Source organism: Cryptomeria japonica, chromosome 6 (assembly GCF_030272615.1).
Source record: "Cryptomeria japonica chromosome 6, Sugi_1.0, whole genome shotgun sequence".
In the NCBI taxonomy this organism is placed as follows: Eukaryota; Viridiplantae; Streptophyta; class Pinopsida; order Cupressales; family Cupressaceae; genus Cryptomeria; species Cryptomeria japonica.
In genome coordinates, this window is record NC_081410.1 from 324564204 (window position 1) to 324708382 (window position 144179).

At 36.8% G+C, this 144179-nt stretch overlaps 1 protein-coding gene across 3 annotated transcripts; it reads left to right on the forward strand.

The window, feature by feature from the left end:
• The first annotated feature begins 4231 nt into the window (after positions 1-4231).
• LOC131044140 (uncharacterized) lies at positions 4232-63791 on the forward strand. Of its 3 annotated transcripts, none has more exons than XM_057977404.2 (7): positions 4232-4490; positions 4578-4727; positions 59849-60115; positions 61111-61315; positions 61479-61768; positions 61857-62825; positions 63335-63791. In XM_057977404.2, exons 1-7 carry the CDS (start codon positions 4479-4481, stop codon positions 63365-63367), a joined length of 1926 nt encoding a protein of 641 aa, XP_057833387.1. In that variant the 5' UTR covers positions 4232-4478; the 3' UTR covers positions 63368-63791. The 3 variants fall into 3 exon arrangements, with proteins under 3 accessions (XP_057833387.1, XP_057833394.1, XP_057833400.1); XM_057977411.2 differs by having other exon boundaries at positions 4234-4490; positions 4578-4676; XM_057977417.2 differs by lacking the exon at positions 4232-4490 and adding an exon at positions 25703-25753 and having other exon boundaries at positions 4497-4676.
• The last annotated feature ends 80388 nt before the right edge of the window (positions 63792-144179 follow it).

Genomic DNA, 144179 nt, shown 5'->3' on the forward strand with positions numbered 1-144179 from the left:
TCTCAAGAGAAAATAACTATTATATTTGAGTTTACAAAGGGGTTGCTCACTGGCAGATTACAAAAATGGCTCATTACCGGACTGCTCACTGTAGATATACAAAAGATGGCTAATTTTTGAAATGCCCACTGCAACTGGAAAGGTTGAATTAAAAAGGTTTGCATCTCCAAATGCATGGGATCAATTCCAAGTTTAAACTCAAATTAAAAATCTCAAACTCTATAGTCGATCGGGTTAGAGATCTTTGTACAATTGTCCCGCAACAAGTCCGATACAGGACTACTGCACTACTGTAATACTGATTGCCTTTGTTGTCTACAACTTACACTTCACTCACTCTGCTATCTTCTCTACCAACTATCTTTCACACATCACTCAACTTCACATTCACACTCACTTGTTTGATCTCACTCTTTCATACCACTTCATATATACAAATACATAATTTAATGTGTCGACCAAGCCCAACACATTACCAATATGCTCATGTCGGCCTCTGCAAGATTTCTACACACTTCCTTTTCATGCTTCGATTATCAATGCATATACCAAGATTATCGGAAAGGGGCAGGGTCATCCATACCCAAGAATACCGACCCATTATCTCAAGATAAAAAAGTAGACTCCACACGAAACAAGGAAACCGCAATACAAAACTCGAAGATATACATCCGATAATTACCAATGCTGCTAACACCGGGACACATAACTAATACTGGGGTCAATAAGAACTCCTAACACCATGATACTAGGATCAATGAGAACTAAATGAATCCACAAAAATCATCATCTAGAACTGTCCATGCTGCATAAAAAACTTTTGACCAAAACTACAACAACTGAACTGGACACCATAACATCTGAACTGCACATACATACAAACTGCATACATATATAACATCTTGACTAATATCCGAGCCTCAAACACTGTCCGATCCAAAACCAGATGACTGGTTTGACATCAATGACAATATTATTCACACAAGTCTAACACAAAGGGCCCATACCATGCCTGCCAACCTTTCTGAAAACCATTTCAATCTTCCGCCTTAAGATTAGTTTCTTGCAACAAAATGTTTGGGTGTGCCCGATCAACTCCTCTTTTGATCAGGCACCTCTTGTCAGGGTCATTGCAACCCTTGACATTCCATGATAGGAGCTTCATTACTCCCCGGGAAGAGGAGTTCCCTTCCTAGATCTTAGTTTCATTTGGCCTTTCGTGCTTCCAACTAATTCTAGCAGAACTCTCCTTGACTTCTCCCCCCATGCATTTCTTTTCCCCAAGATTTATTTTACTTGAGGTTGCCTCTATTTGACAGATAGTTCTTTTTTCAGTGACATCTTCTTCTTCTTCTATGTCAAAGGGGTCCTCCTCCCCTTGTCCCATATCCTCTTATCCCCCAAAACTCAATCTTCTTGGAAATACCTTATTCGATGAAGATTTATGGTTGTTCACAAGTTTCGTGCTAGTAATAGAAATCCCATGAGCAGTTGTTGCTTCATTTTCCATTTCTACCTTGACTCTGCTTCTCTTCAATGGGGAATTTCTTTGGTAGACTCTATTTGGCAAGGTTGCAGGTCTATCTCCAACCTCTCCTTTGTTCTATGTTATAATCGACAATGGTGCCTTCCCTATCTTTGAGCTATCAATGAGAAGTCCCATATTGTTGTTCCTCTCCAATGGGTTAATTTCATCTGATATTGTGTGGTCTTCCTACTCCATAAATTTATGAAGAGTTGGAGCCCCATCATTGGCCATCATGTTTCCCAAAATTTGTGTTTTTGATTTGAACCCCTTCTCTCAAGCTCATTGCCCTGATAGTATTGTGTATCTCAAAGCTCTTGATCTTGGGTGATTTGTTACTCATTCGGCTTGCTCCCTTTCAGGCGTCCTGCAACAACATTTTTGTCTTAGACCTCCCCATTAATCATGTTTTGAGCACCCGCTATATTTTTTGGGTTATCCTCTCCCACCATTTGTTTTCCTTTTCATTCCTCAAGCATTCCTTTGTTTAGTGCCCGTCCTTCTTACAAGACTTGCAACTATTGATGATGTCCTCTACTTCAATCTTTTGCACCCAAATGCCTTCATTCGTTATCAGCTTTGTTTCTTGTGGGAGTGGTGGCATGAGACGCCACATGATATAGATCCTGGTGTAAATGCTGGAGTCCATAGCTTTCACGGCCTCACCTGACTTTAAAAATCTCCCCAACTTATTACCTATTTGTTGCAGGGTTTCCTCTTCCCAATATTCCCGAGCCAGATTGTAGAGCATGATCTAGATGGGTACCTCCTCAATGTTAGCATTAAGGGGATCAAAATTTGGTTCCCAATCTTTAATATAAACACCCACCCCATCCATCATGAAGGGACCCCCCTGAAGGATATCTTATTTACTTTTGACATCTTTGCATATTGCCAGAAATAAACCATTTGTGAGGGTTTTGACTACACACCCTTTTCCCCCACACCTCCCCATACCATTTCCTAACTATGGGGTAAGTCGATCATTCTTCTACCCATTTGATGTGGAGTCCCCTTTCTTTCAAGGTTTTTACTACATACCTCCATTCCTCATCTTCTATATTTAAAGAAACCCTTTTCTCTACAGTCACTTGAACATTCAAGTGTGTTTCCAGGCTCTTGTTCTTATTCACTTTTGGCCGCCAAAGCTTTTTTGCTATTTTGCTGAAACCACCTTCTCTTCCTGTCACAACCTTTGCATAGCCCCATTTTCTTGGCGGGGAGTACTTTCTTTTCAGATTTTCTGACCGCATATTCCATCTCTCAGGATAGCTTGATCAAAAATATTGATCCTCCCAAACCCTCTTTGGTGGTCTCCATGGAAGTGTTTGAGTCTTCCGCAAACCCTTGCCCCTTCCAAGAAAAAATGATCGTTGGTAGGCTCTTCAGGTCTAGAATTCCATCCTTCGATTGATGATTAATAATTTTTGAGTTTTAGATTTATTACTATACACATCTTTTATCATATTTATACTCACATATTTAATTTAAGACATTGAATAATGAATCTAAAAATTAATACTAATTTGAAAAAAAAGAAAGATAATAAACCCATAATAAAACAAGGTTGCGTAGCAGCACAATTCTTGCGAAATTTTGCCAAAATAGTTTTGTTCAGGCAATCGAAATTACAAATCTTATAAAATCAAAATTAAGTTTCTATAGAAAGCAAACAAATATTTTTATTTTGAAATAAGATATTTAAAAAAAATTAAATTCAAAACACCTTTGATTAATGTTAAAGTTAAATGTGTTTCTTATCTTTCTTAGTGAGATTGTCCTTTTCCCACTTCTTTCTTGTTTCTATAATTTATTGATTTTTGATATATCTAGAATGATGTTTTAAAATACTAAAAATGGATTCTTAATATAGGAGCATCTCAACCAAAAACATTTTAGATTTTGCTTTTAGTTTTGATTTTTTTCTTCAATTGTCTTATGTTGGCTATGTGATTGGTAGAGTTGAGTCATATCAAGTTGGAAAAGTATAGAACATAGTTAGTGTTGAAGAACATATATCCAAAGATATCAAAGAAAGGTTTTCTCATTAAAATGTGTTGAATATTGTGGAATTTTTTTTTATCCTAAAGAAGAGTTAACAACTAGAGAAAAGTCTCACTAAGAAAAGAAGAAAAATAAATGAATAAATTATAGAAACAAGAAAGAAGTAGGAAAAATTAAAAAAAACTGGGTAGTTGTATTTTTTTTGACATCTTTCTAATATATGTTTACTTTTCGTAATCAAATGCTTGCAAACTTGAAAGGTTTTCTCATTGAAATGTGTTGAATATTGTAGAGAATTTTTTATCGTAGAGAAGAGTTAACAATTAGAGAAAAGGTTCATTGAAGAAAAAAGTTAAAAAAAAATGAATAAATTATAGAAACAAGAAAGAAGTAGGATTTTTTTTTAAAAAATTGGATAGTTGTATTTTTTTTACATCTCTCTAAACTATGTTTACTTTTTGTAATCAAATGCTTGTAAACTTTGAAAAATATGTTTTTAATTAATTTTAATTGAATGCCGTGAAAAAAATTATTTAATTATTAGTTATTATTTAAAATTGCTAGTAAATATAATTATCTACGCTTTATTATTATATTTTTAGTATAAAATACACTAAATGAAATTGAACCCAAAGCATCCATCATGGCACTATATTATTTCCCATCTAATAACATGGGAGATAGGTGGTGGCACTTGTCCCTCTTATATTTTCTCTATAAAACAAACCACCAAAACCCACAACGGTTCCAGGGGTGGGGAAATACAGCGCATTCCTAATAAAACAGGAAACGCAATACTAGAGCAGCAGCGACATCTATCTGCTTCTTATCTGTGCTTTAGTGGTCCACAATCTTTTTCTTCTTTGCCTACCTTCAATCTACCCTCGGCCAAATTATTGGCACTCAGTTTGTTATAAGAAATCTGGAAAGTGAAGGATATCCTCCATCAATGGAGCGAGAGGTCAATTATCGCATAAAACACTTATACCAGTTTATACTTGGTTGAATTCGATTTTATTGTAAATTTCCCTTTTTCATGAAAATGCAGGGCAAAAAGGGTGGAAGATTTGAAACGCAAAAGCAGAATGGTAGAATTGAGTCAGCCTTGGCGGAGTGCGTTAAAGAGACTGATAGCTGGAAGGAACAAGTATGTTACAAATTCAATTTCAATGCGGAAATTAAAATAGTCGTAAACCTGGTAATGGTCAGCTGAATTTCGCTAGCTCTAATGACTTCCAAATTTCGTTAATTTTAATGACCTCAAACGAGCTACGCTATCTATTATGTTACTATATGCTAATGTTCTCTGAATTAAGAACTTAGTATAATTGTTATTATACCCCACAGTTGTCTATGCCGAATCATATTCTGTGCATACGCATTCGGAGAGTACCATCGGGTTCTAGATTTTGACCAAGTACAATTTTGATGTGGACAGGCACTTAGCTGACTCTGGGCGGCTGGGTTTTGCATTTAGATTAGGGATATAGATTTTTCTGAAAACTATCAGTATGAAATGTGGCTTCTTAAGCAATCTTTTGTTTTTTTAAGTTTCTATTCGAAGGGGATAGATCTCTATATCAACTTCAAAAAACTCAGTACATCCACGGCCTAGGGTGATGATCTCTTCAGCCAGAGTATTAATTCTCTCAATTTGAGAGGCTGCGAATAGATCCCCATATAGACTAACATAATTGCCAAAGGCTACAGTGTAATAATTTTCCATGCCTTCCCGGAACAATTTCAAAGCTTCCTCCATTATCTTCTTCTTTGCCACAACATCAAAAACACCTGCAATATAACCACTTTTTGGAGTAACCTTAATTTTAACAGATTCGGTGATGACTATATCTCCTAGCTCAGGTTTGAGCAGTTTATTTGCGAACCTAGCGGCTTTGTAGTCGAGCCCAGTAGCCTGAACCACTGTGCGAAAAAATCTCTCCAGCAAGACTCCATCACGAACATGCGCTCCAGATGCGGAATCCCAACCCAAAACTTTCTGTATGGCTGGCAAGATGTAGTCTTCTTCTACAATGAATAGCCCTTGAATCTGTGTATCAGGATCCTCCTCCACACAATTACATTTGATTCCAAAATGTTTCCTTCCAGCCACAGCTATCTGCTCTTTGAATCTCAGATAGCCTAAAAGATTAAAGCCTGAGCCTCTTCTTAAAGCCTGTCGTCCATTACTCCATGGTAATATGAACTATTGAAGCCCAATTTTGAGTTTGTGGCTATTATTTTTGTCCTAGTGCGGGTCCTTTCTTACTCCAGACGTGAACCATAATCATTGGCGTGGGATTGCTCATAAACATTGCGGGTCAAATTTATTATCAGGCTGTGGAAGGCATGTCTGTATTGTCAATAAACTACTATTCTTGCATTGGAGACCATTGAAGTTCAATTAATGAATTTCTGAGTCCCTTATTGAATTGGGTTGTTAATGGTTCGATTTATTACCAGCTACTGAAGTTGGGCGAACTTCTTACAATTGCTGTGTAAGGTTATTATTTGGAAATTTTGGGCACTATATATGAATCAGTTTTGGATGGATATTTGCAGAGAAAGGTCAGCAGTTTTATTTCTGTTCTTCCCTTCTATCTAGTATGTTGGGAGTTATTCTTGTAGCTGTGCGAACATAATCATCTTTTGATTACCAAGAATCTGTTATATGTTTTGTGTGTATTGTTTGAGAAGCCATTGAATTGCAATTTATTACTTGTATTGATTACCAATGAACATGTCGAGCTTTTACAAAGGAAACATATCAGTTTCAGATGTCTGCAAACTGTTTGATAAAATGAGCAAAGGAAATATTGAGAAATTCAATCTGGAGTAGGATAGCGTTTTTATAGTGGTATCAAAGCCATATTTCATGCCAACTTGTGAGGTTTCATTAGTGACAGAGAAAGGAGATACTATCAGAAGGAACTGAAGAAAGGTTGGCAACCCCCCTCAAGTTCTCGAAGGGAAAACAATGTTTAGAATCTTGGGAATTAATCAAGATTCGTCTTACAACATTGCCAGACAAGCTGAGATCAATCCAGTTGCTGAAGATATGGGTGATAGGAGAGACAACATACCACCACATGGTGATGATGTCAAGGAAACAAGAGAAATTTTGAGAGGTCTAGCAGTCTATAACAAATGTTTTACAACAACTTATGACAACCATTCAACAAATGAACATGGGTTTTGTTGTGACCTAATCACACATCACCCCATTCCGAATGGTGACCCTCTACTTTTTTAGGTCCTCTTGGTCTTTTGGCTTTGGTTTGTTGGATCATTTCGCAGTAGTCTCGTTAGCCCTCTCTGTTTGCAAGTATTTGGGGGGTCAATTTGATCAAGTCTGCAAGTTGTTTGAGTAAATTTGGCCAAGTTTGGAATCTATTTTGTCCATTTTAGGGTTTTGCCTCTCACACTTGGATTTGAGGCCTTTGCTTTGGGGTTTTGGAAAAACTGAACATTGCATTGGAATCAAGACCCTCCAAGGAACGCGCCAGTGAAATTTGAGCGAATTCTGAACAACTTTCTATTTCTAGAAAGTTCCTATTTTTTAGGGATTTCACTGCCTCCCGGATTGTCTTCATTTTGCCAAAAATCAAACTTACTATTTTTAGCAGTTTCTATTTTTAGTGTCTCTGCATCTTGTTTTGCCCTAATCCTAACATTTTGAAGTACTTACTTTTTAAAGTAAGTCTTTTCCTGGCAGGTTCATCAACATGCAGGTTTCTTGGCATTGAAGATTGAACATTCTTGAACATTTCTAAATCTGGAAAGTTGAAAAAGCAGGCTATCTGATCGGAAAAATGGCTGTGTGGAAATCATCCCAGAAGTGGAAAGCATCCAAAATCCTCCTAAGGCAAGAAAATTCACTTCAATTCCAGATATGGCATCCTGATTTGGAAGTGGGCAAAAATGGTTAAGCTTGGATGAAAATCCAAGCAAGAATTCCTAAGGCAGTGAAATCATGCTAAAGGGAAGTGGGTGCCAGATTGAGGCCATGGATCCTCCATGGCAAATTTTTCCTTCACCCAAGTGGTTTAGTGCCCAAAAGGAAGGGAGAGTGATCAAGAGAGGGTTCCTCCACACCAATTTTTCCTCCACCATCCTTGTTTGGTGCCCAAGTCCACTTGTGAAAGATGCCGACAATTGAATGTAGCAATCTGACTTAAGTTTTCTAATTCTGAATTCTTTGGCCAGCGGTAGAAAAAATGGTTTTGTATGTTTATTTTGTGGTTTTAATATTTATGTTTTTTTGTGTTTTTGCAATGTATATATGCCTTGAAATTTAGATAATGCAATTGGAAGACAATGACAAAACATGAACTAATGACTGAAATTAAATTTTAGATTGACTGATTTTCTAACAACAATTATCAAAAGCCAATAAATAATGGAATTCATCAAAGATATGCCAAAATTGGCCTACCAGAGGTCCAACGCCTTGCCTGGAGGGTTGCTTTATTAGCTTAAATGAGTCCAGGTGTTGCTACAAGAGCTACCAATGAGTCCAGGTGCTGCTACAAGAGCTACCAATGAGTCCTAACTGCTCCAATGAGTTTTATTCCTCTAAATAATAATTACCAAAAACAAATCTAACATAAATAGACCAAACTGCTACTGTTTCCTTCAAGCCCCTAGGAGACTTCACTGAAAATGGACAATTTTCCACACTGATTTGCTCATATCTCTCTCCAATGACATCATAAGCCTGAAAGTATGATTCCAATCTTTATTCCTACTGCTGACAATGATATTTGCACAAAAAGCCCAAAGGTAAACCCTTCAATTTATTTTTTTATGAATTCCAGGCAAGTAAGGAAGTTTCGGCTGGCCCTGGAATGGTATGGTTGGCTTCAAGGAGTGGAAAGTTTGCTGTAAGAACCTCCAATCTGATCAGAACTTGCTGTCCAAACCCTCTCCTTGCTGTCTTAGCTGATAAATCACACAATTTGGTCCTCCAATGACCCAAATTACTGAAAATAGTGCCAAATCAGGTAGGGGCTACGTCCAACCTGTGAGAATAAGAGAGATTTCGTTCCCAAATCCTTACCACAACCTGCAGATCAGAATTTGCAGAATAGCTCCAGCTATGAAGATGAAAAAAATAATCCAAGAATGCCAAAAGATGAGTACCAAAATCAAATATAATAGCGCCTCCAACCTAATTGAACTCCTAAAGGCATCAAAAAAAGATTCCAATGGAATCTTTCCTCTCCCCCAGAAGTTCGATTTGCTCAAGGGTCCACATCACATTAATATTGACCACCTTTTAATAAATTACTTTTTTCACCTAGGGAGTCGTGCCATGGGAAAAGTTATAAAGTCATTTATTAAAATATAAAGTAACTTATAAGTCACTTTAATTTACTTTTTATCCAAATTTAGAAAAAAGTAATATTATAACTTAATACTATAAAGTTTTATTGAATAATTTCCCGCCAAGCTCCAAAATTGGCCAAGTATAGCTCCTCCTGGTGGACCAAACATCTCCTAACCCATCATTTGCCTGCGGAGACAGCTAACAGGCAAATCTAAGATTCTTGAGTTATCACTGAAAAAATGGGGACATTACAGTCCTCCCTTCCCTGGATTCCTTGCCCCCAAGCAACATCAAACAACCCGCTGCTCCACTTTGATAAAATTTTTCAAGCAAATCAGTTCTCGGATCCCAGACCAAGATGAAGAGTCTACAGTAGGAGCTGAAGTAGGAGAATTCGAAGTCAAACAATTCATCACACAATAAGAATAACGCTGCCACATTAAAAGTGGCCGGTGGCAATTTCAAAGTTGAAGTATGTCTGTCAAAAACCAAAGCATATATCATGTGTACCCAACACTGAAGAATTACTATGGCTCATTTTCCCATGATTATATGCATCAATACCATAACAAGAGAACCATGAATCACTGCTGTTATAAGTCTGAAAATGAGGATTGAATATTTCCTTTGTATTCATTGCTTTGTTGTCATCCAAGTTGGCGCTAACAAACATGCCCTTTGCTGTCCCTCCTCTAAAATCATATCCAATTTCATCAACATTATATGGAAGGTGACCAACATCAACTAAAAAATCAAAACTAGACAATTCCAATGTCTCCTTATTATCCGTGTGGCAAATGTTATGAATATGAAGGAGACATTTCTTAGCTTGTTGGGCTATCAATTTGGCATGTCGTGCTCTTGCCAACCAATCCTCATTCAACCTCTGGGATTGTTCTATATCAGCTGTTCCAAAGTGCACAAAATCTGATTTACTACAAGATGCACCAATATTAGCTTCCAACCAGCAAGCTGTCATTCTTTTAGGCTTGCCATCCGATGAATCTCTCAACACCACTTCCTTCCCATCCATTGAGAACTCTAACTGCATCTTATGATAATCAAATGTGTACCTACCAATGGATTGTAGCCATTGCATACCAAGAACCACATCATAATGCTCTATCGGTATCACATAGAATCATCAATTCCCAACTGAAGGCTAAGTTGAGGAACTCTCATAGTGCAACTCAAGGTATTACCACTAGCAGCTGTCACTCTAAATCCTGAAAATTTCTCAACCTGTAATCCAAATTTCTCTACAGTCTGCTCACTGAGGAAGTTGTAGGTAGCACCAGTATCTACCAAGCAATTCACTGGCTACCCTCGAAGAGTTCCTTTCAATCGAAAGGGGTAATACAAAGGTACTTCGGACAATGAGGCAATCGTAATGTTGGCAGAAGCCAATGTATCCTCATCACTTGTATCCTGCATTTGCTCATCCTCACCATCAGAAAAGACCTCTATAAGATGTGCCTTTCCTTTTTTAAGGCATCTATGACCTGGTTCCCATGGCTCTTTGCATGAGAAACACAATTTCTTCCTCCTTAATCCGTTTCGTGATTCATGATCCATCTTAGGATGAGGTGGTGCGCTGGGTAACTGTGAAGATGAACTTTGAGAAGGTTTAGAACCTTCAGAAGATTTCCTGTTATGCTGAAATGTAGAAGGTGGAGGAGAGGTATCATGGTCTAATGTAAGCTTTATGGCCTCTTGTAAAGTCTTAGGCTTTAAAGCCTTTACCAATCCTCTAAGTCTCTCATGAAGGCCCTCAATAAAAAGCATCATACTCGTCTATCAGGCATCTCAGGCACCATCACTGTTATACGCTGAAATTCATTAATATAAGACTCCACATGTCCCGACTGTTTCAAGAGAGCTGAATTCTTGTAGTATAATTCCACATCCTTCATGTCAAACTTGGCAATTAGTCTCTCTGTGAACTCTGGGTATGAATGGATAAGAGCATGATTCTAAGTGACCAATCCATGGTGCCACTAATCATATGCAACACCCTCCAAATGCAGGACAACAAACTGAATGGCTTCATTTTCAGCCATGGGTTTCAAGGATAGGTATATGTCTAGCTTATGAACCCACGCTCGTGCACTAATGGAGCCACTGCCATCAAAAGTGGATAAAGTCAGCTTATCAGTAGCTTTCTTCAGATCATTATTCCACCGTTGTGTGGGTCCCCTGTCATTCTGTCCTCTCATAGAATCACGACATTGCATACAATATTGATGCAAGGGAAATGTATCTCTAACATGTGCTGGAAGTCGAGCCCACTCATCACTGGCAGCCATAACTGTATCTTGGAAAATTATTCCATTCTGTGGATCAGCCAATGGTGGTTGATCTCTAGGAGTGAACCGAGGAAGCATAGGTCTGTAAGTTGTCCTCGTATGAGTCCTGTCTCTCCGTGGTGGGATGGATGCGCTTCCCTGGGAAGATGAAGTTCTACTGCTATCACGACTCCCTGCAGCTGAACTGTCCTGCTACAACTTCTGCGCCTTCCTCTGTGATTCCCTAAATCCATCCTATCCAGTGTGTTTTATAACCTGTTAATTGCTTGAACAATTCTTGGCTGTGATTCAGCCAAGCTCCTTATGATCTCATCAGGATTGAGTGGGTTTTGCCTTTCCTGTCTGGGAGGGCTCCTTTGTCCTTCTAGAATATCAGCCATATTAGTCTCAAATGGTGGTTCAGTGACAAAATTCAAATCCACTCTAGGTCTCCTGCGTGTGTAAAACCTGTAGGTACCAAATCTGCTTCGATGCATAGAATTTCTTCGATGACCCTCAGGTTGGCAGGATCATCGCTCTGATACCACTGAAAGATGTCGACTACTAAATGTAGCGATCTGACTTATGTTTTCTAATTCTGAATTCTTTGGCCAGCGGTAGAAAAAATTGGTTTTGTATGTTTGTTTTGTGGTTTTATGCTTTTTTGTGTTTTTGCAATGTATATATGCCTTGAAATTTAGATAATGCAATTGGAAGACAATGACAAAACATGAACTAATGACTGAAATTAAATTTCAGATTGACTGATTTTCTAACAATTATCAAAAGCCAATAAATAATGGAATTCATCAAAGATATGCCAAAATTGGTCTACCAGAGGTCCAACGCCTTGCCTGGAGGGTTGCTTTATTAGCTTAAATGAGTCTAGGTGCTGCTACAGGAGCTACCAATGAGTCCTAACTGTTCCAATGAGTTTTATTCCTCCAAGTAATAATCACCAAAAACAAATCTAACATAAATAGACCAAACTGCTACTGTTTCCTTCAAGCCCCTAGGAGACTTCACTGAAAATGGACAATTTTCCACACTGATTTGCTCATATCTCTCTCCAATGACACCATAAGCCTGAAAGAATGATTCCAATCTTTATTCCTATTGCTGACAATGATATTTGCACAAAAAACCCAAAGGTAAACCCTTCAATTTATTTTTTATGAATTCCATTCAAGTAAGGAAGGTACGACTGGCCTTGGAATGGTATGGCTGGCTTCAAGGAGTGGAAAGCTTGCTGTAAGAACCTCCAATCTGATCAGAACTTGCTGTCCCAACCCTCTCCTCGCTGTCTTAGCTGATAAATCACACAATTTGGTCCTCCAATGACCCGAATTACTGAAAATAGTGCCAAATCAGGTAGGGGCTACGCCCAACTTGTGAGAATAAGGGAGATTTCGTTGTCAAATCCTTACCACAACCTACAGATCTGAATTTGCAGAATAGCTCCAGCTATGAAGATGAAGAAAATAATCCAAGAATGCCAAAAGATGAGTACCAAAACCAAATATAATAGCCTCCAAACCTAATTGAACTCCTAAAGGCATCAAAAGAAGATTCCAATGGAATCTTTCCTCCCCCATAAGTTCGATTTGCTTAAGGGTCCACATCACATTAAAATTGACCACCATTTAATAAATTACTTTTTTCACCTAGGGAGTCGTGCCATGGGAAAAGTTATAAAGTCATTTATTAAAATATAAAGTAACTTATAGGTCACCTTAATTTACTTTTTCCAAATCTAGAAAAAAGTAACTTTATAACTTAATATTATAAAGTTTTATTGAATAATTTCCCACCAAGCTCCAAAATTGGCTAAGTATAGCTCCTCTTGGTGGACCAAACATCTCCTAACCCATCATTTGCCTGCGAAGACAACTAACAGGCAAATCTAAGATTCTTGAGCTATCACTGAAAAAATGGGGTCATTACAACTTGAGGGCACTAAGAGAGGGGGGTCATGGAAAACTCGTCAAGGTCAAAATTCCTTCACTCCTTGGAAATGGCGCCTAGGTTGGAAGAAGAGCGCTAGGAGAGGGGGGTCATGGAAAAGCAAGAAATTCAAGAAATTCTTCCACCCTAGCATTTTAGCACCCAAGTCAGGTGTGTAGCGCCCAAAAGGGGTGTCATGGAAAAAGTGCTCAAAGGCAAAATTCCTCCATTGCAGTGTTTTAGCGCCCAAGGCCAGTTGAGGGCACCAAATGGAGGGGGTCATGGAAAATCAACAAGCATTCAAAATTCCTCCATCATGCCTAAATAGCGCCCAAGTCAAGTGTGGGGGCACCAAAATGAGGGTATCAAGGAATGGTCAACCTAGTCAAACTCCTCCATGACATAAATTCCATGTCCAAGTTTGAAGAGCAAATTCCCCGTGGGAAAAAAAATGAAAAATTCATTTTCGGGCATGAAAATTCATCCAAATTTCAATTTTTTTTCAGATTTGTAAGTGAGAGAATTTTCTCTCTCTTGGGTTGGACCTTGGAACTCAAAATTGGAAAAATCCGTAAAAAATAGGAAATGTTGAAAATTGATGAAAAAGCTTCCCTAGAACAAGGTGAATTCAAAATTTCAAGAAAATTCTTCTTGGATAAAGTTATCTCTCTCCAAGGATTTCTTACCAAGTGGATGGATAGTAAAAATCTCCAGTAAATCTTTCAAATATTCCTGGAAAATTCAAAATGGAAAGTTGGTGAGTTGGCTACATAAAAAGAAAGAATATTCCAAGTTATGACGCACAACTCAAGGAATTAATGGAAAATTCCATTTTGAAAATCAAGGATAATGGCGGGACCCGTTTGCATGGCAGGTCGAAAAGGAAAGTATGACGCATCATTAAAACAACTGGTCTTTCACCAACTTGGCAACTTGATGGAAGAATTCTATTTAAACCATCAAACACAATTCATTTCTCACATTCGAATTTGGAGAAAGTTGAAGTTGGAGAGAAGTGGCGACATTCAAAGTTGAAGAATTCTTTTTTATTCCTTTCAAGAAACTTTGTTCATGGAGGTTCTAATTTATTCCTAATAAGGAATTTTCCGGCTAGTACTTCTCCGCCATTTTATTTTTAATGATGATTTTAATGTTGATTTATTTCTGGTTTTTTAGGAATGGCGGAGGTAGCAGCTATTTCCAGGCAGGCACAGATTTAAAACGAGTTGAAGGGATTCCTTCCATAATCCAAAATTGTGTCCAAGTGGAAGGAAATCAGCAACACCAATCTAGGGACTTTCAACTTAGCTGCCTTCCGGATTAGATTGTTTGGAACAGCTAGATATGCTCCATCGCCCATTGCTACCAGAATTTTTAAAAGTGGTATTGTCGCGGCAGCTGGTTTCCCTCCATCTATCTAGTGTCCAAAATTAATTTTGGAATGTGCGAAGCATTAGAATCCGGAGAGAAGGGCAATTCTAACGTCAGGCAGAAAGCTTCTGCCAACCTGACTCCAAAAGTTATAGGGGAGACCTTTGGAATTCCAGCTGGTCATTCCATGATCTACAAGACTAAGGATAGAGCTAAGGCAGTATATGATGCAGGTCCAAATAGATGTGCTAAAATGATCAACAAGAATTGGATGCAGAGGCCAAGAACTCACATTTCAAAGATGCCCGAGCAATTCACGATTTTTGAATTCACGCAAGAGTATGTGGACTTATTGATGATGTCGAGCAGAATTATGGGGTGTCCGCATGCCATCAATTTTGAAACGTGGATGTTCTTCTTCATTGGTGAAATCATGAACGCCAGTGGGATAGTGGATTGGGCTAGATTAATTAGCCATTATGTGCATGAATAGTTGAAAAATCTTAAGGAAAAGAAGACCCAATCCTTCTACATGAGCTCATATGTGATTTATGCACTCGCAAGGATGGGTGGCTTTGATGGCTTGCCAAGAAATGGGCCCATAAGATGTGGACCAATGCAGTTGAATGTTCATGAATGTTATCCTCAGCTGCACTTATATAACACCAGTTCATTCAAATTGGTGAATGAAACTTTCACTATGTACTTAACCAGGTTGATGTAGAATGAACTTCATACGAGAGTATCACCAGAAGCTAGAGTGCTAGTAAGAAAGTTAGGAGCCTTGTGCATTCAATTTCTGAAATTCACTTACATTCAGACACAAGGATTCTCCTACTAGACACATAAGTTACCGATATATCCGTCAGACAAACTGGTGTTGCTAGAGCTCATAAGACAATTGATAGCGTACGACCAGATTCAGAAAAAGAAAAGGAAGCTGTCTATACAATTCTTTATTGTCCTTGGTGATTGTGGAATTGTGCCCAAACTTGGCAGTAGCTGAAAAGGCAGTGGATGAATTGGCATTCGACCAATTAGCATTCTACACATCTAGACCTTACTTCGATCCATATAATAAAATCCAGAAGGTAGCTGGAATAAAGTTTGTACACAAGTTTCACCTGGAAGATTTTTGGGCTAGTGCCAAGGATGATCTTGAGGTTAGCATGAAGATGTTTTCCAGATTACCCCTTAACATGATCAGGATTGGTGAAAAAACTCAAGTCTCGGATCAAGTGAAAGAAGATCCAAATTTAGTGCAACTAGAATTTGAAAATGTGAAAAACCAACCCATCTAGCTTCCGGATTGGTCAGAACCTAAAGTAGATGATCTAGGCACTTTGGGTAGATTAATTCTGAAGTTCACCAGGCATTGGATCGATCAGTATGTCAGGACCAAAGAAATGAGACTCGGACTTAGCTCGGACTCGGCAAGGCCGACTCGGACTCGGACTCGGACTCGGGACTCGGCGTCAGACTCGGCTCCAGACTTGGCTGGACTCAAGAAAGTGAAAAACTCAAGAAATTTAGAGATTTTTAAAGATTTAAAACTTGTTTCAGACACCCTTTATTGAATACACCTTAAAGACAAAAACATCATTAAACTCGGCTCATTTGATTACATACACAAGTATACATCAATCACATAAGCATAAACGCAAATTGTAGCTGAAGAAAATAAGAAACATAGATATATAAATATTGTCAAATGTATACAATATTACAAAACTCATGGAATAAAAAATCCATGTCATCATATGATCATCATCAAATGTTTCATACAAATACCAAAGGTAAATAGTAAATACTAAATACAACTACAAGTGTACAAGCCTATGGCTTAGACGGCCGTGCACCCTCTCGCCCTGGCCCCCTGCGAAGGCGTTTAAAGTAGGTCCTGGATGATTCAGCAGCCATAGTCGCTCCCCGTGACACCATGCCATGCTCACCAACATCAAGAACGGCTGTGTCATGCTCACCAACATCAGGAACAGCTGTGTCACTCTTAGTCTCACTATTTCCTGTCTCTGCTCGTGCTCTCTGCTCCTCCTCTGCCATAGCTACAGCCTCAGCCTCTATATCTACCTGGTCGATCCAATCAATGTCATCATCACTAAATACAGCTGTAGGAGTCCCAAGAGCTGTCTGATTCTCATTGGCCCACTCTGCTTCAAGATCAACCTCATCTAGAATGATAGGAGACATGTCAACTATTGCATTCTTTCTCATTCTCAGGCGGAGGTTGTAGTGAACAAAGACGAGATCATTCATCTTCTCCACAGATAATCTATTGCGCCTCTTGAAGTGTATGTGCTCAAACATACTCCAATTGCGCTCACAACCTGATGCGCTGCATGGTTGGCTCAAGATACGAATGGCCAACTTCTGAACATTTGGTGTCTCTCGGCCAAAAAAGTTTGACCGATGATCAGAGTTTGAAATGAGAAAAATAAATAAAATTAGTCTCACTCATGAACTCATTTAACAAGTTACTATATAGTATTGAATAAAACTAAAATTAAGCCTAACAATTTATTTTTACCTGGCATCATAGTTGTCCTACCGTCTTTGGCGACAGGACGAGAGAAGGTCTCCCCTTGTGCATCTGAGAATATCTGTAGCTCTCGAAAAAGGTCTATCTGAGAAGTACCAGCAGGTCCCATCTTCTCCATGATTGCATATAGCCCATTAAGGACCTCCACATCAGCCTTGAAAGAAGGGATAAAACGGAATGCCGGATTCAGATAATAGGTTGCCGCATGGATGGGCCTATGTAGCTGATGATGCCATCTCCTATCAATGATCTCCCAAATGGTACCATACTTGCTCTCATCTGCTCCATAGACGAATCTGATGGCCTCCTTCGCCCTATCCATGCCCTCATATATATAGCCCATTGCGGGCTTATCTCCATCCGCAACTCGCAACAAAACCACCAAGGGCTTAACAAACTGCAAAATTGAAAATATTGTGTAATTTAGAAAAATGAGCAAATAAGAGAATACATATAATAAGTTATAAAACATGAAGCTAAATTGTAGAATTTATAAAAAAATTACCTTCACTATCTCATCACAAGGGACCCAAAAGCCTTGCTCATCAAAAATGCAGTCTGCCATCTCTATCCCTGCAGGGGTGGTAGCATAGGATGAAGAAGACCACTCCTCACCAACAATCATACGTCTCAAGGCAGACTTAGACCTAAGCATGGACTGCAATGTGAGGAAGTTTGTGGCAAATCTTGTGATTCCTAGACGATGCAACTCCTTCTGCTCTGTGTATTGTCTCATAAGAGCCAACACCCATGAATGATTATATACAAATTTGCAGACATTTCTTGCCCTTTCTACACATCTCTTGACCCATGGGATTTTTCCAATATCCTCCAACATGAGGTCAATGCAATGAGCAGCACATGGAGTCCAAACTATAGATGGGTGCCTCTCCATCAATAGTCTACCTGCAGCAACATAATTTGTTGCATTGTAAATTGTAATTAATGGAGGTACAAACTACAAGATAGTAATTAATTTGCAAACAAAATTAGTTTGTAATCAAAAGTTTACCCGCAGCAACATAATTTGCTGCATTGTCGGTCACCACCTGTACCACGTTCTCCTCACCCACATCTTCAATCACCTCCTCTATCTGCTCACATAGGTAGGTGGCATTCTTGCAATGGGCGGAGGCATCAATGGACTTGATGAAAACGGTGCCCCCTGAAATAAAAAAATAAAGCTAGGTCAATGATCATTCAATAAACCATTAGATAAAAAATAAAAAATTAAAAACTATATGAAACTAAAATTAATCAATCACCTGCGGAAGAAACACGAAAATTAAGGAGAGTTCTATTTCTCCTATCCGTCCAACCATCAGTCATGATGGTGCAACCTTTAGTGCTCCATATGTGGGGTTGTTCATCTAAATCCTTTTTCACATCATCCACCATTTGAGACAAAATGGGTCCCCTCAAATCACTCTCACTAGGGGCTTTGAACCCCGCTCCGCATATGGTAATGGCATCAACCATTTGTTGCCAATAAGGAGACCTGTCGCAAAGAAACTCAATGAGATAAGTTAAGTATAAAAATTCAATGAGATAAGTTAAGTATAAAAATTAAAACAATCAAAGTTATCAAACATAAAAGTTAGTAAAACATTCACCTGGCTACAAAGAATGGAATACAGTTGTAGCTCCAAAACCTGCCAATTGCCATTTTAGCAGCATCATGGACCTCCTTGTTCCAACCCATGCCCTCAAGCGACGGTTGGGACCCAGGAGTAGTGCGAGGCACAAAGAAGGAATCCAACCTAGATTTACGAATCCTAGGTCCAATGGTAACATTCCCACTACAACTACTAGTGGTAGGAGCATAAGAAGTGGCGGTGGCACTGCCACTTATAGAAGCAGAAGCAGAAACAGAAGCACCAACAGTAGCAAACTGAGTGGGATGATATGGAGGTAAGGAAGAAGGGCCTCCAACACAACCTAACTGTGTCCCTCTTCCTAAAACTGTCTCTCTCCCAATGGCCGCTCGATCCTCCTTTTGTTTCTTTTTTCTTTCAATCTTCTCAACCATTACATAACAATCACGTATGGCCTCAGAGACTGCTTTTAGGCATGGTTCGGCATCATGTCCACGCACACTAGCAATATGGTATTTCAGCCTATATATACCTCCATGGAATATTGTTTTGCAAAACATACATTTTGTTTGCCCCTTTCCTTGCCCTGGAAAATCCTCATGATATTTCCAAGCAGGGTCCTTTCTCATGGGGGGTCTAGAAGCTGAAGTAGACATTTTAGGATAGTTTTGTGAAACTTGAAGTTGAGGCAAATAATAAAGTGAAGTTTGCTGCAATAAAACATTTCAAATACAAAATAAAATTAATACATACATTCAAAAAAACTAAAGTAGGGTTTGTAAATTTTTAAAAAAAAAAATTGTAGGGTTTGTCAAACCCTACAATTTAAAAAAAAATAAATTTACAAACCCTACATACAACCCTACATAGTACAACTACATACTACATGCTACATACAAATTACAAACATACAAAAGATCTTGCATGTAAGAAAATGTAAAACTTTCAAAATAAATGAATAGAAAATGGAATTTTTGCATATAAGAAACAAAATAATGTTAAAAAAAACAATCTTACCTCTTACAACAAGCTTGAAATGAGCTGCAAAATCTTCCTATCCAACTCTTGATGCACCAAATCGAAACACAATGCAGCTCCAATGTGACAAATTGAAGAAAACTTGAGTTTCCTCCTTGCTGGTTTTTCTTCTATGCACCCTTGTTTTTCTTCCCAACTCACTTTACTCTTCCTTTTTTTGCAAGTTAATGAAATGAAAGTCACTTTTAGGGCTAGAAGACAATTAACATTAAAAAACGGATTTAAAAAAACTTTCCAAACTAATTTTTTTTTGACTTTTAACTTATGCCAACACCGGCTGAGTCTAGGGCTCGGGACTCACCGAGTTTGGCGAGTTTGGGCCAAACTCGCCAACTCGGCGAGTTTGGCGAGTTTACTCGCCAGACTCGGCCGAGTCCGAGTCCAAGCCCCTGGGACTCGGCTGGCCTGACTCGGACTCGGACTCGTTGAGTCTGGGTGATTTCGGGTGAGTCCCGTTTCTCTGGTCAGGACCTTGAAGGAAGGAAATGTCTACCTGAGCTACCAATTGATGGGAAAGCTGGATTCCTGCAGTGAGGCCACAGAGCATCATCACAAGCCCAAGACAAGGAAGGAGAAATTCAGCAAGAAGGCGCTAGACCTAGTGAGGGAAAGAATGCTCCAAAGAGGCCTAGGACAAGGAAAAGGAAGCCCAGCCGAATATTCAGGAGGGAGTCCAGCCAAATGTTCAACTGGAAAGCCAACCCGATGTTAACCAAGAGGTCCATGAGGAAGAACCGCAACAAAAAAGGGCAAGGATGGAAGAAGTTCAATCTCCAGCTAGTTCTTCTAGTGTGCGAGAGGTAGAAATGTTCGCATAGGAAAATCCAGTGAATCCACCATAGAGAAATTTCCTTGATAGTGCGCCTGCGTAGGATGTTCTTAGCATCAACACTTCACACAGGCCAACTCAGCCAGGAGGTCTAAGGCAAGAACTTCCCTCCCATCCAGAAGAGCCACACTAGGATAGTTTCATAGAAACAATCCTTGGAGAAATGGAGGAAGCTTCACAACAGCAGGTACATACGGAAATTTAGGATCAGTCGACAACTGCTTTAGATTGGCTAAGAGATAGATTAAAAAGAGAACCATGAAAGGAAGTGGATCCAACACAGGAGTTGGAAGAACTTCTGAGAAGAATGGATAAACTAGCGGAAAAGAAGGTCGCCCGAAAGTTTTCCAAAATCACAAGAGATGAGTTTGGATCTAGGACTTTACATTTAGCTGAGCCTGCAGTGGGCAAGGATAGAAATGAAATCACACCAGATGATTATGTAATGAGAGAAGTTGATTTGGGGCTTGCTTCCATGACACAGGGGGTGGAAGAATTTGAAGGATCTTCCTTGACTATGAAAGAAAAAATGCAAAAGATGAAGAAAATTTGTAGAAGGTTGAAATGTGAAAATAGAGCCTTATGCGAATATGTCAAGAGTTTCAAACATTCACTTAGGGGGGAAGATCCGTCCTTTGTTCCTCCTTTCTCTCTTCCTAAAGAATCCGTTGATGTTGCTGAAAAGATTAGGAAAATTGCCCAGTATTCTAAGGAATGGGCGGAGGATGTTTTCATTGCAACTGGAAAATTCATTGAATCTGGCTAGCCTTAATTCTAGACTTGTTGCCCTCTTGAACTGGCTAGAAGTTGCGGAGAGTTTGTGGGAAGATGCACACATTTATCAGTACCTGAATATTCCGTGACTTAGGGCATTGATGAAGGTTCCTAAGCAAACACTGATAGATGGGAAGGTGATTCAAGAGAACGAGATCCATGACTTCCCACAATGGTTTTGTGCCGTCTGCACTGGAAGGGAAGCCTACAAAAGATTCAACGTGGAGTCTTTAACTTTGAAAGACTTAATTATAGGGTTACAAGAGGAAATTCTCAACGCAGTTGAGACATTATTTGCAAGGAAGTTGAATGAGGGCGGAGTGACAGTAAATTTCCTAAGGGCCCAGTTGCATGAATTTTTCTTTGTGGGATCATTTTCCAAGGCACACTTGGAAAATGTTTCCTTATTTTCTAGCACTATGCGGAGGACATAGGAAGTGGTAGTAGAATGGGAGAAGTTTTTCTCCAAATGTGAAGAAGAAATCCCCTTGATGGAGTTCGGGATAGAGTGTGCCAAGTGTCTATGTGGCTGAATTAGAGGCCATCTTCGCCAAATTCATTGCTTATGCGATTAATGAACGAGATAATGGTCGTCCATTTTTGGACGAGGATCTTTTGAATGAGTGACATATTGGCATATTTATTACTGGAATATTTTGATCAAGTTGCAACCGAGTCGACGCATGTTGAATTAATAGAGCATCTTTTTGCATGTAGCCATCACATTTAAGGCATTATTACAGATTCTTTTGGCATGCAATCGTCGTGTGTGGAGAAGATGGTGCATTTTTGGGCGATTTTTGCATGGAGGAATATTCAGTGCATATTGGACGAATTTAGTAGGGAATGGTGCAAATAATGCATATGGATACCAATTGTAATGGGATGGTATTAATTGTATATGGGCATAATGGATATTGTTGATTCCCACCTTGTTGCATCATGTGTGGGGAATCTTTTAGGGAAAACCCTAATTAGGATTTGCATGTCCCTGAGGCTTGAAGCCTATATAAAGGGGTGACCCCCCTCATTTGTAAAAGAGAGATTGCTTTTGAAATTGTTGCGATAAGTTGTTGAAGCTGTAACTTAATACATTGTTCAATTTGATGGTGTATACTTGTTCTATTTTGCAACTTGCATGGTCTTGCTTTCTTCACATTAGAGTAGATTTTCTTTCAGTACTTAGATGAATGAGATTGATGAGATTGTTTTGTAGTGAAACCCTTGCTCATACCTTTTGTTAGTAGTTGATTGTTATTAACTTTGTTAGGTTAGTTTGAGCCTTTTATACATGGAAACTTAACTTCGATCATCGGGTGGACATTGTTCGTTGATGGTGTACTAAAAATATTTTGCACAACCTTTGAAGATTGCACCGCCTTTGTGTAGTTGTCTCCTAGTGGCGAAGTAAAGTGTGGTTGGTTTCACCCAAGCAATCATTGTCTCTTTGTTCTTATGTTTAACATAGATTTCCTAAACCCTTGCCTTTTACTTTCAGCATATTTAAATCTAAAATGTCTTATAAAAAGAGCTTCCCATTGATAAATCATTCGCGAGTAAATCCCTTGCAAGTTGCAAAATTGTTTAATCTTCTCCATGTGTGCGTCAGTCCCCTTGGATTACTAGCAATCACATTGGCCAATTGAGTCACGTCCGTTGCATATAGGAACCTTGGAGTCGATTGTCTGAACTTATTGCAATCTTAGCATACAATTGCACTTTGATCAAGAGAGAGTAAAGTGACCATTGGGTAACTTTATTTGTGTTAGGCACTCTCATAAAAAACTCATCAACAGGTCATAGGAGAAAAAAATCATGAGCAAGCAGATAATGATGGTGTAGTTGGTACACCACGTATAGAGATGACTCGTACACGCACTACAGATAGACCATTACTGCCTACCTTCCTATCCACGAATGAAGTAGAAGAGGAGGTTGTTGATGTGGATGACGAGGTAACATTTGCAGACAACGTTATGACTGTGCATGATGAGTGGATGGTCTTCCCAACTTGTTAAGGATGTTTTACCTTTCCCTTAGCATATGGGACATCTAAGAGAAAGTAGAAGAACAAGGCAAGAACAAAAACCAAGACAACAAAACAATGATCTAAAACAAGCCACAAACAAACTCACTCTTCCTACATTTGATGGTAGTGGAAAGAGTAGTGCTAGAGATTGGATTCACAAGTTAGTCACCTTCTTGACACTTAGATGGTTGGGTCACTCAAAACCCTAGTCACAAGGTTCGAATTTGAGTTCGAGTTCAGCAGTTATGGAATTTGGATGAAGTTCGGCAAGGGCAAAAAGTTTGGAAATTTTTTTTTGGCATCAAATTCGCCTTATATAATTTTTTTAAAAAATATTAGTAATATATCCAATAAACTATCAATATACTTAAGATTGCAGAATAAATTTAAAATCATTATAGAAAGATGCAACATTCTTAAAATATAAACCATAAGAAACATGTGATATCATGATTGTCAAGAGTTTTTTTAATCAAAAAGATACAATCAAAAGTCGAGACTTTAGAACTTCAAAAAAGCTACAAGTCATCAAGACTGCAAAGATGTTTTTTAGTAAAAAGGGTACGATCAAAATTCAAGACTATAGAGCTTTAAAAAAGCTCCAGGTCATCAAGAGCACATGGCTGAGCTGCTGCTGTAGCATCATCATCATCAGTATCACTGCCCAATTCATCATCCACAAAGTCAGGCTCATCTACAACTTCAGTTACAATGTCTTTTGAAATTCGTTGTTCTGAAGAAGATGTGGAGTCATTTGCTGATCTATCCATGGACAATTTTAAACTGCTCTGAATGTAGACAAGATCTCCCAACTTTCCGGACAGCAACATGTTCCTCTTTTTGGAATGGATGTGGTCAAAGCAACTCCAGTTCCTCTCACAAGTTGATTAACTCGCTCCCTGACTCAATAATCAAATGACAAAGCATTGTAGTTCAGAAGTTTGTGCTCTATAGCTCATCCACCATCTATAGCCAAGTACCTCATCTCGTGTCATATCATCTTGGGCTGCTTCTATTCCAAACAACCCTTCCACTCTCTTGTATTTCCAACCTTTTGTCTCTGATTAGACCTACAGATGTTCTATCTCGTTCAAACTTGCTAATGGCTTCATAAAGCCCCGACATAATTTCAGGATCACCTTGTCTATCAATACGAAATAACTTTGGCTCCAAATATCATGCTGCTGCATGTAAAGGTGTGTGCATCATTTTCCATTTGGAATCAACTGTCTCCCAAATCTCCATGTACTCTGCTTCTACATTATTTAGTGCTCTTTGAATAGATTCCTTACAATGGTCCATGCTTTCATAAAGCATGCCAAGGCAAGGAGTGTCACCATCCACCATACAAAGAACATCAACAATTGGCACGCATATTTTCAAAACTTTTGCTCCATTTTCCCAAAAGTTGCTGCTCAAAATGGGTTGCTCTATGTTCTTCCCCCTTAGCACTTTTAGAAAGTGTTGAACTTTCCCACTCATTGGAACAAACAACCAATCTCAATGCTGCTTTCTCTTCAATCACTCTTTTCAAAGTGATATAAAATGAAGCAAACCTTGTGTCACAAGGCCTCAACAACTCCTTGGATGCATGTTGCTTGTAAAGACTTAATGTGAGATGGTGATTACTAATGAAATTTGCCACTGCTCTCCCTCTAAGGATTGCTTCATGTATCCATGGGAATTTAGCCAAGTCATGAAGCAACAAATCTAGACAATGGGCTGCACATGGGCTCCAATATATCTATGGATACTTCTCTACAATCAGCTTCCTAGCTCCCACACAATTCGCTGCACTATTAGTAACCACTAGAAACACATTTTCTACCCCTACTTCAAGAATGGCTTCCTCTAGTATCTGAAAAATATATTCTGAAGTTTTCTTATGGTTCATGCTATCAGTCACTTTCAAGAAGACAACACCTTTAGGGCAAGCTACTAAAAAATTAATCAATGGCCTTTGACATATATCAGACCATCCATCACTCAATATGGTGCAACCTATTACTTTCCAAGAAGCTTTGACCTCAGCTAACTTTGCTGTCACTCTATCTTTTGACCGCTCTAAAAGAGTTGTTCTGAAAGCCTTTGAAGATGCAGGTGTGTACCCTTTGCCAAACTTTGCAACTTTCTGAATTGCATTACAAGGATGAGGATTTCTTGCCACGTTGAATGGAATAACACTTGAATAAAACAAAACAACCAATGCATCATCCACTTGTTGTTTCTCTACTGGTTTCCAAAAGTTGTTCAGTGTTCCACTTCCTATTGATGCACCTGTAGCCTTGGCTAAATTGGAAAAGGAAGAGATAGATGTGAATCTAGACACACCCTCTTGAATTCTTTGTTTTTTTTGTCTTCTTGATCATTCCTACAATCGGAGAGGATTGTTCTCTCTCTAAAGCAGCTCTCATTTGTGCAGTCACTTTTGGACATGCAGTAACACCTCCTTCTGCACCCCCACTGATCCCAAGTAAGTGGTCTCTTGCTCTTGTTAAACTTCCAGTGAAAGGTTTCTTACATTTGGTACAAAAGAGATCATTACCATCATGTGTCACATATTTCCATACTTCAGAATCTGATATTTTAGTAGGCATTTTATTGCAATTCGTATGTTTCAAAAGAAAAACAATATTTAATATTTAAATTATTAACTACATTCTATTTAAAAAACATCAAAACAAAATATATGAAATTTTTAGTTGACTCTTAAAAAGAAAATGGATATTATTTCAATAAACATAAACACAACATTGAATATATATATCTTGTAAAACGTAAAACAAAATTATATTAATTTTTATTTTAATTTTACAAAAAATAGAAAATAGTAAAAATAAAGAACTTTATTTTACTTTATTTGACAGATAGAAAAGCTGAATATATATCTTTTAAAACATAAAACAAAAATATATTAATTTTTATTTTAATTTTACAAAATAAAATAAAAAAATTAAAAATAAAACTCTATATTTATTGTATTTGACAGATTAAAAAGGATATTAAAAAAACAAAATAAAAAATAAAAAAAATAAAAAACTCTATTTTATTTGCCAGATAAAAAAACTGAATATATATATTTTTCAAAACATAAAACAAAAATATATATTAATAAAACAAAATAAAAAATAGTAAAAAGAAAAACTTGCACATTAAAAAGGATATTAAAATAAATTTGAAAAGACAAATCATAAAATACAAAAACAAATAAAAACAAAAACAAATAAAAAATACATACACAAACAAATAAAAAATACACATAAGTTTTCAACGACCTACCTGGGAGCTTCAATGGCCACAAAACAATCCAATGGCGGCACTCAGTAGAACACTCTAATGGTGGCAAAACAAACACAAGTGCGACTGGACGAGCACAAACGCAGGCAACAACGAGCACGAACAAAGGCGGGCCGTCGGGCACAAACGTGAAGTTGAATAGCGATGGACGTCTTCAGTGGCTGAAGCAAAATGCTTGCAAACAACTTGCCAAACTTCTACGAAATGCTTGCAATTGATTGCAAATTTTTTTGCCCTAGTCGTAACTTTCAAAGCTCAAATGACTCATGCTTTTTACGCGAAAATCGCAGATTATTTTTTAAAAATATGCTGGAAACCCTAAAATGCACCCGATGAAAATATATTAAAAAAAATGAAAAAGTCACATGTTATGAACTAGTGGTGAACTTTTGGAATTTTAAAATGTTTTTATTTTTATGGGTTCACCGAATTCCGAATCTCAGACTAAAAGATTGGCGAACCCTGTGACTTAGCTCAAAACCATGGATTGATTCACTTCTATGAGGAGTTTAGCAGCAAATTGATTGTTTGGTTTGATTGAAAGGATGTGGAGGTGTAATATAGAGAATTGGCGTCGATTGAATAGGTTGGTTATGTGGATAGTTACATCAATGAGTATTAGAAGGTAGTAGTCATGGTTCTTGATATATCGAAAAGGAGATTGGTCATGGTATTCATTGAGGGTTTGCATTGTAATTTGCGAGGACTAGTGAAGGATTTGAAGCCTAGGATGTTACAAGACGTAATACAAATGGCACTTGATCTTGAATCAACATCTCCTACACGACCTACACAATCGCAGAAGAACTTCAAGAACAATAAGCTTGAAGATAAGTCCAAGATAAGATCTTCCATTCCACCTAAGCCTATGCAACCTAAGTTAGATTTTGAGTTGTGGAATGAGTTGAGGAGGAAGAAGTTTTGTTTCTCTTTTAGGGAACCATCGGAGCCTAGTCACAGGTGCATTAGGAAAGGCGAAGTACATTACATAGAGGTCACTTTCAACTTGGATGAGGAGGTAGCAGACACTAGTTTGGAAGGTGAGTACAAGCAACACAAAGTTAATCGTATAGGTGACATGACACATGGGACTCTTGCTTTTCCATTAGGAGTCCCTAATAACATCCTTTCCATGTGAGAGGGATTTTAGGGGAACAATTTATTCCTTGCCTGATTGACAATAGGGCAACTCATAGTTTTATCAATAACAACTTGGTAGTGGGGAATGGATTGCATGTTGAGGACATTTCAGAATTCAAGGTCATGGTGGTTGAGAGATCCATAATGAATTGTACTACGAAAGTCTCACAGTTGAGTATTCGATAGATGAATACACAGTGACGGATGACTTCTATGTGGTGGGACTAGGTGAGATAGATGTTGTCTTTCTTGGAGTATAGTGGTTGTAGTTGCTTGCTTAGTATGGTACGAACATTCAGATGAGGGAGTTAGAGTTCATGATAGATGGAAGGTGCTAGTATTGAGAGCTCTGATAGACAGCTTCCCGAGGACAAGAATGGCGCAGAGGATGGAGGTGTTGTTCCTGTTAGGTGAAGCATACTCTGGTGATGATGATTGTTGTACGCTGCACCTTCATCATCTGATATTTGCACTCCTTACTGAAATCAGAGTGGCACAGTGGAAATCAAATAAAACTAAGATACTTTATAACCCTTGAACAGGAAGCCCTTTACCCTTATCTACTAGTATCGACACTCCTATGGTTCGGGGGAATAACTTCGTGTAGGGGAATAACACTTCCTATTGTTGTTCACCCTGCCAAGTACTATGTTCTACTCTTGGGGGTTTTGCTCATGGGGAATACATACCCTGGAAACCAAGCCGGGTTAGCCAAAGTCTAAACATGTGCATGCATAAGTGGCCACGCTGGGGGAGATAGGAGCTCCTAAACTTGTGCATGCATAAATAAGGCTAGGTGGCGGCGGATGGTGAATTAGCTGAGGGTTATTAAGTTTATTTTCAAGAGAAATAAGGTGGTAAGTAATACAAATAGGTTGCAGTAGAAGGTTTTTCTTAGCAGCTTATAGAGGCCTCCTAGATTGATATAGGACCTTAGAGTTTGGTACAATACATGGGAATTCTTCTATAGATGTTGATTGCTTGAGGGCAAGCAATCTCGAGGTGGGAGGACTTTTAATGTCTTGTTTTGGCTAGTGCTAAAGATAAATAATTAATTAATTAATTTATTATTGTCTTAAAATAAGACAATTAATATTTAATTAATTAGTTAATATAAGTGGCTTTAGTAGTTAAAATGATATTATTATAAAAGTCACTTTATAATTATTTTAATTTAATATTTTGAAATGGTTCTCAAATAACTTATTATGAAAGGTGGTGGAAGAAGAGGATGGCATATACAGGAAATTGATTTAAAAGAATATGGAGAGGTTTTGCTTTTATAGACCCCGAGGATCGAAATCCCTGTGTTTGGAGGTTGGTTGGGCTAAAACCCAATCAATTGTGGGTGGATTCATTTCAAGATCTACACTTGGGCTTAATGGTGAAATTCGTAAAGTCTTCAATGATGACGAATTTTAGAAAATAAATGATTCAATATTTAGTGGTCTTTCTTATTGCTTTTTCAGAATATTGTGTATAAATAGGAATATTAGTTTATTATTCTAAAAATGGTATTCAAAGATGATTTGTGGAGAATAAGAGAGGTTTACAGGAGGTGCCTATATGCTTGCTCAAATCTGATAATTTAATTTGGAAAGTGATTTATTAATCTTGGTGACTTTATTATTTTCTTTGAATGGATATATATGGACGACAATATCAATGTTGACTTCAATTTAAATCTTTGATTATATAGTGAACGGATTATTATCAAAGTTATGGGACCCATTAGTGTTATTGCTCAATTCTAGATCGAGTGCAGTTTGGTTGAGTATCATAACAAAGAGTTTGTCAGATATGAATGGCATTAATATCAATGTTCCACGGAAACAAGTTCCCCCCCTTTTGACCCGTGTTTCCAAGACGGGGATGTTTCTGGGACAGGGAAACGAGGATGTGGCATCTCCCACCGTCCTGCCACCGCCACCGGTGCTCCGCTAGAGACGGGGAAACGTCTCTTCTTGGAGACGCCAAGATGTCTCCAAGTCTCATTGGGAGATGTCTCGGTGTCTCCAAGAATCCTTGGGAGAGGCCCAGATGTAACTCGAGGGGTAGGGAGACGTCCAGAAGTCTCCCGTCGCCCAGCCGTAAAAAGCAATAAAAAAATTTATTTAAAAAAAAGAGCTATTTTGGGGGTTGGGGGGTAACCCTAATTTGACGTGGGCCCCACCCCTTCCCCCAATACAACACAAAACCACCAAATTTGATGATTTCATTCACATTTCTAAGTCTGATTTTTTTTCCAGCAAGTTGAAGAGGAGAAAAAACTTGGTGAAGTCTAATTGAAGGAGTGAAAAGAGTGAGTGCAAGTGTGAGAGGAGTGAAAGGAGCAAGAAGAAGAGGAGGAAGAGGATTCTACAACATTTTGGAGAGATTTTTCAAGCACAAGGTAGGATTTTTTTTGTTTTTTGTTTGTTTTATTTTCTGATTTTCAATTCTTTGTTTGTTTAAACTTGTTTTTTTTTAATTCATTTCAAAATCAGATTTGATGTTGAATCTTGAGGGCAACTAGATTGGGCTCCAAGATCAACCCCATGGTGACCCCCCTCAGCCTCAAGTTCAAAATCTGAATCATTTTCACTATAAGAATGGATTTCCATCTCATCCTCACTCATGTCATAGGAGCTCATTGTGATAGTGACACTGCATTTCACAAAATAAAAATAAAAATAAATTCAGCCTAGTTTAACAAATTGAAATACAAATTTGAAATTCCAATTTTGAAAACAACTTACAAAATTTATAATTTACAATTTTATATTTATTATAATTTGAATCTTGAGGGCAAAATGATGAATAATAATAAATATAACATTGTAAATTATAAATTTTGTAACTTGTTTTCAAAATTGAAATTTCAAATTTGTATTTCAATTTGTTAAACTAGGCTGAATTTATTTTTATTTTTATTTTGTGAAATGCAGTGTCACTATCACAATGAGCTCCTATGACATGAGTGAGGATGAGATGGAAATCCATTTTTATAGTGAAAATGATTCAGATTTTGAACTTGAGGCTGAGGGGGTCACCATGGGGTTGATCTTGGAGCCCAATCTAGTTCCATGGCTAGTGCAGCAGCTAGTACAGGTTGCCTTTTAGAGTTGTTGGCACAGTATGCTAGGGGTGCTTACGATTCTAAATCTCCTCTGAGACAGTTTGCTTCAAGAGTACAAGGCACATCTCATACAGGTGGGGGAACAAAGAAGTGGTAGTGCAACATTTGTGGGGTTGCATGGTTTGGTAGCATCACTAGAGTGAATGCACACTTCCTTTTTTGGAAAGGAAAAGGTGTGGACCATTGTAAGTTTTTGGCAGAACCTAAAAATATAGAGTACAAAATTGCGATGGATAAGCTTTGGGGCATTCCAGATGATAGAGAAGTTTTAGTCCCTACTACTTTGTCTGCTAGGGCAGCCCTTCAACTGAGCCAGAAGTGCAACACACTTCTCATACATCGCAGACAAAAGGAATGATGTTTAGACCTTCACCCACTTCCACTTCTAGTGCCCTGCCCCAATCATGAGAGGCTAAGGGAACAAGGAAACGCAAGATGCAGAGTAACCTCATAGCTGATTTGTTTAATGTGCAGTTGAAGGATGAAATAGATGAGTCCATTGGCAGGTTCTTCTTTGCTAATGGCATCCCATTTCATGCTGCACGGTCTCCGTATTATAGGGAGATGATGTCTATGGTGGTGAAGGGAAGACCATCATTTGTGCCACTAGGTGAGACGAAATTGAGAACCATGATCTTGGATAAGAGCTATTCCAAGATCAATATTTCTGGACAAACATTAGCCATCGTCCATTCATCAACATCATGGTCACATGTGCAGAGGGCCCATGCTTCCTTAGAGCAGTTGATTGTATAGGGCATCACAAAGATGCTGATTTTTAGTTTCAGGTCCTCAGGGAGGCTATCGAGGAGGTTGGGCCACAAAATGTGGTCCAAGTAGTGACAGATGTAGCCCATGCGTGTAGAGTAGTGTTGCTGTCTGTTTTATCATCTACCAAACATTAGAATAAGATACTGGAAGGTATTCTATCCTCTCCTGAAAAATCTTTACTGATTCCAAGGTCTATATGTGCGAATAAGCGACTTTAGTGGGATAGCTACTCGGGTAGTGTTTGCTGAAAATCTCAAGGGGGACTTACGTTTATGAATGTCTTTTCAAGCTTCTGGACTTAGATTTATCAATTTTAGGCTCTTTCTTTTCTTGGATTTTTTCGGGATTTAGACTTTCAAATAGGGAAAAAGAGATAGGGTTTCAGAAAGCTGATCTAATCCTACAAATTCCGAAGACGGTATTAACTGGGTGCTCTCGGGGAACCGCACTTTGCTTCACCACACTGAGGACAACTACACAAAGCGGGTGCAATCTTCAACGGGTTGTGATTATGATCGGAATGTTGGCATGCACGAAGGATAGGCTCAGACTAACTTTGCATAGTGGGATGGAAATCATCCATTCACCAAAAGTATGAGCAGAGATACATCGTCAATTAACACTTATCAAATCCTTCATTCAATTCTAACAACATGAAAGCAAATCTAAATTAACTTTAACTAAAGTGTTGAGGAAATTGAAACCATGCTAATCACTCAATCACCAGAGATTACAAAGCCTTAAGAGAAAGCGCACATGCAATATATTATTTGAAAATATGACTTTCACGCAACAATATATCAAAAACCTCACACCTTCCAAATGAGAGGAGGTAGCCTTATATAGTTTTTCAAAAATCAATGAATGACCGAGATCAAACAGTGATCAAGGGCCCAGATTGAAAGTCATAAACCCTAATTAGGGTTTCCCAAGACTCTATTAGTTTGAAAGAATGAGAACATAACAAGTGGCACAACTGCTATTGTCACTGAGGTGAGTGTCCAGTTTCCTCTTTTGCAGATTCAATGTATCTGGACACGATGAGCCTAACCTCTTCCATAGTGACACTTGGCAGGTTATTAATCTGGAAGTCGACGATGTCCACATCATCAGTACACGTGGTGAGGATGCCTTCCCACTCGACTGCCTAGACAAGAAAGTTCTCGTCAATGAGGAGAAAACTTGCAATCCTTGAGAGATTGCCCTTATCAATCATCCCCGAGTCTTTGAAAAAGCTCGATTGAATTCTGGCTCTCAAGTTCTTTGCCTGCAGTTGTTTTTCTCGTATACCCTCTTTCTTCCAGATCTCTGATGCTACATGAAACACCTTACTCAAAATTTCTCTGACACTTTCCTTTGTCTCAAAACACTTAGTTTGGATTTCTTCAAGACTTCAATCCTGGTGACCAAAGCATAATACCAAGTGTTAAAGTCATACCTATCCCCAGCCTGTATGACACCTGCATCTACCAAGCTTCGTTTTGACAGACCTCAGATAACCCTCAATTGTGGAAGTATTTCATCTTGGATTTCTTCAACATCTTCCCAATTTGCAGCTAAGTCCTGAATTCGGTTGACCAATGAAGAAGCCGACTCATGAGCTGATACTGTCAGCACGTGCCGAAGCATTTGAGATCCATTCCTTAGCCTGCATGAATGTGCCCTTCATGGCCTCGTAATCTTTCATTGATTCTTGCCGAAGAGGTTGCAGAGGGGTGACTAGTATCTCATGGTTGAGTGGCCTAGTTAGATGGAGAACATATTTCCTCCACTGTTGATTCTCTTCCTCAACCTTCTTTCTTTTCTCCTTCTCCTTGGCTAGCCTTGCCTTGAGGGCATTGCAAGAGTCGTCAAAGTACTGGACTTCTTGGTCCTGAGTAGGCTTACCCAATTCTACAGTAGTAATCTTATAATCCTCCGAGGCAATATTGTCCCGAGTTTTTCCTTTTTTTGGTACAGCTATCTGAACTGTCCTAAACCCTGCACTATCCCTCTGAATCAAAGAGAATTTTCTAGCTGGCTTAGGTGGCTTAACTACGACTGGTTCGTTCACCTTTGCCAGAAATGTTGCTGTATTCTCTTCAGAATGAGTTTCATTAGGAACCTTAGCCCTTATCCTTTCTCTCAACCAATCAGGAATGGTTGACTGCTCCACAGTATTTTGATCAAATCCATCATATGTCCCTCCTGGTTCGATAACTATACCGTCAAGGAAAACTACTGGGGGCTCAGGCTCTTCAACTTCTGTGGCTGCATTTAAAACTTGTTCCTTGTCTGGGCTTTGGACAACTTCTCTCATTATTTCTTCGATCGAAGGAGAAGGCACTCTCACTTCATTATTCCCCATATCTGTGTCCATCTCTTGCTTTTCAACTGCATTCTGGTCAGGCACAATAGATGCGGCACTTAGAATGGAATGGCCTTCGTTGGACTCACGTCTCTCCCCAACGACTTTCTTTCCCTTGGCCTTTCCAAAGCTTCAACTAATTCCTTCCTTTTTCGGGACCCAACACTCTCTGGATTCCGAGCATTGCCTGCAAAGATACAAGGGTTGGAGGTCAGAGAGTCATCTATTCCCATTAAATCATAAGTCAGGACAACACCTTTGGACTTCAATTGTTTCATCTTCTCAGATGTCCACCACTTGGAGTATTCGACCACTGATCTCATGAGGTCTGCGAAATCTGATTTCTCTCCTTCTGACCAATCAACCAAGGTCAGTGGCTCATTCCTCATCTTCTCAAAGCCCGACTGCTGAAGCTCAAGACTGTCTTCTATTTGATCAACAACTCTGAATACTTTTGTTTCTCTCACCATGCTCAAGGGAATCCTTGACCAAAATCTTATCCTGATTTCGAAACTATTGGCTGCGTTAGCCCAATAATCTTCCAAATCAGCTCTGTGCTCAAATGTCATCCCTTCTACCTTTTTCATCTTATGGAATGGATCAAAGTTCTTTCTTGCTTTGTGTTGTGACCTTTTTCACACATCGCCCCATTGCTACTGGGGACCCTCTGATTTTCCTGCTTTCTAGGGTTTTGTTAGCGTCTTGTGACCTTTTTGCTGCAGTTTCACCGAGCCTTGTCCAGTTCAGAGCATTTCAGGCCTTGACGATTGAAAATTAGTTTTTGCAAGTTATGTGATTCCGAAATGTGAACACCACCAGAGTGCTTAGAAAGGCCAAAGGACGAAGATCGCAATCGATTTGGACGAATTTGGACAACTTTCTATTTTTAGAAAGTTTGCTTTTTTGCTTTTTCCTATTTTTTAGGAAGTTTCGTTTTTGGCATTTTCAGCCGATCCCCGGTATGGCTATTTTTAGAAAGTTTTTCCTATTTTTTAGGGATGTCTGCTTTTGGCTTTTTCGAGATGCAAACCTAGGGTTTACACTTGTACCATTGACCAGCTTCGATCGGAACTTGAAAATTCCAAGTTTTGACCTAAAAAAGCTAAATCCCTAGATTTTAGGCTTTTTGCTTTTTCGGGATGCAAACCTAGGGTTTACACTTGTACCATTGTCCAGCTTCGACCGGAACTCAAAAATTCCAAGTTTTGACCTAAAAAAGCTAAATCCCTAGATTTTAAGCTTTTTTGCTTTTTCGGGATGCAAACCTAGGGTTTACACTTGTACCATTGACCAGCTTCGACCGGAACTTGAAAATTCCAAGTTTTGACCTAAAAAAGCTAAATCCCTAGATTTTAGGCTTTTTGCTTTTTCGGGATGCAAACCTAGGGTTTACACTTGTACCACTGACCAACTTTGACCGGAACTTGAAAATTCCAAGTTTCGATCTAAAAAGCTAAATCCCTAGATTTTAGGCTTTTTGTTGCTTCAGATGATCCACCTAAGCATGGATTTCAAATTTCAAGTTAATCCGGTTAAATTAGATTAAACTGTGAAATTTTGAAGTTTCTCTGAAAATTATTCTAAGTCTGGCTAACAAGGGTTTTGAAGTATTTTTGCAGGTTCAAACCCCACCACGATGCAAGAGAGGCCATGAAGGAGCCTTGCCTGAAGTCCGCCATGCCTTAGAAGGCTGTGTGGGTGCTCACCTTGAAGTCCGCCATGTCTTGGGAGGTCACATGGGTGCTCACCTCAAAGTCCGCCATGCCTTTGGGGGTCACATGGGTGCCAAGCCAGAAGTCCGCCATGTGTTGAAGAGGCCATGATGGCCAGCACCACCAAAGTCCGCCCAAGCAAGAGGAGGGATGCCTAAAGTCCGCCCAAGGGCTAGAGAGGTCATGTGGGAGCTAAGGCCAAAGTCCGCCATGCCTTAGGAGAGTCATGAAGAGGGACCTTCAAAGTCCGCCCCAATGCCTTAGCCAAATTTTCACCTTGATGGAGGCCATGAAGGCGCACACCTCAAAGTCTGCCAAGGCTAAAGGGGTCATGTGGGTGCCAAGTCTAAAGTCCACCAAGGCTAAAGGGGTCATGTGGGTGCCAAGTCTAAAGTCCGCCAAGGCTAAAGGGGACATGTGGGAGCTAACTTCAAAGTCCGCCCCAATGCCTTAGCCAAATAACATCAACAATGGAGGCCATGAAGGTGCCTTAGCCAAAGTCCGCCACGCCAGATGGAGGTCATGATGGAGCCCTCTCCCAAGTCCGCCAAAGTAAGAGAGCAAGGTAGGAGGTGCCAAGTTTAAAGTCCGCCAAGGTTGGAGGCTAAGGAGGAGGAGTGACCAAAGTCCGCCCAAGCATGTGGGAGCACTCTCCAAAGTCCGCCCAATGAGGAGAAGCGCTAGAAGTCCGCCCAAGATGGAGAAGACACCAAAGTCTGCCATGCCTTAGGAGAGTCATGAAGAGGGACCTTCAAAGTCCGCCCCAATGCCTTAGCCAAATTTTCACCTTAATGGAGGCCATGAAGGTGCCTTAGCCAAAGTCCGCCATGCATTTGGAGGTCATGTGGGAGCTAACAACAAGGTCCGCCCAAGCATGCCAAGTGATGGAGGAGCCTAGCCTAAAGTCCGCCATAGGCTAGAGAGGTCATGTGGGAGCTAACAACAAAGTCCGCCCAAGCTTGCCAAGTGTTGGGAGCAACCTTCAAAGTTCGCCATAGGCTAGGAGAGATGCCTAAAGTCCGCCATACCTTGGAGAGGTATCCAAAGTCTGCCAAAATTTGAAGAAGATGGAGATAAAATTCGAAAAATCCACCTACACATGGAAGGTCAAACAAAGTCAACATGATGTCACAAAATCCACAGAAATTTCAAAATTAAATCCAAAATGAAGAAAATATCTAGGGATTATTGAATATCTTCAAAATAAATCCAAAGTGGAAAGTTTTTTTTGAGGAAAAGAATATTGAAGGAATATTGGAAAATTATTGAGATATTAATTCAAAATGGAAAGTTTTTGAAAGGGAATATTGGAGGATTGATGAATATCTTCAAACTTAAATCAAAATGGAAAGTTTTTTTTTAAGAATTAGAAGTATGAGTTGGATGATTTTAGGGGTTTTGCTTGAAGATTTAACCTTGTCTACAAATATTTCATTATCAACTTCATTATTACACCAAGAAGTTCAAAATTACTAAGGAGAGCTTAGTAGAGTATGTCAGTTTGAAGATCATCTGGAGAAAATTCTAGATATTGCTGGAAGTGGGATAATATTTTTTGGCAGAAGGTTTACAGATTTCTGGAGAAGGGCAACTAGTACGAGGAAGAATCCTCCAAACTTTTCTGAATTTTCTGAATATTTTGGAGAAAATTCTAGCCTTACTCCTATGCAAGTCAGAGGTGAAATTAAATTTGTGAATTTTCTGAATATTTTCCAGAATTTAATAAATGATTTTTTCGAAAATTTTGGAGGAAGAAAATCATTTTTTTTGGCTTAGTGTGAAATTTTTTTGAAAGTTTTAACACTTGGTGGTAACCACAACCAACCTTAAGACTGAGGATTTTAAGGTGAAAATTCGATTTTTATGGCTAAGTATGAGAATAAAAAATGGAAAATTTTCCAACACTTAGCCATTTTGCAGCCTCGTTATTTTCAAAACTCTGCAAATCCTTTCCTAACTTTAAAATTTCCATTGTTTGCCTGCAGGCCTTATACATTATGAAATTCCAGGTAGACAAAGATGCTCCTCCAGAGTCGAGGATGACTTCAAAGTGGAAGAACATCAGCGACACCAACCTTGGACACATCAATCTGAGGGAGTTTAAAAAGTGAATGTTTGGTCTGGACAACCTTGTGCCTACCACCATTGCGTGAAAAATGATGAAGAGTGGTATCGTGCATGCTGCTGGCTTCCTCCCCACCATGCAGTGCAATGAACTAGTAGTGGAATGTGCCAAACACTACAACCCCATCGGTAAGGATATTGTTGCACCTGATGGAAGAGTGTTGGCAAATGTCAGCGATGAGGCCATCAGAGAGGCCTTCAGGATCCCTGAGTACCACAACGCAGTATATATGACAAAGGACGAAGTTGACAGTCTGAACCACGACCACCTGGAGGAATATGATGCCATAGTTAACCATTCCTGGCTAGACAAGCCGAGGAAGGGCGCCTCCAAACTCCAGAGAAAGAGCCTAGTGCGAGCATACTTCAAGGAGGACATTGGGGACATGATTGTCCTGCTCAATAGAATAATAGGAAATCCTCAGGGAGCTCCATTCGAACCTTGGATGTATTATTTCATTAATGAAATAATCAATGGAGTAAAAATGATAGACTGGGCCTGAATGATCAGCGACAATCTAGACAGCCAGCGAAGGAATCTGGAGGTGAATAGGACTTTCTTCATGAGTATGTACTTGTTCTATTCTTTGGCCAGGACCTACAGGTACAGAGGTCTCACTTGTAGAGGAGAAGTTGGGAACAAGGAGAACCAATTTCCAGTATATGATTGCTATCCCCAGCTCCACATGGAGGAGAAGTTCCATTTCAAAAGGGTGAATGATACCTTCTTGATGCACATTACCCGGACCCTTCAAGGTGGCTTGCACTAGAGGCTCTCTCAAGAGTCTATGGACTTCATTGGTCGGTTCGGGTGTTGGTACATCCAATATCCAAAGTTCACTTACCTCCGAATTCAGGGATTCTCCGGGCCTCCATACAAGCTTCCAGCTTACCCTACCAACCGAGTGGTGTTGCTCGAGGTTGTGAGACAATTGGAGGAGTATATAGTGATTCAAAGGGATAAGCAGAAGAAGGCAGGGACGTCCTCACTTACAATTGGTAATGGGCTAGAAACATGTCCATCATCACAGGCTGCAGCCACCGCTGAGAAAGAACTGGCCTGGTATCCCTTCTATCAATACAAGGCAAGAAAAGATTTCGATCCATTCTATAGGATAAAGAAGATCGAAGGGACAACGTTTGAGCACAGACTGGATCTAGAAGACTACTGGGCTAATGCAGCCGATAGTTTCGAGATCCGGAAGAGGTTCTGGTCAAGAATTCCTTTGAGTATGGTGAGAGCAACGGAAGTATTCAGAGTTGCTGATCAGGTAGAAGAAAGCCTAGAACTTTAGCAGCCAGGTTTTGAAAAGATGAAGAATGAACCCTTAGTCTTGATAGATTGGACAGAGGGAGAGAAATCAGATCTAGCAGACCTCATGAGGTCGGTGGTTGAGTACTCAAGGTGGTGGGCGTCTGAAAAGACAAAACAGTTGAAGGCCAAAGGTGTGACTTTAACTTATGAATTAATGGGAGTAGATGATACTCTGTCCATCAATCCTTGTACCTCTGCCAGTGATGCTCGGAATCCAGAAAGTGTTGGGTCTCGAAAGAGGAAGGAGTTGGGTGGAAGCTCCACAAAGGTCACAGGGAAAAGGGTTGTAGGTGAGAGAAGAGAATCCAGCGAAAGTCACTCCATCCTAAGTGCTGCTTCCATTGCGCCTGATCAGAGTACAATTGGGGAGCAAGAGATGAACATCTGTGTGATTGATGATGAAGTAAGAGTGCTTTCCTAGCCAGTTGAGGAAGTGGTGGAGGTGGTCTTCCGAACTCCAGACAGGGGGTAGATTGAAGCCCCTACAATCTTCTTGGATGGCATACCAGCGAACCTAGGAGAGGCAGATGATGAGTTTGATCAGAACACTGTAGAACAATCAACCATTCTGGATTGGCTAAGAGCAAGGATAAAGGCCAAGGTTCCCAAGGAGGCCCACTCAACCGAGGAGGTCACCGCAACATTCCTGGAGAAGGTGAATGAACCCGCTATAGCTAAACCGCCCAAACCAGCCAGGAAGTTTTCCCTGATTCAGAGCTACAGTGCCAGATTCAGGACAGTCCAGATAGTGGTGCCCAAAGAAGGGAAGACTAGGGACAATGTCACCGTAGATGATTACAAGGTTACCACCATAGAGATGGGTAAGCCTACCCAGGACCAAGAGATCCAATATTTTGATGACTCCTGCAACGTTCTAAAGACGAGGTTGGCTCATGAAAAGGAAAAGAGGAAGAAAGTGGAAGAAGAGAACCAACAGTGGAAGAAGTATGTTCTCCATCTTACTAGCCCGCTCAACCATGAAGTCCCGGCTACTCCACCACAGCCTCTTCAGCAGGGATCAATGAAGGACTATGATGATATGAAGGGATCATACACTTAAGAAAAGGAGTGGATTTCAGACGCTTTGGTACGTGCTGACACCCTGGTAGAAAACTTAGTATCGGCACATGAGGCAACTTCTTTGTTGATTGATCGTATCCAGGATCTAGCATCCAATTGGGAAGAAGTGGATGAAATTCAGAATGAAATACTCCCTCACCTGAAGGTTATCCGAGGCATGTCAAAGAGGAGCTTAGTGGATGTAGGCATCATACGGACAAGAGACAGGTACGACTTCGGCACGTGGTACTATGCTCTGGTCACTCGGATTAAGGTTCGGAAGAAATCCGAGACCAAGTGTTTTGAGACAGAGGCAAGTGTTAGAGAGATCCTGGGCAAGGTATTCCGTGTGGCGTCAGAGATTTGGAAGAAGGAAAGCCTAAGGGAGAAGCATTTACAAGCAGAGAACTTGAGAGCCGGGATTCAGGCGAGCTTCTTCCGAGATTCAGGGATGATTAACAAAGGTGATCTTTCGAAGATTGCAAACTTCCTCTCCATCGATGACAACTTCCTCACCCAAGCAGTGGAGTGGGAAGGCATCCTTGCCACATGTGCCGACGATGTGGACCTCATCGACTTCCAGATTGGCGGTTTGCCAAGTGTCACCATGGAGGAGGTCAAGCTCATTGTGTCCAGATACGTTGAATCTCTGAAAGAGGAAAGTGGCCACTCACCTCAGTAAAATTAGCAGTTGCGCCACTTGTCACTCTTTCATTTGCTTGAACTGATAGTATTTCGGGAAACCCTAATTAGGGTTTAGGACTTTCAATCTTGGCCCTTGATCATTGTTTGATCACGGCCATTCATTTATTTTTGAGAAACTATATAAGGTTGCCTCCTCTCATTTGAAAGGTGTGAGGTTTTTGATGTATTGTTGCTTAAGGTCATTTCCAGATAATATATGGCATGTGCGTTGCTTTGTAATCTCTATTATTTGAATGATTTGCATGGTTTCAATTGCCTCAACACTTAGTTAGAATTAATTTAGATTTGCTTTCATTGTTGTTAATTTGAATGAAGGATTTGATAAGTGTCAATTGATGGTGTATTTCCGTTCATACTTTTGGTAAATGGATGATTTCCATTCTATCGTGCAAAGTTAGTCTGAGCCCATCCCCTATGCATCCCAACATCTCGATCATAAGCACAACCCATTGAAGATTGCACTGGCCTTGTGTAGTTGTCCCTAGTGTGGCGAAGCAAGGTTTGGTTTCTCGAAAGCACCCAGTTGATACCATCTCCAAAATTCGTAGGATTAGATTAGCCTTCCTAAACCCTATCTCTTTTTCCCTTTCTTTTGAAAGTCTAAATCCCAGAAAATCCCCCCCAAAAAAAGAAGAAGAGCCTAAAATTGCTAAATCCATTTAAGTCCAGCAATTCAAGATACTTGTCAAACATAAGTCCCCCTTGAAATTTCAGCATACACTACCCAAGAAGCTATTCCACTAAAGTCGCTTGTTCGCACATATAGACCTTGGAATCAGTAGTGATTTTTCAGGAGAGGATAGAATACCTTCGGGTATCCTATCCTAATGTTTGGTAGATGATAAAACAGACACCAACACTTTGTACTGGTAGAAAGGGTACTTAACCAACTCTTTCTCTGCAGTGGCAGCGGCTTGTGATGACAGGCATGTCTCTAGTCCATTTCCAATCGTGAGAGAGGAGGTTCCTGCCTTCTTCTGCTTATCTCTTTGAACTGTCATATAGCCCTCTAGTTGCCTCACAGCTTCCAGTAGCACAACTCGGTTGGTAGGGTAGGGTAGGTTGGGAGCTTATAGGGAGATCCGGAAAACCCTTGAATTCTGATATAGGTGAACTTCGGGTATTGAATATACCAATACCCGAATCTGCTTATGAAGTCCATAGACTCTTGAGATAGTCTCTGATGTAACCACCTTGCAGTGTTCTTGTGATGTGCATCAGAAATGTATCATTTACCCTCTTGAAATGAAACTTTTCTTCCATGTGTAGCTGGGGATAACAATCATAGACAAGAAATTGATTCTCTTTATTTCCCACTTCCCCTCTACAGGTGAGGCCTCTGTATCTGTAGGTTCTAGCCAGGGAATAGAACAAGTATGAGCTCATGTAAAAGGTCCTATCCGCCTCTAGATTTCTCAGCTGGGTGTCGAAGTTATTGCTCATCATCCGAGCCTAGTCTATCATCTTGACTCCACTCAGTATTTCGTTTATGAAATAATACATCCAAGGCTCAAATGGAGCGCCTTGAGGATTACCCATTATCCTGTTCAACAAGACAATCATATCTCCAATATCCTCTTTGAAATACGCTCTTACCCAGCTCTTCCTCTGTAGTTTGGAGGCACCCTTTCTTGGCTTGTCCAGCTAGGAATGATTGACGATGGCATCGTACTCCTCCAAATGATCTTGATACATTCGATCAGCCTCATCCTTGGTCACATATATAGCATTATGATATTCTGTAATTCTGAAAGCTTCCCTTATGGCCTCATCGCTGATGTTTGCCAACACTCTTCCATTTGGTGCGACAATATCCCTACTGACAGGGTTGTAGTGCCTAGCGCACTCAACTACCAACTCTGTGCATTGCATGGTAAGGGGAAAGCCGACAGCATGCACGATACCACTCTTAATCATCTTTCGCGCGGTCACGGTAGGCTCAAGGTTATCTAAGCAGAACATCCGCTTCTTGAACTCCCTCAAATTGATATGCCCAAGGTTGGTATCGCTGATATTCTTCCATTTGAGTTCATTTTTGATTTAGGAGCAACATCCTTGTCTACTTGGAACTTCATCGTGCCTGAAATTTGCGAATAAACATGAAGCTTAAGTTAGAAATCAGAACTTAGATTAAAAATTCGAGGTTTGCGAATGGCTAAGTGTTTGGAGCTTTTACTTCACTTTCATACTTAGTCATGAAAATGGAATTTTCACATGTAAACTCACCACTCTAGGGACATTTATGATTGCAATCCAAAAACTAGGTTTTATAACTTTGAAAACCCTCATCCCATTTAGTCCAAAAATGATCTTTCTTACTGAAAATTTGGATAAATCTACAAAAATCACCTCCATCAAATCTGGAAAACTCAGAAAATGTAATAAATCTGTATTTAAAACCAACTTCACCTTCGAATGAATGAGAATAAGGCGAGAAGATAGAAGGAATTTCAAGAAAACTCAGAAGTTTTGACTAATCTGCCTTCTATCAGCTGGTTCAACTCCAAATATCTGCAGATACTTGATAAGAATGAGGTTGATAAATTAAAATTCCTTGAAACGTTCGCTCAACCTGCAAGAGATCACCTTGCAACACCTCCAATCTTCAAAATCTTCTTTGAAATAACCCTTAATCTGCAAAATAACTCTCAATATTTCTCTTAACTTGCTGAGAAAGTTCGAACTTTTGTGTGAGAATGAAGAAGTGAAGAATGTATTTGTAATGAAGTTCAAATCTGCAATTAGAAACATGCAGATCTTTTCCAATTCATGTTTCTAATTCATCCTCAGTCCATTGTATCCACAAAGAAAGTTTCCATTTTATACTTTAGTTGGCTTGTCATCTCTTTAAGTTCGAAAATCTTCTTCTTGTGCCAGTTTCTAAATTGATTTTAGTCTATACATCTAAACTTGATCTTTCAAATATCCTCCTAGAAACTTTCTAATTTGGGATTCAGTTCAAATTCCATGAAGATTTGGATGACATCACCAAGGAATATTCCCTATTCTCAATACTTAGCAAGTATTGGCTTCACCTTTGACTTGGGCGGACTTTTGAAGCATCTTTATGAGGGCGGACTTTTCTTCTAACTCCAAGGCAGACTTTGAAGACTTCACCAAGGAGGGTGGACTTTTGAGTGACTACCTCCAAGACTAGGGCGGACTTTTGGAAGACCACCACTTGGACTTTGAGAACTTCATCATCATGCTTGCTATCTCCTCACCCTAAGGCGGACTTTCTTGCCTTGAACACCTTTTACTTCATCCATAGGGCGGACTTTTGAAGGGTTGGCAACTTGCTTGGAGGGCGGACTTTTGAGCTAACTTCATGGCGGACTTTAACTTATTTATGATCATAGGCGGAGTTACCTTCATCATCATGCTTGGGCGGAGTTTTGAATGACTACCTCCAAAGCGGACTTTGAAGACTTCACCAAGGGCAGAGTTTTAGAGATCACCAAGGCGGACTTTTAGACTACACCAAGGGTGGAGTTTTAGAGATCACCAAGGCGGACTTTTAGACTACCTTCAATGCTAGGGTGGACTTTTGAGAGACCACCACTTGAGCGGACTTTTGATCTCTCTCCATAGGGCGGAGTTTAGACACATGCTTCAAGGGCGGACTTTCATAGACATTCGTTCATCATCATTCCATAGGGCGGAGTTTTGAGTGATTACCACCATGGCGGACTTTTGAGTGGCTACCTGCAAGGCGGACTTTGAAGACTTCACCAAGGGCGGACTTTTGATCACCTGCCATAACACTCACCATCAATCATTAGCCAGACTTAGAAAATATTTGGAAAAAACTTCAAAATTCCACAATTTCTTCAATTTTAACCAAATTAACTTGAAATTTGAAATCCATACTCAGGCAAACCATTTGAAGTGTCATGACCCCTAAAATGTAGGAACTTAGCTTTTTAGGTCAAAACTCAGAAATTCTTGATCGTGATCGAAGTAGGTCAGTGGTATCAGTGCAAACCCTAGGTCCCCACTCTGAAAAAGCAAAAAGAAGGCATCCATAAAAAATAGGAAAAACTTTCTAAAAATAGCCATACAAGGGGTCGGGCTAAAAATGCCAAAAACGAAACTTCCTAAAAAATAGGAAAAAGCAAAAAAAAAACTTTCTAAAAATAGAAAGTTCAAATTCGTTCAAATCAACTGCGTTCTTCGTCCTTTGGCCTTTCTAGGCACTTTGACGGTATCTGAACTCTATTATCACCTGGCTTGCAAAAACTGACTTTCAATCTTTTAGACTCAAACCATTCAAAACTTGACAAAAGCGAGCAGAACTTGAAGCGGAAAGCCACGGGCACTAACAAAAACCCTAGAAAGCAGGAACGGAGAGGGTCCCCATTTGCAATGGGGCGATGTGTGGAAAAGGTCACAACAAGTAGCAGGGAAACTCAATGAGGCAGCCTATAGACATATTTGGTGGACCCCATGTTGTGTGCATGCGCATGCCATGAACAATGCACTCAAGGACATGGGGAAGATTGACTGGATTAGAGGAGTGGTCAGTGATGCGAGAGATGGGCGGATGTTTATCTGCAACCACCACACTTCACATGCACTCTTGAGGACCTTCATGAAGGAGTTCTTGAAACCAATTGAGACCAAATATGTATCCTATTTCATTCTCTTGGAGAGAATGATTGATTTGCAAGAGGCTTTGCAACTCATGGTTATGACTACAGAGTGGAATAGGTGGGTTGAGGCCAAGACAGAGCAGGGGAGAAGGGTGAAGGAGATAGTGAAGAGTGATGTGTTTTGGACTGATGTGAAATACATTTTCTCCATCATTTCTCCAGTATTCTAGGTCATCAGATATGAGGATGGAGATGCACCTAACCTTGGAGAGGTGTATGAGTGCATCGACTTTAGGCTTGAGCAGATGAGGGCTGCTGTACGAGTGAAGGACCCCACTCTAGCATTCTACAATGAGCACATCTGGTCAATCATTTAGCGCAGATGGGACAAGCTGAACACTCCTTTGCATATGGCTGCCTATGCCTTGAACCCTAAGTGGTAAAAGGCTAGACCAGGTAGAGTGACACCGATTCAGGATGATGAGGTGAAGGTGGGGTTCTTTAGGTGCATAGAGAAGATGTATGATTCTAGAGATGCCGACATAATTCGCACTGAGTGGGGAAAATTTGCCACTCTTAGAGGCTATTCAGATGTGGCAAAGATGGATATAGAAACTATGGCACAAGAGGACCCAATTTTGTGGTGGAATTGTCATGGCCCGAAATCTTTGATCACCACTCCAGCTATCCGTATGCTATCCCAGGTTTCCAGTTCTTCAGCTGCTGAGAGGAACTGGTCTACATATAGCTTCATCCAGTCTCTTAAGAGGAACAAACTTACCTCTAAGAGAGCAGAGAAGCTTGTGGCTGTACATAGTGCTTTGCATCTCATGGACCACAAGACATTTGTGTACAAGGAGAGTCTAGCGGCACGATGGGATGTAGAGCCAGAGGAGTCATCACAGATTGATGAGGATGATCTATTGTGACCTTTTTCACACATTGCCCCATTGCAAATGGGGACCCTCCTTTTTCCTGCTTTCTAGGGTTTTTGTTAGAGCCTGGTGACCTTCCTACATCAATATTGCTAAGTTTGTTAGTTTTGAATGGCTTGGGTTTTGAACATTATGAGTCAGTGTGTGCAAGCCATGGTTAGAACAGAGTCTAGACGTCGTCATTGTGTCTAGAAAGCCCAAAGGACGAAGATCGCAATTGATTTGAGCTAATTTGAACAACTTTCTATTTTTGGAAAGTTTTGCTTTTCTTGCTTTTTCCTATTTTTTAGGAAGTTTCTTATTTGGCATTTTTGAGCGCGATCCTTGAAGTGGCTATTTTTAGAAAGTTTTCCATTTTTTAGGGAACTTTTCTTTTTCTATTTTCGGAAAGTAGATCTAGGGTTTGCATTGTTTGCACTGAAATACATTGAAATGATTGACAAATTCCTCCTAAAATCTAATAAGTTTCAACCCAAAAAGCTAAGTTCCTAAATTTTAGGGATCTTGAGGAATTTGATGGATAAATGGGAGGTGGTTTTCAAATTTCAAGATGACTTGACAAAAATTGCACAAGTTATGGAAATTTCAAGTTTTGATCATGTGGTCCCAAAAATTCACAAAGTCTGCCCTCCTTGGTTCTTGATTTTGGTGAAATCCGCCTTGAAAATGAAGCAATCGGTTATGAAGTTCTTGAAGTCCGCCCTTGTCTTGGTTCCTGAAGTTGGCAAAGTCCGCCATGAGTTGGTGCATAACCTTCACAAAGTCCACCCTATCAAGAGTTGAGTGCACAAACATGATGAAGTCCACCCTTGTCTAAGAGAAAGGTGCCTAAAATGATCCAACTCTACCCTCACCATGGTGCAAGGAAGTGATAAAGTCCGCCCAAGGTGATAAGTCATGGCGCATAAATCTCATGAACTCCGCCCTTAGTTGATGATATGGTGCACAAGAATGATGAACTCCACCCTTACCTTGGTACACAAGATTCTTGAAGTCCGCTTATCCTTGGTTGCTCATGATCACAAAGTCCGCCCAAGGACATGAAGATGGTTCCTAAGTCAAGGCAAGTCCACCTAGAAAACAAGCAATGTGGCATGAAGCTGATGAAGTCTGCTTTCCATGGTTCCTAAGGTTCACCAAGTCCGCCCTTGATTGAGTGTAAGGTGCATGAAGTTAAGAAAGTTCGCCCAAGGTAATAAGTGAAGTGCCAAGAATCAGATCAAAAAGTAAAACACATGGTGCCTAAGTGTGGAGAAGTCCGCCCTACATCAGCATACACTTGGTGCATAACATCAACAAAGTCCGCCCTACCTTGCAACCAGCAGTTCCTAAATTTGATGAAGTCCGCCCCATGATGGAGAAAGAAACTCACAAAGTCAGCCATGTGCAAGGAGAAGAGGGAGAGAAGCAATTCAAGTCTGCCTTGAAGTGTGTGGAGACAACAACATTTTGCAAAGGGAAACAAAATAGACAAAGTCTGCCCTCAAAGAAACATGCTAAATTTGGAGTAAAAGAATATTCCCTCATACTGTCAGCAAAGATCTTGATCAAGTTTGAACTAAGGCAAATTTAGAAAGTTTTTGAAGTGGGAAAATTGAAGATTAAGTTCGAATCATGGACTGAAATCCAAAACAGAAACTTTCATTTTAGAAAGCAGAACTTTCTTAAGTGATTCAAATTGAGCTCATTAAGTGAATGTCCAAGTTCGATGTATGAAGGACAAATTAGAAACAAATTTTAGAAGATCTTCTGTGTTTCTAAATGAAGAATTCGAACTCCAATACAAATACAATTCATTCTTTCATTTTCTCACATGAAGTTCGAATTTTGGATAGCAAGTGGAGAGAGTTTCTTAGAGGTTTTATGCAGGCGAAGGACATTTTGAGAGAATTTTTAAGAGTTTTGCAGGTTGAAAGAAGATTTCAAGAGAATTTCAAGTATAAGTCTGAGTTTTCAACCATTTTCCACGAGTTTGCACACAGATTTTGGAAGAACCTTGATTGATTGGAGGGCAAATTCATTAATTTTCTGAGTTAAACTTCTGATTTTACCTCCTTGGCAGCTTCTTTTCCCTTCTTCCTCATTCTTCCAAAGGTGAAAATGGATTCTATGGGCAGAGTATTGGGTTCTCAACCTGGTTTTTCTTCAAAGTTTTCAAGGAGAAAGATTGAATCCAACAGATTTTCCTTCTTTTCTTTCTCATTTTCTGCCTTGTGAACAAGTCAGTATGATCTCAATCAAGTTGTCTTGGACTTAGTTCTGATTCTCGATTGATATCAGACATGCAGCTCCCCGAGTTAGGTTATTTTCAGGAGTTTCTCTTGAGATTTCCAGAATATCCAAGTGTCGAGAAACCCCATTTTAAGGCTAAGTATTGGAGAAAGAGTGAAAATCATGATATACTTAGCCACCAAATTTGAAATTCACGCTCAAAATGAGGATTCTAACTTAATTTCTTTTGGTTTTGCAGGTTTTGGATGAGAGCTAAGGTGGGATCGTCGCAGAAACACAAATGGAGTTTCAAGCCAAATTCAGAATTAAAGACAAGTCTACAAGCAAGGTTCGTCCGAGCATAAAGATGGCCAAAATTTGGCTAAGTATGGGAAGAGCTATTATGACGAAGGCCTAGAGGAATTCTTCTCCAAATTCAAGGCACTTGAAAGAATCTCAAGGCACCAAGAAAGAAACGTCCTCAGACTTGATGAGAAGAATTTTAGAGTTGTTGGGAAATTTCATTCATAATCCCAAACCTATTGGAGCAATCAGGACAACTTCTTGAAGGATTTCATCTCCGGAAGAAATTAAATACAAGCTCCCAATTAGAATCAGATGGTGACAGGAAGAAACAAATTTCCATACTTAGACAATTTCTTTACACAAATTGGAGAATTCAAGGAAGATATCCAACACGCTGAGGTGGCGCCTCGTCATCTTCCAACCAATCAGATTGTTCTAAGTCAGCATGTTCAGGTTCAATGAACCTGACTTATCCACAAAAGCTTCTAGAGGGCACACTTCACAATGCAACGACCTTCTATTTTTATTGTTGGTTCATATTTAGCAAGAAGGACAAGTGTCCCCAAATGTAATTTTCTCACTGGTTGAAGGGTAGTTAGTTGTAACAAACCCTAATTTGGGTTTTGAGCTTTTAATCTGAGCCCTTGATCATTGTTCGATCTCGGCTGTTCATAATTTCTGGACTACTATATAAGGTTGCCTCCTCTCATTTGGAGAGTGTGGTGAGGTTTTTGAAACATTGTCGCGAGAAGGTCATTTCCAGATAATATATTACTTGTGTGCTTTCTCTTAAGGCTTTGTAATCTCTATTATTTGAATGATTGGTGAGGTTTTCAATTTCTTCAACACAATAGTTTAGAATTTATTTTATGTAGTTAGATGAATGAAAGATCTGATAAGTATTGGTTTATGGTGTATCTCCGCTCATACTTTTGGTGAATGGATGCTTTTCATTCACTGTGCAAAGTTAGTCTGAGCTTTCCTTTGTGCATGTTTAACTTCCAAATCATAAGCACATCCTTTGAAGATTGCACCCACTTTGTGTAGTTGTCATGAATGAGGCAAAGCAAAGTGTGGTTTATTGAGGTCATCGAATCAATACCGTTTCTGGAATTCCTAGGAATAGATTAGAACTTCTAAACCCTTGTCTCCTTTTTCAGTTTTTCCATGATCCAAGTCCCAAATGATAGAGCTTCATTGTCTAAGCCTTCATTGTGAATTGAACAATCCAAATGTAAGTCCCTTTGTGTATTACCAGCAAATCACAACGCCCATTGAGCTTATCCACACATCAAGACCTGACAAAAGAAACCTTGGAATCGCCATATGATCTTCTTTGCAATCTTAGCATACGCGGTGATTTTTCAAGAGAGGATAAATTATCTTTGGGTACTTTATTCTAATGTTCGGTATACGATAAAACGTACACCAACATGATCCTACCACTTCAGATGCAGGATTGGTTGGTGTGAGCTTGAGGGGATATTGATCGTGGAGAGTCCAGCGGTTCTAGTGATGAGGAGTTTGCACTTGCAGATGATTAGAGGCCTCCCTTCACTACATTTTGAGTTTTGTCATTTTGTCATTTTGTCTTTTGTAATGCTATTGATATTTGTTACTCATTGTAATGATGTATCATGTAATCATCTTTATAGACTTTGTGATATCTCATATCAGATATTCATATTTTCGATATAATAGAAATCTCCAATGACAATTTCATTTGCCAAATTTTACTTAGCAATTAGCATTCAATAAATCTTTGTATTTAGATTTAGTATTTCAAATTTTTCTATTTAGTATTTTACTTATTTCCTATAGTTTCATTTGAAATGTAATTCTTATACTGTTATACATCTTTTCACAACTAGATTTTCAAGTACTATAAGTATATGTATAACTATATCAGCACCACCACCCCGCCACCCCCTGCCGCCGTCACCCCGCTGTCCCCCTGCCATCCCCAAACTTAGGCCCTTTGTCCCCCCGTCCCTGAAACCCATCCCTTTGTCCCCCCATCTCCCCGTCCCCAACGGTCGTGGAACACTAATTAATATACTCCAGGATGAATCTTCTGTTAGAGTTATTCAAAGGAAAAGACAATATTTGCTTGAAGGATTCATCTCCACCTTAGCATGGCAATAATATTGTTTTGGAAGTTTATTGCTGTGTTTTAATATTGGCGTCACATGTATTCGGGTCAGTATTGCATGAGTCTCTTCTTAAAGCCTGTCGTCCATTACTCCATGGTAATACTAACTATCAAAGACTTGACTTTGTGGTTATTATCTATTATCTTTGTCATGTTGCGAGTCCTTTCTTACTCCAGACGTGAACCATAATCATTGGTGTGAGGTAGCTCATGAACATTGCAGGTCAACTTTATTATCGGGCTGTGAAGGTATGTCTGTATTGTTAATAAACTACTATTCTTGCATTGAAGACCACTGAAGTGCAATTAAGGAGTTTCTGAGTCCCTTATTGAACTGGGGTGTTATTGGTTTGATTCATTGATTTGTTGCCGGTTATTGAAGTTGGGTGAACTTACGATTGCTGTGTAAGGTTATTATTTGGAAATTCTGGGGACTCTATATGAATCAGTTTTAACTGGATATTTGCAGAGAAAGGCCAGCAGTTGTATCTCTATTCTTCCCTTTTATCTAGTGAGTTGGGAGATATTCTTGTAGCTATGCAAACATAAGTAGCTTTTGATTAGCAGAAATCTGTTATATGATTTTAGCTTATTGTCTGAGGAGCCATTGGACTGTAGTTTATTACATGCATTGATTAGCGATGAATATGTTGAGTTTTTATATGTCATTTACTCTGCAGTTCCACTAAGAAATGCAACTATATAAACCTGCAACAAAGGAAACTTAGCAGTTTCAGCTGTCTGAAAACTGTTTGACAAAATGAGCAAAGGAAATATTGAGAAATTGGATCTGGAGTAGGATAGGGTTTTTACAGAGCTCTTTAGTATGAGTATATGTGATGTTTGTATGAGATGATCATTGTGTATTTATGATGTATGCATGAGTTGTTCACTATGTGTGCATGTGATGTATATATGAGTTGGTTTCTTTTTGGTTTTGTATTTATATTTTGATGTTGACAATGCTTAATTAATGGTTATGATCGCTATAAAGAGGATATGAATCTCATCGCAATTGTGAAGATGAATTCTCTCTATTATTGGTGTGTAAACTATGGAGCCTCTAATTGGCGATATACAAGTAGGACCATTTTGAATGAACCTTCAAGTTATAAGTATGGGTCCAAGGATTCGTCATGATATAGAGAGGTTACCCTATTTAGTGCAAGGATGTGAGTCTATGACATAGAGTTGTTGCCATTTCCTTATATGGTAGGGTTATGTATTTAACACTTCTAACTTGGAATAAATTATTAAGTTATAGATATACTAGGTGTTGCAAGGTAAAGTGGAAAATCCAATAAGTTTTTTGGTTAATTAAGATTGTATTAATATTTAAGAAAATGATAGTTAAAAAAAGTAGTAACCAAGGATGGTTATTACATGTTCTTGAGAAGTTTTGCAATTTTTGAGGTTGTTGCATAGAGTGTTGTATAGAGGCTTGTGCTCTTTCTTGAGTTTGACAATGCACATTTTCTTTTATTGCTAAATTTATATTTGCTTGTGCATTGTGTTCAATACTATTGAAGGGCCATGGGATTGAGTTGTCTAATGGATCACTAGAAATTGGGTGGTGTGGAGCAAAGAGCAATGTCAAATTGCCTTTGGCATTGCACTAGTTAGAGAATTGTTCAAACCCCCTCTTCTTGCATCACAGATGATGTACCAAGCTAATCTTTTGTGGCATCATATTGACTTGAAGGTGTAATGTCCCCTTCTCAATGATGTGCTTTCAGTGGTCCATTGGCCTATCTCAGGGACCCGTAGGCTATGTGGAATGAAGAATTAGGGTTTCAAACATTGGTGCAACATGAACTTACTATCTTTAGTAAGTTACGGGTTGACTGTTTGGATGGTGCTATCTTACTGAGTTTTCCATGTTCTGTCATTGGATGTGAAGATTATGTTTTTCGGAGCTATATTGCTTGACTTACTATTTTTAGTAAGTATCAGTTCAAGTGGTTCTATTTATAGCAGGGTAGTTCAGGGATTCAGTTCAGTCCAGTGGATGGTTCGACACTTCAGTCCTCAATTCATTTGGGTTTTGAGCAGTATTTGGCTTGCAGGATGATTTATTAAATATTAACACTGCATTCTAAGGTTAATATTTAATTATATTATTTTGGACGACTTTGGGAAATAGAAGTTTATTTTATTCAAGTGATTATCAATTTTTCCTAAGTCAATGGCATAAGGGAAATCGAACTTATTTCATGAGCATCATTCTATGTTTTGTTTGCAAGTTGTTGTCCTAGGCAAAATTCGAACTTGCCTAAAGGAAGGGGATGCCATCCTTGAGGAGACTTATTTAATATTTTTTCAAATGTGTTTGGGCGCCCTTGGAGTGTAATGAAGTGGCATGTAATTTGGGTGTATTTGGCCGCATTTGCATTTAAATTTAGGGAGCAAAAAAAGTTATAAATAAGAGTCTTGGGCTCTCATTTGGATTATCAAAAGAATTTGCATTGTTATGTTGCCGAAATGGAGAGCAAAACTGAGCTTCGGAGTTGAGGCTTCCTAGCTAGCACAGTTTTATACTTGCAATATAGTACCTAGCTGGTGGGTGTGTTGAGAGTGGATTTTGGTGTGAAGATTTCCAGTTTTAGAGTTTTGGCGAGTTTTCTGTGTTGCTGGTTTGGAGTGGCTGAAGCGGATTTCTGTTCATAGATCTCTGCTTGAGTGTCCGTTTCTTTTGGGTAGAAGCTCATTGGAAGCGTACTGGAGAGGCGATCATTCCTCTGGAAGGGCATTGGATTTGGTGTTTATTGGATTTTTTGAGAGCAAATCAAAATTCTCAGCTGGCCATACCTTTCCTGGAGTGCCTCGGTTTGCGTGCCATTTGTGTGGTGATTTTGGTGCTGGTTTGAGCTCTTGGTTGGTTCGCCTTGGTCATAGCAGTTGTTTGCCCGAGTTCGTGAGCATTTTGGAGCTGATTTGAAAGAGTTGTGTGCATTGCTGTGTTGCTGGCCCATTTCTGGAGAGGCTGGTATTTTATATCAAAACTTGTTGTTTTATGTTTTAGCCTGAAATTAGTTTGTCTTTGATTGAATGTTTAAAGTACTTCATTGTAATCATCTTGTATCATTGGTTAGTAGTACTAACCTCTTATTAAAGTGCTCATTGTAATCCCCACTGCATAAGTGGAAGAGGCTGGCTGGGCCGCCTTAGTGTTTGTAATTTCTTTGTACTTCTGTCCTCCCACTGAATAAGTGGTGGAGTGGTATTGTCCTCCCGTTGAAATATGCGGTTGAGTAATAGTTTTTTTTATGCATAAGTCCTCCCGCTGCATAAGCGGTAGAGTGATTTGGTTCTGGTTATACTTTTGTTCCCTTGGTTGGTTTACCGCCAAGTTCTTGATCTTCATCCTATTGAAAAGTGGAAGGGGCTGGCTTCTCGCCCAGTATTGTACTTGCATTATAATTTCCAGCAGATCAGTGAGCTAACAAACCCTTTATCACCGTATGCTCTCACCTTCCCACATTGGGCTCTTGGTGATCAGAAAGTGGAAGGGTTACTTTCAGCAGTATTGAGGTTATATTTTCTAACCTTAACGGGTTTTTTGGTGTTTTTTTGTAATCCTTATTGCATTAAAACAAAAAAAAATTATCCGAGATATTATAGAAGGGCATTTATAATGCCTTGGCCATTTTTCCTCAATCTTGGACATCGTAGCCCATTTGCTTTAGCAACTTGGAATCTTTGCCTTTGGTATTTTTCTCAAATATACCAAATAGTTTGATGAGGAATCATAAGATAGGGAATCTTAGGTTCTTACCAATTCTCATCTATCACAGTCCAAGCATTGCATCTTGCACTTGATGGTGTTGGGTCACCAAGGACTTGTTCACTTGCTTTATATCTATTCTCACTTTCCGTGGAGTTATTCCTACTCCTTGGAAGCTAGCTCTTGCTACAGCATTTCGGTCACATCAATCACCTCAAATTTGACCATCAAATATAGGATCAACGAGATGAACATTTTGTGCCATAAGGTCTGTTGTCTCCTCCATGTTTGTCAATTATGATTTCAAAGATTTTCGTAGTGAGCATGGTATTCGACATTAGCTTAGAGTTACCTACACCCTCCTTAGAATGGTGCAGTTGAGAGAAAGAACATGACTTTATGGGAGATGGAAAATTGTATGATCTGGTTATAGAATATGGATTGCACCTTTTCAGCTGAAGCAACCAGTTGTTCCAATTACATTCAAAATTGCATGCCACATAAGGTAGTGTGAAATGTAGAGTCTTGAGGAGAGGCTTTGCCCCATGTCAAGCTAGATGTATCTTCATTCCAAGTATTTGGTAGTGAGGCTTAGGTATTTATTCTAGATGGCTAGTGAAATTCCATGGAAAGGAAAAGACAACAACTCATATTTGCTGGCTACTATGAGGATGTTAAGACTTACAAGTTATTTGATTTTGTTTCTAGAAATTTCTTGTTCAAGCGGAATGTCCAATTTGATGTGATCTTTCCTCCGATGGATTCTCCATCACCATCTTCTCCCTCATTACCTACTCCATCTCTTGAGGATGAATATGTTCTAGATCCACCACCTTTAGTTACATGGAATTTTCCTTGATGGGCTTGTATGAATCTTGAGCAGCTAGATTTGTGGTTAGCGATGCTTCAAATCTTGTACTTTCTCATAGATATGAGGTGCCAGTCTTTTGAGTCATGCCATTTTAGATGATCCTCAAAAGTTTTTAGATGCAATAGGTAATCCTAAGTGGGACACAACTATGGTAGAGGAGTATTCTTAGTTGATGAATAATCATACTTGGGATCTTGTACCTCTTCTTATTGGAAGAAAATTGGTTTGGTTCAAGTGGGTGTATTGCACCATATATGTAGTTGATAGTTCTATTGAAAGTACAAGCCTTGTCTTGTGGCTAAGGGGTTTTCATACATTGAAGGCATTGATTATTCTAAGATCTTTGCTTCTATTAACAATATGGATTCTATTCATCTTGTAATTTCACTTGCTGCATCATAGGATGGCCAATTTACCAAATGGATGTGGAAGGCATTTTTTGCATGGTGATCTTCAAGAGGAGAAACCTCTAGATATTGTGTAAGACTTCACTAGTTTGCATGCTTCGTCATTCATTATATGGTCTCAAACAAAAGTATTGGTCCAAATGGTAGCTCTAATACCACTTATGATATTTCTTGGAAATATATGTAAAAGTTAGATAAATAGTAGACCACTTTGTGGGGGTTACATAATTAGAAAATAATATATGAATTTAATATTAAAAGTTATGATGATATAGGAGAGAGTTCTCTTCCTTATTTATAGGGATAACTATATTGGGACACTCCCCTTTCATCCAAGTTAAAAGGAGTTAAGGTAGTAACTAAGACTTATGTGAAGGTTAAGCATGTCACAAGTGCTTATCCTTATTATACTTAGGAATATATAATATATAACTTATGAATATATGATATTAGGATTAAAACAGATATTAGGATCATAGCAAACAACCCCTGAGGATTGGTATGAGAAGATGGACTAATTATTGCTCTCTTTTGGTTTCACTGAATGCCATTTCGATCCCACAATTTACAGTTAGTGACAAGGAGATGATCCTCACTAGCTGGTGATTAAAGTTTTGCCAGGAAAGTTGTGTTTGGATGCCAAGTTATGAATTGAGGGTTTTTGCTGGTTGTGCTTGGGTTTATTGAAGGGTTTGAGCATTGGCATTGGTAGAATTGAGATTGAATCTCTATTTCAGTGTGGGTAATTGTTGGAGGTTTCTTGTGGGATTTAGATGCTAAGTTGTTTTGCTGGTTATTGTGGCATGAGCTTAATTCCGTTCAGATGGTTTTTAATGAGAAGCCAAAAAACTTATGTTGGTTGCCCAAGAAAGATAATGTTTGAGGGGAAAAAGTAGTAATATTGACACTAACTTGTACGTGAGCTCATCTCAGGCTGCATGGGCTCCCTGTATTGGTGAGATGTCTCTCTTATCGTGTATTTCCTTGCCGTTTAAAGAGTGAGTTGTTTCCATATCAAGGCGTGGAGGCTTCAGGTGTTGAATGAATAAATCAGTTCAAGGTGTGTGTCCTTGAAGGTGCCAGGCGTGGGTATTAATGTACAAATATTGATGGTTCATTTATGAGAGCATTATGAATATAAGAATGTTAGTAATGTCAACATTTCTTTGATTCTGCAAGAAACATTATCTTACTGCAATCTGAAGACCATAACCTCCTTGCTAGCAAACTGTTTGACAAAATATCCCAATTGGAAAGAGTGAAAGTTTGGAGTGAAATCCATAGGGGATATCACAAAGAAATTGATTCGTCATTGGAAGGTTGCCAAACATATTTTAAGACATATTTCGAGAACCTCACATTTTGGTATTCACTATACATTAGGAGACTCATTGGTTGTCAATGTCATTGAATCAATTTGGGCGGTGATGTTGATGATAGGAAGTCTACTTCTGGTTTTGTCTTTTGCTTTAGTTTCGGCCCCTTTGCATGGTCTTGCAAGAAGCAATTTTCTATTGCATTATCATCAACAGAGGCAAGAGTATTGAGTAACAATTTTGGCTAGCAAAAGAGGTTCTTTGGCTTTGACAGTTGTCGATCAAGTTCGGATTTCCTCCGAATAGTCCCACCATTCTTTGGTGTGACAATCAGAGTGTCATACACATTTCCCCTGTCCTAGTGAAGCATCAATGGTTGAAGCATATTAAGATCCATATGCACTTCATATGATAGCTCATGATGGTTTTCTCAACTTGGAGTATTTGCCTATAGAGGAGTAGGTTGTGGACATCTTCACTAAGCCTTTGGCATTGCCTTGTTATCTTTAGCTGTGATCTATGCTTGGGGTAAAGTAAGTTGTCCATTGAAGGTCTTCTTAAGTCTTCCTTCATTCACAGTTTTATGTTTGTTTCTCTTTTTTGGGGAGGAGTTTTTTGTCATAGGGTTTTCTCTTTTTCTTTATTTCTGAGAGATATGTTTTATACATGGGTACTTTATTAGGCCTAGTTTCTAGTATCCATATTTGCTTTCATGCTTTGTTTTGTAACTTCTTAACACTTGAGGAGGGGTGTTGGTGTGAACAAGATTCTTTATCAAGCTAGTTGCATGCGAGGACCTATTCACACCTTATCTCTTAAGCTTAGGTTTATTTCCTTTTTGTCTCATTTCATATGATTTAGACATAGGGTGTGATCTTAGAATGTCTTAGGGTTTATACTTGCCTATATAGCAACATCATCACATTGTATCATAGTCTGCTGTAATTCATTTGTTTAGTGGCAATATAGTAATCTGGCATTGCAGATCTCTTTGGTCATCTCTTTGGTCACATGTTTCTTATTTTTCTTAGAGATTCTCAAGTAGATCCAAACATTTTTGTCTCTCAACCAATCAATGTTTTTTTGAGTTCAATCCCACTTGTCTTCTCTCTACTTCAAAATCCTCACGAAACTCTCCTGATGCTGATCTCCATGTCTCTACTGCTACCACATATAATCCGCATACCAGTTTCCCTCCCATCTTTGTCCCTTACACTACAAGACCTAGTCCTTTATTAATTCTCACTCCACCCTTGGGTTCTTAGTTTTGTGTTCCATTTCCTTCAGAATTTGGAAATACTCACCCTGCTATCATTATACTCCCTTCATATCAGCTAAAGATTCTGGAACTCAAGAGGATGAATTACCAGTATGCCTCGCCCCTTAACAGACCATTGAGCCAATGCATAATTCCTGTCATCATTTCTCCAACGATGCTACCAATTTAGGGTCCTCTTTACCAGAGATCACTGAGATTGCACACCTCTGGTTCAATTGATGACAAAAATTGATAAAAGATTTAAGAAATTGGGGGATCAACTTGGGATTTATGGTGTTCTCATGCCTCTCGTAGGGAATTATATTCTGAAACTTAGTTCATCTGAAAAATGTTCTGGCTTTCCACCAGCACAGCATGTGAACAATTGAAAAACTACTGCTCGATGAGCCTCAATGAAGTTTCATACAAAATAACACCAAGGCAAGTGCCATCCCAGCTTGTGGTACAAAACATAAGGCAGCTCATGCAGGTGGCATTAATACCACCAGAGCTTAAGCTACAGACAGGTCCCCACTTATCACCTGAAGGCCCCAATTTTCCAGGTACAAATTTGTTCATTCCTGAAGTGCTACGTGCAAATTGGGAGGTGGCAGGATAACATTCTTGCTCTCAAGAAAATTCTAAGTAATTTCCCCTTGCAATATTGGATTGGTCGTATATAATACCTATTGGGTGTGAACTTTTGTCTGTTAACAAGATTGTTTACTAAATTACTGGAATGATACAATGAATATATAACCTTAGGTCCATTGCTTCATCATTGTGTTCTAAGCTTTAAGTTAGCACAGTGAGGTTGTTTGCCCCTCGTGATTTTGGGCCTCATTCTGCTGGCAGTTCTTGTAACTTGCACATACAATTAGTTCATGCTAGTTTAAACCTTTTCTAAAAGAAAATATGTAGTATGATTCACCTTCCCCATTAATATTGGACTTTATTCTAGTTAAAAAATTGTGGAAATAACCTTTCATTAAAAATATCCTGCAAAATTGAATGAAACTTTGGAGTTTATTATTGTGTCAAATGATGGCTTTGATTGTTGAGAGCCACCTTAGTATATTCAACAGTGAAAAGATCCATCATACAAGTAAAATGTATTATTAAGATTGTGCATTTTCCTCATTATATTTATAGAAACAATATTGTGTTATTCAAACTAACTGATCCAAACCATGCTGCTGCTTTTGAAGGTTGAGGCCGTTCTCCAGCCTTCTCTAAGTGCAGCTGAAGCAAGAGTTACATTGATGATGCAGCACTTTGTGGAATCTATTGAGTCACAACTCTTGTCAGCTCTTAAACAGGCATCGATGGATATTATTGAGCATTTAGGGAAAGAGGCTGCAATGAGAGTGATGGTTGCTGAAAGAAAGGCTGTACATTTTGAAAAGGAGTTGGTCAATACTAAGCAAGAGGCATTAAATATGCTTGTACAATTGAAGCGAAACATGGATGCTCAGGTACTGATTTTAGCTAGGAACTTTAGTGGAGAAACTTAAAAGTCATTTGGTTGATAGTTTACATTTTTTCAGATTTGGTTAGTTTGTTTTATAAAAAGTAAAGTTCTTATAGCCAGTTGCAAAACTACGCATAAGGTGAGTCATAATATGGTATAAGAAACTCCCTTTGATTGGATCTGAAATTATTCAATCTGAATATATGCGTTTCTGAAACATGCATTCTATTCCATAATTTGAAAATTTTCCTTAAATATTTGCAAGGTCAAGTTATTTTGGTATTATTCATTAAAACAACAGTGTTAATAATAGAATACAACTCAAAGGTAACTTTTGAGGGCATACAGCTTAGTGAGTGTTTCAATTTGGCTTGAGACTCTCCTTGTGTGAACAAAGGGAAATTTCACCTTCCCTTTTATATATTGTTTATTTTTTTGTTCTCCGTGGGTTCCAATCTCATGATCAAGCTTGGGAGTAATGAGAATCTTAGTGATCCACCTACAAAAGGAGTGGACCAATCACCAGACTTTTAACTAATATGGTTTGTATCATTGTAAATGCAGTCTAATATAGTATACATTTATTGATTATATTCCATGGATCATTAATGTAAGTATTGCCTCATACAATTTCTTAAATTATCTCCTTAGAATGTTCTGATGGTGGTTGTCATCGTAGTATCCACCAATCTGTGTGGATTAGTCTTACACAAGTTTAATAATTGTTGACTGGTCTGTGCAGACCACTCCGAACAATTAGACTCTTCCCAGTGTATTTCCTTTCAAATCTGGTCTTATAAGGTCTGCCCTGTGTGTGGACCTTGATTGGATTGGCATACATGAAATTTGTCCGATGCTAGCTTAATATTGTTTTATTTGAAAACAAGGCTTAACCGGTAAAGATTAGTGCCTTTGAGTTTGTTGATTGGCTAGTCTATATATGTTACATTCTCCAATCATAAAGCAAATATAAAGGCAGTAAGAATTGATTTATTTCAGATTATTGAAGCAGAAAGAGCTTGTCGGATTGAGAGGAGTCGAGCACAAGAAATGGAGGCAAAACTAATAGCAACACAAGATACAGTTAAGAAGCTGATGAATGAGTTGAAAGAAAAGGGAGAAGTATTAGAGCAGATGCAAAAAATGGCACAGCCATTGGATGAACACGTTGTTGTTCCTATGCATTTTCCGACAGAATATTCAAGTAAGATAAGCTATATGAATAGATTTAGGCCATCGGATTAGTTTTCTGAGGATTTTAATAGGAGCAGACAGTTCTCTTCTTTATCTGTTAGCAATGCCACTGATTCACATAACATAGTGTGGGGTGTTCTGTACTCCTTGTTTTGCCCATTCTGTTATGGCAGCAATGCAATGGACATCTTCAGCAAGGCAGTTTCCCAAGCAGAACACTACTGGTAAAGATTATCTGTCATCTGTAATCATGAAGAGCAAAGCAAACACAGTATCTGCAAATGGACTTCACCATGGAATATATGGAGACGCTATAAATGAACAAAATGGAGATGCATTGCCTGTGTTAGAAATAAATGAGAATAAAGAGTGCCTTTCCACTGAGAATGTTTTTTCATCATGCTCAATTGAGAAGGGGCATGTTGGAGGTGATGCAGGTCATCAAGGTCAAACTGTTATGCCTGTAAGTACTGTTAAAGCATGATATGTTCTATTTCAATGAAGGTTCCTTGTCCAAAAGTTGATATGTGAAAGTTAATGTGGATTTCCAGGATGTAAGTTCTTTTCAAAAAGAAGAGGCTCAGTGTTTTCTTCACCAAAGTACATTGGTTGTAACTTGTACTGGGCAATGTGGCTCATGTGATGGTGGTTTAGTCCACAGAGAGGGACAACCATCTCCATGTTCAGAGTCTGATGCTTCTCTAGGTACTGAAGACAAGCCAGTGGCAACCAAGAATAGTATTGTGAAAGTGAGAAATGAAGAGAAACAGCAAGATTTGGCTTCCTTTCCTGAAATATCAAATGCATCATTTTGTCCCCAAGCCAGAGAAACAAAGACTTGGGGATCTGAATCTTCTAAGGTTTCTGCTGGAGACAAGATATCCACATATTCTGGAATGGAGAACCCAGGCATGACATTTGAAGATGATTGTAGAACATCTACCAAGTTTGTCAATGATGTAATAAGTGTAATGTCTACATTGTGTAGTTCCCACGATGATTCATCTCTTGAAAATGGAGGCATAACATTAGAGACTGCAGATAATCAGGTTTCAGGTGAAGGTGGAGTTCTAATAGAGGCTGTTCACAGTAATGAGAAAACTCGACTATCAGCACACTTAGATATTGATAGACAAGAATGTGATAAAGCAATTGTAATTGGAATGCCTTCTGCAGCAGAAGATTCAAAATGCAGTCCTAGTTCGATGAAATATATCGAAGTAGGCCAGAGTTCAGAGATCAAAATAAGCACAAACATTCCTGACCAATGTGTCCATATCAGACCTACTAGATTTACATTCCAAAGGAAGCGTAGAAGGGAGAGTCCATTTCAGCAAAATGGAAAATTGCTTCAGGAAGAAAACAATCTCTGGAGGGAAACTAAACAACATGAATATATCCCTACTCTTTCTGGTAAGTTGCCTCAGAGACACAGAACTACTAATCTGATGTCACAAAAACCTAGCTCCGTGGCTGAGTCTTCTCGAGACAGCAGGCGATTAATGCAGGTTGCTCGACAGGTCTGATATTTTTATTTCTTTAGTCATTAATTCTATTTATAGAATTTTGTTCTGATTCCAGTAGTTATTCTTATTCAAAAGCAGTAGCTGATACAAATTTCTTCAGTCATTATTGCTGTTTATTGAATATTGCTCTGATTCCAGCTGTCATTCTTAATCAAAAGCAGTGACAAATTTCTTTAGTGGTTTTGCACAATTATATGCTGCCTATGTAAATTGGTGTGAACAATGTACAGATATATTGCATGCTAATTTCACTAGTATGATTAAAGACTCAAATTTATGCAAGTTAGCACCCTCACAGGTTGTTTTCTTTGTGTTTCTTTTTGTTTTCAGTTATTTGAAAATAAAAAAGGGTTCAGAATCGAGATACATATTGGAAATATATGTGATTCTGAGAATTATCCAGCACATTGATTCTGAGAATTATCCATCTCTAATTTTATAATATTTAATGAGAGTTCATGCATAACTTCATTCCAACAGTACTAACCCTTTTTGTAATACAGCTCATCTCACTGTCTGAGAAGAAAACGTGGTGATGACATGATTATTAAATGCCTCGAAGAATGTTAAAAGTACTTGGTAAACGCTAAAAGGAATCAGAACATTTTATTAACCACTACAAGTTTTCTGCTAATTTTGGAGTTTGTTCTGTAGACTGTAACTATGGCATATTGCATCTTATCCATTTCAATGGCCAGCTGAGCAGAGTTGCACATACAAGGGGCTTGATTAATCCAGCCAATCACTTTTTCATTTTGAAGAGTACACACATTTTGGGATGAAATCCTTGACGCAGTGTGGACTAAAAGATTTTTTTTGTCTATGTTAAAAAAGGTCTTGTTGGTTGGTTTTGGATAATAATTTGTCTCCGGGCAATTCTGATGTATCATTAGTAATTGTAAAACAGTGTTAATCTAGTTCATATCAACGATAATATTTTATAACAGAAAAGATTGTTTATGATATGAAAGTCTTTATGTAGTGAATTGCAGTTTCAGGGAGGCACATACATTTACCCATGCATCGAAAGTTCATTTCATCAGAAATTCAGATCACGTTGCCTGAAATACATATAGTTAATATTAAGCCAATCTAAAGAACGTGCATTTCATCTAAGGTAGTGTGAAGTATCTTATTATATTCTTGTACTGGGAAATGAATGTGAATAAGGTACAAAAGTAAGAGTTTAGGATTTACAAGACAATATCTTTACAAAATAAAGGCCATCTTGGATAATGTGCCACGTAATTGAAGAAAACCCAGATTATCTCAGAAAAATGCCTCTCTAGAACATGATTTTATGATAAAATGGAATTACATGCAGATTCATTCTCAATGTGTTTGAGGTATCTCAATCATAAAATTATCTGGTATTCATTAAGGATAGTTGGACCAATGGATCATTTCCTTGTGAAATGGCCAAAACCCCATTGTTAAGGTACAGATTTTGGATCTTTTCTTGTCTTTCTTTAAATATTAACAGCGTTAACAGGAAACGTGTACCTGAAACCTTGGGATGTGTCCTGGTGGGAACGCGGGACGTCTCCGGGGACGTTTGGAGTTGCAGGGTGCGTTTCGGTGCCATCTCCTGGAGTCTCCGACATCTCCAGTGCGCTTGCTAACGTCTCCCGTTGAAAAATTAGGGTTAATTGTGGCACACAATAAAAAAACGCGATGCCAAAATGCAAAAAAAACACACACAGCTACAAACCTTCCTCACGTGACTAAAAACTCTTATCACGTGACAACGCTGCAAGTGCAAAGAGTTTCATGTGACAACACAAGGAAAAGTCTTTGGGAGCCGTTTCATGCTTGTTTGTCGAATTAAAACCCACATGCACAAAATAGAAGCCTCATTGACTCCTAATCCAAACCACATCAATACCCAAAGCTGAAGTGGATTGTACCTGAATTGGAGGGATTTTTTTGAAGAACTAGTAACATAGTTTTAACTTAATCCCTCTCCATCATAACCTTCTACTATCAGTAACATTAGATAAAAGGAAAAATATTCCGCAGGCACAATTATATTAAAAAATTAATAAGCTGTCTATAATTATTTCTGGTAGCATTAAATACTGAATGCTTAGCATCATGGTATCCACCGTAACAGGTTAGGATCAGAAATTACATACAAATCACCATAAAGGATTTGTACAAATTACCATAAAGGATTTGTAGACTCTTATATTGTTCTTCCATGTGGACTTTGCCAACTGCTTTTCTGCTTTTATATTGGCACACCCTGAAACTTTTACCTTATTTTTAAACAGTTGCAGTTTTCAGTGTGATAATTCAGTACGAGCAGTAAGAGGAAGATCAAGACTATCTACTAGGAGAACAACTACAACTCCTTGGCTGTCGGGCAATAACTCAGTACATTTTTGTAACTGTATAGATCAGACTAGCAATATGGTCCCTCAATTATGCAATCTGTTCATATGCAATGAGTATTCAACAGAAAAAGTTGCATTCTTCAAGTATGGTAACAAAATGAAATCCAACAACTATGTTCCATAGTATGACCCTACATTGCTAGAGTATATTTCTGCTGCAACATGTAAGTCATCTGCCAAATAACCAAACATAATCTCAATCAGAAAATATGCCATCCTCAACAATAATAAGTTCTTCAAACAGAGAAACTACATATTCGGAATAAAACAAAGATGACGTTGGATTAGTTTCTGGTCATATTATTATATCCAACAGATAGATTGCCACTCTAGTGGATTGTCTTTCATATCCAAAATAATGGCGCACTGCAGAAGTTCTAGACTAAACATTGTAACTGTAACCATAAATTTGTCTCCTAAAGTGCGTTAAATGTGTACACTCTTTCAAAACAATATGGAGAAGCAGAGTATTTGACATTCTTATTCATCTTTGCGAGTTCTATTTTTAATATGCAAACAATTAGTGCAAAGTACCAAAAATATCAGACCTACAACACGTGCTGTTAATAGTTTTCTTTTTCATGCAAAATGTCAGGTGGGGGAAAACAAGTTTTGTACCCGTGTAGAAGTATGTTGACCGTGTTTGGAGGCTGAAAGGATCAGGTGGAACAACTACTTTTGAATGTAAATTTTGTCCAATGGCATGGAAAGGTACCTATACGAGAGGGTTTTGGCTCATTTCCTTCACCTACTAGGAAACAGTGTCGATCCTTGTGTAAATGAGTCAAAACAATATGAGGCTGTGAGGGATTAAGAATGGGCTGATGGGAAAGTTAATAATATGAGTTCCTTTCATGCTTCAACAACAGGGGCAACTAGAGAGGTAGAGGTAGATGTGTCTTCTAGTGTTGTAGCAGCACAACAATCTCACAAGGGACCACACACTAGCAACTCAAACCCCATTGGAAGACTATTTCATGTGCAAGGCCGAGAATCAATTGATGCTACAATCGCATGCTTCTTTTATGCAAACATAATACTATTTAATGTTGCTTGCTTACCTTGCTATGGAGAGATGGTCCAAGCTATCAATTATGGACTAGTTGGGTATAAATCACCTAGATTTGAAAAGCTTGGCACAACTCTAATTGACAAAGAAAAAAATCAATTAGAGCAATAAATTGCACCAATGAAAAGAGTGTGGTCTACAAAAGGATATAGTATTGTAATGGATGGGTGGATAGATGCTAGAAATTGTCCACTACTTAATATCACGGTGAGTTGCAATAAAAAACCTTATTTTTTGAAGGCGATAGATTGCTCAAGGCAAGAAAAGAATGCAGATTTTTTTCATAACTCGCTGTGACAACATTGAGGAGGTGGGGACATCACATGTAGTCCAAGTTGTTACCGATGTTGCCCTTATTTGTAAAGCATCAGGTATGATTGTGCAAAAAAAGTACAAGCATATATTTTGGACACCATGTTGTGTGCATTCATTGAACTATGCACTCGATGATATTGACAAGTTCCAGTGGGTTTCAGACCTCATAGAAAAGGGCGGAAAAATACAAATGTTCATATTTAACCATCACCACACACAAGCCATTTATCGTACGTTTGCCAAGGTGGAGCTTCTCAAACTAGTTGATACGCGATTTGTTTCTTACTTTATTCTTCTTGACCACCTTTATGTTCCACGGTTGTAAGTGATGCATGGGCAGTTTGGAGGCAATCTACATCAGATACTGTAGTTGAGGTGAGAGGTTTGGTACTTGATGATTGTTTTTGGGCTGATGTGGACTTTATTAGGCCCATATGTGAGGGGATTAAATATACAAACTCAAACAAGCCATGTTTGGGGGAAGTTTATGAAGAAATAGATTCAATGTGTGAAAGTCGAGAAAATAATTGATGGAAAAGATATTTTTTTATATCCTTTGATAGAAAAAAAGTTGCATGGAAGATGGAACAAACTTAAGACACCCTTTAATTGTGTTGCCCATGCCTTAAATCCTAAATGACATAATACACAAGAAATCAATTAGAGGACTCCACATGAGGATAGAGTAATGAAAGAATTTTGGGTTGTAGCTAAAAAAATTATAGTCAAGGTGGGGATGCCCCAATTATAAGGAGTCAATGGAATAAGTTTTCATGTGGGCAAGGTGATTCTACTTCGGTGGAAGGTTTATATGATATGTGAGTAAATAAAGACTCTTTAGAGTGGTGGTAGAACCATGGAGGTGAAACCCCTAAATTGCAATCACTTGCAATTAGATTGCTCTCACAAGTAGCTAGCTCTTCATCTTGTGAGACATATTGGAGTACTTAATGAATTGTCCCTAGTTCTACTACCATCAAAGGAGCCTGAGTTAGAGAGTGATGAGTATCTGGAGACCATCCTAGTCGAGGACCTTGATATGGATGATAAAAAACACATCAGAGTAGATGATAAATTTTATTTTATTTTTGTTTATGTATCGGCATCAAACTATCATTACATATTTCATATGTCAAGGAGTCAAGGAGTTCAAAACTCACACTACATATTTCATATTAGATTATCATTACATATTGAAATAAAAAAATATTGATAGTTTGATGCTGATACACAAACGAGTAGATGATAAATTTTTTATTTTTGTTTTTCGTTTGTGTTTCACATCAAACTATCAATATGATAAATAGCTAAGGACCTTGATATGGACGATCGAAACATAGTAGAGTAGATGATAAATTTCTGATTTTTATTTTTTGTTTGTGTATCAACATCAAACTATCAATATTTTTGGATTTCAATATGTAATGATAATCTAAAATGAAATATGTAGTGTTGAGTTTTGAACTCTATGACTCTTTGACACAATGACATTTGACATTTGACATTTAAACTTGAAAGTTAATGTTAATTTGTTAAACTAAACCATTGTTTTTGTTTTCTATGTTCTATGTTATGATATTTTTTGAAAATTATTAAATTATGTTAAAAACATTTTGTCGTCTCCAAGTACTCCTGTCTCTTGGTAACCTTGATAAATAATATCTATATATAATTTGACACTTACTGTGAAAAATAAACACCTCTGCTATTCATCCTTATCTATGTGTCAATATGGATTATTAAAGCATGCATATTCAATGTCAAGTGGCTATTGCTACCAAATTGTAAGGAAGGATACGGGAAATGTAATCTTTAATAAATTTAAAGGCTTTAGTCTAAATAACAATTAAGGTGTGAATATTGAAATGCATACTAATTATAGTAACAATTTATGACTTAGCTTGGTTAAGAAAAGAATAAATATGTAGTAGCCTATCAAGAGGTAAAAAAATATACATGTACAAGAAATGAAGAGATGGTGGATAATTATAGTTTATTGAGAAATCATACATAGTATTCTAATTTATTAATATCAATAACATTTCCTTTTCTAATTCTAATTTATTTTATTATCATATGTTTTTGTTAGTTTTACTTACAACATTAGATAGATTTCAATGGTGGCAGAATATTTTGATATATTATTATAATTCCACTAATTTTTGAAATGGGGATGGGGGACCATGAACCCAACGTTGGGGATGGTGGGGAAAATTGATGCCATAATTATTATCTCCAAAGGTTGTGGCAAACTCCTCTTTGTTGGAATTGCTAGACCCATCTAGTTCAAATTCCTTTAAACACAAACCAACCAACCTTGTTTGTGCCTAATTATCATCGATTTGTGTTGGTTCCTCTTGCTTTACATTTCATTGTGTTATTGGACTCTTTTTGTACAAGGTGGTCTGTTAGACACATGCCATTCTCTTATAAGTAATTGTCCTCTTGATGGAGTGGATGTAGTTGTATCTAAATCATTTTCTTTTTTTAGTTAAAAAATTAGATACTTGGACAAGAGGCAAATGATTAGTGTCCTATGCACAATCTTCTATAGTATTGGATCCTCTTGTTTTGGTCCAAATTTACTCACCACAAGTGTGCAAGAGTAGGATTTAGTTTAGCACATGCATTGCATTAATGTGGCTACCATGGAATCCATAATAGTCTTGTTCACTTGGTAAAATTCAATGAAGCTAAGGAGCATCCAAATGACTATCCTCTTCATAAGGAATGAGGGCCTTGTGAGTGTTAATGATGTTAGTGTGTGAGGTGGGTGTCACACCAATTTGATCATTCACTTCATGATGAAGGAGTGCTTATTGACAAATAACTATGTTGAAGCATGTAGTTGAAGTTGGAATGTGTGGGTCTTGCTTAACACATTTTGAAGAGGTATAGTTATTATGGCAATTCTTTTATGGCCAAGTGTGTTGTTGGCTCAATTTAGATCGAACTCATGTTGACCATTGACATGAGAAGAGTTGAGATGATGGTTTTCTATCTCCTTCGATACATGTAGGATGATTCTTTTTCTCCTCTCTTGTTGATTTTCTTTTGATCTTGTTGCAAAATAGTGGCTTTCTTTTGAGATTGTTTTGTAATGAAGGCTTCTTGGTTTGGTTGAGTCTTCACAAGCTCATTTAAGACTCTTTACCTAATACTCTCTAACCTTATGACACATAAGCTTGACAGTGGAAGAGGGAAAAAGGTATGTCTCATTTGTTGTGATGCTTGTGTATTGATTTTGCACTTGCTTTGTTCAATTTATTGAGTGTCTTGAACATGTCAGCAAGGAATTTTGATCTTGATGTTTTCTTGAATGAAAATGAATTGAATGCAAGAATAATACACTATTCTATGTTTTGTTTTTTCCCCAAATTGAAGTTTTCACTAATTAGCAAATGTAAATAATTATTTCTAAATAATTTTCACTAATTAGCAAATGTAAATAATTATTTCTAAATAATTTTAAATGAAAATATTTTATTTTGGTTCTGGCTGTTTTGATGTTTTCAATGCCTCGCGTTGTTATCAAGAGTTTTTTAAGACGATCCTTGAATTGAGACTAAATCTAAACAAAAAAAAAATACTTCTAGCTATTCCTACCAATCGATGATCTAGTGACCAAAAATATCATCGATTTGAGCAAAGATCGAAACTATGCAATCTATTTATAATTGCAATCTAACACTTTTTAAAGTAATCAAAACTAAGAGTTTAAAACAAAAGTAAAGTGGTACCGCACCTTAAAATTTAGTAGATGGATATTTGGTAAAGATGTGGCATATCAATCCTTGGGGTTGAACTTCTATATTCTTCTATTCTTTCCATCATGGGGTGTTTCAATTGATGGAAGAAGGGTAAAGGATATGCAACTAAGCTTAAGGAATACACAAGATTACAATGATAGTGGTGGTTCTAAAACTTAAAAAAAACAAAAAAATTGTTAAGGCTGGTAGGAGCGGGGATCTTGGATGCTTTGTGAAAAATTAGCTTGGATTCCTAATAACTAATTCATTGTCCCACTCCAAGAATTATGTAAAGAAAGGCAACACAATCAAACTCATAGATAAGATTTGTAAAGATCATAAAGCATAAGCCATTTGGGAATATAAATCAAAGTCATTATATGGGGTAGGGAACTATGATTAGAATCATGATTGGGGAGAACTTGGGGAGAACTTGAATAATAGGGGTAGGTATAGTTAAGACTCAACTAAGCTCACAATTAGAAGCAAAATTAATGGAGAAATGGTTAGAGTTGAGAGTTCTCTTGCATCAATTTATAATGATGTCACTTTTTAAGTAGTAGGGTTGCTTGTTTTGTTAGGGCATGTTACTTGGGTGACTACTGAGATGCATGGATGACCTTGAGCATGTCAAGCGACCTAACTAGGTAAAGAGTGAAATTATTAATTAGTAAGAATGAGAGTATGCGTGGATGGTGGAAGGTTGGAAAGGTGAGACAAATATAGGAAGTGGGTCTTAAGGGTCGAGCTAACACTTATACCAAAGTCAGAAAGGTTAAGAGAGTTTATTCATTTTATGTGGGTTGTGAGATGAATCATTAAATAATCATTATACTACCATGTATGCCCACATAATTTTTGGCACTTAATATTTTCCCTCTTAGGTAGGTGCTATTTCTTGAAAAGGTGTGTTTGGGCTTGTACTTCATGAAATTATCTTTATTGTTGTTGTTTTGCATTTGAACTTACAAAATGGAAGATAAAAATCATGCATATTATATGGTAATTCCAAAAACATGATTAGATCCATCTACCTTCAACTATCAAGGTTAGATAGAGTGATGCATGCCTCCATTGTGTCTCTCAAGATTCATTTGTTTGAACAATCTAACTTATTGGTATGTGTATTAGAACACCTTTCAATTGTTTAGTGTCTTTGGCAAGTGAATGATCACTTTATACAATGTCTAGAGTATCCTTGGCGTCTCCATCTAGTGGAACATGCTTATAGTGGTAGAGTGGTTATAAGAGAATGAGAGGCTATCTTATTCTACTTTCATGAGTGTTTGTAGTCTTGGAGATAGTAGGAGAGCATAATTGACTTTTTTTGACACTTGATATTCTACCTTTGAGGAAGGTCCTTATTGGCCTAATTGCTTCTCGTTTGCCAAGGACCATGAAGGCACATAAAATTAAATGGTCACCTATTACTCAACAAATAGAGTGAAGCTACATTTTTCGGCTAGGTTGTTGACATCCTAGCATTATTTTATCATGACATATTTATTGTATGCCATAATACTTGGGCATTCAATTACCCTTCTATAGGCATGATACAAAATTTAGATCACATCATAACTTATTAACGATCCATGCTTGCACTTGATCCTACACTTACAAGAGCTAGTAGGTGATACTATTTGGGTCATTATGACTCATCTACACCAACAATGACTACTTTTATAAATGAGGACACCATTATAGACCAATATGTAAAGATGGCCGAGAGAGAATGTAGCAATGACTGCTACAAAAGGGTGAACCACTTGGTTGACATACATAATTAGGTGGTGACCCATCCCATCATGTAAGTGTTTTTGTAGCTTAGAGACCCAAACTTTTTGGAGACTTCCCAATAGTGTATTTGTGATACGACTTTACCTGGGAGGCAATTGAGGTTGGGTGAGTGAGGTTCTCATGAAATCTTTCTTACTCTAGGGACTACCATTTCATGGTCAATGTGAGGTAAAGTTCAAAGTAGCTATGACCATGTTGGGGTTAGCCTATTTTTGATGCTAAGTGATCATGGCGAGGACAATGTATTGAATCGTGACTACTATCATGAGAGAGAAGATGATGAGGACATTTTAGATGATTCCACATGTACTCCATAGATGATTCTTCTAGCTTAGTGGATAAATGATTAGATGCAAGAGGTTGACCCCTCATCATAAGTAGGAGACACTTGTGAGTATATTACCTTTTATCGTTTTTCTTTTCTTAACACACTTTGACCATGACCTAGCCATCTTCTTTAACTTACACGATTACACAATTTTGGATAGGTGGAGGGACTTGGTTAGGAGTGTGTCATTGGATGGTCTTGTTCCCATTATGAGGTGACAAAGAGAGACACTCCTAGTGGCTTTAGGGATACCTTCAATGGAAGGTCGACATATAATGTTTTTACTCCTACCTAGTATGCCAACTAGTACATTGTCTTTGAGATGTAGGATGGACATAATGAAGATTGAGGATACCCTACAACAAGAGATAACTAGGGTGGGAATTAACTGATGTTGATGACCAATTAATTTATCACTAATGAGCTAGTACACCTATTTCATCTTATGAATCTCACATGATCAAACATAATATATTATGAGAAGGAGATGGAGGAGTAGGCGTCTTGATGGATTGGAATCTCATTATTGATTATAGGTCTTAATCATGTACCTTGACCCTTTGACACTTATTTAGCGTTTGTCTTTCCCCCTATACATGGGAAGATTTTGCACTTGGCTATGCTTATTTTGACCACATGTTTGTCATGTTGGATCTTATACACTTAGATATTGACATTTATTTATGATATATGGGCCATTGTTATAATCTATATCATATTATGGTTGATGTTGTTATGTTACTTTCCCACTATACACATGGTTAACTTAGAGTTGGATTTCCATTTATTGATGGATGCTCATGTATGCACATATTTTATGCTTTTTTATTTTTGTGATGCAGTGTATGTATGGATGCATATGGACACATGATAGCTCACACGATTATTTCTTTGAAACATGATTTTTTTGTTGGATTAGATTAATCTAATGCTTCTCCAAGTTTCATGGATGGGGATGATAAGGGACAACATGAATTGTTTTTTGTACAAGGTACTTTTGGGCCATTTTTTAGGACATGATAGGAGACGAATATTAAAAATAGATTTTTAAAAAAATATAGATAATTTTAAAATATTCATAGCATAAATTGATAAAGCATTTATCATAGACACTATAGAACCTTATTACATCATATTAGACATGAATCGAGATTTCACATGATAGTTGACAAACAAATTAACAAAAAAAAATGCTTTCATTATCAATGTGCATACACATTATATAATAATTATATCAAAATGCCCAAAGGCTTCAAGTTTCAATTAAAAAATGACAAAAGCAAAGAAAATATATGGTTGTCCCTTTATAACCTGAAATTCACATGCACAACTCCTCAAAGGAAGACCACCAATTCCTCCAATCTATGCTAAAATCAAACTATCCTATAAAGAGCATGAAGATGAGAGTGCATAATAAAGATAAAACAAATCAAAACAAAGCATTATAAAACAAATACTCCCCTAATCTCTCCATAGTTCTTGATTGTCATTCTAAATTGCAATGATTATGGCCCTCAGAAAATCTACAAGCACAAACCATTAGATAAAAAGAAAGCTCAAGAGTAGTGGTTAAAAAGAAATTGGAAGCAAATATTCAAATTTATAGATTAGGAGACAAATAGATCAATGATTGAGTATGAATTTATCCCAAAAGGGGTGTAGGAGCAATTTTGCCAAAGATAGGTAGAGAGGGGGAAGGTGCTTGGAAGGAATCCAAAGGCAAGTGACAAGGTCAGAAAAAGGAGGAGGACAAGTGGTGGAGGCTATAAGATAGCGAAGTGGATAATCTAGTGAAAGGAAACAAAAGATAAGTGGCAATGGCTATAAGAAAGTGGAGATATTGGGAAGGTGAGTGAGATGATAAGATTTTAAATAATAAAATTATTTAATTTCACAAATAAAGGGGTAAAAGTAAATAAACATTTCATATATTTACTTCGACTGAGGAGTGAAAGGATAAATGGATTTATTTTTCGATCATAGAGGAATAGTTAATTAAAAAATAAAAATTATTTAATTACAAAAAGAAATGTAGACACAAAAGTTAACATTATTCTAATCATTGATCTTCTTCCATAATTAAATAATTTTTAATTATTTAGTCAACCTAAAATCACCCCTTCTCCATATTAATTAAGTAGTTTTGTATTATTTAATTAATTATCATTTATCCCATATTTAATTGATTTTTAATTAGTTAGTTATTATTGTCATTTTCTTCTAAAGTCCTTTTATAATAAAATAATTTTTATTATTTACTTAACTAAATATTCCTCTATGGTCGAAAAAATAAATCCATTTATCCTTCCATTTATCTTTTCACTCCTTAGTCTAGGTAAATAATTGAAATGTTTATTTACTTTTACCCCTTTGGTCATGAAATTAAATAATTTTATTATTTAAAATTCTGTTTTCCCACTTACCTTCCCACTCTCTCCAATTTCTTATAGTCATCGCCACTTGTCCTTCGATTCCTTTCACTAGATTCTCCACTTTTCCACTATCTTAGAACCTCCACCACATTCTTCTTCCAACCTTGCCACTTGCCTTTGGATTCCTTCCAAGCATCTTCCCACTCTTTCCCTATCTTTGGAAAAAATTCTCCTACACAATCTCAACCGTCCATCCCTTCTCACATGAATTCAAACTCAACCATTGATATTCAAACTTCCCATAAACCAAGAAAGATCACCACTTCTTGTAGAGAAGACAAAAAATATCAATTTGAGTACACTCGAGACACCTAAGATCATACATTTTGAGGAAGCTTTATCACCAAAAGAGAAAGAGGATTTAATGACATTCTTTAAACAAAGACATTTGAATTTCGCATGGTTATATGTTGACATGCGTGGACTTGATCCTAAATTTGTATTACGTTATCTTGCAGTTTCTCTAAGAGCTAAGCCAGTTAAACAAAAACTAAGAAAGATGCATCCTCAAATTACTTTATTGGTGAAAATGGAACTTCAAAAGCTTTTAGATGTGAGATTCATTCGGTCAATTGATTATATAGAGTGGATTTCAAATCTAGTTCCTATTACTAAACCTGATGGGGGAATCCACATATGTATTAATTTCAGAGATCTAAACAAAGCTTGTCCTAAAGATGATTTTCCATTGCCAAATATTGATATGATAGTAGATCTCACTACTGGACATGAGATGTTATCTTTTGATGGATGGCTTCTCTTGTTACAACCAAAAAATAATTGCACCTGAAGACCAACACAAGACAATTTTCACTTGCCCATGGAGAACTTACTGTTGGAATATGATGCATTTTGGTCTTAAGAACATTGAAGTTACTTACTAGAGGGCTATGACTACAATATTTCATGGCATGATGCACACCTTTATGGAGGATTACATTGATGACTTGTTGGGTAAATCCCTTATGAGATAAAATCATCTTAATGTGCTAGACAAGATCTTTGCCTGGTTGGAAACATACAAAGTCAGATTAAATCCAAAAAAGAATATCTTTGGTGTGACATTAGGAAAGTTGCTTGGGTAGATTGTTTCATGTATAGGTATAGAAGTTGATCTCGCGAAGGTTAAAGCAATCATATAAATGCCTTTTCTTACCAATTTCTCTCAGTTATCAAGTTTACAAGGTAAACTACAGTCTATTAGAAGATAAATTGCACAATTGGCCGATAAATGTCAACCATTTCGATATTTTTTACATAAAGGTGTCACATTTAGATTGGATGTAAAAGGTCAAGAAGCTTTTCAATAATTAAAATATTATCTAATGTCACCACTAGTTTTGATGCCTCTTATTGATTGGAAACCCTTACTCTTGTACATCTCAACAACATCCTTAGCACTAGGAGCTCTCTTAGCACAACGTGGTTATTCTGTAAAGGAGAGAGCTATTTATTTCATCATTCGTACCTTGGTGGGCTATGAACTAAATTACACCTATTGAACAAGCTTATCTAGCAGTTCTCTTTGCTACTTAGAAACTCCAACACTATATGCTGTTGTCAAACAAAGCTCATTGCAAAGATTGTTCCCCTGAAATAATTATTGAGTAGATCTGCATTTATAGGAAGATTAGCTAAGTGGATCATGATCCTTAGTGAATTTGAAACTGAGTACGTAGAAATAAAATCAATTAAAGGACAAGTCATAGCTGACCAACTAGTAGATGCATCAACAATCTTAGACCATCCATTCGTATCAAAATTTCTATATGAATCAATTTTCACAACCACATCCTCAACACAATGGAAATTATATTTGGATGGATCATTCACTCATCATGGATCTAGAGCCAAAGTTTTATTTATTACACCATAGGGAGATTATATTCCTAAAGCTTATTGATTGGCATTTCCTTGTACCAACAACATTGAGGAATATGAAGCTTTAATCACAAAATTGAGAATATCTTTGCAATGGAACATTCAACACTTACATGTCTATGGTGATTCACAATAAACCATAAAGCAAGTTAATAATGAGTATCTTACAAAGGATGAAAAGATTATCCCCTACAAGAGAATTGTTGATGATTTCAAGCCGTATTTTTCTTCCATATAATTGGAGAAGATCCCCCTAGCAAATAACAAGGCAACTGATGCTATGGCTAAAATCAGATCCATTTTGGATATGTTAGTAGATGTTCTTCATTATCAGTTTCTAGAAGAATATATACTCTTACCATCTTTTGAAGTCCCTCATACTAAACTCATGCGTTAAATTATTGGTCCTAATTCTCCTTTGTATCAAGAATCCTACAATTAATTGCATGATCAATCCCTTCCTCTTGACCTATCTACTAACCAACGAAGAAAATTTATCCGCCAATGTTACTTTTAGGTTATCATCAGAGAAACCCTATATCGAATAAGTCTTGATAATACTCTCCTTAGGTGTTTAGATGATGTTGCAACATAGACTACCTTACGAGTGTTGGGAAAATGGTGTTGTACACCTTGCATAATAATGTTTTATTATTGTATTATATTATTATTGTGTGAGGTGGACATGGAATTATATTGTAATATCATATTGTATTGTTTCACCTAGGAGCACCTAGATGGACGTGCAACATGTAGAGATTCCTTTGAAATATTCTTGTAACCACTTGATGAGTTGTATTGACACATTGGTATTACTATATTGTATTTATTTAATATTGGGGAATGTAATTGTGATAAGTACCCAATATTAAATGTGGGTCAAGGGTAGGTAGGAAAAATATTATATTTTATTGTCATATGGTTTTGGGCACATGTATTGGTGTAATACCACTTGGTGGTTTTGTGGGAGCTTGTGTTTATCAAAGAAACCACAAGGGTAGTTGTTTGGGTTGGTTAGTTAGCTAGATTAGCATTTGTGAAGGAAGGAAGCATTGGATGGGATGTGTGGATTCATGCTTGTTCACATGGAGTGCTTGTTGATGGCTTGTGATGGCTGGGTTGTAGAAGCTTTCAATAGTTGTATTGTAATGGACACATTGTTGATAATACATGGTGGATGATGCTTTTGGAGGCATGGTTTTTCTCGAGGGTTTTCCCAGGGTATATCTTGTGTCACATTTTCAAGGGTTTGTTGTCTATTCTTTGCATGTGGATTCCATGTGTTGATTTGATTGAAATCTTAAATGGGTTATGTGGAGATTGTCATAAAGATGGCTGGAAAATTTCTTACAATGAGAGTTGTACGATGGTATATGTGGTGCTCACTCTAGTGGTCCTAAATTAGCTAAGAAATTGATGTAGATTGGTTACTATTGGCCTACTATGGAAAGTGATGCTTATTGCTTTGTGAAGAAATGTCACGAGTGCCAAATTCATGGGGATCTTATTCATGCACCAATGCAAGAACTACATCCTATTACAACACCTTTACCTTTCTCTTAGTCGGGACTTTACCTCATAAGAAATATCCATCCCTCTTCTTCCAATGGACATAAGTTTTCTATTACCGCCACTGAGTACTTATGAAGTGGATTGAAGCCACGCCCCTTACCTATATCACTGGAAAGCTAGTTACCAAGTTTATCCTTAACCACATTGTTTGTCGCTATGGTGTCCCTCCATCTATTGTCATGGATAATGGTCGCACATTTGAAAATCAAGATGTTTGTGAACTTTGTGACATATTTCATATCTAACATCACTTTTCCACTTACTATTACCCTCAAAGTAATGGTCAAGCTGAGGCATCGAATAAAACTGTCTTAAAAATCTTCAAAAAAATAATCAATGAAGCTGGTCATGTTTGGCATCTCCAACTAAATCCCGCCTTATGGGACTACTGAAGTAACATTTGTACCATTGTGTGTACCACTCCCTACTCCATAGTTTCTAGATCAAAAGCTATCTAGCCTATAGAGTTCGAGTTGCCATCTTGTTGGTTAAAATTTTTATCACCTAACTCTATATTATGACACCCATAGAGGTGACAAATATAACCACAATTGAACCAGTCTCTAACAATACATACTAACTGATTTTCTGTTTGTTTTAAAAGGTGACAACTACCTTTATCAGAAATTCAACAAATTACAAAACCACTCATAATTGATTTCAACTAGAAAGCAAATCAAGGAAGGGCTTTTAACTAGAAAGCTTCGAAAGGCTCTCATACAACATGAATCAATGTTTGAATTTTTAGACTCTTAAATAAATCAAAGATCACCACAAAAGTACTATTCATAGACAATCCTTTCGTAGTGATAAAACTGCTAAATGTTGACCATTTCAATATAGATCATCCACTAATCAACCATTCAATATGAAGAGAAGGAATCCATATACCACAATTCAAAGATCATAGATATATGAAACCCACTAGTGTCTTTCTATATTGAAATAAACAAAAAAATAGATAAGTACTTAAAAATAAACAAAAGTTTTTTTGTTTTGATGAGTAAATCAAAGTCTGCCTAAAATATCCTAAATTTAGTTCATGTTCAACTATTTAAAGATTATAAAAAGTAACTGTTTCTTGAGGACAACCATTTTTAAAAGCTAAGTCTTTTAAAGGTACGAGAGCCAATATTAAGAAAAAGCAATAAAAATCATGAAATTATGACTGCCAATCCAACTCCAGTATCTTTTACTTCAATAACTTCCACTTCCCACTGATCTTGTGCTGCCTCTCGTGCTTTGACCCTTTGCCTATATTATTGGTACATGGTGACAATTGTGGTAATTTTTTTACCCCCTGGTGTAGTTGTCATCTACAACCTTGTCTTCCATTTTGAAAGCAGTTTATTTCCTCAGCTAGGGTCTTCTGTATGCCATCGATCTCAGATTCAAATGCTGCTAAGTACAATTGAAAATGGCTTAGCTTCTTGAACGCTTCTGGGGAGGTGGTTTGAGGGTTTCTAATTTCTCTATGATAAATTTCCTTGTACTGATCTATCATCTCATTGAGCTCACATACCTTCTCCTCAAATTCATCCATGGGATCTACTTCCAAAGCATTGAAATTTTCTTTTATCTTTACCAGGTCTTCAAAATACTATTCTAGCATTTTAGTGATGTCCTTTATGTAATCATAAATAGTTACCTTTCAGTCCAATGCCTCAAGCCAGGTGGGATCAATATCTTTAAGATGTTCTACTAATTTTTTTGCCTCCAACACAATATGATTCATGGAGAGAAGTTCCACGATCTCCCTTGCAAGTACATATGTACTGTTGTTCTCTTTCCTAACTTGTAACTCAACCACCAATTCTTTTCTTTTACTTAACACAGTTACATAAAGCCTTATGAATTTGGCGATATAAACAATACCTCCTTGATACAATTCATCCATCCATTCAGTGACAACTTTAGCATATCTGAGGTTATTCTTAACCTTTTGCACGGAGTCAGGATCAATTCCCTGCACACTTGAACTCAAGGCTTCTTCGGTAACACGATTTACAATAGATGAAATAAATAATTTTAGAGATTGTAGCCGAGCTTGCAACTCAAGATTTTCTTTCTTTTCCTCTTTGGCTCTCTTGATCAATGCATTGACTAAAAAATCAACATGATAAACATCTCCCTCTAGGATAGACGATCCCATATCCATGTGATTGATTTTATAACCATTTTTATTATCTCATTCTCATTCATATCCCTTATGGGATCTACAATTTATAGCAATTGATGACAAAACACAGAATTATAAATAATATGGGACATCCTCTTAGCATTTTTGGGTTTACGATAACTTTGCAGCAATAGAGCGGCAATATCAACTTTATTAGTGGCAGGGGTGGCACTTTTCCTTTTCTTCTCTACTTCTGTTTTTATCCAAGGAAGAGAAGTAGTTTTAAGTTTTGAATCCTCATTGATAGTTATCACAAGGGTATTCTGAAAGGGAGAAGAGGGAATTTCCAATAGTAAAGGAAAAGAATTATCATCAATTATTTGCTGATAGATGGCTTCAAAGTCAACAAGTACTGTCTTCCCCTTTGTTGACACATATTCATCATCTTGTTCACAGACTGACTTGAGCCTAGCTCTAATTTCCTTGGGATTATCTCCATCACCTCTAGATTGTGAGCTTTGGCTAGGCGATTTAGTGGCTGATTTGCTTGTAGACACATGAATAGTGGTGGTCGAAGTGACCCTTTGTTCTTCTTGAAGATTTTTTCTCTTGGGAAGAAGGGTTGACACTTTGTCACCACTTTCCATTTAGCCAACTTGACGTTCTTGTTAGGATGGGAGTAGTACAAACTGTAGACGTATAAAAATGACCATATTCCTAAATGAATATTTTATGTTCATTTCTCTATTTAATTAAATCCAATTTAATTAAATTATCCACATTCTTCTATTTTATTAAGTAAATTACTCAATTTATTTAAATAAAATTCACTATACCCATTTAATGAATAAATCATTTTATTCAATTAAAACCCCCCAATCCACTTTTAATTAAATTCAAATTTAATTAAATAGTTATCCCAAATTGAATAAATCTATTTTATTTAATTTCCCCAAATTGCAACCAAATTGAATTAAATTATTTCAATTCAATCCTATTATCCCTCCATCCACTTGCAAAATCCCAAACCCCTTTCTAATCCCTTCTAGAATCTTCTAATCGCTTCTAATTAACCTAACCCCTCCTCTAAACTTTGTCACATCCCTAAGCAAAGGGAAGTCACTTCTCAAAACCATCAAAGTCTTTGATAACCATTAAAGGTTTTCAACCTTCAACCACTAAATGGCTCAAAGTCTTTGATAACCATTGAAGGCTTTCAACCTTCAACCACTTAATCCCCAAAGTCTCCAATAACCATTAATGGTTAACTCAAACCCTCCTACATGGTTAAAACATTTGTTTTGACTCAACCTCTATCCAACCCAAGGGTCTCATCAGGCCTTTAATGCTTTGACCATGATTATCTCTTAATCATTTGCACAAAGGTTTATCCTTGGATTAACTCTTAATCCAGTGGGTAAGCCTAACTTAGACTTGACCCTTATCCTTTAGATAACCATGAGGTCTTCTCAGGCCTTTAATGCCTCCAACCTCTTCTCTCAACCCAACCCTATGTTGACACTTGTCACCATTTCATTGGTGCCAATTGTGCACATGGATCCCCAACTTTCAAACCTGGCCCTTGATTAAACCTTTCAATCTTGACCATCCATTGCCCTGTTTATGCTATAAATAGAGCTCTCATTCCTCCATTATCAACAATCATCTTTCAAATTTGAAGCATTACACTTATGCTCAAATTATTTTAAGCTTTCATATCATTTTTATGCTCATCATTTAGCCTCTTTTAGATCAGGAATTAGACTAAATATGCATGTTTAGAATAATTTCTTTATCATTTTAGCTCAATCATAGACTAAATATAGTATGCTAGGATAGTATTCATACTAATCTTGTCATCTTATCATCTAGTTTATTGAATTTTTGAAATCATACATAGCTTAACACATCTCATCCTAAAAACTATCAGTGCATCCCTCGTTCTTACATTTGCCATCCCTAAACCATTTTGCTCAGTGATCTGAGAGCAAAAACATTGGTTGGAGGGACATTGTGAGATAGAGAACCATGGGACCCTCCTTGGGAAGCTGAGTAACACTACGTTACTCCATAGCTTGCATCAAGAAGTCCTGTGTGTGTGTGTGGACTAGTATTTAACTAAATTTTCACATATTAAGTTTTATCAGCCCACTTTTCCCGCATACACAAACCATCAAATCCGAAACTTCATTTTCAGTCCAATCAATTTTGGGTGGAGTTTTGGCAGCAAAGTTATAATATTCTAGGTCAACAACAACCTCATCCTCTTTTGCATTATCAGGGATATTAAAAGAGATACCAAAAGCTCAAATTTGTTGCAAAGTGAGCCTCATAAAACTTCTTTTGTATACCTCATTGTCATCAAAATAATCCTCCCAAAAATGTTTAATATCAGGTCGGTGCATATAGCTTTTAGCCCCATGCAAATATTGCTTCACATACCCTTTACTGTCGAAGTTAACAATGGGTAGTAGAGATTGGAGATGAAATTCATCTAAGGTTTTCTCAACCCCTTTGGCAGGGTTATTTGTTTTACAAGAAAAGAGAGGCATATACAATGGAAATGCATATCCCCTTTTCCCCATGTTTAAATATTTACCATTCACAACGACGATTTGCCGACACACCTCAAGAAACACAAGGAAATCGGTGGAAAATCAAGGAAGCTTAAAAGGAGCTTTTTCAAAACCTCTAATTCTAAGATATGTGAATTTATAAATTTGGGTATAAAAAATTCCAAACTTCACCACCAGAGAAGCAACTTCACGTGAAATATGTAACCTGGGGTTTCCCTCAAGTCTTTTAACCACCTCCATCAGAAAAGAATCATTAACTCAAGAATAAACTTGCATTCCCGCCTACATGGTGAGTTGAGGAAATTTCCTATAAACAAACACCATACTGTAGGAGAACCTCACAGTTCTAACCTGGGCCAGACAACCTCTTGACTAGCTAGCACATAAATTAGATATGAACACATACTGAAAACCATAGTTTGTTGGAGGTTTTTCAATTGCTCATTCAGATGATGACTAATTATGGCAGCCCAATTGAGATAACTCTTTGAGTTATAAATGAGAGGAATAAAATGACACATCCAAAATTTGAAAGTGTCAGAGCGAGCATTCCCAACCACAAGATGCAATAAAGAAATAATTTCTAAAATTTTATCTCTCAAATGCACTCTCCTAAGTTTCATAGGTGATTGGGACTTACCTCATTTCTCGTACCTTAACCAAGACTTGGCTATAGAGTTTTTGCACCAGTCTTCGTGGGGCTTGAAATACTCTTCTCCTGCAATAATAGTCATCTTCTCAAGGGCTCCTTTTTTCAGAATGCACAACACATGGGAAATGATCTTAGGAGTAATTCACACGATCATCATTCTATCTTCCGCCTGAATTTCCCATGTCACCAAATTGTACCTCTTTGAGCATGCAACAACTAAATTGGCACAAGGTATGGCTAACCGAAAACCCCCTACATATGCTAGGCCACTCTGAAGAATTCTATCCTGCAATGAGGTTTTATTGCTCTGCTCAAGGTTCTCTAACAATTTTTCCAATTCTAGATGCTCAGTCTCTGTATCTCTTATGCTTGTCTAGTGACTTTGGATTCCACTCTGCATGAGCATGAACTAGGTATCACACTTCATGAAGCCATGAATGAAAATGAAAGGTGGGTTAAAAAATTATCCACCACCCCGTCCATGTACTTATATCGATATGACATGCATTTAATGCTGCATTTACTCCACTTCTCAAAAAACAACCTTTTCATTCACATGTCTCTGTTTACAAGATAAATCAAGGTTAGTCCATACAAATGACTTCACAAGGTGGCGGTACCCAAAAACCTAGGCAAGGCTTCACAAGTCGCTTGATCGTAGAAAAATCAAAATTTCAAACTGACGGTCAAGAATTTGAAAGTTTAGATAACTTCCTCTCAAGTGAATAAACATGAGACAAAGAGACAAGTTAGATGATCAGGAACTTTAAAAAATTTAGAACCTCGTGATGAGGTTAGAAAATGCTAAAGAAGGGAGACATGGTTCGAAAACTCACAAAGCCACGACTTGGGGCTTAAACTGCTAACGTGAACAATGAGAACCAGAAAGAACACATAAGGACTCAATTATGTAGAAGCACATCAAAACTCTTGGACTTGCGACATAATTTAATTTTCAAGGATAACATTGGCTCTGAAGGGGACAAGGACTAACATGATGTAGAGGATCAAGAACAACCTGGCATAAAGCCTTATTTAATGGGCAACAGAGTCAGAACAAACATGACACAAAACACTAAATAAAGGGAAAGCATAACTATGTACAATGAGGCACCAAAACATTCGGAATAAAAGATTTCAAATCTTGCCTATCGTAGGCAAGAGGAAAAGGAGTGCCGTTTGGATAGGACAATAGTAAGGTATTATCACCAAGAACTTGTCTGATTTTGAAGGGTCCTCTCCATAATGAATCAAATTTCTTATGTGCACCCTTTGGTTCCCTTTTCCTATCCTAGAGAAGGACTGAATCTCCAACTGCGAAATTCTTTTACTTAGCTCTTTTGTCAAAAAATGTCTTCACCATTTGTTGATATTGAGAAATCTTATCTACCACCACATCCCTTTTCTCTTCCAATTTGTTTAAATACATGATCCTCTTTTCAACTGCAGTGAAATTGGTCATCTTCTATAGCCTTTTGTAAATTGAGTGTTGAAAGTTCCAATGGCAATGGAAAGACACTCTCAATTTCATAAACAAGTTTAAAAGGTAATAAACTGATAGCCCTTTTATATGTTACCCTATCAACCCACAAAGCATCATACAACTTCTTGTGCCATAACCTTTGGTTTTCATATACTAGCTTTTTGATGATAGAGACCAAATTTTTATTGCTAGATTCAGCCTACCCATTGCCTTGGGGATAATAATCTGATGAGTGTGCATGACTTATACCATGATCATAATAGAAAAAGGTGATTTCAATAGACGAAAAGTAATTGACATTATCAACAACAAGTTTCCTAGGGACCCCAAATCTCACTAGGATGTTCTCCTTTAAAAAGTTATATACAACCTCAAAAGATGTACGCTTCATAGGAATGGCTTCCACCCACTTGGTAAAGTAGTCTATAGTTTTCAAGATATGGGTGTGTCCAACACTATAATTGGGATTAATTGGGCCAATAAAATCCACACCTCACTATTGAAAAGGGTCATCGATGACTACAAGTCTCAAAGGCAAAGCAACTAGATGAGGTCTGCCAGTAAACATCAAACATTTTTCACACTTAGACACCCATTCATAAGTATCTCTGAACATTCCTGGCCAATAAAAAATTAGAGGAAGGATATTGAAAGCTATCACAAAAGCTGAGAAATGACCTCCACATGTTTTATTATGAAATAATTCTAACAACTATTTCTGTTGTTCCTTATCAACACACGTAAGAAAAGTGCCATCTACTCCTTTTTTGTAAAGATTTGCCTCCCAAAGAACATACTTGTTAGCTTTAAGCTTTAGATTTCTCTTCTCCTTTGAGGATAAATGTGAAGGGAAATCACCATATGTTAAGAAGTAGGAGACGTTGGAGGACCAGTCATCTGTTGTACTGGTGAATAAAACCAAGGGAAAATCTTCTTCTTCAATAGTTTTTCTTTCTACAATCATCTTAGCTAGAACTTTTCCCCTAACCAATTTAGTAGGTCTAATGTCTATGCCATATTCTTGCACCTTGGCTATCCATGCCCCCATTTTATTACGTCCAATTTCTTGTTGGGTAAGGATACTCTTCAGAACAACTTCAGGGACAAAAACAACCACATGGGAATGCAAAATATAAAACCTGAAACTTTTTAGGGTTTTCACTATGACATAGGCATGTTTTTAAAGCAACGAATACTTGAGTTCATACTTCTTGAGAGGAATACTAAAAAATGAGATGGGAGCTTCAATACCTTGTTCATTTTTCTATAGCAATATAGTTGACAAAGTATGCTATGAAGAATAACTTTATATGGTAACATCTTTTGCAAAATCTGGATGTACTAGGGTTGGTGCATTTGTAGTTGCCATTTTTATATCTTCAAAAGATTGTTTCCCTTCAACACTCCATCTGAAAACATGGCGATTCTTCATCATTTCAGCAATGGACTTTGTCAACTCAGTGGAATCAGGTAAAACTTTTCTCAAGAAGTTTACCTAGCCGAAAAAAGATTTGATGCCATCGTTATTTGTAGGCAGACTCAACTACATGATGGCTTTCACTCTATTAGGATCAATTTTGATTCCTTCCTTCAAAACAATATGATCTAGAAGCTTCCCTTTAGTTACAACAAAACTGGATTTCTTAGGGTTTAGAGAGATACCCTCTTCTCGACTCCGTTGTAATACTATTTCAAGGTCACGTGAATGATCAACTCTTTTCTTAGAGTATACTATTAAATCATTCAGATAAATCACAATAATCTTATTCTTGAGGTCTCCAAAGATAAATCCATCGCCCTATGAAAAGTAGCACTTGCATTTATAAGGCTAAATGGCATTCTACTATAAGAGAATACACCAATAGTAGTTGTGAGGTTGTTTTATGATGGTCTTTTGGGGCTACTTCAACTTGATTATAACCTGAGAAGCCATTGAGCATTGACATCATCTCAGAGCTAGCAAAAATCTGTAGTATATAATCTATGATTGGTAATGGATAATTGTCTTTTAGAGAGGTCCGATTCAGATTCCTGAAATCAACACATATCTTTATCTCTCCATTTTTCTTTCGGACATTAACTATGTTGGCCACCCAAGTGGAGTGATGAATGGGATAAATTATCTTTGTATTCTGCATCTTATCAATTTTATTGAAGATTGCATCAACTATTTTAGGGTTATAGCTGCGTTGCTTCTATCTGAAAGGCATAACACCAGGCTTCAATGAAATTTTATGTTGAAAATTACCATTCTTGAACTTCTTCAGATCAACATAACTCCATGCAAAAACATCTTGATAGCATACCAATAAGGAGACAAACCTTTCTTTCTCTTTTGGAGAACAACACTTACCAATGCAAACAAACTTAGGATCATCCTTAGTCCCAATATTCACTCGGTTATATATAGTTGGCTGATGTCTCAAAGGATTTACCCTTCTGCTTCAGATACTAATAATGTCTATTGAATAGTTCTTCAAGAGAAACTAACCCCTTAGGTATCTTATTTCCCTTTAATTGCACAACTTTGATCTCCCGTCCATTAGAAACAAACATTTTCTTCCAACACATCATTTCTTTCATCACCACTACCTTCAAAAAAAGCAATGGGCAAAAGATTGAGACTTTTCAAGAAATTTGATGATCCGTTGATCATCATTGATCACCTGCCAATGGTCTAAATTATTAGGAATACTAGGTCGATATACGACTTCTACATGAAAGGATTTATCTACAAAATTAGGATGTGGCAAAAGTAATGAAGCTGAGACAACCAAATAATTATCTCTAGTATTTTGACTTCTTGGAACCGATTCAATAGAAAAAGCATCAAACATCTTGATACAATCCCAGACTCTATTCCTGTAATGTCTTAGACGACTGTTCTTTACAGTGTAAAATTTCCTAATTTTTTTAACAATCAATTTAGCATCCCCCACAACTCTTAGCCACTTAATCCCCTTTTCTTTGGCTACTTCCAAACCAAGTAGTAGGGCCTCATACTTCGCTGCATTGTTGGTATTGACACATTTAAATTTAAAGGTAAAAAGGAATTTATAATCACCCGGTGACACTAGAACTACCCCTGCTCCTGATCTAGCATTAGCACAACTTCCATCAAATTCTACTATCCATAACTTATTTATCGAATCAGTATTGATTTGATCTGGACTATCACTGGGGGTAGAAGAACACATGTAAGTACTACGTCTAGTTTCTACAAACAAAATATCTTCCCTGGGGTCTCCATACTTTAGTATCGTAATTTTGCTTTACGCTCAGGGTTTAGATGCATCTTTTTCCCTTCTAGTGGGATCAAGGCATGGGACCAATCCATTTGTATTTCCCCTCCCAAGTCTTTACAAAAGCTTCTACTCAGGAGCATTGGGATATTTCTTGGTTATTCAACTGAAATCAAAGCATATAGATGTTATAACAAAATATTGTAAAGAATTGTGGAGAGCGCTAATGTCAAGGTGGATGAGTAGTACAGAGGTCAAATCAGAACTTATGAAAGAGAACCGAAAGTCAAAATGATCATAACTGATCCGGTAGTGCTTGCACTAGAACAAAATGTTGAACCAATTATCTCGACAATATTAGAAAATTCAACAGTAACTAAAGATCAGAGCAGAGAAATAGATAGTCAGGAGACTCCCAAGTATGTAAGGTTGAATCATTTAGAAGATTAGATCATCGGAGATAAGAGAAAATGAGTGATGACAAGAAGAAGGTTGGCAACTGAAGAGGTATGCTTAATTTGTCAAATTGAACCGACATTAGTAGTTGAGGCATGTAAGGATGAATGTTGGATGAAAGATATGGAAGAGGAATTGGATCAAATAGAAAAGAACAATACATGGAATTTAGTTCCCCGACCTAAAAATAAGAATGTTATTGGAACAAAATGGGTTTTTAGGAATAAATTGAATGAAGATGGACAAGTTGTGAGAAACAAGGCTAGATTGGTCTGCAAAGGATATTCTTAGAAGGAAGGAATTGATTATGATGAAACTTTTTCTCCAATAGCAAGGATTTTCAGATATTTACAAGGAATAACTAAGTATAGTTTATGGTCTCCTAAACTTGATGACTTTACACTATGTGCATATACAGATGTAGATTGGGCTGGAGATATAGATGACAGGAAAAGCACATCTGGTGGAGCTTTCTTTCTTGGAAAGAAACTTGTTTCATGGATCAACAAGAAACAATCATGTACTTCTTTATCTACTGTTGAAGCTAAGTATGTTGTTGTTGCTACTAACTGTACACAAATTTTATGGATGAAGCAAATGTTGAAAGACATAAGGATAGACTGTGATGAGCAAGTAGTTATTCACTGTGATAACTCTGTTGCTATTGACATATCAAAGAATTCGGTATTTCATTCAAAGATAAAGCACATATCAATCAAGTATAACTTTTTGAAGGAAAAGGTAGAAGCAAATGAAGTCATATTGGTTTATGTGAACACTAAAGAGAAAATTGCAAACATCTACACTATACCTTTGCCTAGGGAATCATTTGAGTATTTTAGAGATAGATTGGGGGTCTCTGCCCCTCCAGTAGAGACTTAAGTGATGTTGATTGGAATTAGTCTGGTATGCATTATCAGAGCTATTATTCATTCTATATTGATGAGATGGTGCTACTACTCAGGGGGAGTAGTCAGCTGTGTGGTTCAGAGGATCTATGATTTTTCTTTGATGTTTATGTCAGATTTAGGGTATTGATGTCTAAGGAGGAGAGATATACATTTGAAAAATAGAGATATCAGTCAAAGGGGGAGGAAATTTTTTTCAGATTGGTTGTATCCCATAGGGGGAGTTTGGTTTAGGTATATGGATGGTTAATTGGTACAGAGATAATTGGTTTAGAGCTTGATTGATATATCATTTGTGGGAGACTGTTGGGTGTCTTCCATTGGGGGAGACTTGTTTGACATTTCTTGGCACTTGGATGTTTTTCACATCTAGTGTTGCCATCAATGCCAAAGGGGGATATTGTTGGAAATATGAAGGAATTGATTATGTGTTTCATTAATGTTTGTCATTGATGTCAACAATAGCTTATTTAGTTGTCTACCGGGTTCTGGTAGAATGGTTGGATTGTGATGATGTTCAGTAAATTTTTCTCTGGTACTTGGATATGGTTTGGTTCGGTCATTCATGTGATTCAAATGCATGTCACATTCAGTTGGTTTGGGATATGATCCGAAAGATATCATATGTTCTAGTAAGCCTTTTGGTTACCGGTAAGGGTTTTACTAGCAAAGATTTGTTGAAGTTCTTTTGATGGATTTGATAAGTGGTGTTGGTGCAGCTTTTAGAAGGTTCTCAAGATGCTGATGGTTATCATGTTCGTGTTCTAGTTGATCGGTGGTGTTGCATTTGGCTTATGGTGACCTATTCTAGGTCTGGTACTATTATGTGTTATTGACACTTAGGTTATGGACCGGTTTGTGTAACGTGTTGATGGATGCTCCCAATGTGTTACCAGTTGGATTTATTGATTGGATAATGTTGTTTTGGCCTCAAGCCGACTTGGGTTATCATTGGTTTGCGATTTTATGTAATGGATTTATTGTATTATCTTTTAGGTGACCGACCTAATTGTTTAGGTCCAGGGTTTGTATGAAAATGATGTAAGATCTCTTTGTAGATTATGTCAAGGTTATGGTTATGGGACTGTCTGCATGCGAATAAAGTTGTAATCATATGCAAAGGTTTTGGTTGATCAAAGGTGATCGAATTGGGTTTGTGTAAGAGGTTTAATACCTCTTGTATTGATCTTAACCGGAACTGTACTTAGGCATAAGATATGCTATTCTTGCAGTTTAATCTTCTTTCCGGATTGTAGTTCAAAGATTTCTTGTAGTCAGTGAGGCTCCTTTGTGATGAGTAGTGTGCTCTAGGAAGTGTGCCTTCCTGCATGTGAGGGCCCCTTTTATGTAATATTTATTCAACTGGCTAGTGGATAAATATTGTGGGTCACAAATCCCATCATTTTTTTTCCTCTTTGACGTTTTCCACATATAAATCTCTGTGTTATGGTGTTGATATTTGTTGTTGCATCATTACTTGTTGTTATTTTCTTTTATGCATACTGGTTACTAAGTTGCTATGCTAATAAGGTTTAAATTAATCATACCGGGAGAACGCTGATTCACCCCCCCCTCTCAGTGTTCTTGGATTCCAACAATATCAACAACTAATATAGTCAAATTCAACCTCTTCTTGGGAAAATAAGCTAAGGCTACCTGTGCATCTTTAATCTATCCTATAATAGGAACTGCATAACCATCCATGGAATAACATTTACCCTGAGAGGAGGTAATAGACAATCCTAGGGCTTGCACTACTTGGGCAAGCATCACATTCAATAATATAATTACTTAGTCTAAATCTAGTGATAAACAAAGACAAATAGAAGGGTTCTAGTCTAGAGGTGGGGTCTTGTGAACTAGAAGGTTCACTTTTAAATTTGGGGCAAATTTTTTCTTTGACACAATCTTCATTTTTACAAGATAGTTGGGCATTACATGAGGGTGGCAAGGTCCCTTCTTTAACATACTTAACTAACCTATCGAGTTTTGTACGATTTAGTCTTAGGTATTCATCTTGAGAGATCTGAATTTTAGTAATCTTTCAGGACTCAACAATATCAAAAGGACTGGGGTTTAATGCAACAAAAGAATAAGTAGACGATGTTACCTTAGTTTGTGTATCTTTTGGGGTACCTTGTTATGGCCTTTTCTGCTTCATCAGGAGATACTTTAGAGTACAAGAAGAACTACCTTTTTCTCCTTTTGCATGTCGTTCTCTGGTGAACACAACACAATTGGAATCATCCACCTTAACCAACACATCTTCCTTGTCACCAGTGTCAGGTAAATACTCAAAAATGTTCACACCATCTTTGGATGAGCTGGGTTCTTCTACATAGGGTTCAATGACATGATCACTTGTTGAGAGAATTTGTGTATTTCTTATCATCTCGGTACATGTAGCTCCATCATAGTCTTAAGTTAGATGAAAGTTATAGTGATTGTTTATACTGGAAGATGAAGGGGGTCCTTCAATTGCCAACCTTTGAATCAGAGCAATTATAGACAATGTCTTGTTGTGATCTCCTTGATAGTTATAATCCCTCCTAGGAATATCTTGATATGAAGTTGATGTATCAGTAGAATTACAGGATCAGTAGAATTTAATAGAGAGGCTCTACTGGTCTGCAATTCTTTCTTCCATTTCCCAGCCACTATTAGATCATCCTCAATTGCCACTTCTAAATTTTGAGAAGCATGTATATCAGCTACTATGTGTGTGAAAAAGTGAAAAGAAGTCTGATAGCTGTAGACACAACACTTCAATTAAGTCATTACATGTATGGTTAGTAAATCAATAATCAATAAATAATAAACCATAACAAAGCGACTAATTGCCTTCTAAAAGATGCAAGTATAAGATTGCTCTCAAATTTTTATAAGCAATACTAGTGACTAGACTACACCAAGACAAAGGATTTAATCTATATGGGCATGATATTAAACTATATGGATGCAAGATGGATGAAAGATTCAAGCAATAACGAATCAAGCAATATGGATTCAAGCAATAATGAAATAAACTAAATATGGAAAAAGCTAAACTAAGATGCAAATAATCTAAAAAAGCGAGCACAATATCTTCAATGACTCCAGAGCAAAATCAGCATAATAATAATAATCTCCAAGGTGTTTCTCAAATATCCCTGGGGCCATTTGAATGAGAGCTGAAGGCTGAATTTATAGAAATTCACAAGATAGATAAAAAAAGCACAATTTAGAATTAATTGAAATAATTGAAAAATCAGGTTCAATTAACTTTGAGATAGATTCTAATTACAGTTTAATTGAAATGCACTCAGATAAGAAGTTCAAGTTGCATTAGAAATAAGAATTAATTAAATCCATGCACTTTGTGATAAAAATAGGCAATTCTTTGATTTATTCAAGAAAAGAGTCTTTTCAATGCAACTGAACTTCTTTTTCTCAAAAGCTTGGAGTTCCAATTTTAGAGAAAGCAATTAATAATTCCTTTTAATTGCTTTTCTGATTTCAAGTTCTCAATTTAGAAGAAAAAAATAATATCTCAAGTTTGATTTCTTTCTCAATTTAATTCTTTTATTTTATTTTCAATTTAACTCTTGCTTTGTGATTAATTCCTCATTTGTAATAAATTAATTCCTTTTTTGCATAATTAAATGGAAAATTTATTAATTAATTAAATATGCTAGGATATTTAATAAATTAAAAATAGGATAATTGATCAAAATAATTTTCTTGGAATGATTTAATTAATTAAATAAACATTTAATTAATATTGAGTAATTCATTTGCCATGTAATACTTGATGATTAAAGAATTAATTAATGTGCTCAAGATTGATTTAATTGCCTTTGGTTAGGACCTTGGTGATGTTGTCGAGATTAGGGGCCCATGGTTTAGATGACCATTTTTAGGGTATTACATTTGCCCCTCTTTGAATTAATGTGCGAGCAGCGCGTTGGTTCAAAGAATAGTTCATGTCTAGGAGATGCCAGTTCTGAAATTAATTGATCACAAACCAGATGAAGAGCAAGGTGTTTAGCTTGATTTGAAGCAAATAAGCTGAACAAAGTTGATTAAAGCGATACCGATCCTGAACTTGATTGAACTAGGAACGATAGAGAGCAAAGATACCAAACTTGAACTTGATTGATCAAGAAGCAGATCTTACTGATCTAGAACTTGATTGATCTAGACACATCGAGCAAAGATAAAATCGATCTTGAACTTGATGGATCAAGATACGATGAGCAAAGATAAACTATCTAGCTTGATTTGATGCAATAAAACTGAACACCTGCTTAGATTGAGCATGTGATCGAAGATACTCTTTAAACCCTTGATTGAGTTTAAACGAATAATCAGCTTGATGAAAAATGATGAAACTGATTAATGTTAAGAGATTGATTTAGATGAAGACATATATCAGCTTGATTTGAAGTGATGAAACTGATATGCCCCTAGTGATTGATTCGATTCGGATGATCGAGAGATCTCAACTTGATGTGAAGTGATGAAGCTAAGATGCCACTTAGCAATAAGAATTTGATTTTCTTTAGTTGAAAAAGATTTTTTTGCTCGACTTTGATGAAGATTTGAAAATTTTCTTGACTTTGAAGATGTGAGGTCATAAGGTCATGAGTATGCTCCCTCGAGAGCGAAATCGAAAGATAGCGAGGGTACATGATGATTAGGCAATTGTTTATCGATGATAATTATTTGAGCACAAATTGATTCAAAGAAATTTTTGAAAATTTGGTGTTGATTGATGACAATTGAATTGAGATTCAGCATTGATTGATGAGAAATTTAGCGAAAATTGATATGTAGAATTGAATTGAGATTCAATGTTGATTGATGAGCGCAAATTGAAGCGAGAATGAGCATCTTATGAAAATGTGCTAGTCCAAATTGTGAAATTGACTAGGAAAATGATCTCGTATTTTGATTTCGATCCCGAAAATGGAATCAAAATAGACAAATTAGCTAAGGGTACAATTTTCATGTCCATCAGAGCAAGTTGAAAAACTAGGGTTTTTGCTATATATGGGGTAAAAGTGTCATTTTTAAATCATTTTAACCCTCCAAGTTTTCTGACTCATACAAATTTATGCCCCTATGATTGTTTTTCGTTTGGAAAACAATGAGCATTTTTGAAGGTACAAACTTGAAATTTTGATTTTGCAGTTGATGTAGTTGGATTTGCGTGATGTTTTGCTTCTATTATAGGCTAATTTGAAATGTTTCCTGATGGTCTGTTGTTTGATTTTTGTAGGTTTGATTGCCCCATGTGTTTTTTCAATGTGTATATCCACTGACCATGACATTAGTTCGTGAGTTATCTGATATTGACCGGGCACATATTGATTTGTGCGGATTGACTCACCTTTTACAGTTGCCTGATATCCGTGTGAATCATAGTATGTTGACCGTGCTTGTAGAGAGATTTCATTCAGAGCATAACATGTTCCATTTTCCAGTTGGGGAGATGACAATCACTCTCGAGGATGTTTATAGGATTCTTTGTATCCCTTTTGCTAGAGAAAAGGTTGATTATGATGCAGCGCAACTTCCTGGGTTACTAGCTATTAGACATGTTTTTCAGGGATCCTGATATTTTGACACATTCTATTAGTTGGGATGTGATGATGGGTAGGTCCAGTGAGGACCTTCCACTTGCTTGCATCTTAGCAGGTTTTATTGGCTATTTTTTGATGTCAGACAAGGGACAACAAAGATTTTTGTGTGGATGAGGCAGGATGTTAGAGAGGCTTATTGAGACCCCTCAGAGATTAGGTTGGGGCTCTTGTATATTATCACACATGTATCATGAGATGCATGAGATTGTATATAGGGAAGGGAAGAGTATGGCTATAGGAGTTTTGATTTTATAGGTATGGGCCTGGGAGCATCTCCTAGTTTGCAGGCCGATTGTCGATGAGGGCAGGGATCTTGGTTAGCCTATTATTTATAGATATTCAGGTTATGTTACTCAGCCCCATCTGGGTAAGACAAATTTTTGGAGATGATAGATGGATGACTTGATAGCCGTGATATGTAGACGTTACATGGGTCTAGAGCTATGGGATGATTGGAGGATTGTTCGCATGGATTTATTCATGACTTGATCACTCATCAGCAGATCACAGACTATAGTTGAGTGATGCGTTGTTTCCCGAGTGATGAGGCAGTATGGTAGACCTCACGAGATCTCGCAGGAGTTCACTGCATACGCACGTTATGAAGATGAGGAGATGCAGGGATGGGCACCAAGATTATCTTACACCTTGAGCATGTAGGAGCTGACTGGGTCACAACATCTCAGATGGAACTATATAGATGATGTTGCAGATGCTGGGGTCTTGCCCTAGTATAGGGATTGGTTCCAGCAACATCCATTCTCGAGATTTACAGATCTGGCTGAGCAGGCACCTTGCATAGAGGAGATAGAGGATGATGCCCCTGTGTAGGGATAGGGACATGGACAGAGGTAGGGACAGAGAGCCAAGGCTCTGAGGTGGGCATGTGGTGTTCCCAGTGCTAGCAGCAACAGGGTACCAGCTTGTGGTAGGTAGTAGAGAGGAGAGGGAAGATCCCTAGTGATGGTTGGAGTGAGACTTGGTGGAGTGAGAGTGCTGGAGGGTGGAGGAGAGGAGGAGAGAGAAGTGCCAAGATAGGTCAGGCAGAGAAGAGATGAGAAGGGGGAGTCAGAGGCAGAGATGGAGGAGGAGATAGAGGTAGAGAACCTGCGAGGGATGAGGGGGCCGACACAGCGCGGTTGATGAGAGAATGCCTAGTGAGGTTACAGTCACTGCTAACAGTGGCACAGACTCAACTGGTGGAGTGAGACCATCAGTTAGCATAGCTTAGAGTAGAGTGTGATCGTCAGGTTGCAGCGATGAGGGTAGAGCGAGATACTCTTCAATAGGAGGTTCTCCATTAGATGAGTCGACCATCCTATTATGTTGCGACTTATAGCATAGTCGTTCCAGTAGTGCAGTAGGTTGTACCATATTCATAGTATATGGTTCGATCGGAGGGAGCTCAGGAACCTCGTCAGGATTCGGGTCAGTAGGCTCCACCTCCTCCACCAGGCGATGAAGGAGTGGCCGAGAGCTAGATATTCTTTTTGTAGCTCTGAGATATTTTGTACACACCCATTTTTTTGTAGCCCTTACAATTCTTTCTCCAATGGGAGTTTGTACATGTCAATTGACATTATTTGTACCCCGAGACATTGATGATTATATATATATGAGATTTGATTGGACTTCATAGTACTTGTGTTGATCAATTATGAGATGTCATCTATATGCTTTATTCTATATGTATGCATATTTTTTTTTTAGTATGGATGTATGTAAATGCAAATGAATATGAATGTTTGTTTTTGTTTCTTTTCATATGCAAATAAATGATGAAAATGAGTAATGAGTAATGCAAATTTTAATTTTTTTTTTTATACAATAAGATGAATGCGAATGAGTGATAATGAAATGTATGAATCTATATAAGATGCTTATGTATGCAGCTAACATCTCAATACACAAGTACTTGATCGGAGAAATGATGAAAAATAGATCGCTTAGCTAAGAAATGATGATGCATCTAACTCTCATTCAGAATATAAAGAGATTATTACCATACTGAAATCACTCTAAATTCACAAAATACAGAATGAAATGAAAAATGAGATGCAAAATGAAATGCAACCTAAACCTAGTCACTGGATTTAAAATGCTTAAGTTTCATCACCGAGCATAACAAACATAGCAGGCAGATTAGAGTTCCTTTCTTTTCATGTGCAATATTAATTATCTTGTCTGCAATGACCCTTTTTTCGTTCATATCCCTTGACAGATTACACAAGGACCCAGATTGAATGATAAAGAAATTCGCTCAAAACAGACAAAGAAATGATGGGAACCTCCCTGTAGCATACAAATAAGCGGAGTCGAGGTATGTGTGGTGATTTCACCTTGATGTGAAGGCTCTTATCACAGACACCCAGCTTATTAGATATTTCCAGATCATTGGAATCATTCCTACAAGCAGAAAACAAAGAAAATATTATGCCCCCTATCCTTGCTCCTCTTAGTCAGGATAGACTTCCTCGAGTTACTCAGAGGGATAATAATCAAAAATCAATATAAAAGACAACATACAAAGAAAATTTTCATTCATAGCTCAAACTGTTTAGTGATTGTTTTCCGTTATGTTGTTTTGCTTGTGTACTCAGTGATAAAACTCTTCGGTAGTTAGGAGACAGGTGACTGACTCAGAGTGGACAACTAGGTTTCACTAACGAAAAGATGAATTGGTTGATACTGCTTAGGACATGTAAATTGCTCAGTTGATTACCCTAAGACTATAACATTGATCAGTTTCAAGCCATGAGGGTTCCAACGAACCAGAATGTCACAAATGTGACTGAAATATATGTACAAGCGATAATAAAGATGCATGAAAGCCGAAAATGCCAACGTTTCATTGATAGATGCAGCGTTGAGTACAAGAGATGCCTGTTTGCCAGGTTTTCACCTACTTGGCAGAGATTTTTTTTTTTACCAAGTTGCCTGTTTACTAGGTTTTCACCAAGGCATTTTTTTTCTCTCTGTTTTTTTTTTTTTTTCAGGACTTTTTATGATTTTTATGTTATTTTTCAGAACATTTTTTTGCTATACAGATTGCTGGAGAAAAGAATGCTAAGTGAAGAATTTCTTCAAATGGATGGTGTTAATTGGTTCATGGAGTTGTTCTCCTTCCGATGTTGAGAGCTGATAGGCACTAGAGCCAAATACTGCAGTAACGATGTAGGGACCCAGCCAGTTGGGTTCAAATTTCCCTTTGTTGTCTCGACACTATTGATTTTTTTTGATTTTCTCTCAGAACTAGGTCACCAACCTTAAGTTCTCTTTGTCGAACCTTCTTGTTATATCCTCTGGACATTCTCTTTTGATACACTCTAAGATGATCAAACGCCACTTGTCGACGTTCATCCAACAATTCGAGTTATTGCAATATAGATATCCTATAGTCTTCATTAGTAACAAGACCTTGCAAAGAAACTCTTAGAGATGGTATTTCTAATTCAATGAGTAATACTGCCCTGGGACCCATACACCAACGAAAAAGGGGTATCCCTAGTAGGTGTTCTGATACTTGTTCTATAAGCCTATAATGCAAGATTGAGCTACAGATGCCAATCCTTCCTAGATTTGTTTACTGTTACGTGTAAGATAGTCAACAAGTTTTTGTTAGATGCCTCAACTTGTCCATTACCTTGAGGGTAATATACAAATGACCAGTGTTGTTTAATTTTGAATTTCTCATAGAGCTCGTCCAGATCTTTATTCTTGAATTGTCCTCCATTGTCAGTCACGATGGATGAAGGTATCCCATACCTACAAATAATATGATTTAGAATGAATAGAGCTACTTGTTTATTGGTTGCTTTGATGAGCAGAACTGCTTCTAGCCACTTAGTGAAGTACTTAGTGGCAATTATGATAAACTTGTGTTCGTGGATGATGCAGGATAGATCTGACCAATGAGATCAAAGGCCCATTGCTAAAAATGCATTTTCTCTCTTTTTCCTTTTTCATTTTATTTTTGCAACTAAGATACTTGATTTTTGTTTCAGTCATGTTTTCACTTTGTTCACCAGTAGAAGAGTACATGGGTTCAACTGCGTTTAGGTAATAGGCTAGTGTGTAGTCATTGGAAAAATTAGGTACATTCATGGGTTGGTCTTGTAGACTATAGTCAATTAATTTAAGATGTACCAAGGATAGAGTGTGGACATGTTCGAGGGAGTTCACGGTATTGTCACCACAACTGCAGATTGAAAAGTCAAGTTTCAAAAGGATACCTTGCATAAATGTCTTGAGACCAGGAAAAGTCAGAACATGATTACTAAAGTGCACGTTAATATTTAGTCCATCTAATCCAATAGACCTACTTGTAGCATTGTTCTTTACGCTAGGCTGAACTTCATATCAAGGTTTGACAGTAACAAGATCAGTAGACAAATTCTTCCCATTTATATCAGAGGATTCAGAGTTTGATGCTGAGTAGATATTGTTATAAACAAGACTATTATCAGAGTCCTCAGAGTCATTGGATGAAGTTTCCGAGTCTTCTTCAAGTGGTTGAGTGAATGTATGTATGGTATCAACACCAACATCTTTAATGTTGCAATTTCCTTCAAGATTTGTCTCATTTAGCATTTGTATCTGACACACCTGTTGACATGATCTTGATGGTTTTGTGATTCCTTGTCGTCTACTCCATTCAGCTACCTCTGGACTGATGACTAGTTCTGCTTCTATAGCTTCCAATTCTTCTTGTGTAATCCAATACTTGATTTGTTCTATCTTTTTAGAGGGGTATATAATAGATGAAAAACTTTATGGTATTCTTCCTTCCTTCAACCCTTGTTTTCATAGTCTGCTAGTCTTTTTAGTCTAATTTCCTATATCTCCTTTTCTATCTTTAAGCGCATTAGCTCTTGAGTATCATCTATGACACTGCTAGACTCTTCTGGAGTTTCTGTACCAGATGTATCTGAGAGTTGGTATGGACCCCATTCATACTCTTTTGAGTCAATCTCTGAATCGTCTACTTGCTGCCTACCAGTGTATGTGACTAGAATTTTCAGTGGTGCAAATAATTCTCTGATTCTTTCTACTTCATCTCTTATAGCCTCTAGGACTTCAACTCCTTGTATTGTTGTAGCTGACACCATCAGAACTTGAGTGCTGACTGTTTCTTCTTTCTTGATTGTTGATTCCTCTTTTTCTTTTACACACTCTGCTTGAGTTTGTTGAGTGTTTGTTTCCTGTAATGTTGAAGGCGATACCCTTTTCTGCCACTTAGACTTAGAAGCATGTTTTTGGTCTGATGTCTTTTTTGGATTGTACCCCAGTCCATCCTTACTATTTGTTGATTTTGTTTGCAGCTGAATTGGTTCAATAATAGCCTCTTAATGTTTTCCCAGGGGACCAGTACCTAAATATCCCATGCATTGAATCATTTTGTAGCCTGGACCATATTGTGTTGAGGAAATCTCACAATGCCGTACTTCTTTGTTTTCACTATCTTCCTTAAAAATCCATTTTAGAACAACATCCTCTTCTATTTCATCTTCCAGGGAAGTAGAAGATTGTACAAAAAGACCATATATGATATTCGGAGTTGAAGTCTGTGTTTTCATAGCCTTTGATGGTTTTCCCAACTATTTTGGCATTGAAGAGAGACTAATGAAAGTACTGGTTCTATCTTGTATCCATCCATTCTAGTATTGGTAATTTTTAATTTCTTTTCCAAGTCTTTCATCAGGGCTTCTAAACTTTCATTTGTAGAGGCTGCTCTATTATGAGGCACAAAGGTATTAGAACCTTTTGTCAATGTATTATAGGGGACATTTGTATCAACAGGAATACTAACCTCAACTCCGTTATAAGGAAATTTTAAGCATTGATGGTATGTAGATGTAACTGCCCTCATTTCATGAATCCATGCCCTGCCCTGTAAGATATTGTATGACAGAGGAAGATAAAGTACCTCAAAAATGACATCTCTTTCTACAGGTCCTACCCTGATTGGTAATGATACTAGACCTTTAGAGGTCCTTTTCTCTTCATCATAGGCTTTAATTGTTATTTTCTTGACCAGATCAATGACATTTTCAAAAAATCCTAGTTGTGTAAGAAGATTATAAGTACAAATATTCAACCCCGCACCTCCATCTATCAAAACACATTTGACTTTGTGTTAATGGATCATGGCTTCAATGTGCAATGGCTGGTTATGTGGATGATTTAGGGAGTTGTCATCTTCTTCAGAGAAGGTCAAATAGTGAGGTGAAGTCATATGACCCACCATACATTGAAACCGATCAATGTCTAAATCTTTTGGAATATTAGTGGTGAGCAAGGCTTTGTCCAAGATCTCATTGTGAGCAGAAGAGAATTTTAGTAATTCAAATATGGAAATTTGAGCATTTGTCTTTTTCAACTGTTCAACAATGCTATACCCAGAGGATGATGATGAAGTTAGCCTTTTAAATTTATCAAATGTTGATTCTTTTTGTTTGTTTGACGAGGTTGGTAGGTTTGACATTGTTGGAGTAGAAGTTGAAGAACTAGCTCCTTGGAGAGTTACTTTCTTTTGAGAACGGGTCATAGCCTTTGCATATCGTGATTCATTTTGTTTATCTTGGATTATGATCACATTGCAATATTCAGACTGGGAAGGCTCAATCATGTTGATGACGTTGTCATTGCTGGTATAAGTATAATTTACTTTGGCACCTCCTTTGGTCTTTGAGGAATCACCTTGTTCATAAACAGGTAAGGGGTCCTTAAAAGCTTTATGATCAACATTTGTCAGGTGATTCTCGACAACAATTTTACTAGCGTCTATGAGATCTTGGATCTCATGCTTGAGCATCATGTAGTTGTTTGTGTTATGACCTTTATTCCTATGGTAGTTGCAGTATTCATTTTCTCTCCATTATTTTGGTTTGACTTCCAGATCATATGGCCTAGAATTATCTAGTAACATTATCAGGTTGTTCGCCAATAGAGTTTTGAAAGTGGATTCGTATGATTCTTCCAGAGGAGTGAATTCATGTCTAGGTTTCAAAAGCCAAGGTTTTGTCTTTGAACCACTCTTTTGCTTTCTTCGGAGGATTTTTTGCTTCAGTTTCAGCTACTTTGAGTGCTTGTGTGCCACTAGCCAAGTTGAATATCATGGGCTTTGAGTTGGTTTTAATAGTGTCTACTACTCCGTCATTAACAACGTTCTTATTGTTGTCTTTGCCATACTTCCAATACTTGTTCTTCTCTTTAGAGCTAGATCCTGGTTGTGTTTCTTTCCAAGGCGTGATATCTCCTTTCTTTATAAGCACATCTTCCATTCAGATAGAATTATCTACCATTTTGGTAAATGATGGGTGTACTTGCATTTGGAGACTATATTTCAATTCAGGGATCAAATTGTTGATGAATATATCCATTTTCTCAGCATTTGGGATAGGCAGCGAATACCTAGAGAACATCTTTCTCCAACGTTGGAGGAAAGTGAGAAAAGGCTCCCCTGTTTTTTGTTTGGTATTGCAAAGTTCAATCATAGTAACAGGATGTCAAATGTTGTAGGAGTATTGTTGTAAAAATAGTTGGATTAGTTCTTCAAAAGTTTTTATCCATTTAGGTAGTGTAGTGTCCACCCTTGACTTGACTTGTTTGACTAGAGTTGACCTTTAATTCATGCGTGATAGACACTATTGGGCATAGGCTATTTCAGATGATTTATAGGATGTTGATACTATCATTAATGATCGTGTGATTTATTAGACACTATATGCTTATTATGTGATTGACTATCGAAATATTATATTGATCATGTGATTCGATGAGCATAAGTGTTGATGAATTTTACATGCCTTACTATAATCATGAACTATACTAATCATGCACTTGATGATGTTTTTATGTACTGACCATATTTAATGATTATCTATGATGAGTTGATCGTATGCTGTGTTTGATTGTTGTCTGACTGTCTTTGGGATAGAGACAATGCCACATCACTCATTGCGAGTGGGATGTGTCGTTGCAATTCTCTAACCCTTGTTTGTTATAATATATATATGCATATGTCGTATTGTTGCTTTGTGGATGCAGGATTTGCAGGTACCAGACACCAACTCCACCTGGCTCCACAGGTCTGAGTGTGTCTTTAAATCCCAATGGTATGTGGTTCGGAGTTGACACAATTTCCCCTCACATACTCTAGATCTAAGTTGTTCACTGTGAGTTGTCAGTGTCTTGGCGCAAGTCGTCATGATAGTTAGTAAGCTGGGTTTCTTCTGTGTTGTGGGTATGTTAGTATTGGCTGATTATTCCTTTTATGTTGAGATTGACTATTTGATTATTGATGCGAGATTAAATAATTAATGATGTTTATTTTAATTATTTTGATTAATAGCGATTTGATTATTTGGTTATCTAATGTTAAATTTAATTTATTAGATTCTTTCCTTTTTGGTTATTTGATTATTTGATATTTAAATGTTTATTTATTTTAATGATGATTTAATATTTATTTAATATTTATTGTTTAGCTTATGATGTGTTTTATATTTATTTGTAATTTGACCTTTATTGGTATTTATTTATTTAATCGCCTATGGTTTAATATTTATTTGGCTTTTAATGTTTATCTAGTTCATTAATTCATTTATGATCCTTTGGTTTATTTAATTTAATTTTTCCATTTGATTTATTTAATTGTGGCTCATGTTTTATTTATTAGTTGACTTTTATATTAAGTGGGTTGCATAAATAATAAAATGATAAAACATTCCCACCAAATTGTAAAAAGCATGATTTATATTTACCTTACCTACCCTCTTCTCTTATTGGTTGAATTTAAAAAGGGAGGTAAAATTATATTATGTGGGGTTGGTAAAATATATTATAGATTGGAATATTTTGATTGGTTGAGATTGAGGCTAGGGTTTTTGGTTAATGTTTGTCTTTTTATTTTCTTTTTTTTGAATTTTTCGTGGGTTGGTTCCTCTCTGAAAAATTTTCTCCAACAAGTTTTCTTCTTAGTTTTGGTTTTCTTCTCTCTTGGATTTTGGCTGGAGCTTGGGTTGGATTTGGTTTGGCTGGTGGAATCTCTTCTTCAGCTTCTTCCATAACACGGGTTGCAAGTTGGAGATGTATTCTACCTTTTTATATTTTATTTTACAATTTTCCTGTATGCTCTGTGTCTGCAGATTGAATGTGTGAGCTTGGGGAAATGAATCTAAAATTTGTATAGTGAGGAAGGAAATATATGAAGGCATAAATTTGTTGTAAGGTTTTACTCTATAGTTTGTGGGAAATATTTGTATTTTTGGGTTTGTCTTTCTGAGTCTGTGTCGTGCATGGAGTTTTGATTTAATATTGGCCTTCAAGTGTGTATTATTTATTTAATGTTGAAGTGAATTTTATTTATTAGGTAATATTATTTTACCCATTAAGTAATTTAAAAGGGGGTAATTTGTATTCTTTTATTTAAAAGTTATTTTCACCCCAGGTCAATGGTTTAATTTATTTTACCTACCCTTGGAATTGATTGGTCGGAAGTTTATGGTAGGTAGAAAATATATTTTATTTTCTTGAACTTTGGGAAGGTAGGTATGGAATATAATATTTTTGAAATATTTTGATTGGAGCATGGTTTTGCTTGGTTTTGTTTTGTTTTTTTAATTTTTGATAAATAGGCCTTCATTTGCTAGTTGCTTGATTGTGTGGTACTTTTCAGATTAATTCTTGTACCAGAGGCATTGTTGAAGGTGTTGATGATTTATAGTTTTATATCTGATTTTATTTGATGTATTTTGTTGGTTTCAAGCATATTTAACTTCCTATGTTATTGGGGGAAGAATTGTGCTTTCATCCATATTGATGTGCTATGGTTGGTGAGTTGGAAGTGTTGTTGTTTTGGGGCAGCAAGTGAGTTGGCTTTGTTGTAGTTTTACTTTCATTAATGAGAGAAAATTTAATAGCTTGATATGCCTTTGTTGATTGCTAGCCAAGAGGCTCATTTTGTTATATTGATGTTGTTGTAGCCTTGCATATGTTGTGAGAGTATGTGTGGAAGTTATTGGCTGCATTGAGTATTATTTTAATGTATTTATATTGGTAGAGCCTCTTGTGATGTGTTGTTGAGCCATGTTAGGAGGAGTGGGCTTCCTTGTGATGACCGGGGTCACGAGAGATAGGCTGGCATGAGGTTCCTTGTAAGGATGCATGAAGTCTAGACCACCAGGGCACATTGGAGTTTTCCATGATTTGTAAACAAGTGATAACATTGATAATGAATTAATTGGGATGGGAAAATTATAACTCACTTAAACAAGATAATGAATAGTTTTGAGCCTCATGACTTATGTCCTAGGGAGGATGTTTTAGGATAAGCATGAGAAGACCGTGAAGATGGTAAGATAATCTCCCTTGGTCTCTCATAGGTTGAGATGGTTCCACATGTCCATCAGGCTAGTGCCTTGTGTTATTATGCTATGAGGATGACATGTGATGACATTCCACTCCTACATGTGTTCCCCCTTTATGATTTATGATTATGCTTATTGGATGCATTTATGTCCTGATGAGTTTTATGCCTTTGGGAGTTTATTCTTGTGGCTTTGTGTGAGTTCTTTCTTGAGAGTCCTTATTGGTTAGTCTCTTTGGTTTTGAGTGTCAGCCTAGATGTAGAGTGTGTGTTGGGACCCTGTGTCATCTCCTAGCACAGGGGGGTGGTTCCTTTGGTTCCACATGGTTGGGTGGTTGGTGCTTTTAAACCATTGGGATGTTCCTGTCTTTGGATTCTTCTTGCGTGGATGAGAATGCTTCTTTAGATAGTTCATGGATAATAATTGCAGCAAGAATGTAAATGATGATGTGATTTATGTAATGAAATTCTTATGTAATGGTTGTAAAAGAGATCATGTTTATGAGAAATGATTATGTTGTTCTAGTTATAGTAATAGCTTTTGGTTATGGTATGTGATTGTAATGATGAACCTTGAGTTGTATTGTAACATATTTATATTAAATGAAATGGATGCATGAGATGTGGATATGTATTGTTGTTTAAAACGAAATGATGTATTTTGTGTTCTTGATAAGCCATGTTAAAAGAAAATGGTGTAAATGTTATGACAATGGTATTAGATCTGAAATGATTTCTTTAACTAATGATTTAAGTAGAAGAAATGTTATGTCTTGATAGGATGTATGAGTTTTGAGTAATGTTGGAAGATATTTTAGGACATGTTTATGAGTTGTGATTAAAGAATTTGAAATTATAGTATCATACTTCGTAGTTAGTGATCTAATGGTAGGATTGAAAATCTTATAATGCTTGGGATGTAGTTGAATGTTCCTTATGAAAATATTGTATGGATGTTCTTAATGAATGAATTACTAATCTTATTAATGGAAATTACTAGTAAGTGTATGGGTATACGGTAAAATGAATGCTTGTCTTTTAGGAAAGGATTATAATGTATCATGTGTTATGGTTTAAGGTTATATCTCCATTTGGTGGATTCTATTAGTGGTTATGGAATTAGGATATTGTATTATAGTTTGTGTTGAGATGAATTCATGTAGTTACCTGATTTGTAATGAGATGATTGTTGGTTAATTGATATAGTGCAAGATATTTTATGATTATTAAACGAGCTATGGGTTAAATTTTTAAGGAGGCTTTGTGAGTATTGCATTATGTACTTTTGGAATCATGATGAAGTAATAAGTATGCTAGGAGCATAGAATTATAAATGACTATGTAGAAGTTAAATGTAAATGGAAATGGTGCTAATGCAATGTAAGGGTTAATCTTGGTATGTGAATGGTGATGCTAATAGCCGAAGGTTGGTTAATGGTAATAGGAATATTTGGACTTGGTGTATAAAATGAATCTAAGTGAAAAAGGAAATAGTGGTGCATTGAAAGATAGAATCTCATATTAAATGAAAGATTAAGAAGGTTGCATATCATGAGTGTTAGGTATTGCTATGTTGCACCTATGTGTGTATAATGATTAAGATTATGAGGTATTGAACTGGAAGAAAGTAAATGCTTATTTCTTATGTAGATAGATTAAGTAATGTTGTTGAGATACCCTAAGGAGGAAATAGTAATGATTTATTATATTCCACTTGCGTAATTGTTTGAATAGCTTGAGTGAATTATTCTATGTTCATAACACTTAATTGTTGTTGTGTGCTCACTGCATTGCTTAAGTAATATTATGTGTTGTATTGTTTAAAAAAAAAAATTAAATTAGCATGTTTTTAGCTATATTTCTCTGGGTATTTTGGCGGGCATTACAGGTAGACTTGAGAACCATTCCATAGCTTGTCCTCCCAAACTCCTCGAAAAAAGGTGCATGAGATATGTTTGATCATGCATGAATTCCATGTAGGCAGCACAAAATTCTTTGACATAATTTTGAGGATTTGAAGTACCATCATATTTGTCAAATTTTGGAATCTCAATTTTTGAAGGGAATGGAGGCATGTATAGGTTTTTGTCAAATGGAAATGGGCATATTGTCTCTAGAGAATATTGTTTTGGGGACTTATCCTTGTTTTTCAGTTTTGTGATCCAAGTCCGTAAAGCTTGTAACTGTCTGTGGACCATTATTATAGGAGATTCTTCCTTTTTAGTAATGAGAGTCTGAACATCATATCTAGTAGGAAGTTTGGCACCTTGTTTTGCTAGTTCTAGAAAATAGTCTTCTTTTTCTCTAGCCATGATAGCCTTCATCAATTTTCGGAAATCTTTATCCTTTTGACATTTTTGAATATCTTTTTCTGGAGGTTCAGAATATTCAGCTTCACTTGATGAGGAATCATTATCGGTTTCATGAATACTGAGGTTGTCTTCGTCATTTTGTTTTGTTCTAGGTATAGTGGGAGATAAAGGTTGATCGTAAATTGGTATCTCTGATGATGAAGGTTTATTAGTAAGGGGATCCTCTTCATAAAATGGATTATCTTTATATGAAAAGGGTTGCCCTTTGCCTTTGGCATCTTTCTTACGAGAACTCCTGGTTTGAATAGGCATTTTTATTGATTGGTGTGACCTAAAGCTATTTGTAATGTGGAAGTCAAGATCAAATTCAGAGCTAGATGTTCAGTTAACGTATTGTTTGGGAGAAGCAACTAAGATTTAATCTAGTTTTAGGAACAATCTATCCTGTATAAGATGTTTATCTAAGTTGATCCAAGAGAAGTGACTAAGACTCAGTCTAGTTTCAGGAAAGATCTATCTTGTATAAGATGTTTATCTAAGTGACTTAGGTTTGATATGTAGTTGATTGAACTAGCTGAAAGATGATCGACAAATTGTGCAACACAAATGGTAGAGGTACACTATTTTGATATGTTTATGTTTAGGATGATGATAACCAATTTTAGGCTCGTTGTAGACTATTTTAGGCAAGTTTGACTGTTTTGGACTAACAAAATCAGAGATTCGTACGACAGGTTTCTCAGGACCAGATGACAATACAATAGTTTCAGGACAACAACAACAATTTTTTGTACGAGTTGCTACCTAGTACCGTACGATAGATGGGTATGTCTAGAACGACAGACTGATCAATGCAAAGATTTATTGTATGACATAGGATTCAGGATAAAATGATAATTGTCAGAACTGGATGATAGACAATTAGGATTCGTACAACACAGGATGTAGGCTCAAACGACAGACTATTAGGACTGATGGAATTTTGTACGATGAAAATATGAAACAGGATGATAAATCAGAAGACTCGTATGACTATTTGCTGGACAGAGGCAAAATTCTGAGTTTTCAATGACTGAGTATGACTAGATTTGAGATGGATTGAGTTTTTGATCGCTGATTGACAATGAGTAGTTTAGAGGTGGACTGAATTCTTGACAGCTAAGGTATACTAGTTTGTGACATGAACATAGTTTTGACTAGGATAGACTAGTTTTGGACAGAGTTTTGATTGGGATAGACTAGTTTTGGACAGAGTTTTTGATCATTGAGTTATTTCTTGTTTTCTCTAGTTTTGGTATTTTAGTTTCAGTTTCAGGGATGAAAACATAGAATATGAATAATAACTCCAATCACAACATGTAAACCCTACAAAATTTGGTGAGAGAAGAAAACCTTTTCTTGTAGACTCAGGTACACACCCAATAGCTAATCAGAATATAACTACTGAGTCTCACGTAATGGATTCTCAACGCCATATTAGCTGACTCCTAATGCTAATGGGGGCACGAAATGACAAGTATCTTGGGAGAGTTACTATATCTCTTGCACAAAGATTATCTCCCCTTTCGGAGGTGAACCAGACAACTTCTAATTTGAATTGGAACTAGTAAGGGGTCTGTTCGACGCATCGAGGTATAAACTCAATTAAGAGGTCTCCTAGCCTTGAAAACCAAGGTTTAATATACCTGAAGGTACAGAGGAGAGCTATTCCCGAGCACTGTTGTTGACTGATTTTCATCAAATCATGTTTATTTTATAGTGGGTTGGAGTATTTGGTGTTTAGCCATTCCCACTTGAGTCGTTCCCCTCACACCGACCGTAATGACTTTAAGAGTTATTAGCTCCTTGGGAGGGCAAGCCCGCTAAAGATGTACAAATCTCAAACTTAAAGAAAATACCTCAAGGGTCTGGATTTCTGATTGCCTATGAAGATAAGAGCATACTCTCCTACCTCTCAGAATTTACTTAAAACATGAAATACAAATTTTTTCTTTAACTAGATAGCAAGTTAGGTGCCTAAAAATGAATTTAAAGAATACACAATGTTTGCTCAAATCTCCTCAGGTAACCTACAAAGACAACGAACCAGTAGTCATATTGTCTTTATGTGACAAGCATATTCTTTGACAAGCATTCTGCAAAAACTGATTAGGCTGTGAAAAATTCTCAGATAGACAGATAAACAGCCAGGGTCAGTCGTCAGTATAATCAAAATTGAATGAGAAAATTGAAGAATGAAATCTTCTTTTTGACCAAGAAAATACAGAAATTGTATGACAATTCTTACCAGATCGTACGATAAATCACACCATATCGTACGACACCTGTAGTTTGTCATTTGGGCATATGGGAAATGTCGTACGACAAATCGCAAAAACTGTATGGACGAAAATTCCAAAAGTCAAAAAATCTGAAAAAAATAAAAATAAGCAATTAGTCTTGGAGGCCTAAAAATATAGTCTTTTGCCCCATGGTGGGCACCAGAAATGTGTGTGTGAAAAAGTGAAAAGAAGTCTGATAGCTGCAGGCACAACACTTCAATTAAGTCATTACATGTATGGTTAGTAAATCAATAATCAATAAATAATAAACCATAACAAAGCGACTAATTGCCTTCTAAAAGATGCGAGTATAAGATCGCTCTCATATTTTTATAAGCAATACCACTGACTAGACTACACCAAGATGAAGGATTTAATCTTTATGAACATGATATTAAACTATATGGATGCAAGATGGATGAAAGATTCAAGCAATAATGAAATAAACTAAATATGGAAAAAGCTAAACTAAGATCCAAATAATCTCAAAAAGTGAGCACAATATCTTCAATGACTCCAGAGAAAAATCAGCATAATAATAATAATCTCGAAGGTGTTTCTCAAATATCTCTGGGGTCATTTGAATGAGAGCTGAAGGCTGAATTTATAGAAATTCACAAAAGATAAAAAAACACAATTTAGAATTAATTGAAATAATTGAGAAATCAGGTTCAATTAACTTTGAGATAGATTCCAATTATAGTTTAATTGAAATGCACTCAGATAAGAAGTTCAAGTTGCATTAGAAATAATAATTTATTAATTCCATTCACTTTGTGATAAAAATAGGTAATTCTTTGATTTATTCAAGAAAAGAGTCTTTTCAATGCAACTGAACTTCTTTTTCTCAAAAGCTTGGAGTTCCAATTTTAGAGAAAGCAATTAAGAATTCCTTTTAATTGTTTTTCTGATTTCAAGTTCTCAATTTAGAAGAAAGAAATAATATCTCAAGTTTGATTTCTTTCTCAATTTAATTCTTTTATTTTATTTTCAATTTAACTCTTGCTTTGTGATTAATACCTCTTTTGTAATAAATTAATTCCTTTTTGCATGATTAAATGGCAAATTTATTAATTAATTCAATATGCTAGGATATTTAATAAATTAAAATAGGATAATCGATCAAAATGATTTTCTTGGAATGATTTAATTAATTAAATAAATATTTAATTAATATTGAGTAATTCATTTGCCATGTAATATTGAGTAATTCTCATGCCCACAGAGGTGACAAATGTAACCACAGTTGAACCAATCTCTTACAATACCTACTGCTTGATTCTTTGGTTGCTTTAAAAGGTGGTAGCTACCTTTATCAGATATTCATCAAATAAAAAAACCATTCATAATTACTTTTAACCAAAAAGAAAATCAAGGAAGGGCTTTTAACTAGAATTTTTTGAAAGGCACACATACAACATGAATCAATGTTTGAATTTTGAGAATTTTAAATAAATCAAAGACCATGACAGAAGTACTATTCACAGGCAATCCTCTCGTAGTGATAAAACTACTAAATATTCACCATTTCATTATAGATCATCCACTAATCAACCATTCAATATGAATAGAAGGAATCCATATACCACAATTCCAAGATAATAGATATTTGAAACCCACTAGTGTCTTTCTATATTGAAATGAACAGAAAAACAGATGAGTACTTAAAAATAAATAGAAGTTTTTTTGTTCTAATGAGTAAATCAAAGTTTGCCCAAAAGATCCTAAATTCAGTTCATGTTCAACTATTTAAAGATTATAAAAAGTAATGGTTTCTTGAGGACAACCGTTTTTAAAAACTTAGTCTTTTAAAGGAATGAGAGCCAATATTAATAAAAAGTAATAAAAATCATGAAATTATGACCACCACTCTAGCTCCAGTGCATTTGTCTTCAATAACTTCCACTTCCCGCTGATCTTGTGCTGCTTCCTGTGCTTTTATCCTTTGCCTATATTCTTAGTACCTAGTGAAAATTGTGGTAATGTTTTTACCCCCTGGTGTGGTTGTGATCTGCAACCTTGTCTTCCATTTTCAAAGCAATTTTTCTGCCTCATCTAGGGTCTTGTGTATGCCATTGATCTCATCTTCAAATGATACTGTATACAATTGTAAATGGCTCAACTTATTGAATTATTCTAAGGAGGTGGTTTGAGGGTTTTTGAATTCTCTATAATAAATTTCCTTGTACTGATTTGTCATCTCATTGAGCTCACACACATTCTCCTCAAATTCATCCATGAGATCTACTTCCAAAGTATTGAATTTTTCTTTTATCTTTACAAGGTCTTCAAAATATTGTTCCAACATTTTATCAATGTCCTTTATGTAATCATCATAAATAGTTACCTTCCAGTCCAATGCCTCAAGCCACGTGGGATCAATCTCTTTAGGATGTTCTACTAATTTTTCTACCACCAGCACAATATGGTTCATGGAGATAAGTTTCACAATCTCCCTTGCAAGTACATATGTACTGCTATGCTCTTTCCTAACCTGTTGTAACTCAGCCACCAATTCTTTTCTTTTACTTAACACAGTTACATAAAGTTATCCAAATTTGGTGATATAAACAATACCTTCCCGATACAATTCATCCACCAATTCAGTAGAAACTTTGGCATATCCAAGCTTATTCTTAACTTTTTGAATGGTGTCAAGATCAATTCCCTGCACACTCGAACTAAAGGCTTCTTCGTTAACATGATTTACAATAGATGAAATAAAGACTTTTAGAGATTATACCTGATCTTGCAACTTAAGATTTTTTTTTCTTCTGCTCTTTGGCTCTCTTGATCAATGCATTACTGAAAAATCATCATGATAAACATCTCCCTCTAGGATAGATGGTCCCATATCCACGTGACTAATTTTATAACCATTTTCTGTTATCTCATTCTCATTCATATCCCTTATGGGATCTATCATTTCTAACAATTGATGACCAGACACAAAATTAGAAATAATTTGGGAAATCCTCTTAGCCTTTTTGGGTTTGTGGGAACTTTGTAGCGACAAACCGACATTATCAACTTTATCAGTGGCAGGGGTGGCACTTTTCCCTTTCTTCTCTATTTCTTTTTTTACCCAAATAGGATAAGTAGTTTCAAGTTTTGAATCCTCATTGACAGCTTTGGCTAGGTGATTTAGTGGCTGACTCTCCTATAGTCACATTAACAATGGTGGTCGAAGTGACCTTTGTTCTTCCCGAGCTGAATATTTTTTCTCTTGGTAAGGGTTGACACTTTGTTGCCACTTTCCATTTAGCCAATTTGATGTTCTTCTCAGGACAGGAGAAGTACGAACCATCAAATCCAAAACTTCATTTTTTGTCCAATGAATTTTGGGTGGAGTTTTGGTGGAAAGGGTATGATATTTTGGGTCAACAACAACCTCATCCTCTTCTGAATTATTAGGGATATTAAAAGTGATACCAAAAGATTTAATTTGTTGCAAAGTGAGTCTCACAAAAATTCTTTTGTATACCTCATTGTCATCAAAACAATCCTCCCAAAAATCTTCAATATCGGGTTGGTGCATATAGCTTTTAGCCCCAAACAAATTTTGCTTCACATACCCTTTGCTGTCAAAGTTATCTCTGGCTGGCAGAGATTGGAGATTAAATTCATCTAGGGTTTTCTCAACCCCTTTGGCATCGCTATTTGGTTTACAAGAAAAGAGAGGCATAGACAATGGAAATGCATATCCCCTTTTTCCCACATTAAAAAATTTAACATTCAAAACGGCCATTTGTCGACACACCTCAAGAAACACAAGGAAATCAATGGGTAATCGAGGAAGCTTCAAAGGATCTTTTTCAGAACCCTCAATTTTGAGATATGTGAATTTATCAAATTGGGTATAAAAACTTCCAAATTTCATCACCAGAGAAACAACTTCACGTGAAATCGGTAACCTAGGGTTTCCCTCAAGTCTTTAAACAAACTCCATCAGAAAAGCATCACTGACCTGAGAATAAAATTGCATTCTCGCTTGCATGGTGAGTTGAGGAAATTTCCTATAAGTAGGCACCATGTTGTAGGAGAACCTCACAATTCTAACCTGGGCCAGACAACCTCTTACTAGCTAGCACATAAATTAGATATGAACATATGCTGAAAACCATAGTTTGTTGGAGGTTTTTCAATTGCTCATTCAGATGATGACTAATTATGGCAGCCCAGTTGACAGAATTCTTTGGGTTACAAATGAGAAGATAAAACAACATATCCAAAATTTGAAAGTGTTGGAGCGAGCATTCCCAACCACATGATACAATAAACGATTAATTTCTGAAATTTCATCTTTGAAATGCATTCTCCTAAGTTTCATAGGTAATTGGGACTTACCTCCTTTCTCGGACCTTAACCAAGACTTGGCTATAGTTTTTTTGCACCAGTCTTCGTTGGCCTTGAAATACTATTCTCTCGCAATAATAGACATCTCCTCAAGGGGTCCTTTTTCTGGAATGCACAACTCACAGGAAATGCTATCAGGAGTAATTGACGTGAGCACCATTCTATCTTCCGCTCAAATTTCCTGTGTCATCAAATTGTACCTCTTCGATCATGAAACAACTAAATCAGCAAAGGGTATGGCTGAAGGAAAACCCCCTCCATATGCTAGGCCACTCTAAAGATTTCTATCCCGTAGTGAGGTTCTATTGATCTGCTCAAGGTTCTCTAACAATTTCTCAAAGTCTAGATGCTCAATCTCCATATCTCTTATGCCTGCCCAGTGACTTTGGATTCCACTTTGCATGAGTGCGAACTAGGTATCATACTTCATGAAAGCATGAATCAAAATGAAAGGCAGGTTGAAAAATCATCTGCCACCCGTCTGTGTACTTATATCGATATGACATGCATTTAATGCTGCATTTAATCCACTAAAAAATGGCATTTTCATTCGCATGTACATGTTTACAAGATAAATTTAGTTTAGTCTATACAAATGACTTCACAAGGTGGTGACGCCCAAAAACCTAGGTAAGGATTCACAAGTCGCTTGATCGCAAAAAACTCAAACTTTAGAACTAATGGTTGAGACTTTCAAAGTTTAGACAACCTTCTCTCAAGCAACCAAACACGAGACAAAGAGACAAGCTAGCTAATCGGGAACTTTCAAAAATTTAGAACCCCATTACAATGTTAGGAAATGCTAAAGAAGGGTGAAATGGTTCAAAAACTCACAGAGCCACGACTTGGGTCTTAAACTGATAAAGAAAACAATGAGAACCTTAAAGAACAAACACATAAGGACTCGATTAGGTAGAAGAATATCAAGGCTCCCAGACTTGTGACATAGTTTAATTTTCAAGGATAACACATCTTTGGGAGTATCCTTGCAATGATTTATTGATAATGAAGAATAGTCTCGAGACTGCATGAGCTAGAGTCACTTGATGAAAGATGACAAGCAATAATAAATAATATCCAAGCTTATTGAAATCACCTCTATTGTAGCTACAAAAAGAGAGTTAGAGTCTGCATGTTCGAGATTGGAGACTTGGTCTTAAGAGAGAACCCTAAAAAAAATAAGAAAGAGAAAATCCATGGAAGTTTAAACCTAACTGGCTAGGTCCTTATATCTTCACAATAACTTATTTATCCAGTGCATACCAAATTACCATGCTAGAAGGGGAGCCACTTGAAGAACCACTCAATAGAATACATATCAAAAGATTCTACACCTAATCCTCAAAGTATCCCATTGAAAAAATAAAAATAAATTGAAAAATATCAATACACACACACACACACACATATATATATATTACAATAAAAATGAAAAAGAAAAAAATTGCCACCTTTATGAAAACTTGGCAAACACTCATCTTGTGTGAAACAAAAAAAATGAAAAACTTGAAGAAAGTAAAGAAAAATGATTCATCCTCTGTTGAAAACCATTTTGGTGGTGCCTTGGGAAAGTATCGTGGTGAAAATCTGGTGAACAGGCACCGCGTGTAGTTAGTCAAGCTTCTCCATCTATCAGTACTCTATCTATTTTTCCATAATAAAACTTCACCTTGCTTTGTAATAAACCTTCCAACTCCATTCATAATAAACCCTTTTTCCACACCTACTATGGAATGATACTTGTTGATGTTTAGTGTGTTTATCTTCTAGAGAAAACAATAGTCTTTCCCCCCCTTTATCTTGGTGCCAACACACTACATTCCTAACTATTGGCACCTCCTTGACCCAATGTTATGGATGTGATTCCTAAGAATTTCCAAAATGTGAAATGTTCTACTATCATTGGTCATGTGATTTTGTATCACACACCATTGTATCTATCTGCATATCATAATAAATTTACACTTACACCATTTCAGTCTATTTGTTCATTCTCTCTTTCTTCTCATCTATTCTTCCTATCCCCTTGATCTATTCATTTCCCATAACCAACCTATCTATCTTCTATTCTTACTAACTTTTCTTCTACTCACTCATATTTCCTATCAACCGTTTCCATCCGATCATCTATCTTTTGTCTTATACAAGATGTTTCCATCTTGAAACCAGACTTGATCTTTATCAATCAATTAAATAAATTCACTCAATGAAATGAATCCAATGAATCTAATCAACCCAATCAACCCAATCAATCCAATCAATCAAATCAAACCCATGTATGTCATCAAGCTAATTATTCTTCTATTTTTATATATAACATTCTTTTCTTTTGAGAGATTAACCCCAACTTTTATTTTTTATCCAATCTCTCGAGGAGGCATCATACCTCCTTATCTTGATCCTTTGGGGCATAATGTGGCATATTCCTCTAAATCTTTTCTTCTTCTTTGAGACAATGCTCAAAATCTCACCACCTCAAAGAGGGGCAAAATGTAGACACCAAAAATCAACATTCTTCTAATCGTCAATCATCTTTTATAATTAAATAATTTTTAATTATTTAATCAACCTACTAATCGCTCCCCCTCTTCATATTAATTAAATTTATATAATTTAATTAATTATCATTTATTTTAATTTTTGATTAATTAATTATTCTCATCATTTTCTTCTAAAGTCCTTTTGTAATTGAATAAATTTTACTATTTAATTAACTACAATTATTCTCATCATTTTCTTTTAAAGTCTTTTTGTAATTGAATGATTTTTATTATTTAATTAACTATTCCTCTATGGCCGAATAAATTAATCCATTTATCCTTCCATTTATCCTTTCACTCGTCAATCTAGGTAAATAGATGAAATTTTTATTTTCTTTTTACCCTTTGCTCATGAAATTAAATAATTTTATTATTTAAAATCGCATTTTTCCACTCACCTTCCCACTCTCTCCACTTTCTTATATTCATCACCACTTGTCCTTCAATTCCTTTCACTAGATTCTCTAATTCTCCACTATCTTTCAACCTCTACCACTTATCCTTCTTCTTCTTCCAACCTTGCCACTTGCCTTTGGATTCCTTCCAAACATCTTCCCACTCTCTCCCTATCTTTGGCAAAATTTCTCCTATGCGATCTCAACCGTCTATTCATTCTGGGATGAATTCAAACTCAACCATTGATCTATCTGTTTCCCAATCTATAAATTTGAATCTTTGCTTCCATTTTCTCTTTAACCACTACTTTTGATATTTCTTTTTATCAAATTATTTGTGCTTGCAAATTTCTGAGGGTCATTATCATTGAAATTTGGGAAGAAACTCAATAGCTATGGAGAGATTAGGGGAATATTTGTTTTACTGTGCTTTCTTTTGATTTGTGTTATCTTCATTATGCACTCTCATCTTCATGCTCTTCATAGGATAGTTTGATTTTAACATAGTTTGGATTGGTGGTTTTCCTTTGATGATTTATGCATGTGGAATTTCATGCAATACATTTCAATTTTGGTGAACCAAATCAAAATGCAACTGTCATCTCTTAAACCTGCACCCTATGCTAAGCTATCTACTCAACAGGCTAGTGACACATGGGAACATGCCTAGGCCTATGGGTTGCTTGTACTTGGAGTGAGCCTCTAGAGAAAGCTGGTTCTTATGGGATTCACCTAAATCTAACTAATCTAATGATCTTACTGAGAAAAGAGAAATAAGGATTGCATGAATTAAACCAACAACCTAATGTGTGATGCACCAAAACATTAACTGGACCTACCAACAACTTACATACACTTTTTTTAAAACAATGATAAAGCTTCACATACACAAATTATTTTCATATTTTTCTTTCATAAACATTTCATAAGAAGGTATTAGAGCTTAAATCCTAGAAAGAAAGATAATTTCACAACTAGAACATTCTTCTTTTCAACACAACCTATAACCTGCAATTCACATATTTTTTTGCAAAAGGTGCTAATCATGAGACAAAACCACAAGGAAAAGATAATTTCATAAGCAATATAATCATTCAAGAAATTGCACACAATAAAGAAGATATCTGAGAAGGTAAAATACTTAACTTCATTGAATTTCAAGGCATCCACTGTCATACATATCAAAAGAGCTACAAAATATGCCAAAATTGTCAAGGATTGAAAAAGCCACTAAATCTCGAATGCATAATAAGAACCGACTTTTTAAATGAAGTCTTAAGCATACTTATGATTCTTCCAAGCAGTTACATAAAAATAGGGACCTTAACCTACTTGGTTGAATGCACTCAAAAAGCCTATTTTTGAGCCCACCAAAAGACTCCAAAAAGGCTCCAAAATGGAGAAAAAGTCAAATTTGACCAAGTTAAACATGAAGGCACAAGAAAATGATGCCTCAATACTCTCCAAGGCTTTTAAAAGGTAAAAAAAAACCTCTTAGATTCTTGCAATCTCTTCAACCACCCTTACATCTCCACATGTCCAACAACTACCCAAACTACTTGCTGCACACTTGGAAATTGCTCATAACTGCTTCAAAACACCTCTCCCCTTTTCATAACACATGAGTCCTATATACTTGGCACTTGTTATCTGCCTTTTTGACTTGGCACTTGTCATTCTTCTTCTTTTAGCTACATTGGTTTAACAACCACATGTTATCGCTTGTTCTATAAGAAATATTTATTAGGTTTAATAATTCATCACTTAATAAATATCTATTATATTGACAATATTCATCAAGTAATAAATTATAATTCACGTAATAAATTTATTTATACATTCATTAAAATTGTAAAGAAAAATAATTGCTTTTCTTAATGCCTATGGGCTATTAGTGGGCAAGAAATTTTCAAAAAAGAAAGGCAACAATTGCCTATTCTTATCGGGCATGTTAGGGTAACAAACCCTAAAGCATTGATTACATTTTTGTTTATTTTCTCTTTGTTGGGAAGGAACCACGAGGGGACTTTTTCTATTTTAGAGGGTTAGAATGGAGATTTTACTTGTAGATCTTTCTTTTCCTTTAGGCTGAAATGGTAAGCTTTGTATTCTCTGGTGTTCACTACTATCTGCTACAATGTGATTGTGTAAAGCTCTCCTTTTGTTTGATGGTGAGTAAAATCACTTTGCAATGGCCTTTTGATTGCACAAGAACAATGTATTCTCCTTTGTTTATATATTGCTCACTGTCCTTTGAATTTTATTCATAGGTCAAATGAATGATTCTTGTGACTGTGTAAGGGAATTGGCTCTTGATCATAACAAACTACTTTGTGACTATGCTTGGGTGACATTGTCATTGTCATTCTCTACAAGCTGCAAGCTCCTTGTTCATATCACTTCTTTGGAGAGACCTTAAGTTCCGAGATTCTTTTATATTGACCACAACTCCTTAGTTGTCTAAGAGTATCATGTGCTTGAACTTGTATTGGGCTGTGCCTAGTGAGCTGAATGGTTGCTCCTATGACTGTCCTAGACCTGCTACCACTATCTACATATTCAAGGAACTATTATTTGATACCATATTATCTGTGCCTTATCTACTCTTTACCATTCTTTCTACACAAGTCTTTTGATCATCTAATCTTACATTCACCCATGTCATGGACTGTCCTAAGACTATATTCATGCTTTTTGTATGATCACAAGCAATCCTCTGACTTATGCTTCCACACAAACTATAGAGGGACTTTTTCTTCTATACTATCATACCCTTGAGAAACTATTTTCATGCTCTAATTGCTCTGATACATCATATGAAGTACTTTCTTATTCTCTTGTAGAACTATTGTTGGCAACCAAAACCCTAACCTCTGTTGCTATCATAGATGACTATCAAACTCATTGATTATTGTTGCTATGAGGACTATAGAATTCCCCTTTGGAAATTATTTGCTCAGGTTTTCCTTTCAATGGACTATATATCAACGTCTTATGATTCCTATCCTATGACCGATCCTTTAGGTTCATTGATGCTTTTGTTTTTATGATATTGATCACTATGATCAAAGGTCACAACCCTTGGGGATGGACTATTCTATCTGTGTAGATATGTGGTTACTTCATGATCAAATATTTTGCATATCTGTTTGAATAATTACAATCTCTGACTATATTGAGACTTATGATAGTCAACAAGGCAATGAACAATTTCATTTATGCTCTTTGTCTTGAAGGTTAGATATGCTTTTTAACTCTTTGATTATCTTCTTATGTGGCTGCCTTTAAATTGTCTTATGGTCTAATTCCTCATTGTGTAAAATTTAGAGAGTGCCTTTATGATTTATGACTACCATGACCCTCGATATTACCCGTGACTACTCCTATTAAAAACATCTCGACTATTCTTCGCATCATTTTTGCATTCCTACCCCTTAATTTTGAAGGATGCTTTTTCTATTATCTCAGATCTTCTATTGGATTTAGATGTTCTAATTATTGAGACCTTCAACATTTATATCTCTTTTCTCCCTTCATGGTTGTTGCTTTGGTTTGAAGGGTTGTCTTGATAAATTTGACAGTTATCTATTTGAGATGAAGGCTGTATGCATTATGAATGGAGTTTATTTCCAACATATCTTTATTGCCATGACTGTTATCTCCTTCTTACTATGGTCTTCACTATTTTGGAGACTGTGAATCCACTGCTATTGAGTCTAATGATTGCTAAAATATTTCTATGACTGCTTATACTATCAAATCATGCCCTTTTATTGCTCATGAACATAATCCCTTGAATTATGTTCTCTATCCTTAGGATCTAAGGTTTGAGTATGGATCATGATTTGGTCTATATTTGGAAGAATTATGACTATCTCTATCTTCACAGTCATTATTTGTCATTGATTTTTCAGAACATATTCTTTCAATGAACCTGTTCTAAGGTGCTGGTAAAGCAAGACAACCGTCCTTTACTACTGCTTTACTGGATTTGACAGTTTTTACATATCATTGATGACTATTTTTGCATGATAGGCTCCTTAATTATTGTTATTTGCAATAGATGATGTAGCTTCTCTATATGATATTCATTTAGCCTCATACTGATCCTTGTGCCCATCTTCAATGACTACTATTGTGTATGCCCTATTTCTTTGGTATTGATGCTCCTATGTTTCAATGGGGTTCTATTGAGCAGAAGTTTGTTGTTTATAACAATGGCCTCATTAGCTCATTGTTATGAATAATGATTTTCCTCTTGATTGAGCTTTCATGACATAGGAAAGACCCTTAGCTCTGTTAGAAACACAAGATGGCAACATGTTGGGCTCAACCCTTGTGGGAGCCCATTTTACTCTACATGTTGTTATATTTAAGATATTAGTTTAAAGTATTTAGTAATGAACATGATACTTGTACTTGCACATTAGAGTTGAGGAGCTTAAAGATGAAAACATTCAATCAAGGATTCATCATTCCAGGTAATGATGGGCCCCCTTCTCTTTGTATATGTTTTTTTTGTAAATGTATATTTTCTTTTCATAGTGTATATGTTAGCAGCAACAAGGAGGGAAAACTGAGAGGGGGGGGGGTGAATCAATTTTCACCGGATCAACAAATTTAATCACAAAACATAAATCTGATAAACTGTAGCAATAAGATAGATAAGCAAATTGAAAGAACAAGACACAACACCAAGATTTTTGACATGGAAAACCTGGTAAGGGAAAGACCATGGTGGTAACCTACCCATAGTAAGATGATACTCTACAGTAATATTTGTAAATATTACAATGGATAATGCACATATATTCAAGTACACTTCCTAGAGCTCATTGCTCAAAAGATAATGGCCCAGAAGGCTAAAACCCTCAGGGAAGTCTCACTGACTTACAACAAGATTCAAACTACAATCTAGAAGAAATGAACCAAAAGAATAGCATCTCCAAATGCCCGATTACAGTTCTGATTAAGCACAATTATCTACCCTGCAACACCAATCTCTCCTCAATCACAACACCAAAAGATAAATCTCTTCATTAACACATATACCACACTCTGATAATGTAGACACAACCTTGATACCTAAATTACATGAATATATCACTTATATTTACAATTCATCAACCTTGATAACAAGGTCGGCTAAACCCTCAACTCACAATTATAAAATTACATCACACAACACAAAGATCAACCACTAGACCAATATAAATATTTACATGACATAACATTGACCTAATTCAAATTCCCAAATGAACAACTCCACTGAAAATCATGCCAAGAACAACCGCAACATGCTACACCACCAGGAATTTCGTATAACATGAAAATCATCACTGGTTCATCAACGTCACCAAAAAATTGCACAATGATCAATGTAGATTGTCAAAACAAATAGGAAATGATCAAGAGACACTAACAAGAATATTAGAATCATCAGTAATAGCTGCACCAACACCACTTATCAAATCTTCATCTGTCAATGTCTGAAGGCTTAAGAACACAACTAATCAACAACTGTCACGAAGAAAGATAATTTGTAGAGCACCAAATAATGATCCATCTAAAATGAAGATACACAAGACCATCCCAAACAATATCTCAAAATTACAGCTCAAGATCTGATCACATAGGAATATACTGGAGGAAATACTGAAATCTACAAAGCACTGATCAACAAATCCAAACTACAAAACCGGATCATAATATCTTCCCAATCTACAATCACTATAGCAATACACAGGAATATGTTGACATCGATGACAACAACATATCCTAGCAGAAATAGTAACCAACAATCTCCAACAATCTCCCCCTTTGGCATTGATGGCAACATGTGAATGTGAAAAACAATCAATGCAAAGAAAGAAGATATCTCCAACAAACTTCCCCTAAGATCAAGATAGATAAAGAAGTTTTTCACATGATCTCTCCCCCCCTTTGAAAGCAATGCCAAAGATCTCAAAATAAATAATCAAACTCTCTCTCCCCAAAATAGAAACATGAATCCCAGGAATCTCTCCCGCCAAAACACAGACTACTCCACCAGAGGAGAAACACCAATCATCAATTCAGCTAAAGAGATAGGGCTCTGAAGTCCACTAGATTGATGCAACTCAATGCATCTAGTTCTCACCAGGAGGGGTAGATACTCCTAACTTGTCTCTCAAATAGACAAATGTATCTATAGGCAGAGGCTTAGTGAAAATATCAGCTATTTGTTCCTTTGTAGATACATACTCCAACTCCACCTTTTTTTCACTGACTTGCTCTTTCAAGTAATGATATTTGATTGACACATGCTTAGTCTTTGAATGTTGCACCAGATTCTTTGACATGTTAATAGCTTTGGAATTATCATAGTATATGACAATAGGCTCACCATAAATAACTCTGATATCCTTCAACATTTACTTCATCCAAACTACCTGAGTGCAATTACTAGCAATAACAATATATTGGAATCCAAGAACACTGAGAGGTGGGGGGACTGAATCAATGTTCTATCAGAATAATCAATTTTAACCTTATTAAAATATGCATACACCAATCGGTATACCGATACATATAGAATTGAAAGAAGTAAAGAAACCAATAAGCCAATCATATAAATGAATATCATAAAACACAAAATTATATGTGGAAAACCTCAAAGAGGAAAAACCACGGTGGGATTTGTGACCCACAATATCAATCCACTGGCCATATGAAGAGATATTACAAAATATAGAGCCTGCACTTGCAGGAAGGCTTATAGCCTAGAGCACACTGCTCAATCACAAAAGGAGCCTCACTAACTACATACAAATCCAGACTACAATCCAGAGAAATGATTGGACTACAAAGATAACATCTTCTATGCCCGGATACAGTTCTAGTTAAGCTCTATCTGTTCTGATCTGAAACCCTCAACCCTATACCGGAATAACCCTTTACAAAAATATCCTTACATACATAATCACTCTCATATATTTTGTATCTCCTTCATTATTTCCTTATGCATATTCTCATCCATATCATAATGTTGGCATTTTGCATAGAGATTGCATTAATGATATGTTGTCATTGATGTCAATTGAATTGGTAATGGTATTCATGTTATTGTTGATATTGTTGTTTTTGATATTGGCTAGTAACCGGTAAGAAGAGACTTATGGATGATGTTGTAAACCAGTATGTAAAGTTTGTGAGTTGAACCAGTGAACCAATGTAAAGGGTTAAACCTTTCTAAGAAATGTAACCGGTAAACCCTATCAGCTGTTAAACCCTAACCGATCAAGTTTGTTGGTTTATTATCTGATAAACGGTAATGATTAAGACACATGTGATCATTGTATAAGGATAAGTTCAAATTGTTTTTGTGTGTTTGTTTTTTTTCTAGGGAAGGAGAAAAGTGGATTGCATCTAATGCACAATGCATGATGAGTTACAAAGTCCGATAAAATGGTGATCATGGAGCAGTTGAAATTTTCTTGAAGAATGTGAAGAGATTGTCATGATTTATAACGGTCAAGATTGTACCAACTTGATTGTAATCTCGATGATGAAAATTAGGTTTTTGTTGTGTTACTAACCTAACTGATTTGTATTTAAGGTCGATGAAGTTGTTTGTAAAGGTTGTTGGAAAGATTGATAGAAACCTATTGAGTGTGTAGTTGCCTAACTAGTGAATGGATCTGCACTTTGAGTGAAGGCAGATTGAAGCTTAGAAGGATCTGATCAAGCAAATGTAGTGCTACTCAAACAGATCAAGAAAACCTGTTGTTTTCTAACAATTACAGCAGTAGTGAAATCCCTTAACTGGGTAAGCTCTAACAAGCTTGGTTACTCATTAAATCCTCTAACAAGGTGGTCCATTATCTTGGATTCTTAAATCCTCCAGCGAGGTTACTCCTAACAAGGTATTGTGCTTTTCATCAAGGCATATTTGTAAATCCCTTAACTGGGTGATTCCTAACCAGAATTAGTTCTTAACAAGACTTATTGCAAAGCTTTAACAGGCTTGGCTCCTAATAGGGTGAACTTCAGAAGAGTTCAGATAGCTATCCTTGTGAGTCTCATATCACTATGGTTTTTACCTATTTGGGTTTTCCACATATAAACATTTGTGTCAAGTGGTGAATGCTTTTGTGGTTATGATCTTATTTGTTGATTTGGTTAACTTTTGATAAGGCATGATAAGTAGAACCATTGAAAGATAAATAAGTTTGAATTATGATTAAGCATTGTTGATGTTTACAAGATTGAATTTGCTTATTGTTAAGTTGTCATAATAGTTAAACTGGTTGATGTCAAGTATTCTTATGAATATTGATCTTGATTCAGATATGTTTACTTTGTGTGACTGAGTTTGAGATTGGGAACTTTGTATCAGTTTTTCAATATACTGATTCACCCCTCTCAGTATTCTACTAAATACTTATTATTTCATCATACCATCACATAATTCAAAATGATCTAACCAACTGACCTATATACCCTTTACAATTTATCATGCCTTATGTCGACTTACAAAGATAATTACAATATCAATATACATGTCAGCTAGATAACATAAATACATGAATATAAAAAAAAATTGTTGATGCTGGATCCAAAATATGTTGTCCTCCAATACCGATAACCTAATTCTAAACCACGTCGGCCTGCATTGCCGGTAACCAAAGGATGCCTTCCAACTTGCTGATGCCAGTGCCGATGCCGTGTCTGTGAAGTTCTCGCCGATACACAACTAACCCAAAATATGAAGCTGGAATAAATTACCATGTTGCCATCAATGACAACATATTGAAACCAACCAATTGATTGTCAATTGCCAACACAATATTATACTCAACTTCAGCAGTAGATAAGGATACCGAATCTTGTTTCTTACTAGCCCATGAAACCAATTTCTTACCCAAAAAGAATGCTCCACTGGTAGTGCTCTTTTGATCATCTACATTACCAATTTAATCAATATCAATGTAAGCACATAACATAAAATCATCATTCCTTGGATACCATAAACCATAATCCGTAGTCCCCTTCAAGTATCTGAATATCCTCTTTAGAACAGTGACATGCCTTTCTTTCAGATCAACTTGATATCTAGCAGCCATAAACACAACATGTATAATGTCTGACCTAGTGTGAATAAGATATAGAAGTCCACCAACCATAGATCTACACAAACTCTTATTATCTTTCAGAGATTCATAATTCTTAGACAATTTACAGCCAGTTACCATAGGAGTCCCAATCGGTTTGGAGTCATCCAACCCAAACTTCTTGAACAATTCTTTCACATACTTAGTTTAAGATATAAATATACCTTTTTTAGTCTATGAAATCTGTAAACCTAAGAAAAATTTAATCTCACCAATCATAGACATCTCAAATTCTTTCTACATATCACCAAAAAACTTCATGCTCAAGTCATCATCACCTCCAAAGATAATATCATGAAAAAAGACTTCAACAATCATGATGTTATCATTCTCTATCTTAAAGTATAGATTACTATCAGCAACACCTTTATTGAATCCCAATTTCAACAAATACTTACCTAATCTAGCATACCAGGCTCTAGGGGCTTTCTTCAACCATAAAGAGCTTTCTTTAGTTTACATATCATGTCCCCATCATCTAATATTGAAAATCCATCAGGTTGCTCAATGTAGACTTCTTCCCCAAGATCACCATTTAAAAAGGAAGATTTGTCATCCATCTGATATACCCTTAAATCTTTATAGGCCACATATGCAAGCAAAAGTCTAACAACTTCAAGTCTAGCCACCGGACCAAAAGTCTCCTCATAGTCAATTCCTTCTTTCTGTGAATACCCTTTGCAAACCAATCTAGCTTTATTTATGACAACTTTACCGGATTCATTAAATTTATTTATGAATACCCATTTAGTACCAATAACATTCTTATCCTTAGGTCTAGGCACATGTTCCCATGTATTATTCTTTTCAATCTGATCTAGTTCTTCTTCCATAGCTCTCATACAATTTTTGTCTTTACAAGCTTCAACAACATCTTTAGGTTCAACTTTAAAAATAAAACATACTTCTTCAACAACTAACCTTCTTTTAGTCATTACAGCTTTATTTTTATCACCAATAATCTATTTTTTCAGAATGATTCAATCTTACATACCTCGGAGTCTTCTAATTGTTTTGATTCTCAGGTTCCTGCAAATCTTCACCGACAATGACAACATCTGGATTAACTGTCTCTATCAGATCATTCTTCTTAGGCTCTTCAGTCTAAATAGGAGCTAAAACAACATGCTGTCCATCATCATATCCACATGATCTGATATCTTTCCCAAGGTTCTCATCCACCTTTACATTTGCACTTTTCACTATCTTTCTCAGTCTCTTATTGAAGCACCAATAGACTTTTCTCTTTGTAAAATATCCCAAGAAAATTCCTTCATCACTTCTAGCATCAAACTTTCCTATATCCTCATCTCTCTTGATATAACATTTGCTACCAAATACTCTGAAGTATCTCACAGTAGGAACATGACCAAACCATAGCTCATAAGGAGTCTTACCGGTATCCCATTTAATATGAACTTTGTTAAATTTGTAAACAACTGTGCTAATTGCTTCTCTCTAGTAGATCTTTAGAACATTTCCTTTAATCAACATAGTCCTTACAACATCCAAAATAGTTCGGTTCTTTGTTTCAACAACTCCATTCTGCTAAGGGGTTCTAGGAGCAGATAATTGTCTTCTAATCCAATGCTTCTCATAAAATAAATTGAACTCACCAGAACAAAATTATCCACCTTTGTCAAATCTTAGACATTTTAGCTTTAATCTAGACTCAGTCTCAACCTTTTCTTTGAATATCTTAAATTTGTCCAATGCTTATGGTTTCTCCTTCAAAAAGACAATTCACATAATCCTGGAATAATCATCAATTAGCAGAATAAAATATCTATCACCCTACACACTTCTAACATTTGTAGGTCCACATAGGTCAGTATGCACAAGATCTAGCAATCCATCAGATGTATACTGCTTACTCTTGAAATAAATTCTTGTTTGCTTATCCAACTGACACTCCTTACATACCAGATTAGCAGGCTTAACAATCTTAGGTAGATCTCTAAGAACTTGAGTAGAACTGATCTTAATCATTGAATGAAAATTTACATGACACATCCTCCTATGCCACAACCAACTCTCATCTATCTGATAAATCAAACAACTTTCTCACCAACATTCAAGTGAAAATGTTACCTTCTATCTTAGTTCCAGATGCAATCTCTATATCGGAGGCATTTAGGATCTTGTATTTTCCATCCTTGAATTGTAGATCATAACCTTTATAAACCATCTGTCCAACACTCAAGAGATTATGCTTAAAACCTTCAACATACAAGACATCATTAATGTTATGCTTACCATCAAAATAAATAGAGCCTCTCCCACGGATCACATAGGCTTTGTCATCTCCAAATCTTACTATTCCACAATCATATCTTTCCATTCTCACAAATTTTCTTTTATCACTAGTCATATGATGTGAACAACCACTATCAATCACCCATTCATCTTTCTCTTCAACTTTAGCAGATAAAGATTTCTCCTCAACAGAACAACTTGTGGAATTAACAAGTATCGATCCATCTTCCTTAATGACAATAAACACAACTTCATCTCTTTCTGATTCTTCATCTATAACACCTTCATCGACAACATCAAAACAATTATTTTTATTCCTATACTTCTAGTCAGAATTATAAGGCTTATCATACTTCTCATGCTTCTCATATCTATCATTCCTATCATGCTTATCAAACTTATCATGCCTATCATACATAACCATTCTCTCCAATGATAGTTCTTATACTTAATGTAAAGTACATATGCCTATAGATAACAAGATGAGAGGGGGGGGGGGTGAATCATACAAACTTAATCTTCCATAAAAACAATAGATTCAACCTCGGTAACTTATACTTCAACAATATAACCAAAACTGCTAAACATGCAAACTCATAAACACATAATCATCATAACACTCATAACACCAGATTTAACGTGGAAACCCAAATAGGGAAAAACCACTATGGGATTTCGGACCCACTAAGAAATATACTCTTCTAGAGTATGCTCGGTTAAAAGCAAATCCTATTAAAGATTACAAACACATTACTAGATGTGACCCAGTTAAGGGATTTCCCTCATATCTGTTAGGATCTTCACTTTGTTAGAAGTGACCTTGTTAAAGGATTTCAAACACTCAACTAGAATGTTACCTTGCTAGAGGGTTTACAAATAAGACTGTTAAGTTCACTTGGTTAAGAGATTTTCTGTCACTTACAAAATAACAGTAATAAAATATATCTACAACTTCACATCTAAAATGCTAAAGAAGATTCTTATTTGCTCAAAACAATCTAGTCATAAGACTTATCTTGTCCCTCTGCTGGGCTCTCCTTCCTTTGACACATGATTCCTGTCCTCCCTCTGTCGCGGCACTCGACCTCCTCCCACCGAGGTATGCCCACCCTAATTAATACTACTATGAAGATGATGTTGCCGCCATAGGGGCCCTCCAACTGCCCTTTAGATAGTAGGGGATTCTCCACACTCTATTGTCTATGGAATAGGATGTCACTCGTTCTCCCCGACTTGCTAGACAACTCGATCGACGACTCATCCTACTAGAATACATTGGTGGGCATCCCCGAGGGTTCATCAGGGCATACATAAAGGCATATGACAAGATTCAAACATCTCCCAAGGGTGGGAAGATCAATGTAGCGGTTGGAACCACCACATTGATCTTCCAACCACTGATTGAACTCCCAAGAGTTGGGTGGGAACTTAGGAGGATAGAGAACTCATGGGGCCATTTTGTCGGAACTAGGGAGATCGGGTCGATGTCGAACGACGACTTAAGTATGTTCCCTACCTCCGACAGTTGGCTGATCTATTCACCACGTCGAAGAGCTACTCTTTGGAGATTCAGTATGTTCCCGGACTCCGACAATTGGCTAATCTATTCACTAAGGCCACCCTTTCTTAGTCTTCGCGATTGCATTGGATTGGTGGAGGGATAGTCGGAATTGTTCTGCCTCAATCCCCAAGTCAATCATGGGATTAATGTGATAAGACTGATAAAGCAGACGTGATCTGAAATCATGGACGGGTTAGTGAGTTGCTCTCCCAATGCAGACCGGCTCGAATCCCCCGAGTCTATGGGCTCTATTGGTTGGGGGCGCTGGCAATGACAATGGGCACCAGGGTTGGGTGGGCCCCCTTCGAGATTTGATACGTAACATGCCCACCATATTGATTCGATCAACCAACTAGAATGCAGAACATTCTCTTTGAGTTAGGGATTGGAAAGGACTGACTCTAGAATAGATGGAGAGTCTATTTCTGTATGAGTGATATGATGAAGCTTCATGCGTTTGATCGGCCCCTATCTGAACTCAGGGCGGTAGGGTCTCGATGAACCCCACCCCTTAACGATATTGATCTTTGGGCAAGCCACTTCAGAGACCTATCCAGCCATCGAGATATCTAGTCAATCCTAACTGCGAGCAATTGCATCATCCGGCAATCACTTCAATCAATCGGCATGCATCCGACCGGGTATGGGCTTGACTGTTTCTCAACCAATGACCTTGAGTCGATCGACTGAACTATGGCTCGTCCTCCCGAGCAAAAAAAGATCGATTCAAGAGGGGTTAAGAATCGTTCGATAGGGAGATAGAGATGGAGAGCACTCAGCCAACCACCGCTCTATATATTATATGGCATCCGGTCAAAAGCCTTTCTTCCTCATGGCTGTAAGAAACAAACCTCATGGCATAGCTTGATAAAGGGCCCCTATTCGGGGGTTCCCTACTCTATTTTCCACTAAAATGGCCCCCCTTCCTTTCTATGGATGGTTGCCAACTGAACTGAACTGGACCCCCTTCCTTTCTATAGTTACCAACTAGACTACACTCAACTGGACCCCCTTCCTTCCTAGCAGAGACTTCCTTCCCTAAGTTATGCCAGATTTCTCCCTATATGTAACATACCTCCAGTTCAAGCCCAGTGGACCCTCGGGAGGATACATTCTCTCCCTTGCCCAGGAACGATTGCCTCAGCCCCAGTGGGGGAGCTGGACAACCACCGCTTATTCCCAACGTTCCCTTATTCCTCTTCGCAACAGGATATCGGATCTGTTCTAGAGCACGATTCTACCATCATTTTGATATCGGGGTGGTTTTCTCTTCAGCTACTATAGTACCTCCTTTCTCGAGAAGGAAGCCTACTGCACTAACCACAGCAATAGATTGGTACTCGTCTGCTAGCCTTACGTTACCACAGGGATACCAGATTCAAGCCCTTACTCCTACCATTCGAGACCGGGCCCACCATATCTACTGCTTGAGACTCTGTTATTCAAATAGGTCTTCAAGCTTTTGTGCTCGGTAATCACTATGTAGCATCTCTGTGCATACACTTGCCCACATACATTATTTATCAACAATTCCTTATTTATAAACAATTGCTAACCGCTTAATCTCCTTGATCACTTTTCCCATGATCAATCTTAGCCATTAGATCTTCAAACTTGACTAGGTTCAATGTATCCTTTCAATCTGAAAATGTTTTACCTTGCCTAGAGACTTGTAGTCCTTTGTTGGAACTTGCACAAGATTATTGCAGTTCAATCTACGTTATAGATCTTCCTGCCGATTTTCCTTTGCCATAGATCCTTAACAAACTTCATGCATGGTATACCAATCATTATACATCTCCAGCTAATCATTGTCCTTCATTAAAATTGCTTTTATCCATCCAATGCGCACTGTCATAACTCAGTTGCAACCCGGTAAATACTAAACTTTACTCGGTAGACATTCCGCCTTCATTAACTAATATCGATAACCTTAAGGTTTACCGACTAGGTTCCTTAGGGTTTATCGACTAGGTTCTTTGCTCGGTGACATAGTATAGTATTAACCTTACAATCAACAACATATGTAGGATATCAAAACAATCTAAACATCATGATCTCATCATTGTCTAACTTGGTAATAGTTGCCCATTGAATAACTTATTCCTCCTCTTATTCATCACATTCTTTCTGTTTCTTTTAACAACATCTTAATTCTCTTCTAATCAATCTTCTCAAGATATGGCAACATCATATTGAATCAGATAATCAATTTCTTGACATCAATGACAAAATAATGTTATAAAGGTAGTTTTCATCCTTCTTCAGTTATATCAATAACCTTCAACAACCTTCTCAATATCCTTACTGAATATCAACATTCTCCTGATATTGAAATGCCAACAATTTGTCCCTTTGGCATTGATGGAAAAACCAACAATTAAATGGTAATACCAACAAGATATTCAAATTGATTTGGATTTAGATTGCTGTTAGACTTCTCCTATTATCCTTGAGTTGTTAAAATCTTCTGAAGTCTTCTCCCTTTTTCATTAGGCTTCTGAGCTATTGACTTGCATTTAGTCTTCTTCATTTTTGCAATCTTCTCCCCCTGTCATTAGTCTTCTGTTATTCATCATTTAGGGCTTTACTGTTCAGTGAGCCATTTAGCCTTCCAACCATTTAGTCTTCTCCCCCTTTGACAACAATGCCAAAAAGTAAAAGAACTAAATCATGATTTCTTCCTCTATGAAGTGATTTGCCTTGCTATGTATCATCTCAGTCTCGATCAGAGTAACTTATCTCTATTTACTTTTTCCTGCATACCTTTAGAAAAACCTTCTAATGTGCGTAAATCAACATCAATCCACACATAATATTTTGTAGATTCATCAAATTGATGCTTTCACCAAACTCAGTCAGTGAGTAGAAGATAGGGGTAGGACCCCTAACTTGCTTCTGAGATACTCAAAAGTGTCCCTTTGCAATGGCTTTGTGAAGATATCTGCTAATTACTCCTTTGAACTGAAATATTCTAGCACAACTTTCTTCTCTTGAACTTCTTCTCTAAGATAATGATACTTTATGGATATATACTTTGTCTTAGAGTGCATTACTGGATTCTTTGAAATGTTAATGGCACTAGTATTATCATAGAATATAGTTAATGGCTCGATAAATTTCTCATTTATACCTTCCAATAGTTGTTTGATCCATGCTATATTGGTACAATTCAATGCTGCAACAACATATTTAGCTTCTGCTATTGACTATGAAATACATCCTTGTTTCTTGCTAAGCCAACTCATTAGTCTTTCTCCCAAAAAGAAAGCTCCACCACTTGTCCTTTTCTTGTCATCTATGTTGCTTTCCCAATCAGCATCAGTATAAACTTTTAAATCAAAATTATTCCTCTTTTCATATACTAAGCCATAATCTTTAGTGCCTCTCAGGTATCTGAAAATTCTCTTGATTGCTGTCATATGTGTTTCCTTGGGATCTGCAGAGAATCTTTCTACAATACCTACTACATGTGCTATATCCGGTCTACTATGCACAACATATTGCAATTTTCCAATCATAGATCGGTAAAGTGTCTCATCAATAGATGCAGATTCATCATTCTTTGATAATTTATAGTTAGTAGTCATAGGAGTACTTACTGGTTTAGATTCCTCCATTCCAAATTTCTTCAAGATTTCTTTTATGTATTTAGATTAAGTAATGAAAATCTCATCTTTCATTTGCAATATCTATAAACCTATAAAATAATTTATCTCAACAATTAGTGACACCTCAAATTCTTTGCACATTTCATTTCCAAAATTCTTGCATAAGGAGTCATTACCACAAAATATAATATCATCAACAAATATGGCTGAGATCAGTATTCCATTATCCTCATCTTTCTTCATGTACATATTGCTATTCTCACTTGTCCTTATAAAACCAATCTTGATTAAATAAGAGTGCAGTCTTTCATACAATTCTCTAGGTGCTTGTTTCAGACCATATAAAGCTTTGTTCAGTTTGCATACCTGATCTTTACTCTTGTCTTCAATAAATCCTTCAGGTTGTTCAATATAAACTTCTTCTTCTAGTATACCATTCAAAAATGCAGATTTAACATCCATTTGATATACCTTGAAAATTTTGAAAGCAACATATGCCAACAATGTTCTTACTCCCTCAAGTCTAGCCATAGGTGCAAAAGTCTCACCATAATCTATTCCTTCTTCTTGAGCATAACCTTTGCAAACTAGTCTTGCTTTGTTGCGAATGACCTCACCTTTCTCATTTAGTTTGTTTCTGAAAATCCAATTAGTATTGATTATATTTTTGTCCTTTGGTCTTGGGATCAATGTCCATGTGTCATTCTTCTTGATTTGATCAATCTCTTCTATCATAGCATTTACCCAATCTTCACTGTTAAATGCCTCTTTCACTATTCTTGGTTCAAATTCAGATATTAGACATGTGTTCTATCTCAGTTTGTTCCTTGTCATCATTGGATCATCCTTATCTCCTATAATCCAACTTGATGCATGATGTCTTCTAACATACTTGGCTAATATAGGCTCGGTAGGTTCTGTATGATCTTTTTCATCACTTGGTAATTGGACATTATCTTCATTTTCTTCAGCAGCTTTCTCGGTAGGACTTCTCGGCTGAACATACACAAATTCTTCATAATCTTCTGGTTCTTTGGAATTTCCTTCATCATTTCTTTCTGCAAATTCATCAATTTTCACATTTGCACTTTCTACTATTTTGTTAGATGATTTGATCAGACATTTAAGTGCTTTACTTCTAGAAGAATAACCAAGAAATGTTCCTTCTTCACTTTTCTGATCAAACTTTCCATTTCTGTCATCTTTGTGAACATAGCATCTACTTCCAAAGATTTTTAAATAACTTACATTAGGTTTCTTGTCATACCAGATCTCATATGGTGTCTTCATAGTTCCTTTCTTCAATTGAACTCGATTCAGGGTGTAAACTACAGTGCTGATTGCTTCTCTCCAAAATGTTTGAGGTACCCTCTTTTCTATCATCAGGGTTCTGGCACAATCCACAATTGATCCGTTTCTTCTCTTGGCTATCCCATTTTGCTAAGGTGTTCTCGATGCAGATACTTGCCTCTTTATACCATGATCATTACAGAATAAGTTAAATTCATCAGAAGTGAACTCTCCTCCTCTATCGGATCTAAGACATTTCAGTTGTCTTCCTGTTTCATTTTCAACTCTTGCCTTGTACCATTTAAACATTTGAAAAGCTTCTGATTTTTCTTTTAAAACCATGACTGACATCATCCTTGAGTAATCATCCACAAATAATATGAAATACTTATCATCATAATAACTTTGAACTTTCATAGGACCACAAAGATCAGTATGTACTAGATCTAAAATTCCTTTAGAAGTGTAGGACTTACTTGTAAATCTTGATATTGTCATCTTACCCATCTGGCATCCTCGACACATAGCATTCTTAGGTTTTTCAAGACTCGGTAGACCTCTTACTCGGTGCTTCTTACTTATTTTGATCAAATTATCAAAATTTACATGACACAACCTTTTATGCCATAACCGGGTATCATCTATCTTTGCATAAAGACACTTGTTCTGAGTTGAGTCAAGATAAAATGTATTACCTTTTGTTTGTGTCTCGGTAGCAGCTAGCTTTCCATGCTTGTCATGCACTTTGACAATTCCTTTCTGAAATTCTATTCAGTATCCTGTATTGTTTAGCTGTGATACACTCAACAAATTGTATTTCAATCCTTCAACCCAGTATACATCATCACATTTAGCATTGTCAAGAAGTGTTATAGATCCTTTACCTTTCACCGGACATGGTGCATCATTACCAAATCTTACATAGCCTCCATCATAGTCTTCTAATTTAACAAACTTGTGTTTGTCACCTGTCATATGATGTGAGCATCCACTGTCTATGATCCAAGAATAATTATTATTTATGTGAGATATTAGGGATTTTTCTTCATACCTCTCTTCATCAAATGCATCCTTAATAGCCACATAAACAACTTCCTCAGTATCAGTTTCATTAGATTTGTCATCGTTGGATTCCTCATTAGCTACTAGACATGTCTTTCTATCTCTCCTTCTGAAGTCTCGGTGTCCTCTGTATTGGTTGTCTTTCTGCCTATTATCTCGGTATTCTCTCTTTTCACTAGATTCTTTGTTAGGGCAGTTAGAAGACATATGTCCTATCTTATCACAATTGAAACATTTAAAAGGTAGCTTTCCTTTATACTTACCTTTTCCTCTTTGCAACCTTCTGGCTAATAATGTTCAAACTCTTCTTGCTTCTTGATTTCCTCATATAGTTTGTACACTTCTTCCATGTTCTTACAAAATCTTTCACTTGCTCCACTATGATTCCCTTCAGAGTAATTACTCATTCTATCATTGTAATCATCAGATTCACTAATATGAAAAGAACTGAATGCTGATTCAACTTTATTTACCAAAGACCCACTATTATCAAAATTACTTAACTCAAATGCATGTAGCTTACCAATAGTAGCATCCAAAGAAACTGGCATGTTAGGTACATACCTCAATTCATTGATTGCAGAGACTCGAATAGCATAGGCTGGTAGAAGGGTTCTCAACAACTTACTTGTTATATCCTTTTCTTCAATAGTTCCACCTGCTCCTTTAATTTGATTAACAATCTCCTTTAGTCTTGTACTATATTGGGTTATGTTCTCACCTTCATTCATTCTCATGGATTCAAGTTGTCCTCTTAGACTATCTACTTTTTCTCTTTGAACATGTTCAACACCTCCATACATAGATATGAGCTTAGTCCACATTGGTTTTGCATCATTACAACCTTCTAGATCATTAAACTCAGAGTCGGTCAATGCTGATGTTATTTCAATCATAGCTTGAATATGTTCTTGCTTTGCCTTTATCTCTTCCAAGGTCATATGGTTGGTGCTTGGTGCAATTTAATCATTCTCCAGATAATATGTTGCATATTCTCCAATTCTTGATAAATGCAGCTTCATCCTTTTCTACCATATGGAGAAACTTGACTTGTTCAGCTTCGATGCATCCCTTTTATACATCTTCGGATCTTTGCCTCAAGTACCTTTACACTTTTCTTCCGGAGTCCAAAGCTCTGATACCAATTGATAGTTTTGATACTTAATGTAAAGTACAAATGCCAATAGCTAACAAGATGAGAGGGGGGGGGGGTGAATCATTCAAACTTAATCTTCCATAAAAACAATAGATTCAACCTCGGTAACTTATACTTCAGCAATATAACCAAATCTGCTAAACATGCAAACACATAAACACATAATCATCATAACACTCATAACACCAGATTTAATGTGGAAACCCAAATAGGGAAAAACCACTGTGGGATTTCGAACCCACTAAGAAATATACTCTTCTAGAGTTTGATCGGTTAAAAGCAAATCCTGTTAAAGATTACAAACAGATTGCTAGATGTGACCTAGTTAAGGGATTTCCCTCAGATCTATTAGGATCTTCACTTTGTTAGAAGTGACCTTGTTAAAGGATTTCAAACACTCAACTAGAATGTTACCTTGCTAGAGGGTTTACAAATAAGACTGTTAAGTCCACTCGGTTAAGAGATTTTCTGTCACTTACAAAATAATAGTAATAAAATATATCTGCAACTTCACATCTAAAATGCTAAAGCAGATTCTTATTTGCTCAAACTAATCTAGTCATAAGACTTATCTTGTCCCTCTACTGGGCTCTCTACTCTGTTATTCAAACAGGTCTTCAAGCTTTTGTGCTCGGTAATCACTATGTAGCATCTCTGTGCATACACTTCCCCGCATACATTGTTTATTAACAATTCCTTATTTATAAGCAATTGCTAACCGCTTAATCTCCTTGATCACATTTCCCATGATCAATATTAGCCATCGGATCTTCAAAATTGACTAGGTTCAATGTATCCTTTCGATCTGAAAATGTTTTACCTTGCCTCAAGACTTGTAGTCCTTTCTTGGAACTTGCACAAGGTTATTATGGTTCAATTTGCACTGTAGATCTTCCTACCGATTTTCCTTTGCCATAGATCCTTAACAAACTTCATGCACGGCATACCAATCATTTATACATATCTAGCTAATCATTGTCCTTCATTAAATAATGATTTTATCTATCCAATGTGCACTGTCATAACTCAGTTGCAACCCAGTAAATACTAAACTTTACTTGGTAGACATTCCCCCTTCATTAACCGATATCTATAACCTTAGGGTTTACCGACTAGGTTCTTTGCTCGGTGACATAGTATAGTATTAACCTTACAATCAACAACATATGTAGGACATCAAAATAATCTAAACATCATAATCTCATCATTGTCTAACTTGGTAATAGTTGCCCATTGAATAACTTATTCCTCCTCTTATTCATCACATTCTTTCTGTGTCTTTTAACGACATCTTAATTCTCTTCTAATCAATCTTCTCAAGATATGGCAACATCATATTGAATCAGATAATCAATTTCTTGACATCAATGGAAAAATAATGTTATAAAGATAGTTATCATCCTTCTTCAGTTATATCAATAATCTTCAACAACCTTCTCAATATCCTTACTGGATATCAACATTCTCTTGATATTGAAATGCCAACAATCTTTCTTACTGTAATCCCAACAATCTCTCCCTTTGGCATTGATGGAAAAACCAATAATTAAATGGTAATACCAACAAGATATTCAAATTGATTTGGATTCAGATTGCTGTTAGACTTCTCCTGCTATCCTTGAGTTGTTAAAATCTTCTGAAGTCTTCTCCCTTTTTCATTAGGCTTCTAAGCTGTTGACTTGCATTTAGTCTTCTTCATTTTTGCAATCTTCTCCCCCTGTCATTTAGTCTTATTCATTTTTACAATCTTCTCTTGCTCGCATATATACCACACTTTGATAATGCAGACACAACCTCAATACCTAAATTACATGAATATATCACCTATATATACAATTCATCAACCTTGATAACAAGGTTGGCTAAACCCTCAACTCACAATTACAAAATTACATCACACGACACAAAGATCGACCACCGGACCAATATAAATATTTATATGACATAACATGGACCTAATTCAAATTCCCAAATGAACAAATCCACCAAAAATCACTCCAAGAACAACCACAACATGCTACACCACCAGGGATACCACATACACGAAAATCATCACCGGTTCATCAAAGTCACCAAAAACTTGCACAACAATCAATGCATATAATAAAAAAATAGGATACGATCAAGAGACACTAGAAATAACATTAGCATCATCAATAACAATTTCACCAACACCACTTATCAAATCTTCAGCTGCCAACATCTAAAGGCTTAAGAACACAACTAATCAACAACTGCCATGAAGAAAGATAACTTGCAAAGAACCAAATCATGAGCTATTTGAAATGAAGATACACAAGACCATCCCAAACATTATCCCAAAATCATAGCTCAAGATCTTATCACACTAGAATATACTAGAGGAGATACTGAACTCTACAAAGCACCGATCAACAAAACCAAATTGCAAAACTAGATCATAAGATCTTCCCAATCTGCAATCACCGGAGCAATACATGGGAATATGTTGAAATCAATGACAACAACATATCCTAGCAGAAATAATGACCAACAATCTCGAACAATCTAGATTGAGTTACTCCCATGACTTGTGTGGGACACTATACTTTTGAACTCATGAATAAAGAGAACAAATTCTAATATGCATAGTTGTAAAGTATTTTTTTTGAAAACACTTGTATTGAATCATTATTCATTTGATAACATCTTTTTCTTATATAAGCTCATAGCATAACTAGATGTGTACTTTTATTTTCATGATATAAATGCTGCTCCAGCTCTACCTGATTGAGCTGAAAGCGAAATTAGGTAACAACAACACAACCCAATCAAAACTTGGTTAATCAAATTGTACCTCCCAACCAAAGTCAAGTTAATTTTGCATCTTCGTCATCAATCCAAAATCCTACCAACAATCAAGTGTCACAATCTAATAAACAACCTCCCCCTTCAACCAACACTACAAGTACCACAATCAACACATCATATATAAATGTCAATCCTTCAAGCCTATTAGCACCTTCAAAGTTTGGCAAAAATTGGAGTGCTATTGATGAAAAAGTTGAATGTGACACTCTGAGATACTCCTACAAAAAATTTTGAGTGGTCTATTTTGAAGATATATAACTTGAGTTCTAGTGACTATCATGCAAAATAACTTTAGAATCTTATTCATCTATCATAAGTGAGCATATTTTCCAAGTTTTAGTCTCCCACAATTAGATTTGATTAGTTTACAAAGTGACATGTTGAAGGGTTTATAAAAAGTTTGTTGTCCACACAGTTTCAGATTTATCAGAGTGACCATATTCAAAGGTTTATATTACATGACCAGTTGATTGTCAAGTGAAAATAATTATTTTTTTCAATTCCCATCATACATTTACCCTTATATTCATTTGAAAATCCTCAACACTTCATTTGGTATTTTTGCCAAGCCTAAAGAAAACTGAATTTATTCAGATTTGCTGTGTTAGATCTGCTAAAGGACCTACTTTTGAAAATCAATATTTTGAATTAAAGTGATTGACAAGTGAATTTTTTTTGTTCCTATGATTCTATGAATATTCATGTACTCCTTTGCACAATTTCATACCTTCATGATTTAGTTTGATATTTTTTATAGCTAAAAGCAAACAGGGTTTGCTAAGGTTTGTTGACTGCATTTGCATATAGTTTCGGAGAGGCCAACTTGGATGATTAATATCTCATATACGATGGAATTTGGAAAATTCATTTGGTACACATGTTAATTGTACCTAGATCAGTGCACCTACCCAATTGCAGACTTCTAGAAGGAGATTTAATATTTTCTCAAGACAGTGACGGAGTGGGTTCCAGAAGGGTTTTGACATCTTTAGTTTTAGAAATGGCTAAATGAGAAACTTTGTTTATCGATATTTTGTGATTTGGGCCACTTCAAGAAAATCCATTTGGTGAATTGTTTCTGATGACATAGGTGAATATCCTTGTTCAGTCAATTGGTCTTTGAAAGAGGGCTAGTATATTTTTTAATTATTTCTTGATTATTTTTGAGTTAGATTTGGCATCCTGGAAGATGTGTAAAATTAAAAAAATAGAGAATGTCATGGCTCTTAGTATGGTATTAGAAATCTCTAGCTTCATTTTCATCAAAATTTGAGTCCATTTGATGTATGAATTTAAAGTTCACATGTTCTCGCTACTGGCTTCGACATGTCAATCGACAAAGCGAGTATGCGAGCGACTAAAAAATGGACCAAAAAAACATATTTTTTTTTAAATGTCATAGCCACTCTCAAATTTACTTGGCTCCAGGATGCCCTGTTTGTCCAGTTGAAAATTTGTCAATTTCTCTATAATTGTGAAGTTATTAAAAAACATTTTGAAATATTTTTAAACAGTTTTAGGGCAATGGAAATTGGTAGCAAATATATATTATTTCATAACTTTATAGTTTTAAAACTTTATGAAATCTATTTCTTTTATGAAGACATTCTCTTCCTCATAGCCGCAAAAGATTAAAGAAGAGTATATAAAATTGATGTGGGATACCCCACGTACTGGTAAACCAAAATTGCAAATTGCACAGAGTAGAAGACAACACTGGGAGAGTGGGGAAGTATAAAAAACCATTCAAAGCATATCACCAGAGCATACAATGTGGTTGTGTTCTTCACAAAATTTTTATCTTATGAATGCCATGATTGCAGAGATAGGCAACATATTATCCAATATAATGACTACTGCATATGCACAAAATGGTTTGATTGAAAAGTCTTCCAAATCAAATGCAGTGCACAATGTGTAAAATTTTATCTAAACCTGCACAAGAGGATCTAGCTGAAAAATCAGTGTAGAAACCTAAAATTAATATTTAATTAATTTAAGCTTATCAACATAATTAATTAATTTAATTGTGTTGTCCTCATTACTCTTAGAATTAATTAAATCTAATTTAATTAATTCTATCACTATCGTCCAATAATTAATTTACCAAATAAATTAATTATTCTCCTATTCTTCTAAAGTCCCCTTAAATAATTATTTCCTCTAAACCCCATTCAGCTAATTAATTTTAATTAATTAACCTAGTCATGTGATTCCTACAAATCACTTTTCCTAATCTCACTCAACCCAATTAATCCTTCTAGAATCTCTCATAATCATGCTTATCATTATCCCTCAATTGTTAATCCCACTCATGTCACATCAACATTGAGTCTCTCAAAGAAATTCAAATTTCTTTGAATCCCTCAATGCATCCTTATTTTGGAATTTTTAATTCCTCATATTTGAAATTCAAATTTCTCCCCCCTTTTTCCAAAGGAATTTTATATTCCTGTTTATTTTCCCAAGGCACCCTTGATCCATGCCTTCTATCTAAAATCAATCTCAACCCTTCATAATCAAATCAATCTTGGCCCTCCATTGGCCTTCTCCAATCTATAAATTGGAGCCAATCCTCCTCACAAATGATCCACTTCTCATGCATTGTCATGCTGCCTATTTCTTCTCTCATCCCCTTCTAATCCTCCCTCAAATCTATCAAATCCTTAATCAATCATTCAAATTCAATCCTATCAAATCCTTCAATCCACCTTGTTGAGCACAAAGGAGAGCATTCCACATCCAAAATCAAGCAAGGAGCATATCAAGTGGAGCATCATCAAGGGGCGCCTTCACTTCATCAAGCTCAATCCGAAGGAGAAGGTAAAATAACAAGGTAAAATGGTCTCTTGATGTTTTTAGCATTTTCATGTTTATTTCATTATGTTTTGATCATTTGACCTTCTAACCCATTTTCCCCTCTTTATTTTAGCACACACGGTGGGACCCACTTCCCGAATTTAACAAAAAAATTGAGTTTTTTGTGAAGGTTTTTCACAGGTTCACACTTTAGTGAGAGCGCATGCGCATTAGGGTGACCATTTCTGGATCAGCGCAACCGACTGCTAATCAACACGACTGTAGAAAAAATTTCAAAAATTTTGGCGGCTCACTGTGCTTCAGCACAACTGCCTTAGCTTCAGCGTGACCGCCATGAAAATTTGTTTATATCCTTCTCATTCTTCCTCTTCTTCATTCTTCATTCTTCTCATTTCTATTTCCATTCTGTTGTCGCTTTAGCGCGACTGCTCTGCCATTAGCGCAAGCATTTTTGTCAAAAAATTGAAATTTGAATTTTGGGCACTAACTTTAGTTGTTTTGATGCGATCGCCCGCACATCAGCGCGAGCGCTTGATAATCAACATGTTTGCAATTTTTCCTTTTCTGTTATCTACTCTATTTAATTTTAATAATCTGTCTATTAGCATGACCGCTCGCACTAGTGTGACTGTCTGTAAATTAGTGCGACCGCAGGAAGTAAAATTTATTCTATTTTTTCACCATATCTTCTTCATTTTCACTCTGTTTTCCTCCAAACT

What these genes read in the sequence shown, in the direction of transcription:
- LOC131044140 (XM_057977404.2), top strand. An exon ending in TTTTCCGACAGAATATTCAA is followed by an intron (nt 61,316 to 61,478) that starts GTAAGATAAGCT and finishes CTGTTATGGCAG; the next exon opens with CAATGCAATGGACATCTTCA. An exon ending in TAATGCAGGTTGCTCGACAG is followed by an intron (nt 62,826 to 63,334) that starts GTCTGATATTTT and finishes TTTGTAATACAG; the next exon opens with CTCATCTCACTGTCTGAGAA.